General features: G+C 37.4%; 3 protein-coding genes across 4 annotated transcripts; 1 reads left to right on the top strand and 2 right to left on the bottom strand.

Moving 5' to 3' along the window:
• The first annotated feature begins 42894 nt into the window (after positions 1–42894).
• LOC145993369 (type I phosphatidylinositol 4,5-bisphosphate 4-phosphatase-A) lies at positions 42895–67053 on the top strand. Its single transcript, XM_083129433.1, has 7 exons — positions 42895–42998; positions 50143–50318; positions 53393–53602; positions 53979–54028; positions 56437–56527; positions 60295–60349; positions 65586–67053. Exons 1-7 carry the CDS (start codon positions 42923–42925, stop codon positions 65669–65671), a joined length of 744 nt encoding a protein of 247 aa, XP_082985559.1. The 5' UTR covers positions 42895–42922; the 3' UTR covers positions 65672–67053.
• A 3803-nt stretch (positions 67054–70856) lies between these two features.
• LOC145985932 (tubulin polymerization-promoting protein homolog) lies at positions 70857–110943 on the bottom strand. 2 transcript variants are annotated; one of them, XM_083120108.1, is made up of 4 exons: positions 110815–110943; positions 103160–103330; positions 86663–86792; positions 70857–71205 (listed from the first exon to the last, which is right to left on the bottom strand). In XM_083120108.1, the coding sequence occupies exons 2-4, from the start codon at positions 103327–103329 to the stop codon at positions 71011–71013; spliced, it is 495 nt and encodes a 164-aa protein (XP_082976234.1). In that variant the 5' UTR covers position 103330; positions 110815–110943; the 3' UTR covers positions 70857–71010. The 2 variants fall into 2 exon arrangements, with proteins under 2 accessions (XP_082976234.1, XP_082976309.1); XM_083120183.1 differs by lacking the exon at positions 70857–71205 and adding an exon at positions 82839–83035.
• Positions 110944–114077: 3134 nt separating this feature from the next.
• Positions 114078–125125, bottom strand: LOC145985856 (tubulin polymerization-promoting protein homolog). Its single transcript, XM_083119999.1, has 4 exons — positions 124953–125125; positions 120000–120184; positions 116745–116871; positions 114078–114405 (listed from the first exon to the last, which is right to left on the bottom strand). Exons 2-4 carry the CDS (start codon positions 120182–120184, stop codon positions 114178–114180), a joined length of 540 nt encoding a protein of 179 aa, XP_082976125.1. The 5' UTR covers positions 124953–125125; the 3' UTR covers positions 114078–114177.
• Between the last annotated feature and the right edge of the window lie 13737 nt (positions 125126–138862).

Raw genomic sequence — 138862 nt, 5'->3', positions numbered from 1 at the left:
TTTTTTCCGAATTGCCCTCGTATTTCGTTGCATTACATTGAAAATTGTTTTTATGTGCTTGTTATAACTAAACTACAAGTGAAATGAAGCTAAATAATAGCATAAATAAAAATACCATCCACTACTACTACCCTTTGGGTGCGTACTGCCTAGTGTGCTGCAATCAGCGTTTTTCACTCGAGCGAAATATACTAACTCGCGAACCCTATTAGTACAAGTATTTCCGTCATTTGTCTATGGTAGTGGGTCCTCAAATATGGACCGTGAAGTAAAAGATGAAGTGAAATTGAAAAATAATTGAACATAGTCATCATCTCAATGTTAAAATGCATTTTTGTATATCTTACTGAGATATGTGAAAATGAAATAGATAATTATGGGCTGAAACTACCTAGACTGACATTTTATGTTTCTACGATTATTTTCACATTGAAATGATGTTTGATTGAATGTTTTAACTGCATTTTATTATTTCGCAGAATATGATTATCCTTTTCGGTAAATGTATAATGATGTACACTTACTTTTTGCACTGTGATACGATATTTGTAAGTGCTTTGACAGGTCTATACATTTTACATTTTGGTCTGTAGATATTGCATACTTTCATGTGTGTTTTGAGTCTTACATAATATAAGAAATTATTATTTAGAATTGTAATTGCATAGAGTGGTTACCTTCTATGTATGGGTTTTAGGTTGACAGTGCTGCTTATTAGGCTCTGAAATACAGAACGATGCCTATCATTCCACTACGAGTGCGGTACGTTCGAGCGTAACCTGCTCGAGCGTGGGAGATTTGAACGAGTTTGCATGAGCGAAAGTACTCTAGTACTGCCCAATATCCTGTCCTTTGAATATTGCTTCTGCTATCGGTGTGAGAATTTATCAAGCATTAGATATTTTTACTACATACACATACAGAAATATGTTTTTGACAAAAGTTGGAAAAAGTTGAACTTCTTAACAATTAAAAAAAGATGACTTCATTTTCCTGGAGGTGCAAATCATGTCACTCCAAATAGGAAAGTGCCAAGCGAAAACTGGCTCGGCTAGTGTCTTATGGCTACCCCCCCCCCCCCCCCTTCCCATCCCAGCACCTAGTTCCCCGCTGAGACTTCTACACCCTCTACACACGTCAACTTGGTTAGGCCAGCTCTTGGACGGCTCGGACTATTGCATCACAAGGGTATGAAACAGCTGGCGATGCTGCATGGAGGCTGGGGCAGTAGTCAGCTTGACTGATTGCGAGATTCGAATCTCCTTGTATGTAAATTATAAATGTATTAATTTAACAGGTATGAGTTTCTACTGAGGGTAGTGCCCGCCGCTGGTTTTGAGTGAAGTTTTGATTGGTTAGTAGTTTTAAATGAATTTTGTGAGTAGTAAGTATTATATCAGCTGTTATCAGGCACAATTGATTGATTGATTTGCTTTTTGTACCACTTTTGGCTAATTTGCGAAGATGGGATGAGTGATATGATGAAATTGATAAAGTACATTCACAAACACTAACATGTGTAATTTCAGTGAAAATATTGGAACATTTCATGGTGCCCCCTCTAAGCCAGCCACAGCGCCCCATTTTTACATTGCGCTATGGCCAGTGTCATCTTAAATCTGGCCATAATCATATATAGAATAAAGTAAAAAGTAACTTTCTCTGCAGAAGCTGATTCTTAAGGATTTATTTAAACACAGATGCATTTAATGAAATCACCATTTTTCAACAAAATAAAACAAGTTTAAACTGATACATGGCAAGACAGTAAAATGTGGAAAAATGTAAAATCGAGCAAAAATTTTATATAATTTTGCTCTATTGGGACAATGAATATTGAATGTACGTATAATGCGGGAAAAGGTAAAACCGAGGAATGTAAAATCGGGGTTCCACTGTAAATACTGGTATAGCAGGCAGGACACACAAATTCCTGCTTTAGGGGTTAATGCATACATCACCGGCTAAATGTTATCATATGTGCGTCTGCGCTAACATTTGAGGAGAGCTGACTGAAGTTTGACAAATGTGTATTTTGAGTACACTACAAGATTTGTGGAAACTTCTTGGTATAGTTAATAGTTTACGCCACTTGACATCGAGATTTGATGCATTAACATGTACGGACCATGATAAAATAACTCATTCACGATGAAAAGTGTTCAGTCGGCGACATGTCCACCATTGGTATCAAAGTTTGAAATTTGGACAGTGCATATGTCTCCTACATCTGCATCTTATTATGTACCTTATTTTGTCGAATCATCACTAGAGAATGATTTGAATTAGTTGTTTCTGTTCTGCCATTTTTGCTTAATTGTGGAAATTGGTTGAATGGTGAAAACATGAATTGGATGAAGATATTGTTTCAACTACATGTCAGAGGATTATACAACGCACTAGAGCCTTTTTGGTCAGCAACATTGCAGTGTACTACATGGAAGTGAGGTTGAATTTTGGGTCTGTTTTGAAAAGGTCACTCCTTAGAGAATAAGAATGACAGACATTATGAAAGTTTATAACAGTGACGGACATTATGAAAGTTTCAAAGTTTGTCCCATGTATTAGAAAAAAGAGAACAGCGAGGTTCAGTTAGGGATTTCTCCCCACATGCAGTTGTAAGTGAATATATATGCGAATTGTCAAGGAATATAAAGCTTATTAAAAAAAAATATAATGAATGAATGTGTTGAGACTTCCATGAATTTCTTACGGGAAATGAAAATGCTGCAGATCAGCAATGTTTTGACATTTTTTTTTTGTAATAGCAGTTCTTCAAGCTTGTTTTCTTTCTATCTGTGTGTTTTGTGCAATTATATTAACCTTGAGATTCAGGGATGTTTTTATACATATATACTGGTCAAAACAAGTTTTGCATACTGCAAATTTTTCATATTCTGCATCACTGACACCACGAATCACCATACCTTTGAAGCTCACACATCAACCGAAGGCCAATTCAACACACAAAAGAGCAGGTACATGTCTGTAGCCGGGTTTTGAAGCATGTTTCACGTTTTAACCTCGTGATTCACCCACCGATTGTCTCGCAGTTCGTGAGAAGTGGGGGTATAAAGCACTGGAAGTCTCAAGGAAGGTTGTGATGGTTGTCATGGTGTGAGTTTACATTTTAGAAATGCCACGAAACACACTTTCGGCAGTGGATAGAATCAGAATACAGGGGTCACTATTTATATTTTGAGCCTTGGCAACACTGATTGAAGTTAGGCGCGATTTGACGTTTGCACCGAATCGTCTGGCATTATTGACCATAACGTACTTCAAATGTTTTGTCAATAGCTTCATTTGTGTTGTTTATGTTGCCTTGGAGATTGCGCGACAACAATAAAATGGAATTAACTCGTGAACATTTTCGTGCGATGATTTGTTACGATTTTCGACGTGGATTATCAAGACAAGAGTGCGTCGATCAACTTACTTCCACATTTGGCGATGAAGCCCCATCCTTTGTCACTGTGAAACGCTGGTTTAACGAATTTAATCGTGGCCGCCATTCGCTCACCGACGAGATTCGCGAAGGTCGTTCAAAATCAGTTGTTGTTCAAGAAAACATTGATGCTGTGCAAAACCTAATACTGCAAGATCGTCATGTGACATACTGTGAGCAGGGTTGCTACGCGACTGGAAAACCTGGAAAACAGGGAAAAGTCAGGGAATTTGGTTGGTCAGGGAAAAGTCAGGGAATTTTGCATATTTTCTGGAATTTACGTGCATTTTGGAGTTGCAGGAGAACCAGTTACAAAATGAACGAACGGTTTATTTCCACTTCCAAATTCTGTTCTTGTGATTCCAGTCCCCCCAAAAGATTCAGTTCAGAAACTTGTTCCTCTCGTCATTATGACTTCTAGTCTGTTACGTACAAAATTATGGTTCCTTCGGATTTCAATTCTATATTCATTCACTCTCGGATCTAGGTTCTTGGATCCGTTCATTTTGCGACTCGTTCTTGTGAACCTGTTCAAGACCGGAATTTTGAGAGGGGTGAGATTTTTCCTTAGAGAACAAGCTACTCAAGACGAAACCTACGCACCAGCCATCCTCAGAATTTCTTGCGGAAAAAATGTTGCTTTAGCTTTGTGTGTGGTGAGGAAATTTCCTTTCTTCAAGAACACACCTGTTCAGAACCCGTTCTCTTTTGATACGTGAAGTGGAACAGGTTGGTGTTCGGACAGTTCATTGGTTTTGGATCTGCAATAAAGCTTGAAGAGCAGAATTTCACGTAACAGGCTGTGGTTGACGTCACACTGGTTGGGTGCGGACACCGAGTAAAAACAAAGGGACTCACTACTTCATTCCACCCGTGAGCCTGTTCTGTGAATTTGAGTCCTTCGTTTGCGACCCGTTCAGAAGCAACCTGATCAACTAGTTCATTTGCTCGTTGTCGTAGTTTTTACATTTCAGAGATGTGTTACACCCGAGAAATTAGTGATTTTATGCAGTATCAGTGACGTCATTATTCGAATATGCACGTGTTTTGTGCATGTAGAATGAATTTATTTTTTAAAAACTGGTGCGAAATACAGCAATTAAACGTACGCTGGTCACACATCGTTGTTAGGTTAGGAATGTTCGTTTCATGCCTAACCTAACAACGATGTGTGACCAGCCAAGGGCTATGGAAACTAAAATTCAGGAAAACATTAGAGAAAGTTCCAGCAATCTAGAAGCAAAGATCCAAGAAAACGCCATTGCTTTGGATTCTCTGGAATCAAAAATTAAGGGAAACATTAGAGAAAGTTCCAGCAATCTGGAAGCAAAGATCCAAGAATTGACACGTCCTTTCCCATTGCACAAATATTTATTGTTAATATTTATTGTTATTAATTATCTTTTCTTGTGCAAATGTTTATTGATCTTTAATATTAATTTTTGTAATTTACCTATCACTGATAATGTCAGGATAGTGACTAACCTGTATATAATTATCTTGTTAAGATCTGTTGCCATGGCAATTACGAGTGTCTTTTGTCTTGACTTGGGAGTTCGGGCTTCGAGTTTTAAAAAGAGTGGTTAAGTTGAATTGTGAGAAGCTGTTATTTCTTTGACTGAAGTGGATTTTATGCACATAAGTATTTATTTTGCTAAGACGTAAAATATAATTCTTTTCTCTTAGCGAACACTTGACTTTGATTTGTTTTGACCAACGAACGAAGAGAGATATTACCCCATACCCTGAGAGGCATCACGTGTATGCTTTCGAGTCTTTCATGTGAACTTATTATTAGTGCTCTGGTAGTTAAATCATGTTCTTTTGACCAAAGTACGTGTCAATATTTTGGCGCAACAACGCGGGGCCCGAAATCTGTTGTTTCGTTAGTGGTGTTCACTTTTGTGTGTTCGTGAAGAGTAATTGATTTGTGATTGTGATGGAAATTCTGTGCTAGAAGAATATGGATAAGAAGATGTTGAGAAGTGCAGGTAAATCATCGGCTGAGGAAAATGAATCTCCAGTGCAGTCAGTTCCAGTTACAGCAGACTTGCTTTCTTCAATACGGATTATGTTGGAGGAAAGTACAAGGGCTATGGAAACTAAAATTCAGGAAAACATTAGAGAAAGTTCCAGCAATCTAGAAGCAAAGATCCAAGAAAACGCCATTGCTTTGGATTCTCTGGAATCAAAAATTAAGGGAAACATTAGAGAAAGTTCCAGCAATCTGGAAGCAAAGATCCAAGAAAACGCCATTGCTTTGGATTCTCTGGAATCAAAAATTAAGGAAAACATTAGAGAAAGTTCCAGCAATCTGGAAGCTAAGTTTCAGGAGAATGTAGCCATGTTGGAATGCAGTTTGAACTTAAAGTTAGAGGAAAGTGGTAGAAATCTGGTGGAATCAGAAAGGCGCTTAGAAGAGAAGTTTTCACAGGGTTATTCGAAACTCACAGAATCTGCTTTGGAGATGGGACAGAGACTGGACAATTTGACTGTAAAAATGGAAGAAAATCAACAGAAGATAAAAGAAAGCATTCAAATAGAGATCGTTAATTTACGTCAGACATGTGAAGCAAACTCTCTACAAGTGGAATCAAATGTGCAAAAAGAAATTGCCCTGTTGAGAGAAGAGGTTGAACAATCTCAGGGTAACTTTCGTAAGGAAATCGCTGAAGAACAGAGCAGTTTCAGAAAGGAAGTGTTTGAAAATGTGAATCACCAGGTAACTGTTTTCACAGACAAGTTAGAAGATACCATTAATCACAAAGTGGCAGAGAAACTTGCTGAGAATATAAATGAAACCGAGGGATACCGAAAAGCTGACGAAGAATGGAGGAAAACAGTTGAAACTAAACAAGACAAATTTTCCTCAGATGTTGGTCATATCTGTAGTGAAATTGTTCATATTTCTGATCAGCTGAATAGGTTACAGATCCAGACGAACTCTGATCATCCTAAAATCCACCGTGTTGATGAAGGTTCTGGAAGATCGACATTTTATCCCATCTGTTCTGATGAAGCTTCAAACCTACAAGGAAAAACCTCACGGAAAAAGAGGTACAAGAAGATGAACGAATCCAGCTCCTCAGACAGTGAATCAACTGCTCGCAGCAGAAGAAACAGAAGAGAGCCTGCTTCACGCATGTTACACACTGGGGTAACTCCTAGAATGGCAGACATCAATTCTATGAGAAAGTTCGACGGCAATATTATCGCTACTTCAGCTGAAATATATTTAAAGGAATTGAATACAAACCTTGAAATTCTACAGATTCCTCAACATTATAGGCTTGAAATCATTCCACGTTTGTTAACTGGAAAGGCCTATCACTGGTTTTATTCGCATAAGAACGATTTCCGCACTTACTCTGATTTCTGCAGAGAGTTCAAGAAGCGTTTTGCTTCAACAGAAGCGAAAGAGAGAGAATTGGCGTCTGTGAGGACTAGGCGGTACAATAAGCAGAATGATAACAATGTGGAGGAATACGTTTGGTCTGTGTACTCTGCCTATAGGAATCTGAGTAATCATTACACCGAGCAGGAAGTAGTTAACCTAATCATCGGACAGCTACCTTTTAGAGTAAAGCAATTGTGCTTGGCTCATGCTCCGAACACCGTGGATCTCTTAGCGGATTTTGTTAAGAGATATGAGCAAGCAGAGGAACAAGATGCTTGGCGGTCTACATGGAGACGAGAAACTGGCTCTCAACAAAACAGCAGAGATGTTCAAAGAACGTCTAGAATTCGCTTAGTTCAGCAACAAAATAGGAGTAACCCAGCTGAGAGTCCATACCCTAGAAATGGAAATAATTACCGTCAACAGCGTCAGTTTAGATCACGACGAGAATATCCAGCTTCCAGAGGTAATCCTTACGATAGACCGTATCCTAACAACGGGTTTTCCTCGCCAAGTCAACAAGGTTTATCTCCACCGAGAGATAGCAATAATGCTCCCGGGACTCAAATGACGAGCAGTGGCGTGCAGACAGACATTGTTGAATCATATCCCAGCGTTGAGCAACAGCGTAGTGTGGCAGTAACGAGGAACTTCTGTTGGGATACCGGATCTAATCTTGACCAGGTGCGGGATTTTACCCCTCGCCTAGCATAGAAACGTCCCCTTATGTTAGGCAGTCTCGGGTGAAACTGGGGGCAGCAAAAGACTTTTCCCATTCTGGAGATGAAGATAAGAAACTAATACTTGTAATAAATCACGAGGAAAAGGAATTTAGATGTAAATTACGGCAAGCCGTTCAGTGTAAAAATTCAGTAAGAGCCCCAGAAATTAAGGCACGTGTAGCAAATGTAGACATAACCTGTGTAGTCGACACTGCAGCGGAGGTCTCAGTGATGAGTTTAAATGTTTGGGCAAAAATAAAGCAAAATTTTCCCGGGGCTACGTTGCAATCTGTACCTGAAGTTAGACTTGTTGACTTTGCTGGAAAAAGTCGCACTAGAGTTGTTGGCAAACGTAGTATTGTGCTGGAAATTGCTGAGAGCGCCATTCCAATGGAAATCTTCATTGTTAAGGGTTTGCCTTCCGATTTGCTTTTGGGTTACTCATTCCTGCAAAAGTATGAAGCAGAGATCAATCTTAAACATAGAAAATTATATTTAAAGGTGGATGGAGAGTCGATTGAAAAGGAGCTAGAAGAGGATAATTCCGTAGATAAGCATATGAGCATCCGGAAATTTGAAGCTAGCTATGACAAGTGGACCACTTCTCCCGAAGATATAAAAAAGAAGATTGACTCTAGTCTGTTGCTGAGCATGGATCAAAAAGCCAAACTGTATGAAATTTTCATGGGTCATAAGAAGGTGTTTTCGGAAAGGCCTGGCACAGCCAAAGACTTAGAATGTGTAATCGAATTAATGAGTAATGTTCCAGTGAGCCAGAGACCATATCCAATACCTGTAGCAAAAAGAGAAAAATTGGAAACTGAACTGCAAAAATGGATAGATTGGGGTGTCATTGTGCCATGTAACTCGCCCTATTTAAATCCTCTTATTGTGGTAGATAAGCCGGACGGTACAGTAAGACCGTGTGTTGATTTTAGATCGCTCAACAAGCTGATTATTGTTCCAAGGAGTTCAGTTGAACCAATAGATGAAGCTCTCCAGAAGTTCAAAGGTGCAAAGTACTTTACCTCTTTTGATTTAGTATCCGGGTATCTTCAGATCCCAGTTAAGCCTGAGTGTCAGCGGTACACGGCGTTTTCCTACAAAGGTCGTCAATGGATGTTTGCGAAGATGCCGTTTGGTCTTGCAAATGCAGTTTCAGTGTTTGTGTCAGCGATGCACTCCATATTTGGACCTGAAACTGATTCTTTCTTAACTCAGTACATAGATGATTTGTTAGTTTACGACAGTAATCTGCAGATGCATTTTAAGCATGTTAATTATGTTTTGTCTAGATTAAAGGAAGTCGGAATGACTGTTAAACTAAAAAAATGTGATCTGGTCAAATCCGAGATTTTATATTTAGGTCACATTATCTCAGGGGATTCTATCCGAGTAGATCCGAAAAAGAATGATGCTATTGTAAAGTTTCCTAGACCTAGATGTCGAAAGGATGTTCGAAAATTTTTAGGATTTGCTGGTTGGAGAAGGAAATATATTAACAATTTCGCTGTGAAGGTCGAGCCCCTCTGTCAGCTTCTGTCGAAAGATAAGAAATTTCAGTGGACCCATTTAGAAGATGAGGCTTTTGAGTTGATGAAACAGGAACTGATTAGTGCACCTGCCCTGTCGCAGCCTGATTTTTCAAAGGAATTTTGTTTACAATCGGATGCTTGTGCAAAAGGATTTGGCTGTGTACTTTTCCAAATTTTTGGACCAGATGTTCATGTTATCCAGTATGCCAGCCGGAAGTTACGAAACAACGAACTCCATTTCTCTACCCATGAATTAGAGTGTCTTGCGATTTTGTTTGGAATCGAACGTTTTGCAGTTTATCTTAAAGGACGGAAGTTCAAAATTTATACCGATCACAAAGGTCTTCAGTGGCTGCAGAACAGTAAGAATTGGAACAGTCGCTTGACCCGCTGGTCGCTTAAAATACAATCTTACCAATTCGAAATAGTATATATAAAGGGAAAAGATAATTTCGTTCCTGATACATTATCACGCTACCCTGTAAGATTAGACAATGAAAGAAATTTGGAGACAGAGGTGCTACATTATCACATTAATCAGCTCTGGGAGGAAGATGAAGATATGGAAGTGAGTGAATGGAAGCTCGCTCAAGCCAATGATGATTTCTGCTCTGAAACCATGTTCCGATTGAAACAACCCAGCGAAGACGATGATTTGTCTCTTAGTAGATTACGAAAATCATTTAAAATTCATCATGAATTACTATTTAGATGTTACGGTGGTGAGTCACCACAATACAAGTTGTGTGTTCCTAGTTCGAAACGACAGCCATTGTTAAAATCTGTTCATGATGATTCTGGTCATTTTGGCATGGGAAAGTGTTACAGACAGTTGCAGTCGAGATACTATTGGAAAAAAATGAAAGCTGATATTTCAAATTACATACGGGATTGCCTCATATGTGCTAAGAGCAAGCCTGACAAATTAGGGATATTGAAAGAGAAGCTTCATATCAGTGGCAAGAGACCTCATGAAATGCTTTCGGTTGATATTATTGGAAAGTTACCGCTTTCTTCTGGTTACTGTTATATACTTAGCCTAATTGATGCTTTCTCCAAGTTTGTTACGATTTACCCTCTACGAAGAGCCAGTACTTCTGAGATCATCCGGATAATGAAGGAGAGGTATTTTGTTCATTATCCAATTGTGAGAGTTATATTGTCTGATCAGGGATCCCAGTTCACTTCAAAATCTTGGAAAGATTTTAATGAATCCTTAGGAATACGACATGTATGTACAACGCCTTATCATCCGCAAGGAAATCCAGTTGAGAGAACTAACCAGGAAATAGTACGTATACTTCGTGTGTACTGCCAACATGACCATCAGACATGGTCCAAGCATCTATATGATGTAGCTTGGTTGCTAAATAATTCTGTGTCAGATATGACCGGCTGCTGTCCAACTGAGTTATTCTTCAGACATCCAGTTTCATCTCACGTGCTGAGAAATTTTCCATGGCCTGAGGTGAAGGAGAAGGATGAAGAATGGGAGGATAAAATTATACAGGCACAGTTAAGGGAGCGATACGCTCTTCTAAGGAGGAAATTAAAACAGAAGTTGCATGCTCTGAACTTAGAGGAAGGCGATCTTGTGTTACTAAGATGTCATCGGCTCAGTTCTGCAGTCAACAAAACTATTTCCAAGTTGTTCTATTTATGGACCGGGCCTTTCGTAGCTAGTCAATTAAAATATAACACTGCTCTTCTGTTGGACCCCAGAACAAGGAAAGAAGTGAAGAGGGTTAATTTTGACAACCTCAAGAAATTCAACTGTTCTCCTGAGATGAAGAGGAAAATCGTCGGTGACTGAATCCAAAATCTCCTAACTGGTAGTTCGTCGTCGATTTTGATTTTTCTTCGAGAGCATATTTGAATAGGCTGCTGAATGTTTATTTGATCTGGTCTTCTTAGTTATATGAAGTGTCATAGTTTATTTATGATGTATCAGAAGTCCCATGCTGTACAAAAAGTTGAATCTTTCTTCAAACGTCCAGTTTTATGTCAGAACTTGTGAACTAAATACATGAAGAATTGTAAACTGTTTTCCAGAGATTGAAACCAAAATCTCCTAGACTGTTGAAAGTTTTACAGTTCGTCGTCGATTTTGATTTTTCTTCGGAGGGGGCAATTGACACGTCCTTTCCCATTGCACAAATATTTATTGTTAATATTTATTGTTATTAATTATCTTTTCTTGTGCAAATGTTTATTGATCTTTAATATTAATTTTTGTAATTTACCTATCACTGATAATGTCAGGATAGTGACTAACCTGTATATAATTATCTTGTTAAGATCTGTTGCCATGGCAATTACGAGTGTCTTTTGTCTTGACTTGGGAGTTCGGGCTTCGAGTTTTAAAAAGAGTGGTTAAGTTGAATTGTGAGAAGCTGTTATTTCTTTGACTGAAGTGGATTTTATGCACATAAGTATTTATTTTGCTAAGACGTAAAATATAATTCTTTTCTCTTAGCGAACACTTGACTTTGATTTGTTTTGACCAACGAACGAAGAGAGATATTACCCCATACCCTGAGAGGCATCACGTGTATGCTTTCGAGTCTTTCATGTGAACTTATTATTAGTGCTCTGGTAGTTAAATCATGTTCTTTTGACCAAAGTACGTGTCAACGTCACACTGGTTGGGTGCGGACACCGAGTAAAAACAAAGGGACTCACTACTTCATTCCACCCGTGAGCCTGTTCTGTGAATTTGAGTCCTTCGTTTGCGACCCGTTCAGAAGCAACCTGATCAACTAGTTCATTTGCTCGTTGTCGTAGTTTTTACATTTCAGAGATGTGTTACACCCGAGAAATTAGTGATTTTATGCAGTATCAGTGACGTCATTATTCGAATATGCACGTGTTTTGTGCATGTAGAATGAATTTATTTTTTAAAAACTGGTGCGAAATACAGCAATTAAACGTACGCTGGTCACACATCGTTGTTAGGTTAGGAATGTTCGTTTCATGCCTATAGTAATTTTATGTATTGTTTGCGTGTAGAATGAAATTATGCTGAAAAGTGGTGAAAATGAGCCCAAGTTCCTTTTGTTTTATTACGATTTCATCATGCTACAAATGCAACTTTTACATGGTTCGATTTCGATTTATGTCTGTTAACACATACTGCAGAGTTTTAGCAATTACTTAAGATTTTGTCAATATATGCTTTTGTGGTTAGGTTAGGAATGTCAGGTTTGGTTGTCTTAGAATTAAAATAAAGACCCTGAATGCACTCTACTAAGCTTCAGATTTATTTCTACATTCATTCCCACTAGTTTACGATACTTACTGTTGCTTGTCAACCGGAGAATACCTTGTCCGTGGGAAGCGTGTATGATTGAGTAAGGTCATTTTGAAGGTTTTTTTTCAACATAAATAACTTTTTTCGAATCCAAATAGTGCTCATTATTTTAAGGAAGGTTCAAATTTCGTTTCACAATGATTGCCAAAATTATATGATAATTAGTCTTCCTGCTAGGAAAATCTGGAAAAAAAAATCATAAAACATTCGGAACTTACCTTTTAAAAGACAGATTTCGATGTTTTCCGTAATATAAAATTGGTTCCAGCATGTGGAAAACTCAAATAATGGAGATATTTTATCCCAAAGTATGGCCCGCGTATATATTTTTTTTAGGTGTATGGTTGGGCACCGGCCCCATTCAAGTTCTGAATTTCCGTAATATGTACTATTTTCAATAAATTAAAAAATATAATCATTAAACTTATTGCATATTTTCTAAAGGTACATGACCTAATTTTCTGTTGTTTCTCATTTGTATTGATATAGGCTAATTGAGGTTGTATACAGGTTACATTGTAAAGCTTTGATATATGCCACATTTTTTATTGATTTCTTTTACACCACCTCAATTGTAATGACTTAGTGAAAATGGGGAAGTACAATAGTTATTTGTTTTTTCATTGAATAGCATTATATTAATCACTTGGTAAATTTTCAACTAATAACTGTGTATATTCATATTCATAATAATTAATGTGCCTGCATATTTAATTGAAAAACATGAGGTTCAAAAGCAAAAATCATGACGACAAGCATGTCTGGAAAAATTTTATTTCTGGTCTGGGAAACCTGGAAAAGTCAGGGAATTTCATAATCAAAAAATCGTAGCTACCCTGTGTGAGATTGAGGCAACCATAGGCATTAGTTCCACCAGCACATATAAAATATTACATGATCATTTAGCTGTGAGAAAGGTATGTTCTCGTTGGATCCCACACAATTTGACAAACACTCAAAAAGACGCTCGCGTCAATTGGTGCAAACAAATGCTCAATAAATACAATCGTGGTGCTTCAAAAGACGTATATAAGATTGTAACAGGTGACGAATCATGGATATATGGATATGAGCCGGAACGTAAACAGCAGTCGACTGTATGGGTGTTTCAAGATGAACCCAATCCAACAAAAGTTGTTCGTGCTCGAAGCACATCGAAACAAATGGTCGCCTGTTTTTTCGGGAAAACTGGTCATGTGGCAAGTGTGCCTGCCTTTAGAGGAACGTAGAACGGTCAACTCTGAATGGTACACAACAATTTGTTTGTCAGAGGTCTTCAGTCAAATACGGAAAACAAACAAACGCCGTCGGATCATTCTTCATCAAGACAATGCCAGCTGTCACACATCTCGTCTAACAACCGACTTTATGAACAGTCAAAAAATCGAATTGATGGGTCATCCGCCGTACAGTCCTGATTTGGCACCCAATGACTTCTTCTTGTTCCCGAATGTCAAGAATAAATTGCGTGGACAACGATTTTCGTCGGCGGAAGAGGCCGTTGATGCGTTCAAAAATCATATTATGGAGGTGTCTCAAGAAGATTGGAAAAATTTGACAAATGCTTCGAACGAATGCAAAAGTGTCTTGACCATAAAGGAGAATACTTCGAAAAACAATAAAGCAGTTTTCAATGCCAAATTCCTGTTTTTTCATTGTTAGGCTCAAAATATAAATAGTGACCCTCGTAGTGACTCTACTAAGGAAGGTATGAAGCAAGTGAACGTAGCACATCGGGTAGGCTGTAATCAAAGTGACGTTTCTAGTGTGTGAAAGAAATTCCAGGAGACCCATTCAGTAGCAAATAGGCCCAGAGAAGGAAGACCTCGCAAAACAACATCCGCACAAGACAGGCATAACCGTATTTCTGCGCGCAGACGTCCTATGTCCACAGGAACCCAACTCCAGAAGGAGTTCCTTGAAGCCTCAGGGATCATGGTGTTCACCCAAACGATGCAAAACCGACTTCACGATATAGGGATTCATGCCCGTCGACTTTTGATTGTTCCCCGACTTAATGTACGACATTGGGTCCTACAACGGCTGGGGGTTGGTCGGGCCGACCACCCGTCTCCCTAATCTGGCTGCAAATCTCCACCCCCCCCCCGGTGGCCCACGTGGGAGGAAGGCCAGCAGTCGGTAGGTAAGCCAGGGCCCAATATTGGGCTGTAGCGCTATAGGGTTAAAAATGATTGATTGTTTGATTTGCTTTATTTTACTTCGCTTTTTGTGCCACTTTTTGGCTAATTTGCGAAGATGGCCACAAGCTGATCACACCCCCACTCACGATCGGATCCAGAAAGTGTGGGGCGTTACCCCCACACCCCCTATACGCCTTCATGGCGTGGTGCTAAGCACAGGGGAGCACTTTACCTTTTTTTAAAATTAAGTTTCATAGAGAGAAATTGATTTACTAGGGCGCAAATAATTTTACGGGACGCCATGGCATTCTCTTTAACATTTTTTTCCATATAGGTCGTTTGGCTCCCTAGGCCGACTCCACCGCCCCATAGCTATGGCTACAGGGGGAACCCACAGGGGGGATTATGGTGCAGATTTCGCCATCGAGATTTTTCGGGAGGATTTCTTCCCCTTAAATTAGTAATTTAAAATTTATATGTTTTTCCAACATATATGTAAAAATTTTACACCTTAAATGCACCATATTTAATCCATTAGAGGAAAAAAAGTGTTTAAGGGTAGGTATTATCGAAAGGGGGGTGGGATGGAGAAATATCCAACTTTTACATATTAGGCCTTAATTGACATGTGGGTTCTGTGGGGGGATTCTGAATGAAACTTTGGGGGGGGGCAGTATCCAATTCTATAGGTCTTAGATTATGGCGGGTATTTTAGTTAGAGGGAGATTGAGCATTAAATTGAGGGGGTATCCAATTCTTGTGTATTATTATTGTCTTAGACTTTTGCGGAAATTCTGGTGTGGAGACTGAGAATTATCTTTTTGGAGGAGGCAATATCAACAGTAAGTCTAAAATTGACATGGAAATTTTGGTGGTAGGATTGAATATTAAATTTAAAGGGGGAGATAGAAAGCTCTTAATAGAGTGTTAAATCTTCGATTTCAATAGATTTCTGTAGTCGAGAGAGTTCGAATATTAAATTTTGAAGTCTGCATTTAGCGATATTGTATCCACACGTTTTCGACCCCGAACGTGCCAAAGGAGAAGCTGGAAAAGAGTAAATATCTCTGAATCCTAAGAAAGTCACATTAAATTAATATTCTTGAAAGCACGCAAAGAAATGGATATAAAAATTTTCTTGTTCGCTTCACTCGCAATGCTCTATTGCTAGGAACAGGGCGCCCGACCCTGTGGCTGAGTGGTTAGCACATCGCGCTGCGACGCCAAGGGTTCCGGGTTCGAATCCCGGTCGCGCTTGGTTGTTTGTGAATGTCCATTCATCAATTTCATCACTCATCCCCATCTTCGCAAATTAGCCAAGAGGCACAAAACGCGAAGTAAAATAAACTAAATCAATCAATCAATCAATGCTAGGAACAGGGCCGCCGTTAGGGGTGTGCGACGCGTGCCACAGCACAGGGTCACGCCCTTTGAGGAGCCTCGCGGTTCCAAATCAGTTATTTGCTCATTTTTTGTGCAAGCGCGATTGCACTCGAATAGAAGGAAGAAAAACATAATTGTTGTGAAAAGAAAAATTGCGTCATAACAAAGTTGTATTTCTTGTAAGGGACGACTCTGTCCTTTTTTCTTATCAAGCCACCAGTGAAGATTTGCTGACAAGGAACAACGACCCATTTGTTACTCCAACTTTCCCTGATTTCCTGCCTAATGTTCGACCGAGGACAGGTATAAAATGGTTATTTATCTAGAAACCGAGGCCTAACAAATTTCAGATCAACTACAGATCAAATTTTTCACATCAGACAGACACTTGAAAAAAAGTGGGAATATAATCAAAATGTCCATCAGCTGTTCATTGATTTCAAAAAAGCATATGATTCGGTCAAAAGAGATAAATTATATAATATATTAGTAGAGTTTGGAATACCTAAGAAGCTTGTTAGTATGATAAAAATATGCACTAGTGAAACAGAAAGTAAAATTCGTGTGGGTATTAATATGTCTGACAAATTTACAATTCATGATGGGTTAAAACAAGGAGATGCATTATCTCCATTGCTCTTTAATTTTGCCTTAGAGTATGCTGTTAGGAAGGTAAAAGAAACTAAAGAAGGACTAAAATTAAATGGTGTGACTCAGTTGTTAGCATATGCAGATGATGTAGACTTACTGGGGGATGATGTGAATACAATTAAGAATAATGCTAAAATATTTTTCAAAACTGCTAAAGAGATAGGTTTGGAAGTTAACAAAGAGAAAACTAAATATATGCTTACAGGCCGAAACCAAGTGTTAGGTAATAATCAAAATCTAATTATTGATAACAACTCGTTTGAACCAGTTTCCAAATTCAAATACTTAGGAGTAATATTAACAAATGAAAATTATATTAAAGAGGAAATAAAAAGTAGGCTTAATTCAGGAAATGCATGTTACTTCTCTCTTCATAAACTTTTGTCTTCTCGTTTAATATCTAAGAAACTAAAAGTTAAAATATACAAAACAGTAATTTTGCCTGTAGTATTATATGGATGTGAAACTTGGTCCCTTACATTGAAAGAGGAACATAAATTGAGAGTATTTGAAAATAAGATCCTCAGGAAAATCTTTGGACCTAAAAGGGATGAGGAGACAGGTGAGTGGAGAAGGTTACATAATTTAGAACTACATAATTTGTATTCATGTCCAGATATTATTAGAATAATTAAATCAAGAAGACTTAGGTGGGCAGGCCACGTGGCACGAATGGGAGAGGAAAGAGGAGTTTACAGGATTCTTGTTGGGAAACCAGATGGTAAGAGACCTGTAGGAAGGCCAAGACGAAGATGGAGGGACAATGTTGAGATGGACCTAAGGGAAATCGGTAGGAATGGAAAAGAGTATATAGATCTTGCTCAAGATAGGGAAAGATGGAAGGCCTGTGTTGCTGCAGCCATGAACCTTCGGGTTTAAGAAGACTAGAGAGTTAGTTAGTTAGTTAGTTAGTGCCGCTCCGCGAAAAGACGAAAACAAGAAACAGCATCAAAGACTTGAAGGTCCGCTGGGCTCTTTACTACAACCCCTCGTGTTTACAACCGCAGCTGGGTATCTTTGACGGCAAGATGAAACCGTACCGAGTGTCTGATACTCCATTAGTGCAAAGCACGTAAGGCTCTTGTTTTCGAGAATAATCAAGTATGCAAATAGGCACCCAAAGGATAAAAAATGCATTTCTGTTTTTTTGGCCTGATCATCGCGACGATGAATGGTGGTTGGATGAAATTAGGGGAAAGTTGTTTTATATTAAAGAAATAAATTTAATCGTACCTTTTGCTGTGAACAGGGCTCCCACGAAGTCTATTGGTTAGCACTCTTGAGTTTGGTCGACTGGTCCCGCCAGGGTTCGATTCCCAGTACGAACACTCAAAATTTCGGTGTTAAACCAACATCGTGAGGACAATTAAGATGTATATATATATACAGGGTGTCATTTTAATGGCGCCCACGGACCACAGATTCGTATAGAGGACATCAAAACAAACAACTTTTCTCAGCAACATTTTTCTCGTTGGTGCTTCGATTCGACACTACAGCCTTTCAAAAAAGACCGTTTTGCCGCCTGGATGCTAGCAACCCAACACATTTGATCGTATCTGTGAAGTCATTTCCTGCGGCGAAACAGCGCACGGCAGGGTTGCAAGGAACACACAAATTTTGTGAAAATGATAAATTACCAACCACATTATTAGCTGTAAAACGATGCAAAAAACGCGTCCAGCAGGACGAACATCATAGCCTACCAGCCAGAAGATCAGCAGTCATCTCAGGGGAAGGGGGAAATAAACCAACGATATGAGAAATGGTAACAACGTATTCAAAATGAAGTGTCAATATCGGATTTTGTCTCAGCCTACATGTCAAATATCAACAACAATAAATTTTATTGGACTTACAGCTTACATGTGGCTGTTTACGCCCAGCTACATGTCAAATATTTGCAAATCTCGTTGCAAGCTTGATATCTACAGGTTTGTGTCCAGATGCCTTGCGATACTTTTGCGTTGATAACGGAAGTATCCGAGGTTCACGTTGTTACATTACGGCTAAAACAAGTACAACCACAGTAAACTAACTAACTAACTCTCTAGCCTTCTTAAACCCGAAGGTTCATGGCTGCAGCAACACAGGCCTTCCATCTGTCCCTATCTTGAGCAAGATCTATATACTCTTTTCCATCCCTACCAATTTCCTTTAAATCCATCTCAACGTTGTCACTCCATCTTCGTCTTGGCCTTCCTACAGGTCTCTTACCATCTGGTTTCCCAACAAGAATCCTGTAAACTCCTCTTTCCTCTCCCATTCGTGCCACATGACCTGCCCACCTAAGTCTTCTTGATTTAATTATTCTAATAATATCTGGACATGAGTACAAATTATGTAGTTCTAAATTATGTAACCTTCTCCACTCACCTGTCTCCTCATCCCTTTTAGGTCCAAAGATTTTCCTAAGGATCTTATTTTCAAATACTCTCAATTTATGTTCCTCTTTCAATGTAAGGGACCAAGTTTCACACCCATATAATACTACAGGCAAAATTACTGTTTTGTATATTTTAACTTTTAGTTTCTTAGATATTAAACGAGAAGACAAAAGTTTATGAAGAGAGAAATAACATGCATTTCCTGAATTAAGCCTACTTTTTATTTCCTCTTTAATATAATTTTCATTTGTTAATATTACTCCTAAGTATTTGAATTTGGAAACTGGTTCAAACGAGTTGTTATCAATAATTAGATTTTGATTATTACCTAACACTTGGTTTCGGCCTGTAAGCATATATTTAGTTTTCTCTTTGTTAACTTCCAAACCTATCTCTTTAGCAGGTTTGAAAAATATTTTAGCATTATTCTTAATTGTATTCACATCATCCCCCAGTAAGTCTACATCATCTGCATATGCTAACAACTGAGTCACACCATTTAATTTTAGTCCTTCTTTAGTTTCTTTTACCTTCCTTACAGCATATTCTAAGGCAAAATTAAAGAGCAATGGAGATAATGCATCTCCTTGTTTTAACCCATCATGAATTTTAAATTTGTCAGACATATTATTACCCACACGAATTTTACTTTCTGTTTCACTGGTGCATATTTTTATCATACTAACAAGCTTCTTAGGTATTCCAAACTCTACTAATATATTATATAATTTATCTCTTTTGACCGAATCATATGCTTTTTTGAAATCAATGAATAACTGATGGACATTTTGATTATATTCCCACTTTTTTTCAAGTGTCTGTCTGATGTGAAAAATTTGATCTGTAGTCGGTCTGTTACGTTTAAATCCACATTGATAATCACCTATAATTTCATTAGCATATGGGGTTAGTCTTGCTAAAAGAATGTTAGACAATATTTTGTATGTTGTTGAGAGTAGACAAATTCCACGGTAATTATTGCAGTTCATTTTATCACCTTTTTTAAACACAGGAACAATTATGGATTCTTTCCACTGTTGAGGGATTTCTTCTTTATTCCATATTAAACAAATTAATTTATGAATTTGACATATTAATGAATTTCCACCATATTTAATTAACTCAGCTGGTATTAAATCAATGCCAGGTGCTTTGTTATTCTTAAGCCTTTTAATAGCATCTTTAACTTCAGTCAAGTTAGGTTCTGGAACTAAAGGTTCTGCTGTGTGTACTTCATTTACTTCTGATTTATCTCCTACATGGACATTTAAAAGGTCATTAAAGTAGTTCTTCCATCTATTTAGAATATCGCTTGGGTCAGCTAGAAAATCACCGTCTTTATCTTTTATCAAGTTTACTTTAGGTTGCCACCCCTTTCTAAATTCATTTACACCTTTATATAAATCTCTGATATTTTTATTTTTGCTGTTTGTTTCAATTTCGTTAATTTTGCTTTTCAAGTAATCTCTTTTTTTTACTTCTAAATGTGCGGTTAACTTCTCGCTTTATTCTATTATAATTGCTTAGATTTGTATCATCCGAGTTATTTAACCACCTAAGTCTAGCCTGATTTCTTATTTCTATTAGATTATGACATTCATTATCAAACCATGGCTTACTTTTTCTCGGTTTATGGTATCCTATACTTTCTTTAGCTGCTGATTCTATTGCATTACGTATGTGCTCCCAATTCTTATTTACGTCTGTTTCATTTATATTTTCATCATCATTTAAATCCTGCAAAACCTCAAATCTATTTGACAGTTTAATTTGGTAATCTTTCTTAATTCTTTCATCAGCAAACTTTCCTGTATCAAATTTTATAACTTTTAGATTTTGTTGCTTATGATGGTGGTACTGAAAATCATAATTTTGGAACAGGCTTTTTCATAAATAATAGAATTATCTCGGCTCTTAAAACAGTAGAATTTATTAATGATAGGATATCATATGCAGTTTTACAGGGTAGGTGGTGTAAAATTATTTTAATAAACATACATGCACCAACGGAAGATAAAGATGATAATACTAAAGATGATTTTTATACAGAGTTAGAACAGGTCTTTGATAAATTTTCTCAGTATGATATGAAAATTCTGTTAGGTGACTGTAATGCACAGATTGGCAAAGAAGAGACATTTAAACCCACGATTGGTAAAGAAAGTCTTCATGAATTAAGTAATGATAATGGTATAAGATTGATTACTTTTGCAACCTCAAAGAATTTAATTGTGAAAAGTACCACTTTTAAACATAAAGATATCCATAAATATACCTGGTCTTCTCCAGATGGTAAAACTCATAATCAGATAGATCATATTCTCATTGATAAGAGAAGGCATACTAGTATAATTGACGTTCGTACACATAGAGGTGCTGACTGTGCCAGTGACCATTATTTAGTAATTGCTAAATTAAGAGAAAGACTCTCAGTGATAAATCATAAGCAACAAAATCTAAAAGTTCTAAAATTTGATACAGGAAAGTTTACTGATGAAAGAATTAAGAAAGATTACCAAATTAAACTGTCAAATAGATTTGATGTTTTGCAGGATTTAAATGATGATGAATTAAGTAATGATAATGGTATAAGATTGATTACTTTTGCAACCTCAAAGAATTTAATTGTGAAAAGTACCACTTTTAAACATAAAGATATCCATAAATATACCTGGTCTTCTCCAGATGGTAAAACTCATAATCAGATAGATCATATTCTCATTGATAAGAGAAGGCATACTAGTATAATTGACGTTCGTACACATAGAGGTGCTGACTGTGCCAGTGACCATTATTTAGTAATTGCTAAATTAAGAGAAAGACTCTCAGTGATAAATCATAAGCAACAAAATCTAAAAGTTCTAAAATTTGATACAGGAAAGTTTACTGATGAAAGAATTAAGAAAGATTACCAAATTAAACTGTCAAATAGATTTGATGTTTTGCAGGATTTAAATGATGATGAAAATATAAATGAAACAGACGTAAATAAGAATTGGGAGCACATACGTAATGCAATAGAGTCAGCAGCTAAAGAAAGTATAGGATAACATAAACCGAGAAAAAGTAAGCCATGGTTTGATAATGAATGTCATAATCTAATAGAAATAAGAAATCAGGCTAGACTTAGGTGGTTAAATAACTCTGATGATACAAATCTAAACAATTATAATAGAATAAAGCGAGAAGTTAGCCGCACGTTTAGAAGTAAAAAAAGAGATTACTTGAAAAGCAAAATTAACGAAATTGCAACAAACAGCAAAAATAAAAATATCAGAGATTTATATAAAGGTGTAAATGAGTTTAGAAAGGGGTGGCAACCTAAAGTAAACTTGATAAAAGATAAAGACGGTGATTTTCTAGCTGACCCTAACGATATTCTAAATAGATGGAAGAACTACTTTAATTACCTTTTAAATGTCCATGTAGGAGATAAATCAGAAGTGAATGAAGTACACACAGCAGAACCTTTAGTTCCGGAACCTAACTTGACTGAAGTTAAAGATGCTATTAAAAGGCTAAAGAATAACAAAGCACCTGGCATTGATTTAATACCAGCTGAGTTAATTAAATATGGTGGAAATTCATTAATATGTCAAATTCATAAATTAATTTGTTTAATATGGAATAAAGAAGAAATCCCTCAACAGTGGAAAGAATCCATAATTGTTCCTGTGTTTAAAAAAGGTGATAAAATGAACTGCAATAATTACCGTGGAATTTCTCAACTCTCAACAACATATAAAATATTATCTAACATTCTTTTAACAAGACTAACCCCATATGCTAATGAAATTATAGGTGATTATCAATGTGGATTTAAACGCAACAGATCAACTACAGATCAAATTTTTCACATCAGACAGACACTTGAAAAAAGTGGGAATATAATCAAAATGTCCATCAGCTATTCATTGATTTCAAAAAAGCATATGATTCGGTCAAAAGAGATAAATTATATAATATATTAGTAGAGTTTGGAATACCTAAGAAGCTTGTTAGTATGATAAAAATATGCACCAGTGAAACAGAAAGTAAAATTCGTGTGGGTATTAATATGTCTGACAAATTTACAATTCATGATGGGTTAAAACAAGGAGATGCATTATCTCCATTGCTGTTTAATTTTGCCTTAGAATATGCTGTTAGGAAGGTAAACGAAACTAAAGAAGGACTAAAATTAAATGGTGTGACTCAGTTGTTAGCATATGCAGATGATGTAGACTTACTGGGGGATGATGTGAATACAATTAAGAATAATGCTAAAATATTTTTCAAAACTGCTAAAGAGATAGGTTTGGAAGTTAACAAAGAGAAAACTAAATATATGCTTACAGGCCGAAACCAAGTGTTAGGTAATAATCAAAATCTAATTATTGATAACAACTCGTTTGAACCAGTTTCCAAATTCAAATACTTAGGAGTAATATTAACAAATGAAAATTCTATTAAAGAGGAAATAAATAGTAGGCTTAATTCAGGAAATGCATGTTACTTCTCTCTTCATAAACTTTTGTCTTCTCGTTTAATATCTAAGAAACTAAAAGTTAAAATATACAAAACCGTAATTTTGCCTGTAGTATTATATGGGTGTGAAACTTGGTCCCTTACATTGAAAGAGGAACATAAATTGAGAGTATTTGAAAATAGGATCCTTAGGAAAATCTTTGGACCTAAAAGGGATGAGGAGACAGGTGAGTGGAGAAGGTTACATAATTTAGAACTACATAATTTGTATTCATGTCCAGACATTATTAGAATAATAAAATCAAGAAGACTTAGGTGGGCAGGCCATGTGGCACGAATGGGAGAGGAAAGAGGAGTTTACAGGATTCTTGTTGGGAAACCTGATGGTAAGAGACCTGTAGGAAGGCCAAGACGAAGATGGAGGGACAACGTCGAGATGGACCTAAGGGAAATCGGTAGGGATGGAAAAGAGTATATAGATCTTGCTCAAGATAGGGACAGATGGAAGGCCTGTGTTGCTGCAGCCATGAACCTTCGGGTTTAAGAAGGCTAGAGAGTTAGTTATGATTTATCACTGAGAGTCTCTCTCTTAATTTAGCAATTACTAAATAATGGTCACTGGCACAGTCAGCACCTCTATGTGTACGAACGTCAATTATACTATAGTATGCCTTCTCTTATCAATGAGAATATGATCTATCTGATTATGAGTTTTACCATCTGGAGAAGACCAGCTATATTTATGGATATCTTTATGTTTAAAAGTGGTACTTTTCACAATTAAATTCTTTGAGGTTGCAAAAGTAATCAATCTTATACCATTATCATTACTTATTTCATGAAGACTTTCTTTACCAATCGTGGGTTTAAATGTATCTTCTTTGCCAATCTGTGCATTACAGTCACCTAACAGAATTTTCATATCATACTGAGAAAATTTATCAAAGACCTGTTCTAACTCTGTATAAAAATCATCTTTAGTATTATCATCTTTATCTTCCGTTGGTGCATATATGTTTATTAAAATAATTTTACACCACCTACCCTGTAAAACTGCATATGATATCCTATCATTAATAAATTCTACTGTTTTAAGAGCCGAGATAATTCTATTATTTATGAAAAAGCCTGTTCCAAAATTATGATTTTCAGTACCACCATAGAAAAAAGTATAATTTTTAGTTTTACAATTCCCTTCTCCTGGCCACCTAACTTCCTGGACAGCTACTACATCTAATTTATACTTAACTATCTCATTAACAGTACACTGAAATGCCCCAGGCCGGTAAAGGCTCAGAACATTCCAGGTGCCTAATTTAATATCCTTATTCCTAACGTAGATCTTATCCTTAGTCCAGGGACCTCCCAAAGTAGTCCCCACCCGGAGATCCGAACGGGGGACTATTTTACCTCCGGAATATTTTACCTTGGGAACATCCATGGCCTTATATTTCTGTTTCTTGACATGTCTTTTTACAGTGCAGAGTTGTCAGCTCTACGCCTAACCCCCAATATGAATGGAGGAACTACTACACAAGACAAACACAGACATATTAGACAGCACAATTACTACACAAGACGAACACAAACACATTAGACAACTTAACTACTACACAAGACACACACAAACACATCACAACTATAACACAATATAAACACACACACACCACAACTACTACACAATATAAAAAAAAACACATACACACATATATATGTGTATATATATATATATCTGGCAGCATCACCCATGTCAATAATCGACTGATGGTCGAAAACAAAGGATTCCTGGACTTCTCAGGTCAAAGTATTGAAATCACAGTCTGTAACTTTTACTCACTCGTTTCTCTTCAAAAGTAAAATTACAGAATTATAAATCCTTCCTTTACTGAAAAAAATGCTTCAAAATTCAATTCTTTTGAAAAATGAAAGTCTGGAACTATGATAAAATTTGACATGTACAACTGTATAAATACGGAATTTAATTTGTCGCCTATAAAAACTAAACACCGCCAAACAGACCTCTGAGGGCCAATCCCTGCCAAACTGTTGGATGATGTGTGGTCAGCGCATCGACTCCCATCGCCGCTGTTTTCTGGCTCTCAAAAGCTCCCTCCCCACATTGTCCTTACGATGCCGGGTCTACACCGAAATTAATGCAGTAAAGTATTAAGTAAATATATGTTATCCCCCTACTTACAAACCATGAAAGGAGTCAAATTCGAAATTAAATTGAACGGACGTTCAAAATATTTAAAAATAGCACTATTTTCATAACAGATCATCAAGTATTTTTTTACCATTGGGCCTCAGAAATATTTCAAACTGACAATGAACGTTCATTGAACTTATTTATGATCGACAGCTAAAAAGTCATTCATTTGCGTGGCTGGTTGATAATCCACCACCAGATAGAATTTACACAATATTTACCTCAAAACTTTGGGTAAAGTCACCTTCCCCCTAAAAAAAAATCCCCTTCATGTTCTCACAAAAAAAAGTTATAATTTGGCACAATTTTTCTTTTGCAGGCAAACCTTTTGTAAAGGTGTACTTCAGTCTGTGCAACCAGCCCTTCCCATTTGTGAACAATATACTGAGGAAATCCCCCGTCCTTCACTGTTGTCATTGCACTACAACCCCATCGTGATTTAGTATTAGGATATAGCGTAGTGAAGAACTGTTTACAAGCATCGCCCAAACCATTGATTCTCCCCCACAGTGGCGCAGGAACGTTTTTCATTTGGGGGGGTACAAAATTCAGCCTCTCATATATATATATGTCCAATCAAGTGTAGCAATAATAATAATTAGGATAATTATATTTAATTAAATTAATATATTAATTAATTAATATATATTGTATTGTTATTATGTTATTATCACATGAATAGGTAAAAGATAGTAAAAGAATAGAAATATAACAGCAAGTATTCATTATCTAGCTTACGTGTAGTTAAGATCGCCAAGATTTGCACAAAATCAACTGCCCTGGCAAGGAATTTAATGTCAGATAGAAAAGAATTGAATATTTATTGAATAACAAAAAAAGGAGTTAGATCCAATTAACGAAAAGTAAAGTTTCTGATTAATATTTTATGGATATTATCATTAGTAGTGTGCATAAATCTTTGGAATCCTTCAAAGCCGTATGAGCCAAATTCCTTACCTTCCAATAAGTTCAGCGGAGAAAACCATCGAGTATACTGGTGCAGCAGAAATAACTCCCGGATTTCATTCGTGAATAACAAAGCAACGATCGATGTTATGCAAAATTTTATTTCACAGTTGAAAAGAACAAGGATTACCATTTTGTTTCCCATATGTACCGAGACAACTCCATGAACGCCCCTACTTTTTTGAGGAAGACGGCCCGCAGTTAATGTAACGTCTGGCCGTTATGTATGGTATGGATGTTACGCAACTTCCTGCAGCCGCAATCGAACGAACGTGGCAAATTGGCTGTGTTGTTCCAACAGGATTGTGCCAAAGCACACACAGCACGCGTATCGATGAACGTGCTACGTGAAATGTTTCCAGGGAGTCTGATCTCACTTCGAAGTCACCTTCCATGGCCAACTCGTTCCCCCGAGCTCGCAACCTGCGTTTTCTTTCTGTGGGAGTACCTGAAGGCTAAAGTTTACCAAGGAAGGCCGAGGACATCTGAAAGATTGTGTCAGACAGGAAAGAGCGGCAACACCGACCAGACATGACTAGGAGGGTAATGCAGAACTTCAGAGCGAGACTTCAGAAATGCGTACACTGTGCAGATCGGCATTTGAACGATATCATTTTAAAACAAAGTCAACTATGTCACACAAAATGGTGACTTGTGGCAATTTTGATAAAAAATAATTGGAACATTTTGTTCTTTGGAAATGTGCAATAAAATGGTAAACCTTGTTCTTTCCAACTGTGCAATAAAGTTTTGCATAACATCTATCGTTGCTTTGTTATTCACAAATGAAATCCGGGAGATATTTCTGCCGCGCCCTAACTTTTAATTGTTACGCTGTTCAAGCATGGTATTGGCATTGATGGAAATTGAGTATAATAAATGCTAAACAATTATATTTTGATAAATTACTTTCACTACTTGGTAAGTCTTTCGGGGGGAAAGGGTCCGGGCCCCCTGGACCCCCACAAAAACGTCCTTGATACCTAGGTATAATATGAAGCCATGAGAAATATTCTCTTTTAGAACAACACACACGAATGTCCTGTTATTTAATGCAAAATATACATAAATATTCTGAATCATATAAGGCTAAGCTCTGGACCTCATTCTGGGCTTCTTTGGATTTCACGGAACGGAAAATCAGGAGTGAGGGGGATCTTGAGCCACCCCAACCAGCAATAATCATCTCCCACCCACTGGATATAGAAACTACATTATATAGAGTTCCACTTCAGTTCCGTTCATTCTAATTTTAAAAGTCCCATAGCTACGCAGAAAAATATATTTAAACAATTTATGGCAGATGTGTATCACATCCAATGCCTTTTAGAAGCCATGTATTTGGTATTTTCTCAGACATCTATAGGGTGTTGTATTAAAAAAGAAAAAAATGAGTTCAGATGGTTCCCAATCAATTCGTAATAAGTCTAACTTTGAAATATTTGTGAAACATTTGACAAATCATTTATTTGTAATATAATTAGCTGTACCTAATGACGCTCTTCAAGTACTGAAAGAAATATCATTCGGTACATTTACAAAACCGAAATCCTTCAGCTCTCAGAAGTAGCAAGGAAAGCCATACATAGGCTACGCTCAAAAGTTTATTCTTTCTTTTCAATTTTTGGTGGACAATGTGAAGAGCCGGCCAAGGTTTATTTTCGTATATAGCGGTATTAAATGCAGATACATGCGTGTGTTTTAGGATGACATGTCAATTTATCGTTTATGTGAAAAGGTAAACTTTAATGTAAGCAGAAGCATGTGCGCGTCACAGTTAAAGATTTTCGCATCTACAAAGAAAATCCAAAACACATTCCCACCTCGCCGAATTCCGTGGCGGAGGGGTTAGCATAGCGCGCTATGACGCCTGAGGTCCCAGGTTCGAATCCTGGCCTGCCCATGGGTGTTATTTTTGAGTGTCCATCAATTTCATCATATCATCATCACTCATCTTCATCTTCGCGATTAGCCAAAAGTGGCAGAAATGCGAAGTAAAATAAACCAAATCAATCAATCAAATATTCCCATCTTACTCCCAAAGACCTTGTAAAATCCAATCCAAAATCTACCAATAGAACCTGCAGTGAGTCTCATTTATCTCGTGCGTTCATCTGACTAATGTAATTTTCTTACAATTTGACTTTAGAGTTTATCATAGAATGGTGTTGTGTTTGTGTTGCATTCGATATCACAATTAGATTTTAAGCAATTAATGTCCAATTATAAGTATACCTAATACATAGGTAAAAAATAGTCCCCCTCTGATAAAATCGCAAATTGCACCCTGTTTAAATGTCTAGGAAATATTTCATTTCACCTAGGAATGATATCGCGATGCGATGAATCGAGAATTGTCACAGCCTCATCTCGTCTCCTGTGTTGTGAGGTCCTTCTCGTTCTTGTTTGTGCTTATTTTTCTTTCGGTTTCGACTCTGAAGTTATGAAAACTTATTCCAAATTCACCTCATTCACAGATAGGCTAATCGGCACTCTATTATTTAAAAAAATATATATCTTAATATATAGGTTTAAGTATAGTTTTCCCAACACCCTCTTACAAATTTATGAAAAATATGGGTGAGGTACAGGAGTGTATTGTACCTCCCCCCCCCCCCCAAGTTGGTCTGTTATGTCTCGTCTCGTTCGTGTGTGTAAGTGTTCCGTTTCGGAAAATTCCATTATAAATATTCAAAAGAAAATCGGGTCAGTCATATACTCTTCTGATGAAGACTTGTATCTTATCTTCGAATTGACGCGACCACTGCTTTAGAAATGTGTACCCCCCCTTACGCAAAGCAGCAATCGTCTGCAGCGTAATGATTCCATCGTTCCACACACATTTTAAACAATTTTCATCTCCTTAAAGAGGTTTCCAAGAACTTAGGTCAATGAACTAACTAGTAGCAAGCACAATGTAGTATAATAAATTTACAATTTAATGTTTTGAATTTCTGTGGTAAGGACTATAATGCTTAAAATTTATAAACAATAATGCATTTTTTTATTGGGCGAATTGATAATAGATAATTTTAACAGTAACACCTTCCGTCTGTTGTCAAATTACCAAAGGGGGGTACAGGGGGTACAACTCGATTTACGGATTTAGGGGGTACAGTACCCCCCTTCAAAAATTTGCGGGGGTACAATGTACCCCTGTACCCCCCCGTTCCTGCGCCACTGCTCCCCCAAAACCTTTCCCTGCCTTCTTTTTTCTTTTCCTAGCTCTCAGCATGCGGTTTTCTTGGAAGACTGGCCAATTGTGAAACAAAAAAGGGACGGCGGAGGAGTGTGGAGGGGGGGGGGTTGAGCACGAGCGGTACAGAGGGGGAAACGGCTAGCGCGACCAGCTGAAAAGTCGAAGTTAAAATTTACATACATTGCTCTGTACGTCGAAAAACTACAGACATTCTAAAGAAAATTATGTAAGATCAGTTTCATTTCTTTGCTGTAGAAGAACAGTTGAAGCTTTCTTGTGCTTTAAAATGTTCATTTAAGTTATTACATACAATTGGCGAGCAAGTGAATTTTACAAAATTGAGATAAGGAAAACTACGTAATAAATAATGTATTTAAAAAAAGGATTCGCGACATAACTAACTTCATATTTGATCTTTAACTCAGTAAAATTTAAATGCCACACACTTGACTGTTAGAGCACAGAAGGTCGACGCAAGAACCTATTTTTTAGGTATTGTCACCAGCGGTGATACGGGCTCTTAAAACACCAAATCAAACCAAATATTTACGTGCATTGATCGTGAAAATTTCTAGTAAAAAAGTTACACAGAAAAAAGTTTCCTGTCCAACATGACTAATTGATATGTGAAATAGGGCACAAAAATAAATATCTCACTGGAAAGGTGTTTTCTGCGTTACCAGAAACACTACAGTAAAAACTTCAAACTTACCAGAAATCTTCTTCAGACATGCTTGTAACTGAAATTCATTATTCTGTCCTTCAACGCGAAATTTGCGAGTGAACTCACGACCTCCCTTCTTGGATACCGTTCTAGATTCAAATTCGGCCTAGGTTTTTTATGTTTATTTTTTCATCCAGACTTCTCAGACTTCTGGTAGAAAAACTTCGCACCAACAAGTTCTCCACACTGTTCATCGCGACAAATGTACAACTACAGCACACAACTACCGAAAAAGCTTCACTTTTCCATGAAAAACGAAGAAACAACAAGTGTCAATACTACAGTCTTCCCATTCAGTCATTTTATTGCTTCGGGGTTGCCAGACAATTTTGCCAAATTTTCATAAATTTGTAGTTCACAGGTTCCTGTAGTAGCTCTTGGTGAGTTTAGATAACGAATTTCTAATTTATTTAACAGCCGGCTTGAAAAGATATTGGGCAACTTTGTCACATTATCAGGATTTTTTTCAAACGTGCTGATCAAAACATGTAATTAAATCTACATGATGTACTCCCCATTATTGTAATCCAAATGTACTTTCCACTAAACTCAGAAAAAATACAATGCACATATGCGATAATTTTGCGAGTAACAAGTATCTATAGCCGACTTCCGTGGCTAGCATACCGCATTACAAAGTCAGGGCTCCTGGGTTCAAATCCACAACCACAGTAAGAATCTAATTATGAATCAGTAGCGAATATACTGTCCTGTTCTCAGTTGCAAACTATTACATGTGTATCCGGTGCATAGATGGACACAGTCGTCGGGGAGCTTGTAATACTACTAGCTACTTATATCCCTGTATTTTCAACCATTTTTGTCACTTGCCTCATAATGCCCTGAATATACATTATATTTTGTGTTGCTTACCTTTAGAATTTTGAGTTCTTTAATTTCTATTTTGTCATCTGTTCAGTGTATCACAGACAACTAGTATCAGAAGGACGAAGTGGATAGACTAAATTGTAGATGCCAACTTGGTAACTAGATTTGCAAATATTTGACATGTAAGCTGAGACAAAATTCGATATGACCACTTCCTCTTGAATTCCATTTTCTTTCTACCATTTTTCGTATAGTTTGTTTACTTCCTGTTAAGTTACAGAATGTATTTTCTCGTTTTGTTTTACGGTGCATAATGTGGCTGATTGTAACTATGTCATTTTTCACACAATATGTGTGTTCCTGGCAACCCTGGAGAGCATCGCTTCACGGCGGGATATGACGTCACAAATGCAATCAAATGTTGTGTGTGGGTGCCAGCATTCAGGCGGCAAAACGGGCTTTTTTGAAAGGCTGCAGCGCCGAAATGATGCACCAACGAGAAAAATGTTGCTGAGAAAAATTGTTTGTTTGGATGTCCTCTATACGTTTCCGTGGTCCGTGGGCGCCATTAATATGACACCCGGTATATATATATATATATATAAAGCAGTAGCGGGCTCCAGTCTCGAAAGCCAGAAAATAGAAGTGATGGGGTTCAATGCGCTCACCAAAGGTCACTCAAAGAAATGTTAATTGACAGGCTGGGCCCCTAAGACGGCTCTTGCGCCACGGAGTTGTTTGTGGCAGCATTACTGTGAAGAATTTGGAAATTATAGACAAGTTCAGTTCTTTTGCTTCTCTCATATCATCCATTTTTAAAATTCCTACTATTCAAATATCTAATTCTCAAAAATGCACTCGCTCGAATTCTGGCGTGGGCTTTGGATGTTCCTTTGTGAGTGTCCTTTCTTCAATTTTATATAAGCCTCATTCATGCTCATCGATTTAACTAAAGAGGCAGAAAAGTGACGTTAAATAAGAAAAGTAGGCATGAATATAGTTTGAGAGCAGTCCCATTGCTGACACAAGCTATAATTTGCCTGTCACTTTTATGCAGGGTTGTTAAAGGTGCAGGTATACCCATAAATTCTAATAGGTTGTATTGGGTTCCGCTGTAGGATTGGAACCTTTTTTCTCGCACAATTTAAATTCGGACCAAGTTGCGTATTGTTTCATTGATAAAAGGTTCCTGTACCGTATTTTTATTGTTCCTGAAAAAGGTTCCTGAACCGTCTTTAAATTGATACGGGAAAAAGGTTCCTGGACCGAATTTAAATTCTTCCGGAAAAAGTTCCTGGACCGAATTTAAATTCATTCTTGAAAAAAGGTTCCTGGATTGAATTTAAATTCATCCAGAATAAAGGTTCCTGGACCGCATTTAAATTGATCCGGAAAAAAGTTCCTGGACCAAATTAAAATGCTGTCTAGAACTCATTTACGTTTGCTGATTTTCTCTACCAATCCGGGATTGAACTTATTTACAATTCCTGGACCAGGGTTGACCGATTAAAAGTTGCCTTCTAAAAATGTCCGCGAGTACGTACGTCGTTGCCTTATAATCAAGGGGTCCCAGGTTCGATATTCGATGGAGGCACATAGTGGTTCGGATCCCACCTTAAACTGTTGGTCCAGCCCCTATTAGCCTTTATGTGAATAAAGTGGACTTAAAACAACAAATCAATCAATCAATCAATATGATGTACCACTAGTATGACGTTCATTATATTTAATTACAAAACCGGGAATGTTCGTATATATAGACTATATTTTGTCCAAGTTCGTAGTATTTAGAATAATTGTTATTGACTTGTAGATGTATGGAGTTCTCCTTGAAAAGTCATTTGCGAGATGCTATATATTTTAGTCTGAGCATTATTCTGAGTGTTCACTTTGAAGCCTTAGTATTCTGGTAGTATTATTAATGTAGAGGTAAATTAATCTGTAATATATGCATTTTCTGATAAATTATACTCAGTTGTTTCAGCAGGTATAATTTGCATGATGGTTTACTGGTGCTGATGCTTATTTGCTCTTCTTATGTTCTGATGTAGCTTACTTGAGTAATTGGAATTTTGTACTGAAAATAGGATTGGCTGTCTATCTTATTTCTATGTTGTTGAGTTTGTCCATAAGCAAGCCATGTTTTTACTCTATCCTATGCCTTGGAAGGATCTAGATATATTGTGTTTGCAGTTTTATGTTTCTCTAAGGTTTCAGCTATATAGTTCATTAACTGTGCTATGGATGTGACTGTTGATTTCTCTTTCTGGATTCTATGTTGGTTTCTGTTTATTCTTCTTGCTGCTTGAATTATCTGAATTAGGTTGTTTGCTTTTTGTTGATTTTTAGATTCTTTTTTTTTTGTTTGTTTTGTATTTTTTATTTTCTTTAAAAGTCTTTTTACATAAAAAAATTCAAAGTACATTGATAAAATCAAAGTGTTAAAATTCAATTTTTCAAAGCTAAAGTTTTAAAAGTACCCTTTTCGAAAATTAAAAGTTATAAAAGTATATTTTTTGTTAGTTGTCTTAGTATTGTTTGTTAGTAATTTGTTTGTTTGTTGTTAATGTAAAGTAAGTTTACGTAAGTTAAAAAATCAAAATTTAAAAATAGTGGAATTATTATAAAATAGCATTTAAAATATCAATAAATTTAAACCTTGACAAATAGTAAACAAAAAATACAAAACGAACAAACAAAAAAAGATCTAAAGATAAACAAAAAGCAAACAACCTAATTCAGATAATTCAAGCAGCAAAAAAGAAAAAAGAATAAACAGAAAATAACATTGAAAGATCTTTCCTAAATGTGTTATTTGAGTGAAAAAAAACTAAACTTGGAAAATAACCAAACAAAACTTGACAAGACACGTTTAAATCGTGATATTTTGGTAAAAATAAGGATAAGCTGGGAAAATGTTTGACATAAAGTCAAAGTTTGGTAAAAAGAAACTCAATATTATAATAAAAATCACACAGTAACAGAGGTTCACTAGTTAAACAAACATCCTGTTGGTTATAAACCAATAATCAAATTGCCCGAGGTTCAACACCCCGTGATAAATGTAAATAGTGAAAACTTTAGGTACATAAACTTGGAAAATAATAAGATAAAAGTTGACAAATTTCATTGTGAGTCTAAACTATAATAAAAAATGTTGCCTAAATATATGAAATTGTGTTATTTGACTAAAAATAAGTCTAAACTTTTAAAATTAGAGGTTAAAAGTTGAAAGATATCTCTGTGAGTCTAAAACATAATAAAAATGTTTCCTGAATAGATGAAATTGCGTTATTGTGGTAAAATACATAAAAACTTGTAAAATATTTGACATAAAGTCAAAGTTTGATAAAAATAAACTCAATATTATGTTAAAAACACGCAGTAACATAAATTTACTAACTAAATGAATAATCAAAGGGTCCGAGGTTCGACATCCCGTCATAAAAGCAAATAGTATAAACTTTAGGCACAGTCCCAAATAGCTTTCCCTTCTTCCTAATTCGGATAAAACCCTTACGCTTCGTTCTCCCTGTTCAAGGTACAATTCTTGCTCCAATCTAATTGGGTATCCCAAAATCCCTTTTCATGTGTTCTAGTTAAACCTTGGGTTACTTTGACAGAAACATGTCCTAACATGCTAGCGTTCTACCCTAAAACCCGAGCTACAGCATTCCGTGCCCTGGGCGCAACCCTGAGCGGAAAATTAATTGGCAGCGGAAACCGGTTCTGGAAAGCGACGCACAGCTTCAGAGTTTGGCCTTGACCGCGCATTCTGAGACATCCTTTGTTGTCTGGTTCAATCCCTCACCTGCCCTACGGCGTTGCATACCTTTCTCCTATTCTTGCGTTCTAGTTGACCTTGGAAAAACCGGTTCTGATTGGTTAATCGGGATCTTTCTTTGTTCTGGCGTTATGAGGTCATTTGACCTTGACCGCACATCCTCCAAATTCCTTTCTCGTCTACCTGCGCGGAGTTCACCGTCTTCTGTCTAGCATGTCGGACCATCGTCTTTCATACCATAAAAACATTATTACATAGTACACTATAATTATTATCATTAAATATCGGGGGTTCGAGTACCGGAACCGTCCCAAATCGTAATTGGACCTTTACCATTACCCATTACCAACATTCATAGCGTTTCATAAACCATAAAAACTTATTTTCAATACTATAAACATTAATTATTAACATTTTATACATTACATACTTTACAGTAATGAATATAAAACCATATGCATAACATTTAGTACCACTAATTACCTTCTATATACATATTTTTCATAAAAAAATAATTAAAAATTCATAAAAGTTATAAATATGCAAATACATAAATGTAAATTATTCTAAAAAAAAAAAAAAAAAAAAAAAAGGTAAAGTGTTCCCCTGTGCATAGCACCACGCCATGAAGGCGTAATGATATGCAAATTATTCTAAATACATGCAAATAAATTCTAAATACATGCAAACAAATTATGAATATTAAATACCAACAGATGTTAGCGCGGATATAAGCTACTCACCGTTTAGCACCAAAAAAATTTAAAATTTGGCAACCAGCTTCTCTTAATGACTGTGATGGAGACCTTGTTTTAGCGATACAAGCCCTAGAAAAAATATATTTTATCCTGTGTGTCCGCAGCCGTGTACTTGTAAATTTACCCTTGTTCTTGATATGAATTTTCTTTCTGCCAGAAAACGCACTAAATACGGATCACGACAACCAGATCCGGTCTAGGGGATGGCAACTCAGGCATTCACCCGAGGCCCCGTGCTAATACATAAATGTAAATTATTCTAATCATATGCACATTTATTCTAAATACATGCAAATAAATTCTAAATACATGCAAACAAATTATGAATATTAAATACCGACAGACGTTAGAGCGGATATAAGCTACTACGGTGACACTGCTAACGCGCGCTCGTGCTTAACAATAGGTAATAATTACCTAATTCTAATAACCAGGTTGGCGTTAGAGAAGAATTTTACGAGAAACGAATGTTATCGATATTTTAACATTACATAATACAAGGGCCGCGCAGATATATTTTGCACAGGGCGCCTCGTTCCCTAACCGCGGTCGTGGCTAGGATGCATGTTTGGTGCCTTAATGAGGTGAATGTGAAGTTTTTATACTATAGTTGCATTACAAGACAACCGATATTCTCGGTTATGATGAACGATTTTAGGGGTCGTCATGAGTCATGGTACCCCTTGTTTAGGGAGGAGGGGCAGCTCAAGTATAGTGTTCAGTAAAGCTAAGAAAAAAGTTACTTTCTGTAGACACGCTGTCGTAATTAAATACTTTGTGGGGATTACGATATGGTTTGAAGGCGCGAATGATATGATTGGGGGGGACGCATGACATGATTTTGGGGGGATACGCCATTGGCCTTGGGGGGATGGGCACCCCTGTATGGCTATGAACTTGGACCATAAGAATAGCAGACATTGCGAGCGAAGCGAGTAAGAAAATTTTACGAAATGTATTTTTATTTGTATAAAATTTTAAATCGAGAGAGGGCAATTGCTCCTCTGTGTCCCTTGCAAGTGCAATTGGCCGTCTGGATGAAAAATGCAAGGAACACGTAAAAACTAATTCCATCATAAGTATCCAATTGTTCAGCTATTCTTAGATTATCCTAGTCTTGTTTTTTTACTTCAATATTTGCTTCCCCTAGAACGGACTTCCGTCAAAGTTCGGGGGTGGGGGACAATGCCCCCTGCCCCCACTGGTTGCGGCATTGTTTATGAGTGTCTCTTCATCAATTTCACGGCATGATTAATTGTTGAGAATTAGCTAGAAGTGGCAGAAAAGCAACGCTAAGTAACAAATATCAAATATCCACTCCCTCTCTCTGCCACATGAATCACTATTACCAAAAGGTAGACTTGGGAAACAAAAATGTAAGCAGTTCCAAGTCCATAGAAACACATCCAAGAAAAACATCCGAACACATTAGAAACCTTAAATACAAGACTACTCAAAATGTCACAACTGTTCTAGATACTGAAAATTGTGAAATCATTTCCCGAAATCTGGATCTGGAAGGGAATTTTTCCCCCAATCCTGATACGACATTATACGGAATCCCATACACCCTAATAAATCACAAAATCAATAAGTGTCTTTGTTATGTTGTTAGTGTAACACATGATAATTGTAAGGATTAGTGAGAATTCCAGGTAGGAATGTGTTCTGTATTTTTCACAGGACGGCAAAGCAGGCTCTCAAGCAGGCAGTTACCCCCCTGCCCCCCGGGCCTGGCTCGACCAAATATCCCCCCAGCTTTCGATATTAAGAAGAAATGTATTTAACTTGTGCTTAGACAACAAAATTTGCGTGAAAGATAATAATCCTAGCCATTATGGATTTGAAAAACAATGAAAACTTTGCATATATTATTTGGGATAATTATTAGCCTATAAATTCTGAATAAATGTTGCAAAAATACGCGAATAATATTATAACATAAGATAAAACGTAAAAATATATATATGCACTTCGAGCGCTGCTTTGAAATGTATGTTCACTCATTGAAGTGAAGACTAGAATGCAAAACTAATTGCTTCGGAAATTGAATTACCTGGCCTGGTCATGGGTGTTCATTGTAAAAGTTCCTTCGTTAATTTCATCTAATCATTCACCAGGCACGTATCTAGAAAATAAATTTGGGGGTTCCGAATCCAGTGTCGCAATAATAATATTAACAGTGACGTGCGGTGACGTCAACACTTGGGGTAGCAATCAGTGGCGTGGTCAAGGGGGGGGGGAGTTCGAAAATTAAAAACGATTTGATTTGACTACTAAGCCAGAGATCCTGAGTTCGAATCTCAGCTTGGCCATGGGTATTCCTTGTGTGTGTCCCTTCATCAATTTTATCGTATCATCTTCGCGATTAGCCAAAAGTGGCGGAAAAGCGAAGTAAAATAAACCAAATCAAGCAATCAATAAATGATTTGATTTGATTTTTGGTACTTAGCGTCGCTTCTTTGTCACATTTGGTTAATTCCGAAGATGATACGATAAAATTAATGAAGGGACAAACACAAAGAACACCCATGCCCAGGTCGGGGTTCGAACCCGGAACTCCTGGCGTCGTAGCGCGCTGTGATAACCACTGCCGCACGGTTGGGTGATTTGGTGTTGTAAGTACACTTTATGCACAGAAACAAAACAGGTAACAAAAGACACTTTTTTCTAGTTTCTTCAATAATATTCATTTGGCTTTTTGAGTTCTGATATACATTTTTCATGCCAAATTATTTTATCATTCACTACAGAGTACAACACATAGGAACAAGAATGTGCGCTCATCACGGGTTCGAATCCCGGCCTGGATAGTTCGAGGTCCCTTCATCAAATTTCATCATATCATTACTCATCCTCATTCTCGCCATAACTAAATGTGGCAGAAAGGTGAAGCAAAATAAACCAAACCAACAACAATATGAACGCGCGTTCTCTTGCCCATATAAATACATAGGTTAGAGGCCAAGAGATTAGTATCTTTAAATAAAATACTGCTTAAACGAGAGCGAGAGAGAGCCTGAGCAAATATTTGTAATTTAATCGTTATATATTTCATATTTGAAAAAAAAAAGAAAAGAAAGAAATAAAGCATAACTTTATCGTCTGCACAAACACGTTCCCATTTCATAAATAATAAAACTACATCCCATATTATACATACATATTGTACAACGTGTAAAACGTTGTGGTGTAAATACAGAGAACATAAGTACTGCAGAAAATTTCCCCTTAAGTTCTTTAGAGGATTTACAAATAAATCGAAGAGAAACCAATACCCTATCTGTCCTGTAGGAGATAGACTGGGGGGCCTGAAAGCACGGGCTTTCAACCAATGCAGCGAGGAGCGAGGGGGCAAGGGGGGTAGAGACAGAAATTTTCCCTTTATCTTCGGGCAGTCGTTTCTACCTGGAACTGGTGAGGCGGAAGAAGAGCGAGCTAGGCCATCTTTGCCCGTGGATCGCACAGAGGGACGAGAAGCGCGTGAAAAGAAAGTGTTGCATATGAACTGTGGCTTTAACAAGACAATAAATATTTTGATTTGAAAATAGTAGAGATGTGAGATTGATTGATCTATCTCTGCTAGACTAGCTACTCCTCAGTGCACGTTACTGAATAATAATAATTATGTTTAAATTAAAATGGGCAAATTTATTAATATTGCATTTTTATTATTACATGAATACGAAAAGAGATGGTGTGATAATACGACGGGTGTTCCATAAGTATTGAGCCTGATAGGGTTCCCATAGTTTAATCTGAAAATAATTTGGGGATTTGAATTAGAAATTCTTTGTAAACGTATATGCAAAGCGGTGTCCAGTTCTAACCATCCTATTCTTCTGTGCAGGAGTTAGAAGTGTGCTAAGTGCGTAACGTCAGAAAAATATAGAGAGAAGAGATACGAGCGGTGATCAAGTAAGGTAAAAAAGGTAAAGTCGTCCCCTGTGCTTAGCACCACGCCATGAAGGCGTATAGGGGGTGTGGGGGTAATGCCCCACACTTTCTTGATCCGGTCGTGAGTGGGGGTGATGTGATCAGCATCACGCCCCCTGACCGCCTTTACCCCCCAGGGTTTCCCCCAGGTACCCATGTTATTCGACGCTGGGTAGGCGCCGGGGCCGCTTTCAACGCTAGAAAAGTTTCCTAATTTGAACCGGCCGGGGATCGAACCCGGGACCTTTAGCATGCTGTTGAAAAAGAGGTTCAGTCCCAAGGGAATCCATGAGGATATGGGGACAACATTAGGAGAGTATGCTCCATCCTCTGCCACAGTGAAGAAATGGGTTGCCGACCCTCTCCCACGCAGGCCAGTGGAGATGGTGACACAAGAAAATGCAGAGAAAGTGCACAAGATTATTTTTGCAGACAGACGTGTGACTGTGCGATATATTGCAGAGGAACTGAAGATGTCAAAATCAACAGTGGAGCGCATTGTGGATGACCAGCAGTGATGTGCATCTACGCGTAAACAACGATAGTTTACATTCTACACGTAGACTATTTTATACACGTAGATGACGTAATCTATGTAAACAACATGGCGAAAGGTGATAACTTAGCAAAGGGCGCCGTGAAATTAAAAGAAAATTATACTGCTTATCAGTTGCTGATGTGTGAGGAGAACTTTTCATACTCTTTCTTCCAAATTCGAACAATTTCTCGCCTAGGAAAAACCTAACGTAGGAAATACTCTAGTGTTTTATTGGGAAAAGACCACTCTTGCCTCACGACTGCCATCTGTTGTTGTTTTTTGCATACTATTTATCTTCTTCCATAGTTGATGAGAGAAGAGAAGAGAAATTTTGTTGTAAATAGGATTCTTTTCAGTTTGTTAGGAACCAATATAGTTGAAAATGTCACTTTCCATTCATGAAACCCTTGAAAATTAATGTTAATGCACTTTAGATTGTCTACGTAGTCTATGTAAACTACAGCTCAATGTAATCTACGCGCAGATTACGTGTAGACAATGCATGTAGACGTAAACTTATAGTCTACGGCACATCACTGATGACCAGTTGGGGATGAAAAAGGTTTCTTCGCGTTGGGTTCCAAAACTTCTGACATATGAACAAAACGTGTGTAGAACAGAGTTATTAGTTCTCATACCAGTGGTAGTGTCAGTCGTGTATCACATGTCGTTGCAGTTCCAGTACCAGTGTTGTCGGGCTTATTGGGAGTATACAGTTAAAATGCCACCATGTCCATTAATGCAATGGAAAAGTAATAATTTTTTTTAATTTTATTTGAAATCACTATGAAGAAGAAGTCTTCTATGCATCGTTTTGGGTAATTTTACGCATTTATTAGTCCACATTTTAGTCCATATTTAGCGAAGTTTTAGTCCATATGCATGTGTATATATAAAGCCACTTGTTAGAACATATTTATCCCAGCCTGGTTATAATGCATGGAGTTTAAAACTCAACGTTAGATAGAGCTGAGTTCTCTAATTTCCTTGTTCTACGAACAACTGTCCCTCGGCGCACTGTAGCGATTTTTCTATCGAACGGATTAGCAACACTGGTTCTCGCGATCAGCTGCGCCGATCGCGGCAGAGATATATGTGTTGGCCTATACATGATTTCGCTTACATTAAGTTCACTTTTTTATATAAACGAGGAATTAACATATCACCATAAAACACACGTATGTATCTGCATTTAATTCGACTACACCCGAAAAGAAACCTATCTCTTCAAACCGGCTCTTCATATTGTTCACCAACGATTGAAAAAAAAAATCGAGCGTATGGTTTTCCTCTAACTTTGCTTGCTCTGAGATATGAAGAATTTCCGTATAGCACATGCAATTATAGTACTTTCAGTGTTTGAAGAGTACATATAAGTACATTACAAATAATAACTACGGTATGTCAAATATGTGTTACAAATACTTCGAAGTTAGATCTCTTGCGAGTTGATCGGGAATCATCTCGATTCAGTATTTTTTTGTAAAAAAGGCAACACAACGCTATAGCTGTCAACCATAGTTCGATAAGTCCTGTTAACATACGTCAAAGACAAGGTACAGTTTTCGAAATTTGATAGAATAGTACTTGTAAAACAAATTCCAAATACATGGCTTCTAAAGGGCACTGCAGCATACGGTACATATCTATCATCAATTAGTTTAATGATATTTTATATATATATCCACTTAAGTGGAATTCTGTATGTATGATATATTTAAAAATATGGTTTTCATATGGGAAATGATTATTCCTGGTTTGGAATGAATCAAGTTAGAGGAGGGTGAATCCTCCTCCCCCCTTTAAATAGCAACCTACATTAAAATGAATACATGTAACTTTGCTCGCAATTTTCATATTACAAACTCTTGATTTTCCATCCCATTACCTCAGAAAAGCTCCAGAACTTTATATGTTTTGGAATTGTTATCTGGTCTTCAAACCTGTTTTTAAATAGTCATAAATTGGAAAAAATAATAAATAAATAAAAATTATTTAGGCAAATTTTGCATTAAAAACTCAATATTCGAGTCTAAAATGGAATTCCCCATGCCGCACATTTTACCTAGGTATACATGTGTGAAGTACACACACACACAATATACATGTAAGGTTGAATTTGTGTATCCCCCAAATGAAAAACGTTTCTGCGCCACAGAAACATTCTATAGGCTCATTGTTACCCTGTTAAACTACAGGGCCTTCCCCTCCAGCCAACTCCAAAAACCTCAGCCATACCCCAGCTAACATTTTCCATTTCAAGCACTGCCGGTCCCGATTAGACCAACTGATCGCACAACTCCCCCTTCAGTGTAGTTATGCTCCTGATAATGATGCGTATCAATGTGGACCTACGTCAAGTTTTTCTTTCATGTAATTCCCAACATTTCAGCCATAAAACTTATCTCCCCTGCGCCCTTTTCGGACTGCGCTTAACTTGCGATTACAGCGCCCTGACTCATCGCCTACAGTCTGCAAGCAGAAGAAGAATTCACGTGATTTGATCGTCACTTGTCATGTTTTTCTGTCATCAGTAAACATGGAGGACGGCGAGAGGCAACCTTTGCTTAATGAAAACCGTGGACAATATGATGTACTTGCTGGTGCAGTTCCCGGTATGGCGTATTGTATTTTGTACTGTATAAATATATAATTGTACTGTTTTGCCAAGCACCTAAAAGTTAAGATCCACAATGTTTTGCTTTTTAATTTTTCATTCGACTTTTGCATAACGCTATCTTTTTTAGTCATTTGATAAGTTGAACCAGATTATTTCAGTGTGATTAATAAGAATTTTAGGATATGCAAGGAAACTCTTTTCACAATATTATCCAGACGAATTTTGTTATAAAAAATGCTCAATTAGTTCTACCATATATTATTAATGAAGGCTTTACAATAGGGCAGGGCAGGGTAGATGTAGGAGAAGTACAAATTCTGTTTTTGAAAGTTACTCTATGCCAAGGTTTATAAGGAGCACACGAAATAATTTCCTAAGCTGTAGGAAAATATCGATAAGATTAACAGAGGAGGGAAATCATCTAACGTGCATTGGAAGTCTTAAAGCTAATAGTGGAACAATGAAAAATGACATGACTTCCATGTTTTCGTTTTTCTTTTTTACAAACTACAAAATTAGACCCTATTTTGAATATTAAATAAGGTCAAGGTTTTTGGGATACAACCTTGGCCCACTAGTGAGGGGAAAAAGGCCACAAAATAGAAAAATGAGAACTGAATTGTGGTAAAAATATAATTTACCATCTGACATAACTTGGCCTAAAAAGATGTAACTGAAATTGTGCACAGGACAGCCTTAGTATGATGTTACCCCTGACCTTCCACCTATATAAATTCAGACCTGTTTATGGGAGCCTTTAATCCCTTATCTTAAAATTCTTGAAGGATGTACACAGCTCTTGCCAATAAACTGTTTACAAGGTGTACAGGAGCACGAAAACATGGTTTGGAAGTGCTGATGAATGTTTAAAGGGTATAAATTTACTATTCCTCAAACACCTGTAACTTCTTCGTTTCATCACTTTTAACATTCGTACTTACCTATCTGCTGTGCGGAACATTCTTTAAGGTGTATTCACGTTTTTTTGATGAAACTAATGTCAATTTTTCACATTACGAGTACTTCTTTATTTGCATTGTCTCGCTTGCGTATGATACAGTATGGCACGTACACCTTTGTTGATAATCGTGCTTGTGTTTTGTCGATTTTCATTTGTTATACAGTCGTAACCCAAAAAACACTCGTGAAGAAAGCGGATGTAATTAAAAATTTTTTCACATTTTTTTACTTCACGTTGTTTTACGAAGAAAATTTTAATTATGCTTGCCTAACCTAACCTTGCCGGAAATTGTTCGTGGGGCTATCCGTGTATGGTTTTTTGGACTATCCATCAATGGTTTGTAGGGCTCCCGGTATGAATTTCACCACGCATCCACGATACGTCATGTTCATATTTTTTGTTGAAACACTGACCGCATTTCAATGAACATCAACAAAAAACAAGTACGAGGTGTGATGATTTAGGAAGGTATACGTGCCAAAGGCTCATCGGAGAATTAATTTTCAATAAAAAACATGAATTTCCTCTATGATACAGTCCCACATGACAGAAAACACCTTCCAGATGTTAGACAATGCTACAGAAACTTATTACCGTAAGTAGTTTCTTGTGTAAAAATGAAGAAATCTGTGTCTGGAATAGTAAATTGTAACGTTTAAAGTTTGAAGACTGTGAATCTGTTGTGGAAGCAGTAATTGTGTGAAGATGTCATATTGACCAGAAGATTACACCAGTTGAAATTTTTGTAAATTGTATCTGCTGGAAGTGTGTTTTGTACTTACATAAGAAATCCATACACAAATCGGGGAAAATGAAAATCAACGTGAGTGATTGATTGAGTTGGTGCCCACTATTTGCACAGTAAGGCTAATTGGGACTGAACCTACAGTTTAAAATGGGATCTGAACCACTATGTGCCACCACCAGAAATCGAACCCGGGACCCCTCAATTACAGAGGTTGTTCGCTTTATATCCGACCATTTTCGATTCGGTGCTGCCACCTGGCGTATCATGCTGAAACTGTGGGTCTGCTGGCGGGAGCAGTGTTGTGTCTGACCTTGTAGGTGCGTGAGGTTGGTAGTGAATGTTATCAAATTCCGAAAATCAACCGGTATTGGGAGGATTACGTAATGGCCCTTTTCCATGCTAAGTTTTCATATGTACGCATTGTGAAACAGTGCCGGGAGAATGGGTTAACACTCGGGGTGACTACTGGGAAAGCTATTGTGGCCCGTTACACACAATAGGCTCTTCTTGCGAACATTCACCAACGAAAACCACCAGGAGAAGGGCTGCAAGCAAAGTGTCACCTGTATTGCGAAGGGGTGATTTGCGTGCGAAGAAAATCCCCCAACTCAACATGATATGGCCCACAGATTTCACCCCGCACCGTCAACTGTGAACAAAACAATTTGCAAGCGCCTCAGGTTGAAGTGTGTGCGGAAAGCCCTTGTACACCACCTTCTACCACGTCACATTGCCGAACGTAAGACGAACTGCAGGAAACTGTATGAAAAGTACCTGGCGGGTTCCAAATGGAAGAAAGTTGTCACAATGGATGAATCATATGTCCATCTCACTGCTGGTGGTCACATTCGGCCGATCACAAACCATGACATTGACGGCAAGGGTCAATGCAGGGAAAGTTTCCCTCGTGGCTTTATGATTGTGATGGGATTCGGATATGAGGGTAAGTTGATGATATGCAAGGTGGACAAAAGCGTGAAGGCGAATGCCAGATACTTCCAAGACTCCATTCTGACATCTATCTATCGGAGAGACATCCCACAATTGTATGGAATGGATGTGAAATAGGTGATGATCCATATGGACAAGGCTTCGAGTCATACCGCCAGAACATCACTACGTTTTTATCAGGAAATGGCAGAGGAATTAGGAATTCATGTCATTCCGTTTGAAGACATTCCTGTGAAAAGCTCAGATGCGAGTCCAATGGATTTTTGCGTATTTGTACTGTTGAAACGACGTCTTCAACATCGCCGCCCGCGCACCCTGGATGGTCTATGGAAAGCTTGCAGGGAGGAGTGGGACAGGATTCCCATGCCTGTCCTGCGCCCGAGCTTGCTGCAATGGAAACTGCGATGCCAGGCGATAGTCCACAATGCTGGGGGTCCAATAGAACATGATCGGTGGTGGTGGCACGGTATCTCTATGGTGAGTACCCGTCAAACATCGTCGGATATAAAGCGAACAACCTTACTGTACAAGGCTTTCTTACTCCAAGAAACCAAATATGTCCTATTTTTCAACAGCATCCAGCGAAATGTCCTGCAATACATCCAGATGAAGTGTTTACTCTGTGAAACTATTATTGCCTTGGTAACTATTCGATCTTGGCCCTACGTATTTCTTAATGTTTACAGAAGAAACTACTTAGGGAAATGAGTTTCTATAGCATTTTCAAAGTTCGTGCAAGTATTTTCTTTCATCGTGGAATCTATTTGACCAGGAATTCATGTATTTTTGAAGAAAGATATCTCTCCGACGCACAATTGCCGTTGCTTGTATTTGCTTTCTCTAAGTGAACCGGATGTTGCGTACGTTTGATGACGTAACCTCATTTCAGTGTTTCCAACCACACCGTCTTTTTCAAGAAGATGAAAAATGAAATATACATTCCTGATATTACTACGACCCCAAATTTTAACTATGTTTGCCTAACCTAACCTTGCAGTGCATGGTTCGTGGGGCTATCCGTGCATGGTTTCGTGGGGTTTTCGAACCCAAAAAAAGATATTTTTCTAATTTTAAAAACTAAATTTAACTATGTTTGCCTAAACTAATAGAACCTAACCTAACCTTGCCGTGCATGTTTCGTGGGGCTATCCATGCATGGTTCGTGGGGTGGGGTTTTTGAACCCGAAAAAAATATTTTTCTAATTTTAAAAAACAATTTTAACTATGTTTGTTTAACCTAACAGAACCTAACCTAACCTTGCCGTGCATGGTTCGTGGGGCTATTTATCAATCATTCGTCGGGCTATCCGTGCATGGTTCGTGCATTTTTCGAACCTGGAAAGAAATACAAAATCAGTAACACGAAAGTAGGTATTTTTCTATGAAGAAGATTGCAACACTCCATAACCACTGATCATGGACAACGCTAGTCAACATTTCTCTGCCATATCGCGTGTAACTCAAGCGAAAGCAAACAAAAAAAAAAAAATGCTCGATATGTCTAAAATTGAGATTATTTGCATGGAAAAAACGAAATGCCACCTTCAAGAATCCTTAGGAATGCAGAATACGTAAGTATCAATGTGGAAAATAAGGGAATTAGAGACGTTTGGTGGTTACTGAAATTTTACCGAAAGAACTTCACAGAATATTTAATCATCTAGAACAAGCAACCAACAAATTAGGACTACAAGTAAATACACAAAAAACAAAGTACATGATGGTAATTTCAAACAATCAGAAGAAGCAAGATAAATATTGAAATAGGTAGTAAAATATTTGACTGTGTGAGCACATTCAAGTACCTTGGATTATTGATAGACAACCAGAATAACATAACCAATGCTATCAGAGAGAGGATTGAAACAGGCAATAAGGCTTATTGTGCCAACATACAGCTATTGAAAAGTAAGGTAATAAGTAGAAGCTCTAAACTGAAAATATATAAAACATTGATTAGACCTGTAGTAACCTATGGTTCTGAAGTTGAGACGCTCACCAAAGAAAACTAACTGAAGCTACATATATTTGAAAGGAAGATAATTCGGAAAATATATGGTACTGTTCAAGTAAACAATGAGTGGAGGATCCGAACAAGTGAAGAAATTAGTAGCATACTAGAAGAACTTTTAGATTTATAAACGAGGGAAGACTAAGATGGCTTGGACATATTGTTAGAATGGAAGATCATTGTCTACCAAAAAGAATATGACAAGAGAAGATATACTCCTGTATATAAAAACGAACATATACAATATTTCTAATAATGTCAAATAATTGCAATGTAATGACAAGGGCATAACACTCAAAGTGGCTTCATTTTTTAAATTCAGACTATTGTTTGTCCATAAAAGTTTAGCTAACAGTTGCTCTACTGGATTAGATAACGTAGGAAAATGAACATAGTTCTCCGAAATAACAAATATTGTCGTATTTGAAGGTGTTCTATTTTTAGAAAATGGGGGGGTCACCATGATGAATTTTGGCTCATTAAGGTATTTTTCTTTGCTCTTTTCAGTGAAACTCATTAAAGGACAATATTTAACTGCCATTATGTTCATCCAGAGCGGTTTTTGTGTTTTTTCAGTTTCCGGTCAATCTTTCCACCTTAATAAGTTGGACATTAATAAATTGAGAAACTTGTGATTTTAATCTAGTACTCTCTATGTAACTCGAAATCAAACTGCAAAATACAGCAACTGTAGACTTGTTATTTTTCAGGCTGTAAGGCAGTGAAGTTTGTTGAGCCAGATGTAACCGTGAATTTTTTCCTATTTTTAGCCAACATTTGCAAGAAAACTACGGACGTTGGAGTCAAATTGACTTCATTTTTAAAATCTACACAAAACGTTGTATAAGAGATGTCATTTTTGGACCTCTGAGACCATTTATGGCTGCACAGGAGGCAGCTAAACATGCCTTCTGGTAACGTTGCCAGCACCGTGTCTCCGGTGAGGTGTCTCAAGGTGAGGGCATTTTAGGCAAAGTATAGCAGATACTGAGCTAAAATTTTGCATAATTTCATTTAGGCCTCAGACCATCTCTGTACCAAATTTCATCAAAATCTGAGGTGGTGAGGCAGGGACCATCTGGTTAGTTGGCATGAAATGACCCAAATGATTGTTCACAAGCATTCAATATGTATGCCGCCTGTGACACTGCACACGCCAAGTCGGTAGTCCAGCTCCTACCAAACATGCTGCAGCATGTCTGCGATAACAGTCTCCAGTGTGGTGGTGATTCACTGCTGGAGTTCCTCTAGGCTTGTAGGAAAGGGGGAGGGGGGGTAGGCATAGATGAGACCCTTCACATACCCCTGAGAAAAAGATATATGAATTATATCCTATTCTTTCTGCTCTGTGCCTACTATAAAATACACATATACATTGACTTTTGAGGTGTTTCTACACACACTGTTAAATTTGCAGATCATTTGCATGAAATTGGTAATGCTATTAGATAACGAAATAATATCAAATTTATTGAAACACCCTGTATATTAAATATATACAATATATAAAGAATTGTTGCGGTAAACTAGGTAAAATTTTCAGAATATTGACTGTTGCCTTCATTTCCTATGTGTGTGTGTGCACAAAAACCTATGTGTGTGTGTGCACAAAATTTCCAGACTTGAGTGTGAACACACTGTGCAGCGTACCATTTCTACTCACTCATGTAAGTCATTTATATATTTTTATCTGTGCAGCGTACTCTTCATGATACAATTCCTCACAGATTAACACTTTCTCCATCTTTAAAATGCATGAATTAGTTTCACTAGTATTCTTAGTGTCTTCCTTATCCTTTTTGTACAATTTGTGAAATTCATTACAGAATTGGGATTGTGACCAAACAACCAATCTGTGGAACCAAAGCTGTGGTGTTATGAACTGCAAACCCCCCCCCCCTCTCCTCCGAGAACACCACTTTAATAGTCACACATTGCATTCAAATCACATTGGGAAGAAAATTTTCATTTTTTAAAGTAGTGTCTTCCTTATTAACACATTCGGGTCTGGACTTATAATACAGCATTTTTACCTCTGGACTGCGGTTTTTGGTTGTTTTTCAAAAAATCATGTAATGATATCGATATATTCCTCAACATATTGTTCTGTGACACTGACAAATTACCAGTTTTTAAAATTCTACAATTGGACTGTATTAATACAACTAAGCATATACTAATCTTGTAACATTTTCTTGGAGCTCTGTGTGTGTGTGTGTGTGGAAATAGAAATGGAAGGAAGCCTGGTCACATATTTACTGGAGAAAGAAAGATGACTTCAAAGCAGTATAGCCAGATGATGGGAAAATGTAGTAATGTGTATTTGCATGCAGCCAGGTCATGAGATATAAGGATTTTTATTCTGTGTGATAAGTGTTTACTGTTTTCATCCACTTCTCTGTTTCTTGCAAATGTTCCCATAAACAATTGTTTAATTTTATTAATACGACCCATTGTCTTATCCACAGCTACTCAGCAGGCTACTGTATCACCTATTGGTCCAGATGAGCTCCCTCCTCCATATTCGGCAACCCCAGAGAGTGGGGTTCCGATGGTTACCTGCCGCGTGTGTCAGGCCATGATTGACATTTCAGGAAAGAGAGACCAGCATGTTGTGAAGTGTACTGATTGCAATGAAGCTACAGTAAGTATTGTGTTAGTGCAATAACTGTTGTCTGATACATTATTTTTTCACATGTACAGTGTTGCTACTCATCGGGAAAACAGGGAAATGTCAGGGAATTTTGCAGGTTGTTTGGAATTTACATGCATTTTGGAGTCTGAAAGAGAAAAAGTTGCAAAATGAACAAGCAGTTCACTTCCACTTCTGGATTCAGTTCTTGTGATTCCACTCCAAAAAGATTCAGTTTAGAAACTTGTTTCTTTCGTTCTTATGATTCTCAGTCTTGTGCAAAATTATGGTTCCTTCGATTTTCTGTAATAAATTTGCACTTTTATAATACTAGATATTAGAAAGAATATCAAACTAAAACTTGCAGTCCAAATATCTGATTGATAACTAAAGTACATTGATAATATGATCACAATTATCGGAATGGTTGGTGAAGATGAGGTTATCGTCTATTATTTTATACATCTTAGTCTTGTTGGCATTTCCTATAGAATTACTATATGCAACCAAAATTTCTCCAGATGCTATGTAGGTATTTACAAATGTAAGCAAAAAAGCAACATGTTCTACGACACTATAAATCTGCCAGAAAATGAAAAATTGTGTATGGTTTATGAACTTTTTTCTGTTTTTATATTGTGGAGATCTGTTATGGTGAAATAATGTATCTCTGTGTACCTTATCCTGAAGGCTAGATGCAGGTGATTGTACCACCCAATACATTTGATGCTGATTGTAATTTTACATTTTACTCTTTGAATTTCCACGTGTTCTTGATGTGTAGAATGAAATTTGCTAAATAAATGTTGTGAAAGTGAATATTCATAATAATTACGGATTATATATTTAATTGAAAAACACAAGGTTCAAAAGCAAAAATCATGATGATAAACATGTCTGGAAAAATTTCATTTTTGGACTGAAAAACCTGGAAATGTCAGGGAATTTCATAATCAGAAAACCCTGCATGTAGCACCATGTTCTAACTGGATGGAATTCTTTAGAGTGAAGTAAGATACTGATGCAAGTAGTACTTCATGTTGGGATTACCAGTTATGTCTGAAAGGACACATTAAAGTGCTCACCTTCAATCAGAACTTGAATAAAAGGGAATGTTTTTGGCAGTTGTGATATTTTATTGGTCTTTTTATTTCTGGGTTGTGCAATTCTAATTGCTTCCAGTTTTTATTTGTTTAGACTGACAAGGAAGCACAATGAATTTCTTTCTGCCTTTTATTTGTTGTGTAGAAAACTTCCTTGAAGTAGGTATCATTCTTAGTATGATTTATTTTAGGGCTTTGCCGATACCAATTTGAACCGATACCGATGCTGTTGCTGATTCCCACCGATACCGATATTTGAAAATTGTAATAATTTAAACCTGTTCAAAATATTAATCAGTATCAATTGTAGGCATTAATTTACCAAGAATTTTGATTTAAAGTATTCATGAATTACATCAGTATATTAAAACACATGTTATGTAACAAAATCCAGCTTTTACCTCAAAATTGGTACAAAATAAAAAGGAAGCTGGAATTTGTACAATTTCCAAGATAATTAGACCTCAAAAGTATCGTGCAGCATTTTTGCAGACCCCGTGAAAGACTAAAATGCCGGAAAGTATCAGCTGGTATTGGGAAAACATTCCAACCGATACTTTCCGATGTTGATACCACTAGTATCGGCCAATACTGATACATTGGTATCGTCTCAGCCCTAATTTATTTTTATCTTTTGCTGGAAATTAGGAAAATGACCTTGACGTTCATGAAAATGTACCATCTTGGAATGACCAAGTAATGACTGATAAATATTAATTCAGATGAATGACCTAGGAGTTGACCTTTCAAATCAAGTGCAGGAAAGTGATGTGTTTGTTTATGTCGCTTGTAGAAGTTGTATGCGAAGGTATTCCAACAAAATTTTCCCTTTTCACACGTATGAGGACAAGCTGGAGTTGGTGATGTCATTTAGGTTCAGGTGGCACATAGCACTTTGGATCTCACTTCCAAACTGTAGGCCCAATCCCTATTAGTCTCTGTGCATAAAATGAACTTGAAAATAAACATCATCTAGTTTCATTAAGGTGAATTGTTTTTTTTTTAAATGCCAGAATCTGACAAACTTTCAGAAACTGTCTGTAACATGAAAATTATTGCTTATGCTTTGACTGTGTGTATTTATCCTGTGTTCAATTTAGTGTTGAATATATTCATTTTAACATGTGATACATATTCACATTTATAGCAATTGTATGTGTCTTTTAAAATACATTCCAAGTTCCAAAATGATGTAATCTGTTAAAATAGTAAACTAATATTTGTTAATTGTTAATCGGAGTAGGCTTGTCACATAGTTTTTGTACTTGGAGATACAGGACAGTGATGGGAGTCACCTTGCAAAACTTCAGTGAAGAAAATTTGTTTTTTACTATTATATAATTGAGTTTGATTTTCGTTTTAAGTCCATTTTGTGCACAGATTGGTGAATCAGGACTGGATCTGCAGTTTAAATTGGGATCCAAACCACTAGGTACCTCAACAATGTATCAAATCCAGAATCCTTAGATTACAAGGTGATGACGTTACCACTATGTCAATCAGGGAAGCCCAGTATATAATAAGGAAATCAGTTTATTTGTGTTTTTAACTGACTGTACTTATTCATTTCATATTTTTTCAAGGAAATATGCAAGCATTTGTATAATCTTTCATGTGTAATCTAGTATCAAGGCATTTTCATCAATAAAGTAATCTATAAGTAGAAAATCAAGCAATATTTTTTACATGTGATACAATCTCACATTGCTGTTTGACTGAAAACATTGCTTATACAAGGCTAAGTCATTAAAATATGTAGTGTTGCCAGAGGGTTAAGCTTGTAGGTTTATATTTTGCCCTTATTTTACGTTGTCAGTGTTTTCCACATTTGATCATATTTTTATCACAATGTTAAAGAACATAGGAAAACTAATGATTTTTTGAAACTGGGGAAGGAAATCAAATGTATGTTGTTGCCTTATCGTTGAATGCAAAAACCCATTCTTCTGATTATGTTAATTGTGCGTTCTTTTTTTTTTGCAGCCGATTAGGAATGCACCACCAGGGAAAAAGTATGTTCGTTGCCCCTGCAACTGTCTACTAATTTGTAAAAGCTCATCGCAACGAATAGCATGCCCTCGACCAAACTGTAAGCGCATAATTAACCTGGCCCCAAGTCCAGTTGCTCCTCCAGTTCCCAGCATGCCTGGTATGTGTCGTGTCACATGTGGACATTGTCATGACACATTTTTGGTAAGTATGTATGTTTATTGTATCTATACGTTAGGTTAAACTGTTGATCCAACATCGTTTAGTATGTCTGTATATGAGAGTTAGAGATTTCATTAAGAAACTACGTATCATCATCCTTGGCAAATTTCAAAAGAGCCCAAAGTACATACTTGATTTGTGTGATTTGATCACATTCAACATAATATTTGGGTCCACTGGAGTTCCTGTGGAATGTCTTTGTTCTTAGTTACATGCTGGGAAATTTTAGTGTAGCATTCTTACCTTCAGATTTCTTTGTTTACAAAGAACAAAAAAAATAAGGATGGCAACATAATTTTTTGCTTTTAATTCTTCATATGTTTGCATAATTCATTTAATGTTCCTTCTTCTCTTTCAGTTCAATACCTTGAGTAATGCACTTGCCAGATGTCCACATTGTAGGAAAGTGTAAGTAATTACTTTATTTAGTTTGTCTTTGAATGTGTGTCATCCTGCTTGTTTAGTTAGTAAGATCTCATTTGGCAACAAAGTACATCATGACTTTTTTTTAACTCAATTCAATTTTCCTTTATTGAAGGGCGTGGTTCAGCCTGTGGCTGTTCTGGCACTTAACCCCACTTAACCCCAATGGATACAGACACTACATACTATGTACAAATAACAAAAAAAAGAACAAATACAAAAGTGAGAACAAGACTATCTTACACACAATCTGCTTATACGTATGGGGTTGTGGTTCATGTGAGCAATGTGAAGTAGCATATCTGAATTTGTATTGGAATCTGTAAAATTTAAAAGGATACACAAATTAATAGACATGATTGTGCTTAGTTTCATATATGCAAGTTAAATACAAATTAAGATGTGCTTGGTGTCATGTATGCAAGTCAGATACAAATTAAGATGTGCTTGGTGTCATGTATGCAAGTCAAATACAAATTAAGATGTGCTTGGTGTCATATATGCAAGTCAAATACAAATTAAGATGTGCTTGGTTTCATATATGCAAGTCAAATACAAATTAATATGTGCTTGGTGTCATATATCAAGTCAAATACAAATTAAGATGTGCTTGGTTTCATATATGCAAGTTAAATACAAATTAAGATGTGCTTGGTGTCATATATGCAAATCAAATACAAATTAATATGTGCTTGGTTTCATATATGCAAGTCAAATACAAATTAAGATGTGCTTGGTTTCATATATGCAAGTCAAATACAAATTAAGATGTGCTTGGTTTCATATATGCAAGTCAAATACAAATTAATATGTGCTTGGTGTCATATATCAAGTCAAATACAAATTAAGATGTGCTTGGTTTCATATATGCAAGTTAAATACAAATTAAGATGTGCTTGGTGTCATATATGCAAATCAAATACAAATTAAGATGTGCTTGGTTTCATATATGCAAGTCAAATACAAATTAAGATGTGCTTGGTGTCATATATGCAAATCAAATACAAATTAAGATGTGCTTGGTTTCATATATGCAAGTCAAATACAAATTAAGATGTGCTTTGTTTCATATATGCAAGTCAAATACAAATTAAGATGTGCTTGGTGTCATATATGCAAATCAAATACAAATTAAGATGTGCTTGGTTTCATATATGCAAGTCAAATACAAATTAAGATGTTCTTGGTGTCATTTATGCAGTCAAATTCAAATTAAGATGTGCTTGGTGTCATATATGCAAGTCAGATACAAATTAAGATGTGCTTGGTTTCATATATGCAAGTCAAATACAAATTAAGATGTGCTTGGTTTCATATATGCAAGTCAAATACAAATTAAGATGTGCTTGGTGTCATATATGCAAATCAAATACAAATTAAGATGTGCTTGGTTTCATGTATGCAAGCCAAATACAAATTAAGAGAAAGGACAAAATATAATGAAGGGTTGGCAACATGTAAGGGGGAATGTAAATAAGCAAAATGAGAATAGTTCTTTTTAGGAAGTTGGTTCAGAAGTGAGAGCTACTATTTGTGAGTGCTGGAACACAGATATTGTTCATTTAACAATAGATTTTTCAGTTTGTCTTAATGTATTTGTGGTAAGAATATGGCCATTATATGGGTTGAGATTGAACCTCTACCAATGTGGTACATAGATACACCATTGTAAACATGTGGCAAGTTGTCTAATATTTCTGTGAATCACTTATAATCTGTTACAGCCACTAGAAATTCATGCAGTTATATCATTTTCAATTGCTCTTATGATGTATGAAAAATCTATAAAAAGTGACAAAAATTTCTGAGCAGTTAATTTAAGGGGGTTTATTCTCCACTTTATTGCATTGAAATGGGTTACTAATTTGTGGGCTATTTTATAAATTATTTATTTTCTATCTCTCTTTATTGGTGCTTTAAGTATGCAGTTTTTCTTTCAATCTAAGATATGCAAGGATTGTAATTAGGTTTTATGTATCTTGAAATGTGCTTTTGTATTTATTAAGAAGATAAAATTTGTAGTTATAATATAGAATATATTTCACAAAATATAGGTAGACTAATTAGTAGTTATACTAGTTACAAACTAGTTATAAAGCCATTAATAATTGATTAGTGTAACATTTAGTGATAATATCTATATTAGAGTAAAATTTTTGAATCTGGTCATCCCCAGCATTTGTTGTGAGAGCTATCAGAAGCAAAATGTTGGAGCAATTTAAGGATGATAGGTTCCGTAGGTATTAATGAACTTCACTAAAATATACAAAACAATTTAGAGGTTCTATGATGTGGATGTGCAATATGAACTTTGTTTTTGAATTGCCTTTATTCCATTACAACATTGTATGAGGTTGAAAGCAATAACTAAAACCCTTTTTACCCTTTTGCAGATCGTCTGTAGGTCCAGATTTTGCTAGAGGAAGAGGCATTATATTTATGGTTATTAGTATTATCTTTCTTGGAATTGGAATTGGAGTAACAGTAAGTATTTATGTAATGTAAACAAATAGCTTAATTTCCTTGTGAAAGCAGTTAGAATAAACAAGAATTTGAAAGACTTTTGGGGTTGTGGTTCATATGAGCAATGTGAAGTAGCATATTTGAATTTGTACTGGAATCTGTAAAATTAAAAATTAATTTTGTACATTTTTTTTATATGTAAAAAAGAGAACATGTAGTAATATTTACCTTAATGCAATGTTGTTATGTTCTGCTAGGAGAAATGTGAGTGTTATGTTCTAATAGCTTATAATGTTTTCAGTATCACACATTGTATTCCTTTCTTGTATAAAAGAGTATCAATGGCTATTTACTAATCACAGGATGCAGCAATACGCATTATTTTTAAATACTTAAATGCAGGGGTAGAAAAATACCGGACACCATGACTCCTGAAAATTTGCACCTGGAGCCTGAATTTTCAAATTCAGTTCTATAAAAATATATATATTTCTTAATATTTTGAGTTCACATAAGGAAATTCCCTTTACCTTCTTTCAAATAACGACCACAGTACGTTTTTTTTTTATAATGTGTTTGTGTTTTCTGTAGTTGTGTGTGACCTCATTCCCTGTAACTTCACGGCTTAAGAAGTCACCACCTTGCTCACTTTGTGAGAAAATGCAAATGCACTGTCCTGACATTTCACTTCATTTCGTAAGTGGCTTCTTGATTTTAAAGACTATAAACACAAGAGTGCTGCATCGAGGGCTTTTTGCTTAAGTGTCGTAATAGTTCGCATGGATGACGCCAGTGATTAGAATGCTACATTTTATAAGTAGCTTCGCTACAACTACAGCTACTCTTCCAAAATGTAGCTTCGCTACAGCTACAACTACATTTACTAGAAAGTAGCTCGCTACGCTATTCCTGTTCGCTACTCGCTACTTCGCTACTTTTGCGCTACTTCTGTATTAAAAACTTAAAACAACCATATGGCTATTCAAAAGAAGCCCTAGTATGATAGTTGTACGTACTGAAAAATAGATTCTGTTATTTATTACCATGATTCCCTTCATTCTATAATTTTTATAGCAGTGTTACTTTAGTTACATATTTTTACTAAAGTGTTTGAGAATAAAGTACATTTGTAAGTGGCTTATCAATTAAAGAAACTAAGTCTTACAAGTATCCATGTTGTTCTTATTGTCATATCAAAAATATTTATGTGACACTTCTTTTTAAAATTAATTGGAAGAATATCACATGTATCGAAATAAACTATAACGTGTTGCGCATAATGGGAATAAGATAAAAATGTGATATTTATCAATTTAATCTTTTTAACTTAAACAGAATGTTATTTGGTGGATGGCGGATATTTGCTCGAACCTTGAGGATAGCTGGGTGATGCTTCTAATGGTATAAATTAGAAACTGGTGGAGCAATGCTTTACGTAAGTTTTTATGTTGGAAATGCTTCCCCGAAGATATAGTGGAAATTGTAATTGTCACCTTGTATTCAAAGGGCCCAGGTTCGATACCTGGCGGAGGGCACATGGTGGTTCGTATCAGTCTCGATCAGCTGATCTGTGCATAAAGTGGACTCAAAACAAAAACTAGGAAAGATGCCTAGTTGGGAGGATGGGATCCTCCTGCTCCTCCATTCCCCACTCTGCTCATCGTTCATCATTCTTCCTCATTCTCACAATTAGCCAAAAGTGGCAGAAAACGGCCATAAATAAGAGCATAACTAAATAAACAATGCATCCTCATTGCCATGATTAGAAAAAGTTAGAGAAAAGGGACGCAAACGTAGGAAAATACATAGATTTGAAAACTGTGTATTTTAACAAAAGAAAATTGTCATTTCTGCAGTAAAGTCAATAACTCGTACGTTCTTTTACAATATGATAAAATATATTGAGGAAACTGATGTGCAAACCCGAGTGTTCTAAACATATTGTCATTTTAAAATTTGCGAACAAACATTACGATGAAAATAATTGTAATTCTAGAAACATTATCGTTCTTGTAGCAATAATTTCTTGCCGGTGTGATCCTATACACCGACAATGATCAATGCTGTTAACATACTGAACCATGGATTGCTGGCACTATTGCTGTGTCAGATTAGTAGAAAATGGATTGCTCGTTTTTGCACTGTAAGTTGTGTTTTACACAGTAATTATCGATATTTTGCTGTCTGTTATGCCATCGATATGCACAGGATTTGTTCCAGGGCATTTTTTCCTGGCAGTGTAGCAAATGAAGCATGATTCTCCACGAAATAGTGATGCAGATAAAAGAAATGGCTATTAGCCAGAATATATTCATATATGCCAGTTAGTTATCTGGATATTAGAATTATTCAGATGGTAATGAAATAAATTACGCAGATATTTATAACCTGCGATATAAAGATATTTATAATCTAGATTATCTGTATTTCCATGTAATGGACTTTGTCTTTTTGAATCTCGTGCAAAAGTAAGCAATATTGTAGTTTATTATTGACGCCGTTGCCACTTTCAAAAGTTACCTCAAAATGCTGAGAAAAATGTAGCTCTAGCGAAATTTTCGCTACAACTACAGGAATTTTGTAGCGTCGCTACAGCTACAACTACAATTTAAAAAATTGTAATGCTGCTACAGCTACCGCTACAAATTTTGTAGCTAGCTACAGTAGCGACGCTACAAGTAGCACACTACTTCCGACCACTGGATGATGCTAGGTAGCGTACAAATTTGACAGCTTCTTTGCTCGAGCGAATAATGCTCAAACAGGCAAAATGATCGGTATACACTTGAACCCCAGTAATTCACATATAACCATAATTTGTCGGTGATAGTGGGCCCTCAAATATGGACCATGAAGTGAAAGATGGAGTCAAATTGAAACAAGTGAACATGGTCATCGTCTCCATGTTAAAATGTAGGTTAGTCTATCTTACCAATACATAGGGATATATGAAAATGAATAAATGGTTTTGGGCTGAAACTACCAGGGTGGATTCTTTCACATGTTTCTATGATTATTGTCACATTGAAATTATTTTCTTGTAGTTTACGGTTAGCATAAGAAAACAGTTTTTCGTTGCGACTTTTCAGGAGAACACACGCTCCCTTCATCAGACATTTATTTGTATTTTTAATTTTTTATTTATTTTATTTTTTATTAGAAACACATTGAAATTATATTCGATTCTATACACTCGAGCGTGGGAGACTAGAATGAGTATGATCAAGCCGAATGGTCCACCTCACAGCTAATAAACACACAGCTCGATGCATAAATGCTATTTGAATGTTTGCAAATGGCATCCATGTGTTGCCAAAAATACTCATAAACTCTGTGTATATGATCACCATCGTGATGGCTGCACTGCAGCGATAAAGTTTGTGAATATCCTTTGTACCTAAAAGAAATCAATACCCATTTGAAACACATAGTGGTTCGGATCCCATTTTAAACTGTAGATCCAATCCAAATTACTCTTTCAGCGTATAAAGTGGACTTAAACAAATACAACTATAAATGTAAGTGCGAAACCCAGTAATATTACTTATACATAATATTGTTTTATATTAGTATGAGAATGTGTCTTTTTTACAATTCCATGCTGAGTTTTCTTTGGTGGTCACCATTTTTTTGATTGTCCACATGTAAGTTGTTAGCCAACAAGATTTGTACCTTGTGTTCTGCATGTGTTGTGTGTCTGTGTGTATGCAGGTTCATGTATTGACACACACATGTGCGTATTGATGTATAGGTGCTCAATACCTAAGAATGATCCTTGTTTTTTTCAGGTTGGAACGTACCAAATGGTTAAAAAAACTGGTGGAATGTATGTAGTATATGTTGGTATGTATATCTGATTTTCTTACCTTCTATTTGTAAGGATAGTTCTTGTCATTGAAATATTGCTGTCTAATGGTCGTATGGTTAGATCTAATTAGCGTTACCACATGGCTTACATTTTGAGGAAAAAGGTGGCTCATTTGAAAAGCATTCTTGTGTAGTAGTGTAAATGATTACAAGTTTCTGAATTTTGTACTCTTGTCTTAATTTTAAAATTGCATTATTTTGAAGTGAAAATGTGCTAATTTTACACTATTTGCTGTGAATGATTCTATTGTGTATTTTGGAACACTGTGTCCTATTTTCTGCTTATAGTGATCTGGCAACCTTGGATCAGCAGTTCCCATACTCTTTATGCCTTTGTGTTGAGGGAGTGCTTTTGAAGCGGTAATGCTCAGTAATGCCTAGACTAAAAGTCATTATAACCAGTTCATATATTATAATTTCTGGTTCATTAAATGTCGGAGTAATCTAAAAATTTGCTGTGTATTTCTTTAGTTTTTTTTTTCAGAAAATCATTATCATTTCATTATTTTATATTTTCCATTCCTAACACGAAATACACACCATAAGACAATTTAAGTTGTAGGAATTTTAATGAAATCACCATATCTTTGATTGACGTGTGTATTTTTAACCCCCAATTATATGTTTTTGGATTTTACATCCATTTCTTTGTGGTTACTAAATTTTCCCATTTTTTTTCTTTTTTTTTTTCCAGAAAATCATTAACATTTGATTATTTTATATTTTCCATTCCTAACATGAAATACACACCATAAGACAATTTAACTTGTAGGAATTTTATTGAAATCACCATATCTTTGATTGACGTGTGCATTTTTAACCCCCAATTATATGTTTTTGGATTTTACATCCATTTCTTTGTGGTTACTAAATTTTCCCAAATAATAGTAGGTTCTACCTTTTTGTATGTATATGTGAAATTTTCCTGTAGTTATATATACGAGGGGGTACCCAAAAGAAACTGGAATTTTGTAATAAAAAATGGTGTATTTATTTTTAGGTGTTACAAAGTTAATCTCCTTCAAATTACTGTCCATTTGATGCATTGCACAGGTTTTCCACTTTTTGAAGCAGTCCTGAAACTTGCAAAGTGATGCCTCCATTGTTTTTCTCTTCACCTCTTCCACATCTGCAAAATGTTTTCCTTTGAGGACTTTTTCATTCGAGAGAATAAAAAGAAGTCTCACAGAGCGAGATCCGGTGAATATGGCAGGTGGATAAGGTGGATAGTTATAATAGTGGGCTGAAAGAATTATTTGTTGGGTTTTTATTTTTATGACTAATAAGTAGAATCCATTTGGGTCGTGCTTTTTTTGGTTAAAAATTGTTTCACACTCAAGGCTTTAAGCTCTTGCAGGGTGGCGACAGCGAAAATTGTTATAACTCGGGCACTATGGGAGCAATCTACTTCGGATAACTTTTGTTTTGCAGCTAAAACATCAGTGCATGCAACCGTGTACAATTTAGAACACCGGACCAAGGAAGGGGGCTTGGGGGGGAAGGGTACTTCCTCCGAATTTCAATGGAAAAAACATAAAAGTCTGGAGTTTGCCCCCTCTTCTCCTGCTATTTTGGGGACAAGGTGCAAACTTTAGTATTCTTTTCAAAGAATGGACATTTCTCAAGAGAATGAAACATGCTTCATGTTCTTGGGTGCCATACAAGTTGAATAATAAGCCAAAATGTGATTTTTTTTTTAACGAAAAATAGGTATAGGATTTTTGGAGGAAAATTGTTATAACTCGGGCACTATGGGAGCAATCTATTTTGGATAAGTTTTGTTTTTCAGCTAAAACATTGTAGCATGCAACCGTGTACAATTCAGAACGCCGAATCGAGGAAGTGAGTCTGGGGCCGGGACCTCCGAATTTCAATGAAAAAAACAACAAAAATCTGGAGTTTGCCCTCTCGTCTCCCGCTATTTGGGAAGAAAGCGCGAACTTTAGTGTTCTTTTTAAAGAATGGACATTTCTCAAGAGAATGAAACATGTTTCATGTTCTTGGGTGTCATACAAGATTTTTAATAAGCCAAAATATCATTTCTTGTTTTACGAAAAATAGGTAATTAGCATTTTTGGAGGAAAATTGTTATAACTCGGGCACTATGGGAGCAATCTACTTCGGATAAGTTTTGTTTTGCAGCTAAAACATCATAGCATGCAACCGTGTACAATTAAGGTCACCAAACCGAGGAAGGGGGTTTGGGGGAGTGACCACCGAATTTCAATGAAAAAAACAACAAAAATCTGCGTATTTGTCGCACGAGATATGTTTTGATTTACCAAGCTAAGTGCGCTCCATTGGCATTTGTCAAGTGAGTAATAATGGAGCTCAGTCGTTAGGGCGTGTGACTACTATGCAAGAGACCCGGGGTCGATCCCCTGCGGGGGAGAACCGGGATGTTTTCCGCCTATTCAAACTGTTCCGGCACCAACCCAGCATCATATGAAGCTGGTACCTTGAGGAAACTTTGAGGGATAAAGGTAGCCAGGAGCGTGGTGCTTATCACATCACCTTCACCTTTAGCCGTGATCAAGAAAGTGTGGGGCCCTAACTCCACACCCTTATACACCTTCATGGAAAAGTGCAGGGGAGCACTTTACTTTTACTTCCTCAAAAATCTGTTCCAACATATCAAACTGTCACGAAAATACGTAGACCATGTGATCTACAATTTAATATAATCATTTAAAATCACAATGGAGTATTAAGTTTCAGTATATTTGGCAGATAAATGTTCTAAAACAAAAAAGCGAATTTTGGGTAACTTAATACTGACATGTCAAAAAAAGATAATGCCCATTTTTTGGTGCCATAATATATCGGTATCTGTCACATGAGATTGATTGATTTTAATTTTTTGGGTGCGTCGCCACTTATGGTCATTATGCACCCTTCAGTATATATGGGGGAAATTCCATTATCTAAAATCCTTACCTTAAAAATTAAAAAAGGGGTGTGGAAAATAACTTTCCCAAAAGAACTTTCAAGATATCAAACTCTCACGAAGAGGCATAAGCCATGTGACTTACAATTTCAAACAGTAGTTTAAAAACACCATGAAGGAATAATTTCAGATATTTGCCCGAAAATGCGCTAAAATGAAAATGTGAATTTTGAGAAAAATAACGCCGTATAGTAAAAAATAAAAAATAAGAAAATACACCAATTTGAAAAAAAAATAACAAAATATCAAGGTCCCTACCGATTAGGCATAAATAAAACATGAATATCAGTTGTAATTTATTGCATTAGTAACAGTGAGTCTTAACCTAATTTTCAGCATAATCACCACCGTTATTCTGGCATTTGTAGTAGCATGGCACTAAATTTTGTATGCCCATGGTATATGTGTCTGACAGCAAAGACTGGAACTATCTCTACCGCAGTGTAGCTGTCAAATCCTTGTCCTGCCAGAAACCTCTTCAGTTAAACAAAGAGATGAAAGTCTGTACATTGAAGGCCAGGGCGTTCAGGGAGTGCTCCAAGATCTCTCACCTGAAGTGATGCAAAGGCCCGTGTGTACTCAGCTGTATGGGGTTGTGCACATTCGATTGGCCTTCCGTGAATTGTCTGCACCATCGTCTGACCATACTATCACTCACGACGTCCGGTCTGCACACCTCACACGATTGCTGGTGGCTCTGTGCCAAATTCTGAGCGTGCAATGTAGGCTACGTCGCAGTCTGTGGGAGACTGTATGAGAGCTGCAATCTTTAACCTAGAACTGTCCTAAAACGGCTACATTGCAACTGTACCAGATTACAGCTACATGCCACTTCTTCCTGCCTGCATGGGTGTGTGTCTATCTCTGACCACCAGTGCTGCGTATAGGCACCATTGGAGCTTTTTTCAGGATGCCCCTCGTATATGAACTTTCAGAAGCTTTTTTTATTAGAGTGTTCCTGTTTTAATGTATGGTTAGCTAAATCAGGTACCTATACAATGCAATTCTATAAATTCCTTGCGTTAAATTTCAAATTTCTAATACCCACATACCATTTTCGACAGCATTAATGGTATAACTGCATGTTGTCAGTTTCACAGTACATCACTTGGATATACTGTACTGAAGCAGAAATCCCATTGATAATGTAAGGAAATATGACACTTTATTTTCTTCGATTCAATTGTTTCACTTATATGCAAGAGTTAAGTTGTTTGCTTTACAGAGAAGAGAGAAGTAGCTTTATGCATTGAAAAATGAGTCTGCACACATGGTTCTTGCAAGCAGAGGGTTCCAAACCTCAGTGGAAATATCAACATATAATACCGAGAATGTATAAGGAGACTGATAAATTACAAATTGCATTTCTTAATCAATCACTCTTCACTCTAATTTCATTTAGTCATAACTTTAAAAATAATCAAGTATTTTATTTTAAACTTACTGCGTATGACAAAATTCCGTAATCCTTCCCTAGCTTGTGAATTGTAATAATTTTCCAAATTCACTATTTTGAAGTTTGAATTCGAATCATAGAGAATAGAGAAATTGAGTCAATTTCATAGAAAATAATATTGGTACTTAACAAATCCATACTTGGATCTGTATGAGTTTATTATTTCCATTTGCAAAAACATTGATTTAGTTTAGTTTGTAATTGTCAGGGAAAAATGTAAATTTTGTCCTGGAAAACCTGGAAAAGTCAGGGAATTTCATTTCTGCTTGTTTGTTGTGATGAAGCCACCACTTTACATTTCCTCGCTCAAAATTCTTTGGCAGGAACTCCAGGACACACCAGACAAATCAACAAGTTCGTCAGTTGTTCTGCGACGGTCATCCAAGATCAGTTCACCGAGCAGCTTCCTTGTAAGCTGTTTCATAGCATTACAACAACTGTTTCCCCTACAGTTTTCCCTAACAGAAAACAGAATTTCACAGCTGCAGGTTGTTCGAACTTTTCAGCCATCACAAAAATCGACGAACTTGAGAGAGAGGTGCTTAACAAAAAAATTTACTATGTGACACCACAACTTCACTCGATGTCACTGGTCGGCAGACTGATGTATAAGGGTCCCTGCAAGAGGCATCTAGAAGCGGAAGCATGTACTACAACAGACTTGCCCACCAGACAACGATTTTAGTTTCTTTACCCCCCTCCCCCCTCGTAAATATATGTGAATTGAATTCACCATTAAATTATGCAAAAGCAACTGTAGTTTCTTGTGTTGAGAGATCCCTTATTTAAATACTAACTTTTTGTTGTAGGTGCTTTCATCATTGCTCTTCTCACCTTTATTAGAAGTATTTATTACTGCACGATGAAGGTAAGCTTAATCGATGGGCCCATCTAAGGATGAGGAATGAAGTGCCATTCAGATGAAGATGCATTCCTGATGCGGTAACGTCAGAATAAATGGCTGTGTAAAATTATTGACTGAATGAAATATGCTAACTGATTCAATCTCCCGTGATTCAAAGAAATGGATGTCATTATCATATTAAATATTGAATTTTAAGAATTTACGTAAATGCATAATGCCAAATGGGGATTACATGATATAAATGGACATGGATCATGGCGTTGTTAGCTTGTTGGTGTGGAACGAGTGTACATAGTGAGTGGAGAATGAATTGTGCTGATCTCTACACCTACAACGGGCTAATAAGAACCATGTGTTAGAATTATAATGCTAGATAAGCTCCTCATGTAAAGATCCTTTTATTTCAGGGGAGCAAATATGATGAACAAGTTATATATAAATGAGACACAGTAAGTGTGCTGTAATTTTTTTCTGTGTATATGTAAATGGATTTTGCAGAAACATTGTATGGGAGTAATTTCATATATCTGCATATTTTGGCACATGAAGTCAATAGATGCATTGAAATATGATATTTAATATTTTTACTTATACTCTCTTTCCCCCCAGCTTTACGGTAGAAGTTTTCTTTTAATCATATTGAGCTTCAAGGGGTATAAAAGTTTTCCATTTGTAGAACTGTTATGGAAATTGTCTTAGGTAATTTTTGGATATATTCTTGGGGTATGTCAGACTTTGTAGAATAAAGAAACAGCTGGTGTCTATTATATAATAGACACTATTAGTGTTCATGATTTGTGGAAATATGTTTCCTTTTCTTTCACTTACACCTCAGATCTGACATGAGATTAATTCACAGATATCCTAGTCTTGTGTAGCTTTTTAAACTGCAGCTTTGTTAAAGATTTACATTCCTATATTGTATAAATGATTTTTTTCAAAAAGTTAATACAGTTTTGTGTAATGATTACAATACTTTTACTTATTTAATGTTTCAGTGTGTTTATACAAGTCTAGTATTCATGAAGAATCAATTGTTAATACCACGGTTTTAGATGAAAACATGTTTAATAGATTTTGTGTAATAATAAACATTAATAATGCCCATAGGTAATTTGATTTGTGCTTCAATGTGTTACTTTTGTCCCTTACTACTGGGAAATGCATGCTTGTAAAAGAAACGAAGGTGAAATATCGGGAAAACATGATCATTATACATATATATTTATGTTTGTTTTGTATAATTGAGGTTATCTATTTTTAATGTATAGTTAAAGCAATGTCTGAGAAATATAGTGTATTACTGTGTTGAGAATGCTTTCCATTTTATACACACACACACACATACATACATGTACATCAACAAGAAAGGAACAATATATGCACTGGTGTTCAGCATCAGTTGAATCATTTGTGTGTCTTTTCTTGTGTTGATAATTTCCCTTCACCAAGCTAGAAATATCATTTAACCTGTTATTCATGAATAATATCCATTGGAGTGCATAGATGTATGGAATTTACCAGACGAAAGTAAGGAAAAAAGAGAACTAGGTTTGAACCAATGTTGATGTATTGGTACCGGTTGATACTTCTGAGAAACATGCAAAGTGCCTTTTTATTTTGCACCATTTTTGTGTGAAAAACTGAATTTTGAGATTACATAACATTTATTTTGATATATGAATGTAATAATTGAATACTTTAAAGCAAAACTCTGGTAAATTGATGCTTGTAATTGAATGAGAATGAATACTCACCCAGAAATATTAATCAATATTTTGAACAACTTTTGTTACAATTTTCAGGTATTGGTATCGGTGGCAATCGGTGAGATTGTATCAGTTCAAAGAGGTAACAGCTCAGCCCTAAGCAGGGTGGATAAAAATAATGATTTTTATTAAAGAAAATAATTTTTTTATGATTTTTTTTAATTTAAATCGATTTTCTTTGGTTTTTTAAAAACACATGCTTAAAATTGCTTGTGTGGTTTCTGGTAGCGTACATATAGATATATAATTTTTATAGAAAGGCCTTTCCAAGCAAATGGCCCTGTAAAATATTTGAACAGTTTAATTAACAAATAGAAAATACATATAAATATACATTTCTGTTTCTGATACTGTGTATATGAACCTACTGTGGAAATGTTTGTTGAGTGTGTTAATGAAATTATAATAATTTCAGTTACTTTTCTTCCACTGAAAATAAAACATTCTGTATGTACTCTATAATTATAACTTATTTTTATAGTCTTTGTAGCTGAATTTTAGCAATATTTTAAATGATAGTTTGCAAAATATCAGCTGCCATGTTTATTTAGAGTTTAATGATGGCTCTATTTACGGTTTAAGATGATTAGTATTTTGCATATTTTTCAACACAAAATCTATGCTATTTTTGCCTATAAAATTTATTGAATATTTAATCAAGATAAATTTAAGTACGTTTACAGTTTACATTTCCTTCCTTAGAGCCTAATAAACACCATTAAATGATTACGAGATTAATGTACAAGTACTTTCACTAAAAGTGATTCTGATATCTACAAAATTCTCATGTACATTATTATATAAATTATTTACTTAAAGTAATTTAAATTGGTGATTTTTTTTTAAAATTTACCTGATTTAAATCAATCCAGCTTGGCCCTAAGTTTAACATTTTGAACAACTTTTATTTGCAGGTATCTGTATTGGTAAGTATATATCGATATCGACTAAAGAGAACAAGTAGCAGACTGCGAAATTTGTTCCATTGTGTCTACATTTTGTTCATTGTTTTTAGCATAATCTTAAAACTGTTCAGGATCTTATTCTCATAACTGTCTAAAGTACATGAGCATATTTAAATATAGACACATGCATGCACAATGAATAATTAATGTTTTCTTTGCATACATATTATGTAGTATTTGTAGTATTTAGTGTTTACATATAGAATCTTTGGAAGAGCCTGTTTGTTATGGTAGGGCATGTGACTGTCCTATGGGAAACCCAGGTTTGATTCGGAGGGGGTGTGATCTGAAGTAGAAATTTTTCAGACGACAGCTCTGGAATACCACCAGCCTTTAATCAGTGGGTACCTGGAGCCAATCCTGTGGAAGGTGGTTTAAAGGTGGTTGGAGCATGTTGGTCACATCACCTCCATGGTCAAGGTTGAGAATGTGTGCGTTCTACCTCCACACCCCTCATGTGCTTCCATGTCATGGTGCAGTACACAGGGGATATATTTATCTTTTGTATGAACAAATTTATGAGGATTTTCAAAAATTTTAAGTACCAAACTAGTTAATAAGTATAATCGTGTGAATGAATGAACATACGGAGATGATAGAGATCTCATTTTTAACTCGATCGATCACATGTTCGAAGTGTTCAAAGTTGAATAACAAGGAACTCCTCCCGTCTATTTTACTCATTTTCAGATATTTTGAGCTTCCATGTGTCTTTATTGTATTAAAATTTGATGATATATATATACATATATATAAGGGAGAGAATATATTTTGAAAATTATATAATCTAACATTTTGGCAAATTCATGTCAATTCAACAAACAATTTGCCTTTATCTTCTCTATGTAATTTTCACAAGACTTGTAATTTTTCCATTCTGTTTTTTTAAGCACCATCTTCTGATAAACTGAAGAGAGAGGAAGATGGCCTAGTTTGAAGGCAATTAGAGGGTGCACAGAATCATGTTACCAAACAACGAAAATTGGTGTTGTGAAATATTTTAAAGGCTTTGGAAGATAACAAATTTATGAAGTGGTTATACGAGGGTTGTTTGGAAAGTTCTAAGAATCGGTCAGAGATGGCATTGCAATCGGAACAAAAACATGTGCATTAGAAGGCCACATCTGTTCTGAATGTGCAGTGAAAATTTCGTCATCATCTATCTAGATGACTCCTTTCGCGTCCCAAAAAACTGAAGCCATCACCTTACCTGCCGACGCAACTGTCTTTGCCTTCTTTGGTGGTGGGGAATCTGCATGCTTCCACTGCTTGGACTGCCCTTTTGTCTCAGGCGTGTAGTGATGAAGCAATGTTTCGTCAATAGTGACGTAACACCACAGAAACTTTTGCTCCGGTGTGAGCAGGCGCGGCATCTCCATCTTGCCGAAAACTTCCTCATGCCCAACTCTTCAGTGAGAATGTGGTGTACTCAGTCCACTGAGATGCCCACTTCATGAGCTTTCTCCCGCACTTTCAATCTTCGGTCAGCCAGCACCATATCATGGACTTTTATAGATTGTTTCTGGTGTGATGGAGGTTGGCAGGCATCCACTGTGGGGGTTATCTTCAAGGCTGTCCCGTCCAAACTTGAACAGCGTCGTCCACTTGCTAACAGTGGCAAATGATGGGGCAGAGTCTCCCAACACTGTGTCCAATTCGGTTTTGAGGGCTGTCACATTTAATCCCTTCTTCACCAGAAACTTGATGACCACACAAATTTTCTTTTGTTCCATGTTGTCATGTCACTTGCACTTTTCCTCCTTCACGTGCCTATGGAAACCAGACTATTGGAAGAGTGGCGATGAAATTTTCCCTGCACGTTCAGAACAGATGTGGCCTTCTAATGAACATGCTTTTGTCCCAATTGCAACACCATCTCTGACCGATTCTTAGAACTTTCCGAACAACCCTCGTAGACCTTGAACTTTGATGCATGCACATTGGTTGCTGGTATTTTGTAAGGAAGTCACTAGTAGTATATCTTGCAATTTGGGTGCACACTGCAGAAGTCGAGGGCATATTTGCTATTTTTTCGTTTGGTTTCTGACACAATGATCCTAGTCATAAAGATGAAGGAACATTCATGAATACTCAATAGTTATCTACAATGTTATGTAGATAAGAACCAGGGGAATGTAACTACAATCAAGAAGTCTTGGGTTTGATACCCGGTGGAGGCATATTGCACAATGGTTCGGATTTTACTTTAAACTGTTGATCCAGTTTTGGTTAGCCTATCTGTGCATAAAGTGGACTTAAAACAACAACTCAATTAATCTCTTCTCCTTAGCACTAAAGTGAAGTCCTGTGTTTCCAGTTTAATGATTTTTTTGGATATATCGATTTGACTAACTAGAGTCCGTCAAACTGAGCAAATAAGCTAAAAAAACTAAACACTGTTTTTTTTAGTTACATTCCTCTGGTTCCTACATGACGGAATGTAAATTGATTTCTCTTGCAGAGAAAAAAGAAAGAAAAATATAAGTAAAATAGATTGCATTTATTACTTGCGTTTTTGTACAGCAATCAGAGCGAATGCCCGAGACCTTTAGGCCAAATGATATAAGCTAAATGGGTTTCATATTGCATGAATATGGTCCAACTGGATGTGTCAAAGAATTTGACTACTGAACCATTATTTGTTTTGCGAGTGTTTCTTGTCCCAGGTGTTCTTGTTCTTGTATCCTTGAACATATCCATCGTATTCCTCAATATATTCACTACTGCCAACGCCTTGCCCTTGTCCAGTGGAGTTGGATCTCACTTTGTGCATCCCTGTGTATTTCGTGGTGTCTGTCAAGCGTCTTACCACATCATCTTTAGCAACCTCCTGCAAAGGAAGGGATACATTTTTGAGAAATTTTATTGGCATATTATACGGTATCATGTTTGATGTTATTTAATAAGGCATAATTCTCCATAGATTGACAGTTATTGATATTCCTTAAGCCATCTGTACACGGTTCAATTGACATTGAAATAGAGCATTCAAGACAGTTGAAAGGAATTGAACAATGTTATTGGAAAACTTGAAAGGTCTAAAATTACACTTGTGTGCAATCATAGATGATCTTGACAGGATGTACTTGTTACCATAAGATGGCAGGGCATATGGAAAAAAAATGGAATAAGTAATTTAGTATAATAAAGTTATTTTTTGCTTTCTAAAGACACTTGCATTATCATTTTGAAAGAAATATGTTACAGAAGGTTGTTCACTTTATATCCGACCATTTTTGACAGGTACTCACCTTAAGAGATACCGTGCTGCCACCAACGATCATGTTCTATTGGACCCCCAGCATTGTGGACTATCGCCTGGCATCGCAGTTTCCATTGCAGCAAGCTTGGGCGCAGGACAGGCATGGGAATTCTGTCCCACTCCTCCCTGCAAGCTTTCCATAGACCATCCAGGGTGCGCGGGTGGCGATGTTGAAGACGTCGTTTCAACAGTCCAAATGCGCAAAAATCCATTGGACTGGCATCTGAGCTTTTCACAGGAATGACTTCAAACGGAATGACATGAATTCCTAATTCCTCTGCAATTTCCTGCTAAAAACGTAGTGATGTTCTGGCGGTATGACTCGAAGCCTTGTCCATATGGATCATCACCTGTTTCGCATCCATTCCATACAATTGTGGGATATGTCTCCAATAGATAGGTGTCAGAATGGAGTTTTGGAAGTATCTGGCATTCACCTTCACGTTTTTGTCCACCTTGCATATCATCAACTTACCCTCATATCCGAATCCCGTCTCAACCATAAAGCCACAAGGGAAACTTTCCCTCCACTGACGAACAAAGTTGCTGCGCCCCTTTCCGTCAATGTCACAGTATGTGATCGGCCGAATGTGACAACCAGGAGTGAGATGGACATATGATTATCCATTGTGACAACTTTCTTCCATTTGGAACCCGCCAGGTACTTTTCATACAGTTTCCTGCAGTTCGTCTTACATTCGGCAATGTGACGCGGTAGAAGGTGGTGTACACGGGCCTTCCGCACACACTTCAACCTGAGGCACTTGCAAATTGCTTTGTTCACAGTTCACTGTGCGAGGTGAAATCTGTGGGCCATATCACGTTGAGTCGGGGTATTTTCTTGGCACGCCAATCGACGGATCCCCCTTCGCACTACGGGTGACACAATGCTTGCAGCCCTTCTCCTGGTAGTTTTCGTGTGTGAATGTTTTGCAAGGAGAGCCTGTTGTGTGTAACAGGCCACAATAGCTTTCCCAGTAGTCACCCCGAGTGTTAACCCATTCTCCCGACACTGTTTCACAATGCGTATGTATGAAAACTTATCATGGAAAAGGGTTACGTACGTAACCATCCTAATACCGGTTGATTTTTGGTGCCATTTGATAACATTCACTACTAATACCCACGCACCTACAAGGTCAGACACACACTGCTCAACCAGCAGACCCATAGTTCCAGCATGATACACCAGGTGGCAGCACCGAATCGAAAATGGTCGAATATAAAGCGAACAACCTCTGTATATGGTGCAGTATAATATTTTCATAAAAGATAAATATTTTTTCAACAGACATTAGACATTTAGAGAATGTTTTTTATTTTAATTTCATCGAGCTTAAATATTATTTAGATATCCATGACACAAGAAATATTATATTGTTGCATTTTGAATTGAATTTATTATCACATGTGCAGCTCATATTCACAGCTTCCTCAGTGGCAGTGTCTTTTATTGGAGAAAATGAAATTGAGCACCATCCACTTCATGTGATGATCTGGTCCAGATCTACAAATGACCCTAAGAATGCTAAATAAGTTAGCATTGAGTTATGAAAAGACTGCAGAGGGACACATACGGATTTTTTGGATCCCTAAGAGTTACGTTCCACCCTCTGCTTGGTCCCCAGTCATGTAGGCATCCAAGAGAATGAAGCATACGATTCTGCTGACAAGTCTGTCAATGTATATGGCAACATTCTCGTCCACCTTCTGCCAGTTAGGGAATTCCAGAATGTTTTTCATTGCTCCATTTTTGAAAGTGGCAGACAGAGTGGGATGAGCTATGGTGGAACAAGCTTCGCTCTATCAAGCCCACCAGTGGTGCTTGGCATTCCTTGTCCCATCCCTCCTACCGAGAAGAAGTTATCTTAATGTGGCTTTGAATCGGATACAGTTGTCTCACACATTGTCATTTGCTGCAAGGGCTGGACCCTCCACTGTACCGTATTTGCAAAGTTGTTTTAAGTGGTCAGCATATTCTCCAATTTGCCAATTTAATTTACCTCGGACAGAGTTTTAACCTCCCCAACAATTTGTCAGCTAGTCGGTAACGCTTCTGACTACCATGCTCAAGGTCCCGTGTTCGATCCCCGGCCGGTTCAAATCCGGGAACTTTTCTAACGTTGGAAGCAGCTCCGGTGCCCACCCAGCATCGAATGACATGGGTACCTGGGGGAAACCCTGGGGGGTAAAGGCGGTCAGGGCGTGATGCTGATCACATGACCCCCACTCACGACTGGATCAAGAAAGTGTGGGGCATTACCCCCACACCCCCTATACACCTTCATGACATGGTGCTATGCACAGGGGAGCACTTTACCTTTTTATGCTGGGAGATGATCACTGTGTTCAGCCAGTGTTTTTAGTTTTTTGAAAATAGCAGGCCTCTTCCATTGTTTCTGAGGTAGTTTTTAAATTATCCTAACCTTTTTTTAATGTGTTGTGTTTGTCCCATGCAGGTCCCTCTACTACTTGCATTTTCAAACTCTCAAGGGACCCAACCCTTTTTTAAACCAAAAGGTAAGACTTTTAGATAAGGGAACTCTTCTCCTTATACATTGAAGGGTGCAAAATGGCCATACGTGTCGACACACCCAAAACTTTTAAATCAATCAATCAACCTTTGTGCATGTATACAGACTTTGTGTGCACCCTGTATTCATGATTGAATAAATACAGGCAAGGATTTACTTTTGTACTATTTAATTTTATTTTTTATGGTATGTATCTCTTCATAGTACAATAATTTTTTCGTGCAACACAATATCAAATTGAATTCTGTGTGTCAGATCTTTATTCAATAGTAGATTTCTATACAGGGTGAGTCAAAAGCTCCTGACCACCCCTTATAAAATGAAAGGGAGTGTAGATTCCAGCAATTGGTCATGGTAGTAATATGTTAGGCCTAGGGGGAAACTTTTTGGTGCATGTCATGACAACGTCTGCCATCTTGGATCCAACTTCATTTTTTTAAATGGGAAAGATGCATGTGGGGTATGGTTTTGGTGAAGTGAATGATAAGGAAGTTATGGGCATATGAAAGTTACACAATGTGTTCAATATGCTGTTCTTCTTGTGCTATGTACTTGTTGAGATGGTTCTCCCATGCTATCTGGACATGGAGCAATATCTCAGGTGTGATTTGTGCACAGGCAGCCAGTATCCATTGCTCCAAGTGACCCACATCCTGAATCTTTTCAGCATACACGATTGACTTCACATGACCCCACAGGTAAAAATCGAGTGGGGTCAAATCTGGTGATCGGGGATGCCATTCCACTGGCCCACGTTAACCAATCCATCGACCAGGGAACTGGAGGTCCAGATAGTGACGAACCTGTCGCCCACAATGAGGTGTTGCCCCATCCTGCTGAAAATATGAGGGGAAGCTGCCATCCTCCATCAAAACTGATGGAAAAATGTGTTCTTGTAACAACTGCAAGTAGCCCTCTGCATTTAAATTGTCATGAATGAAGAATGGGCCAATGATACGTGTCCCCCCAGATCCCGGCCCACACCATAACCTTCCCAGCACCAAGCATATTGCTAGGATCTCTCCGCAACGGGTTCTCGGAGGTCCAGTACCGCATGTTCTGTTTATTCACTTCCCCATTCACATAAAAAATTGCTTCATCAGAATGCTGAATATGCAGTGCAAAGTGTGGGTCCTGGCGAATTTGCTCCACAGCCAATTCACAAAACTGCATTCTCCTATCCAGTCGCCCTCAGAAAGATGGTGCTGGAGCTGCAGCTTGTAGGGTTGCCACTTAACCACCTTTAATACCCTGCAAATGGAACTCTGGTCTGACACCACATTGCATATACATTCGACGCATGCTGCACTGCAGAGACTTGGCAAACGATGCTAGCTAGCACTGCCCTAGCTGTTCCTTCGTCAGTGGCAGTTCTGGGCCTACCAGATCGTAGCCTGTCCTGGACTGTACCACTTTCTTCGAACCTGGTCAGCAATTTGGACGCTGTAAGGTGCGACACTAGGTTTCGTTGAGTGTTCCGTTTGTTTGAATCATGAGCTACAGCACGGGCACTTCTGCCTTCCCACAGCTTGATAATCTAGATTCATTCGGCCTTGGTCAATGGCAGGGTTCAGCATCTGCAAATGATAACGTAATTATCACTTTCATATGCCCATAACTTCCTTATCATTAAAGTTTTCATAGATCTGACTTCACAAATGAATTCCTGGTGAAATTCCAGCCCAAAACCATACCTCACATGCCCCCCTTCTCGTTTAAAAAAATGAAGTTTGATCCAAGATGGCGGACGTCATAACATGCACCAAAAAGTTTCCCGCTAGGCCTAACATATTACTACCATGACCAATTGATGGAATCTACACTCCCTTTCATTTTATAATGGGTAGTCAGGGACTTTTGACTTACCCTGTACTACGTTCTCTGATTTATTGCAGTCTGGCCTGAAGGCTTTATTTTGAAATGGTCCTAAGAAATTCTTGAATGTGAACCTTGAATACAAGGAGAAATATGATGTGTGATCGGACATCTCTTCCTTCTAATGGGTTGTTCAATGCTTTGTTCAAAGTTCATTTTATTGTTTACAAATGAGATCCCAGGTTTTATTCCTAGTAAGACATTTCAGTGTTCAGTTCCATTTGTTCAGTTGGGTATAGCACATACCATGTTTTGGAACCAGTTTATTATTCATTTCCTATTAGTCTATCTGTGTATGAAGTTATTCAATTTTGCAACGTTTTGACCAACCTAATAGAACTACCAACAAGCAACTAATGAAATGTCAAAACTTTTCTTGCAGTATTTTGTTTCATTTTGTTCTTAAGGTAGTCTCTATAAATGAGAATATCTGGTATCCCGTACATCCTGTATTGTCATGAATGCCGGTAATAGATTATTGAGAATCTTTAGTAAAATCTTGCCCATCCTAAAATAGACGCAGTGATCGATGTTGTGCATCTCCATTACCAAGCATGTAACTCTGATACAGACTACTTGTCAACCAAAGTGAGATGATTCAATGTAATCAAATTTTATAAAATAAAGCTAACTCAAAATGTGTGACTAGTGGATACCAAACTTGCACCACCGAATGGAAGATTTAGTTCATACTACCGTGCGTCCATTTCGATCTGCAGCCGAGAGATCGGGAGAAACGTGGCGGGCGGCGCTGACGGAGGTGCCGACATTTGCGGCCTGTAATGCCCGCATATTTTTATGGACATATGCAGACATTTATATAAATATTGCAAAACTAGCACTAACCTGTGGATCAACAATCAACAATACCATCTACAATATTCTGCAAAACCCAATTACAGAAATTTACTCTACTTACGTTGTCAGGGGGCCGTAATTCTTGCACTATAGAAACTCTGTACGGTTTTAATTTTAGTAGCTTAGTGGCTGTATGTGCTGATGATTTTGACACGCCCATCTCCTGTGAAACACGGCGTAGAGGTTTGTTTGGAGAACGTTCTAACGCTGCACCAATTTCATCGAGTTTTGCTTCGGTTAGAATCCGTCGTTTTTGCTTAGGTGTTTTAAAATTTAACGATCCAGTTTCTCGTAATTTAAGGACAAGACGTCTAACCGTATCTCTATGTGGAGGTGAAACGCCTGGGAATTTCTGTACAAATTGCCTACACACGTCTCGACACGAGTCTGTTTTCACGTAAGTGTCATACATAAAAATTCTTTGTTCTAACGTGAACCTTGCGGCTGGCATTCCAATCGTCTGACTGACACAACACACATACACACTGCAATAACACAAACAAGTAACAGCAAGTAACCAAGAATAACACTCTTACGCACAGTACGAAATTAACACGCTCTTGGTTTACATCTGCCTGCCACTATATTCACAGCTCTGTAGTCGCGAATTAACAAAAAACTTGAGCTAGGAGATTTCGGATTGCAAGGAAGCTCACGAACACCATTAGCTTTTAACGGTTCGTCTGCAGCGTAATCTTGATACAGTGTTGCACATTCGAAACCTCCAAACGATCCCCATCGACACAAAACTCTTTCAAGGATATAAACTTAAGCAGGACGTTACTGGTCAAAACTATGATTAAAATGTTTTACAGAGTATTATCTGTGGCTCTTAACATCATTTCTAAAGCGTATTTATTTGTGTATATAAGGGTGGAACTTGGAAGAATTACAGAAGAACTTTTGCGTGTTATAACACAGGTTAGTGCTCGTTTTGCAAGATGTCCACAAAAATAAGCGGGCATTACAGGCCTCAAATGTCGGCATCTCCGTCAGCGCCGCCCGCCACGTTTCTCCCGATCTCTCGGCTGCAGATCGAAATGGACGCACTGTACTTTATGAATTTGCATTCTTCACTAATCGAAAAAATTAATTTCACGCAAACTTGAGTTGAGGTTTTTGTTTTAAGTACATTTTATACACAGATAGGCTAATCAGGGCAGGACCTACAGTTTAAAGTGGAATTCGGTCCACTGTCCCGCCATGAAGTATCGAATCTGGGCCCATTTGATTACAAGGCAATGACATTACGCTATGCCATCAAGGAGGCCTATATTGCGAAGATGAATTGTCATATCTGGTCTAATGTAGTGCAGTACTTTGGTATACACATAGTGGTCGATATTATGTACAAAACAATATAGGCAAATTGTTTCTAAATTCTAAAATTCTTTTTCATAGTGGCTGCAATAGCATGGCCAGTATCTGAATTGGTAAGCGCTGCATTCCATTCTTTCCCGTTGCTTTCCTGTGACATCGAAGTCGTCCGAATCTACATGCTGCCTTGTAGTATGGTTGGCACTTCACCCGCCGTGCTCTGGGCACAGGTGCACAGTATGGAAGCAGAAGGCAGATGCCAACCAAACATCACAATGACTTCCACTTATTTACTACTCATTAAAAATGTTCAATGTGATAATTTTTTCTAACAAATTTTCTGCATTTAGTGTTATCGATAAAATGTCCAGGTAGCATTGATTGTCTATTCAGTAAACACTGCCTCTGCAAAGTGAAAGTTGCAATATGGCTGCCACGCATAGGGCTGTAGTGAGTTGAAACATGCATTTGTCGCACTTCTCCTCTCAAACACTACCTATGTCGCTGATTCGGACTATGTCGGTAGGCAGATCCTGCAGATGGAACTGTGCTCTAGGTGACAGCACCTGCTGGTTCGGACATGCCCAGTGATAAACTACTCAATATAATTACGAATTTGGAACATTGAGCAATTTTCATGGCCATATTGTGTAATGTTAAAGCAATCAATTGCAAAATATCCATTATACAGTAGTTTCCATTTTTATGTATGCATTTATATTGTACTTTTTTTTCTGTTTGATTTTTAACAGTTTTTAGCTGTCATCATTATTTTTTATTTTTACACCATTTAGATACATAGAATGCAACAATGTTGAATGAATTGCTGAATTATTGTTGTTTTAAGTCCACTTTATGCACAGAAAGGCTAGTCAGGACTGGACCTACAGTTTAAAGTGGGATCTGAACCACTGTGCCATGTGCCTCTACCGGGTATCAAAGCAGGACCTCTTGATTACAAGGCGATGTTAGCAACAATGTTGAATGTGAAAGAAACTACAATATATATTTTGCCACTTCTGATCAAAATTTTCAATCCAAATTATACCATTCAATTAAATAACTAATAAAGGCTAAATGGGATTTCTTGACCTTGAGTCAAAAACCCTGATGGAACTGACATGCAACCTATATACAAACACCATAAGTTTGGTGCAGTGAATTTTGGTGAAGTCCGGAGGGCTCATTTAGCCAAATCCACTCTCCTCACCTCCTCGTTGGTGCCCCCTGGGATCTTTCAAGATGTGAAAGAGAGAGTGGTGTGCGGAAAGCAACGGGAAGCTACCGCATATATCTTTTCCCTACAAAAACTGCAATCATGATGAGTCATTCCAAGGCAAAATATTCCGGACGTAAACTAGCCCCCATTCGGATGTCCGGGAGGGGGATGTCTGGGAAGGACACGTTATGACAAAGGACACTGATGGGGAAAAGAGAAGCAAACAGAAGGTAAGATTAAGGATTGGAACGTGGAATGTCAGAACCCTGTTACAGTCGGGGAAAGCTAGAAAACTTAAAAGCAGAAATGAGAAGAGACAAAGTAGATGTTATGGGAATATCAGAAGTTAGGTGGGAACAAAATGGTGAAATAGTGAGTGATGAGTTCAAGATGTTTTATTCTGGAGGTGATCAACAAGGAAACCGTGGTGTGGGAATAGTGCTAGGACCACGTGTGAGACATAAAGTTATAGCAGTGCGTTATGTGGATGACAGGATTATAATGGTGAAACTTCAAGGAAAGAAGAAAGACTTAGTGTTAATTCAAGTGTATATGCCACATAGTGGGTTGTCAGAAGAAGAAGTGGAGGAAAACTATGAGAAGATAGAAGACTTGATGGAAAAGAGAGAAAGGGATCGTGCATTATCATAATGGGTGATTGGAATGCTGTAGTAGGAGAAAGGCAGGATGGAAGTACAGTAGGAAGATATGGATTAGGTGAGAGAAATGAGAGAGGGGAAAGCCTGGTAAATTTATGTAAAAGAAACTCCCTAATTGTTGGAAACACACTGTTCCAGCAACATAAGAGAAGGAGATACACCTGGATATGTCCAAGAGATTGCAAAAGATACCAGATAGATTACATACTTGTACAAGAAAGATTTCGAAATTGTTTGAAAAATGCGAAAACATTGCCAGGAGCTGACATTAATTCAGACCACATCTTGCTAATAGGAGAACTCAATCTTACATTGAAGAAGATAACACAAAACCAGGTGAGCAAGAAACCCCACTTAGAGAAGCTAAGGGAAGAAGAAGAAAGACAAAAAAATTGCAGAACATTTCCAAGGAAACTATACTAAGTTTAAAGCTAGTTGTAACAACAAGGATGAGATGTGGGATGGAATAAAAAGCTGCTTACAGAAGGCAGTGGATGAAACAATAGGCTACAGGGAAAGGATAAGTGCAAAGAAACCATGGATTACTGAAAGTATGCTGGAAAAATGGAGGAACGGAGAAAATACAGAAGAGGGAAGAAATAATTACAGGATACTGAATAACCAGCTAAGAAGAGAAACTGACAGGGCAAAAGAACAATGGATGAAACACAAATGTGAAGAAATTGAAGAACTGGAAAAAAGAGGAAAGTATGACTTGATGTATCGTGAAGTAAACTGCTTGGGCTTCCAAAAGAAGAAATGGAAAACAATGTGGATGATAGAAGACGAGGAAGGATGTGAAATCACAGACAAAAAAGGAATATCGAATGTGTGGGGAAAGTACGTTGAAGAGCTCTACCAGAAAGAGAATCGCCCAGACAGTCTGAATGTAGAAAATGAAGACGACGTGCCTGATGATGAGAAAGGATACTATATCCTGAATGAAGAATTTGAGCAAGCACTCAAAGAAATGAGGAATGGGAAAGCAACGGGCACTGATGAAATTCCTGTTGAACTTATCAAATGCCTGGGAGATGGAAAAAGAGAAATACTGCACTTATGCAATGAAATCTATGAGAAAGGGGATTGGCCACAAGATTTCACGGAGACTGTTTTGGTACCTCTGCAGAAGAAAAGCAATGCCAGAAAATGTTCTGAGTACAGGGCAATCAGCTTGATATCTCACTCGGCAAAAATTCTTCTAAGAATTCTGAACAGACGCCTATACTCGAAGGTCAGTGGCGAGTTAGAGGAAGAACAGTTTGGTTTCAGGAAAGGAAGAGGTACAAGGGATGCAATTGGTTTACTGAGGACCATTGGGGAAAGATATTTAGAGAAAGGAAAAGAGGTGTTTGTAGTATTTGTAGACCTGGAGAAAGCCTTTGATAGAGTGAATTGGGTTAAACTTTCAGAAATTCTGAAGAAAATTTGGGTAGATTGGAAAGAGAGGAGACTTCTAAGCAACTTATACATGAATCAACGAGTTAAAGTGAGAACAGGAGACGAAATGACAGAAGGCTGTGAAATTGGAAGAGGAGTACGACAAGGATGCTGCCTATCGCCTACTTTGTTTAATATCTATTTAGAAAATATAGTGGAAAATTGTTTCCAGGGAACAGGAGGTGTCAAATTGGGAGGAAGAAGAATAAACTGTATAAGATTTGCTGATGACATGGCATTATTCGCTGAGGATGAAATAACCATAAATAGTATGTTAGAAGAGTTAAACAGCAGCTGTGAGCAGTATGGGATGAAGATTAATGTAAAGAAGACAAAGGCAATGGTTATAGGACGGAAACCAAGGAATATTAATGTGAGAGCAAACAGTGAAAGAATCGAGCAAGTGGATAGCTTCAAGTACCTCGGATGCACTATAAGCAGTGATATGAGCTGCAAACAAGAAGTGAAAATGTGAATCGCAATAGCAAAAGAAGCTTTCAACAGAAGAAAAAATGTTTTTTGTGGACCCATGGACATAGGTCTAAGGAAGAGATTAGTGAAATGTTTTGTGTGGAGTGTAGCACTATATGGTGCAGAAACCTGGACGTTGAGAAGAAATGAAGAGAAACGACTCGAAGCTTTTGAAATGTGGACATGGCGAAAAATGGAGCGGGTAAAATGGATGGATAAGGTAAGAAATGAAGCCGTACTGAAAAGAGTTGGTGACTGGAGACCATCAAGAAGAGGAAAAGAAACTGGTTAGGACACTGTCTAAGAAGGAACTGCCTGCTAAGAGATGCCTTGGAGGGAATGGTTGAAGGAAGAATAGTCCGTGGAAGAAAGAGATATCAGCTTATGGATGATATTAAATTAACTGGGTCGTATGCTATTACGAAGCGTAAGGCGGAGAATAGGGAGCTGGAGATTGCAGTGAAAAACCTGCCAATTAGGCAGAAAACATTGAAAGAATGAATGGTACTTGAATTAATAATTATTATTTTTTCTTTGTTTCTACTTCTGCACTTCTGGTCTTGAAGTGTTGATATGGCATAGAATATATGGAATTTGTTAAATGAAAGTTCTGTACGTCAATATATTTAGATGTTTTAAATGAAACAAATATTGCTTATCATATGTTGTAATTTAGAGAGATGATTTTACATTCTTCCTTGCAGCTATTTCAAGTATGTTCTTTAATTACATTTTTCTTTGCTTTAAGAATTATTGTTGTTGTGGAATTTGTTTATTCTCTTGACTTTCTTGTATCTGCCCTGAATCTCTTCAAGGGAATCTCTGTTAAACACTCATTACTGCGGATGTTTTTTGTCGTAGGTGTCTTTGTTTTTATAGCCTTGCACATAGCCATCATTAGCTGATACGTTTTCACGTCCTTCAATGCCCCTTCCTTTCCCAGAGGAGTCAAATCTCTCTCTGTGACTCCCAGTGTATTTGCTGCTGTCTGTCAGCCGATCAACTACGCCTTGACTGTCAGCTCTCTGCAATGGAAGAACGACACACTTTGACCTTTGTTTGTGCAATGGAATGGTTAAAAAAAGCAACAACTAATAAACTCTGTGCAAGCTTTCTATTGACCTAGAAAACCTGGAAACTTTAGGAGTGAAACGGTCACAGAAAAGTCAGGGAATTTTGTAAAAACGTTCAGGAACCTGGAAAAGTCAAGGGAATTAAATACTAGGCTTTGAAGCAAAACTCATTTTACTGTTTTTTTAAGGGAATATTTTGTATAAGCGTTCTTTTATTTTTCATAATTTGTTTTCAACAATATTAAATAAACTTGATTCATTTGAAAAGCATGCAGACTTATTTATTATTATTATGTTAAATCGTTGTATCTGGGAAAATAATGGAAATCGATTTTTCAAAATTAGTGAGAACCCTAATGTAGCTCAACACCTTATGAGGGCCAGGTTCTGAGAAGCTGCCTTGTTTTTTTTTAATCGATTTTATCCACGGATAGGCGAATTGGGGCTGAACCTGCGGCTTCAAGTAGGATCCGAACAGCGATCTCTCTCTCAATCAGAACTGTGATGGGCTCGTTGGCAAGGAATGTGACTGCCATGCGGGAGATCCAGAGTTCATTCCAAGGATCTCAGATGCAGAATTTTTCCAACGTTGTCCCTTCGTGATGTGGCTCTGGAGTTCACCCAGTCTATAATGAGTGTGTACCTGGGGGAAACCCTTGGGTGGTAATGTCAGCAAGAGCATCGTGCTGATCACATCACCTCCAAAATGTCCGGGATCATGAATATGCTGGGCACTACCTTCAGTTATGTTACCTTCTACCTTACCCACAAACAGGATTTCATCGGGGGGGGGGGGGTTATTTCTAAAACTTTCTCCAAATTCACATTACCATTGTTTTATTATACTTTAATTAATTAATTATTAATACTTGTAATTTTTTAATTAGTTTAATTACTAATATTAAGTAGTAGAGATATACATAAATATATACTGTATATGAAAGCAATAGACCACAATTTCTTTCAAGCTATTCTCATTTTTAACAAATTCTAGGAGCATGTCAACTTTGTTACAAAATAATTGTCTAGTCTATGGTTATATATGATAGGTGAGACATTTTAAGTGTGAAGAAAATCCACAAGAACAAGCAAATATATTAAAATAAATTGAAATGATCAAAGTATGGAACTCATCCAAGGAGCTGCGGTGGCGTAGTGGTAACGTCGTCACCTTGTAAGCAAGGGATCCCAAGTTTGATTCCTGGTGGAGGCATATTGGAAGTCGACCTCTGTGGTGGAGTGATTAGCATAGCATGCTGCAATTCTAGGGGTCCTGGGATCGAATCCCGGTTCGGACATGGATGTTTGTGTTTGAACAAATGAGAATACTGAGAATATAGATAAAAAATTGACAATTGTGAAAATTTGAGAAAAATGGGGGATACTACCAATTAGGGGTATTCCTTTTTTTAAAAAAAGTCTGTAGGGCATCAGACAACCACGGAGATCCAGGTTCGATTACCGGGATGTGTGATCTAAGGTTGAATTTTTCCAGCCTTGTCTCCGCATAAAGTGGCTTCAGGGCTCACCCAGCCTCATATCAATGGGAACCTGAAACCAATCCTTGGGGTAATGGCTGCTGGATCATGGTGCTTATCACATCACCTCCAAAATGGCCAAGATCGAGAATGTGTGGGTCTCCATGCCTTCATGACACGGTACTTACTATAAGGACAGGGAAATTAACATTACCTTTACCTATGGAACTCACCCAGGATGATATTGAGGTGCGATGTAGAATATATGTTGCTAAATTCAACTGAGTCTATTTTTGCATTCAAAAGTAAGTTAAAGGCATTTCAACATATTTTTCACTTCTAGGTAATTCACAATGCAATTCTTCAACATTATTTAGTGATGTTGATATAGATTCAGCATCACTTGAGAGTTCACAAGAGGATGGGAAATCAGTACCGGGATGATTTCATAATAACAGTTGGGCTGAAAAGTTCGTAGGCTAACATAGTAAAAAATATTTTTTTTGACAAAATTCGATTTTATTATTCAATATAGTTGCCTTCGAGGGCGATACAACTATTATAGCGGTCATACAATTTTTCGATGCCATTTTTATAGTACGATTTCTCTTTAGCCTCAAAATAGGCCTCAGTTTCGGCGATTACCTCTTCATCAGTGCTAAATTTCTTTCCAGCGAGCATTCTTTTAAGGTCTGCAAACAGGAAAAAGTCACTGGGGGCCAGATCTGGAGAATATGGTGGATGGGGAAGCAATTTTATTACGGTTGAATATCGCTAAACATTGCTCGGAATCATCAAAACGTTGTTGCTTTTGATCGATTATGAGCACGCGTGGCACCCATTTTGCACACAGCTTTCGCATGTTCAAATATTCATGCACAATATGTCCAACACGTTCCTTTGATATTTTTAAAGTCTCAGCTATCTCAATCAACTTCACTTTACGATCATTTAAAATTATTTTGTGGACTTTTTTGATGTTTTCGTCGGTAACAGCCTCTTTGGGGCGTCCACTGCATGCATCGTCTTCGATGCTCATTTCGCCTCGTTTAAATTTAGCAAACAACTTCTCAACGGTTGATTTTCCTGGTGCAAAGTCCAAATAATGTTTATCAAGCCAAGCCTTGGCTTTACCAGTATTTTTTTCCGCCAAAAAGCAATGCTTTATTAACACACGAAATTCTTTTTTTATCCATTTTTTCACTAACAAAAGCTGCTTCACTCACAATGCTATATCTCACGAACTAATTATCCGGCAGCTGTGAAATTTATACACGTGTCTTTTGAAGGTTAGTACTAAGTAAAAATCACATGGATTTAATTCTAGTAACGCCATCTATGAGTTAGCCTACGAACTTTTCAGCCCAACTGTTAGTTAAGCTTACTGTAGTTCGAATTCAGAAATCAAAATGGCCTGCGGGAAACAATGGGGAGGCGGACTGATGACTGTATTCTTGTCGGCCTAGCCTTTTTCTATACATTAGCTGCTTACAAAGAATGAAGAACGTTCTTTAGTTAATGCTCATTGTTCACACACAAAATATATGTTCGTTGAACATTGTTGCAGCTGAAATACAAAACAACTTTCTTCTCTTTTAAATCATAGGTGCCCTCATATTTTATTTTCAATAATTCGTGTTTATTTTCAAGGCATTCACTCTTAAAGATCCGTGTGTTTGGAATGTCGTGGTTTTCTCCATGCTGCATGGGAATAATAATTCAAATAATAATAATAATTATTATTATTATTATTATTATTATTATTGTTGTCGTCGCAGATCTTTGGCTGTGATAAAATTGGACATTTTTATTTTTTTCCACAGCATTTTCCATATGTATTTCAAAAGCTCAGGATGGGTTAAACCCGGCAACCCACCCTTACGTATGCCACTGCCCACAAATGATGAGGGTCATGCATCACATGTGTTTACAGTAGCTCCTGTAAAGACAGAAAAGAGGCTGCATTTTTTTAGAGCACATATTCATTGCTATCACATGTAATATATCTCACTAAAATATTCACCACAATTTATGTTAATTCCATACATAATAGTTCTCTTGACAAAGCATATAGTAAGAAATAATAGCAAAGAATGCTTACTGTTCCACCAGCTGTGCTTGGAGGACCACATCTGCTCAATTTCTCTTTTACATCTTCAACATCCAGCCTCTTGTCTTGGCACAGTTGTTCAATGTACCTCACAAAATCAGCATACTTGAGAGTCTTTGCCCTACACACAGAAAATATATTAAAATTACAAACTGAATATACCAATTGTCTTGATAATGTATAGGTTACATAGGTTACTTCTCATATGGACACAGAGAAATCAGTGACCTGGTAACACCTGATATTTGATACGGACAAAGTTTACTTTCTGTTTCTTTAAACCATTTAATCATGTGCTTTTTATGAAAAACTAAATATGCTGACCAAGGCAGTAATTTATTTTATTAAAATCATAAACTAAAATGTAACGTTTCAACCTTCTAGCAAGGTCTTCATCAGACTCTGTATCAAGTACAAAAGTAACAAGATACACAAAAAGGGCATTATATATACACACAAACATTACTCCCTCCAGACTATTAGAAAGTTGTTAGGAACTTTCTAGCAGGTGGCTTTCACTTTCCAACTGTACTTTCACCTAAAAGGCTAAACATAATTACTTTCATATAGAATGTGAAGAGATATTCATATAGAATCTCAAGAGCGTGAGATATTCTATATGAATATCTCTTCACATTCTATATGAAAGTAATTATGTTTAGCCTTTTAGGTGAAAGTACAGTTGGAAAGTGAAAGCCACCTGCTAGAAAGTTCCTAACAACTTTCTAATAGTCTGGAGGGAGTAATGTTTGTGTGTATATATAATGCCCTTTTTGAAAAAATATAAATATGCTGACCAAGGCAGTAATTTATTTTATTAAAAACATAAACTAAACGTAACGTTTCAACCTTCTAGCAAGGTCTTCATCAGACTCTGTATCAAGTACAAAAGTAACAAGATACCAAAAACAGGGCATTATATACACAAAACATTACTCCCTCCAGACTAATAGAAAGTTGTTTGGAACTTTCTCGCAGGTGGCTTTCACTATACTTTCACCTAAAAGGCGAAAAATATATACTTTCATATAGAATGTGGGGAGAGGGATTTTATTGGAACTTGAAATAGAAGAAGAAGGCAAGTTAAGCTACCTTGATATATTGATGAAAAGGAAGAGAGGAGAAGAAATTGAAACCGCTTGGCATCAGAAGAAGTGTGCAGCAGGGGTATTCTGCCACAAAAGAAGTGATGTAAGTGAGGTGACAAAAAGAAATTTCATAAAGAATATGGAGGACAGAATAACGAAAATATGCACGAAGGAATGTGAAAAAGAAGGCAAAATAAATAGCCTATGGAAACAGCTGGAAAAGAATGGCTATGAGAAGCAGGATAGACTGGACATAAACAGAAGAAGGAAGAAAAGAGGAAGGAGAGAATTGGAAGAGAAAGAAAAAGATGAAGAGAAAGAAAAAGAGAGGTGGTTTGGAATAAGGAGTATGGGGGAGACCACAGAAAAGATATGCAAAGTGCTTAGGAAAGCGGGCATTAAAACTTACAGGAAGGGAGGGAGAAGCATCTTAGGAATAGCAAAGAATGCAAACAAGAAAAAGGAAAACAGAGAAGAGGAAGAGGAAGGGATTATCTACGAAGTAAAATGTAAAGAATGTCAGAGTGTGTACATAGGAGAAACGAAAAAGAGAATGAAAGATAGGTTGAAACAACATAGGGATGATGTACGACTTAAGAGAGAGAGAAATGCGATATTTAAACACACGAGAGAAACAGGACATGACATAGAGTGGGATGAGGCTAAGCAGATAGGAAGGGAGAAGAGAATGCTAGTGAGAAAATGGAAGGAAGCCAAGGAAATAGAGAAGCAAGGTGAAGAAGACACAATGAACTGGAATGGGGGACTGAAGTTAAACAAAGAATGGAAGAAAGTGTTAGAAAGAGTGGAAAGGACAAGAGAGAAAGAGGAGAGGAGAAGGAAGAAAATGAAGGGAAAAGAGCGTGATATATAAAGCCCAATCCACATTCTATATGAAAGTATATATTTTTCGCCTTTTAGGTGAAAGTATAGTGAAAGCCACCTGCGAGAAAGTTCCAAACAACTTTCTATTAGTCTGGAGGGAGTAATGTTTTGTGTATATAATGCCCTGTTTTTGGTATCTTGTTACTTTTGTACTTGATACAGAGTCTGATGAAGACCTTGCTAGAAGGTTGAAACGTTACGTTTAGTTTATGTTTTTAATAAAATAAATTACTGCCTTGGTCAGCATATTTATATTTTTTCATAATAATGGAAACAAGGCTTAATGGTGTTATAATGCCCTTTTTGTGTATCTTGTTACTTTTGTACTTGATACAGAGTCTGATGAAGACCTTGCTAGAAGGTTGAAACGTTACATTTTAGTTTATGATTTTAATAAAATAAATTACTGCCTTGGTCAGCATATTTAGTTTTTCATAATCATGGAAACAAGGCTTAATGGTGTTATAAATGTGCTTTTTGTGCAATATCACAAGAAGTTGTGAATAATATAATGTAGAATGCAACATACTGTACAATAGATCATATGTACCTGAAACTCATCTTGGTAGTGTGCAAGGTCGTCTGTAGGACTTTTTCTCAAGGGGGCTGGATTTCATATCTTGCAATTCAGTCGAAGAAACTTTGTTGTTATTATTTTAGAAATCGTACAATTGAAATTGACTTGAAAGTACTTTGGGTTGTTGACAAGTTCAGATTTGAGTCTGCTATTGAAAGAGAAACTGAATGCTCCATGCTTCCTTTCTATAAACATCTATCACTTCCAGTGGCGACGCTAAGGCGTAAATACTGGGTAGGCTGAAAAATCTGCTTATATTTTTTTTTATACAGCAGGTCCATGCGTCGATTCTTGTTGGTCGCAAAAGTATCAATTACTCTTTCCTTGAAGCCTTGATCAATAGAAAGTTCTTTAACCAGTTTTTTTTTCAATGGCTATTGTACTGACATAACTTAATCTTTCATTTTTCATTGAATTACAGAGATAATTTTTTACTCTCTTGAGGGTGCTCATACTTCTTTCGGAGCAAGCTGTTGTAACAGGGAATGTCAAGACCAACTTGATAAGTTGTGTTACTTCTTTGTAGATTGTTTGAAGATCATTGTTAACTATGAATTTTAGATGGTCTGCAGGAGGTAAATGCTTTTCTTCATCAGCATAGATAGTTTTTAAATCATTTTCTAATCGTTCTTTGTTGAAAAATGGGTATGTGGACAGAAGGTTATTTAATTTCATCACTGGAAAATGTAGTTTATATCTCCCAAAGCTATTTTGGTCTAGCAATTCAACAAATTTTATCTTTTCAAGATCTCCAAAACGTATTTCCATTTGTACAGTCAGTATGTCCAAGATTTCGTAGGTTAAGCATTTGAGAGGCACGAAGTCTTGTTCACTTACATTTATTTCACTGCAAATCCTCTTAGAGATTTCAACACATAATTTCACAGTATTATATTTTTATAACATAAATACACTATGTGACACACACACACACACGCACGCGTGCATGCACTTGAAGTAAATTAACAATCAACAATGCAGCGCGTGAACGACGCACTTTGCACAAGAAGACTAAAAGCACAACAGGTTGGTTCTGAGGCTAGTCGCTTTCACCCAGTGAATAGGCAGTCCCCTCCCCTTACCCTCCCCTGCCACCTACACAGAGCTCACGGAGCTCACGCTGTAGCTGCCTTTTAAACGCGAGGCTTTTCGTCAAAAGCCTCACAGTTCGGACCGAACGCGCTATTCTCTTTCTGGCCTGACCACTGACTGACGAGATATCTGTAAGGATCGGCGGAACCAAACATTCGGATTACATAGTTTAATTCGTTTTAACGAACTTTGATTGTTACAGGGTACAAGAACATTTTAATTTCGACACTTTTTGGATAGGCTAAGCCTCAAAAGCCTCATAGGAGCTTCGCCACTGATCACTTCATTGATGAACAGTTCTAGACTTTTCATCATCCCACACACTCCTAGTTATGACAGTCAACATGATTTCAATGTGTCTGGTGAAAACGTTCTTGGTATGTGGTATGTTATTTTGTTGGACACGGCCATTAATTGCTGCAACTTACACTGTAAATCACAGAAAACAATATTATTTGTAAAAAATATATCTGCAATTTCAAATTTCAAATTACATGAGCTTTTCCCCCTGCCCCTGTCTGCAACTACCGTTGGTAGGATGTGTGTATTGTAGAAGATTTTAACAACCAGTTGATACCTTCATTGAAGGGTTTAAAAGGACTCCAAAACATGCATTTTATACTACTATTGATGCATAGTTAACCAGAAAAGAGAAATAAATTAAAAATAATAAAATATAATAAATACATCAATCTTGTAAACATCTCATGGAATCTTACTAGCTACCTCCTCAGTCTCATCTTCTACAGGGTGTCTACCAGTCAAGAAAGTCAATAAAATGTAAATAAATCAACAAGTAAGTCAAGAAAAGGTCAAATTATACTTCTGGTCAAGAATTTTTGTTGTCACATTGATTGATTGAGTGATTTAGTTTTATTTGACTTAGTTTTCTGTCCCTTTTGGATAATCGCGAAGATGAGGTGGTAAGAAAATGACAGTAAGATGATTGATTGATTTGGGGTTTTAAGTCCACTTTATGGACAGTAAGGCTAATCGGGACTGGACCTTCAGTTTAAAGTGGGATCCGAACCACTATGTGCCTCCACTAGGTTCGAACCCGGGACCCCTTGATTACAAGGCAACGATGCTACCACTGCGCCATCGGGTCGGCCCTGACAGTAAGATGTGATGGATGAAGAAACAATTACAAACACACAGGACGACAACAGGAGCCCCACAGAAGATTATACTGGCTGCGAGTCCAGATGCCAGAGCCACGCTAGTCTACCAAATGCAGCAGTCAGCCCACGAGAAGATCCTAAAAGGAGGGGAGACGGGGTAAAGGGAAAGACTGGTTCATTTGCAGATTTTAGGGTAGCATGAAGTCTTCTGCTGTGGTCTGTGTCCTTTTGGAACTGTGTGGGACTTGATTTGTACGTGCGTCTGCAGAAATGACAACAACTTGTGTCACTGCACCTGTTAACAGCGAGACCACCATGTGGTTCTGACTTAAGGTGCACTCCCCCCACCCCACCCTAAGAGTGGAGTCACCTGTCGCTACATCACTTCACTTCTGTCGGGATCTTCTCATGAGCGGTCAGCTATACAGTCCAGGGTGTACTACATGGAAGGGAACATTACTTATTACATGCATTAATACATAAAGCAACTCTAATTGTACAGCTTCAGTTTTCATCTTAACTGGCCTTTCGGTATGGGGTTTTCATTAAATAAAAAATATTTATTTTCTTAATAGCTAAGTTACAACTTTACCTAAGTAGGGGTCGAATAAATAAAGGTTAAGAAAAACGAAAGAAAGGTCAAGAAAGAGTGAAGAATTTTGAAATTGTTTAATCAAGTACACATCATCGGCGTATGCTATTGTCCCTCCGGGATTTATTTTAATCTGCTGAATTACATATTCCAGACACACATTAAACAGTAGGGTTGATAAGTGTGCAGTAGTCCTCTATTAACCTTGAATTCTTGTGACATTTCACCCTGTACTACTGGTGTGTGCAAGTGTCATCTTTACCAGATTAATGAGGTGTTCCGGTATTCCTAGCTTGCAATGCTAAAGTGAAGTTTGTTTCTATGTGTACCATTAATGAAATGGTGTATATTGATGTTGAACTTGTAGCATTCCTCTAATACATGTCCGTTGTTGATCTGTTTCTCCTAAAATCACATTGGTGATCTCTGATTTTTCCTTCTGTCAATGTTTCCAGTCTCCTCGGTCATTGCAAGTACTTCGGAGAACATTTTGTACCGAGATAGCACAGTCAGCTTGCTGCAAGCATATAATGGCAGGCTGTAAGCTTGTATCAGACTTGAATCAAGCCTACTATTTATCACGTGTCAAAATTACAAGCTTGTCACACAAAGTTGCATGCTTGATACAAGCTTGTCAAAGCCAACTGTCAGCTTGTCAAACTTGCCATATTCAACTGCCTTTGACGAGCTACAAGCAAGCTTGCTGAAAGCTTTGTGCTATCTGGGTACACTGTACTAAGCAAGGATGTACTTCAATAATTTGATATTCCGTTTTATCTCCTTTCTTGTGGAATGAAAGGTAGTTTGGGTGATATTATATTTGTTGCTGGATATTATTATGAGGAGGGACCTAGATTTTTCGGTGGTTTTTTTTTCCAAAATCTATTTTTTGCATTTTTCGGTGTTACTTTTCCCAAAATTCGCAGTTAAATTGTAGCACATTTTCCCTAAAATTATACTTTTATTGTCCATTTAAACTAGTATTTTAATTTGTAAGTCACATGGCTTATCCCCGATCGTGATTCATATGTTGGAAACTATTTTTCATTAAGTTAATTTCCATTTCTCGCGCGACAAATACCGATGTTACGGCTTCTTTAACGGTAGATGCGCTCTAGATCTCCGTCAATACCCCCCAATTCGTTCGGTAACGCAAAAAGGGTTCGCTCGCGACAAATAATGGGGCGCGTCAAGTATCTGAGCGCTCAGCGAGCAGCGTGATCGCTCAGTTACTTGACGGCCAAATAGGCGTTGCTCCGCGAGCGCTGCTCACTTGATCGCTGAGCTAACTTGAACATTGCTCGCCACAGAATATAGCGTTTCTGTGTTACGATCTCGTGAGGCAAAGGGACGAAGAGGAAAATTGTATGATGATGGCGGCGGCGGGGTGGCGAGCCACAAGTGGTGTGGCGACGAATGTGGAAATATTTATGAATTATGATGAATGGCTTGCGATATAGCGTAATTAGAGAGGAAGTTCAAGTAAGAGAAGGTGATGTAATATTCCAGTTTTTGTAATTGTATTAAAATGAAAGTGTTGTTTATTCCAAATAATAAATATCAAATATACATCGTAGTTTTGGAAAGTTGTGCAACGGTGTGAAAATTAAAAATTTCGACACTTTTGTTCACATCAACTATTCTTTTTCCATAATTAACAGCTTTTCAAACACCGAAATCTTGTCCACTCGACGCAGCCACATTGATCACAGATTATTCAAAGGCACTGATATTTTGATCAATGAACAAAGAGCGTCAAGTAAATGATCTGTGTGCTCAACGAGCGAAAATCTTGCTCAGCGAGCATCGCTCAGATACTTGACGGGTCCCGGCTTCTGTGTGACGGTAGGTTCACACTCGATCTCCCAAACCCTTCCGCCTTGCTCGGTGATAGAAGGGCCGGCCCCCGTGGCGGAGTGGTTAGCACATCGCGCTACGACGCCAGGGGTCCCAGGTTCGAATCCCGGCCTGTGCATGGATGTTTGTGAGTGACCATTCATCATATCATCACTTATCCCCATCTTTGGAAGAAGCGAAGTAAAATAAATCAAATCAATCAATCGGCGATAGAAGGCGAAAAATCATGGGAAACATCCATTTACACGTAGTATCATGTAGCAGTCGGGGATAACACGCAACGTTTTTTTGGAGAATAAAATTTTGGCAAACGTGCGCGTAATATATCGGTGAATATGGCACATTATATTTTTATGCCTAAAACAAAGAAATGTTGAATTTTCGGGGTACTTTTATATTTTTAAGCACAAAATGTGTTGCAATTCGTGTTCTGTGCCAATTTCGCGTTATTTCACGATTCCGAATGCATGAAAAATATATTTAGAATAGAACATGTCACTGCACCGTTTTGCATTTGTAACAATTAACATTTGCGAAAAATCAAGGCACTAATTATGAGTAATCATGGCTTACTTGAAAAATTGGTACATCAATTGTCCATTGCTATTATTTTTTTTATTTTACATCATTGTTTTAACAGAACGGATTCGGCTGATGTTGAAACATATGTCCTCTGCTCATTGGTCTTTTTATTTCAATTCATTACTCGCACATTGCGGAAAACAGCGAATAAGAAGAATGATGGCCAATACGGGGGGATGGTATCCTCCCAACTAGCAAAATTTTCGCAATGCGTTCCCCCCAGCTAAACCCAAGGCCCGACCAAACACCAACCCCCCCCCCCCTCATGTAACCTTTCCCAATTCAGGCGCTGCTTTTACCTTTGCCGCCGACTATACCTCCATTTTTCTTTTTTGTAAGATTTCTGCTTAGAAAATGTTCATTATGAGGTGTATTTTTGATGATTATTATTGGATATGGTGAAATACAATGTGAAAATATCATGCCTAGTCTGAGAAGCAAACATATTTATGTAAATTGTTAAAGACTATTTTAATTTACTATTCTTTCAAATCCCATATTTAATGGGCAGTGGCATGCTTAATACGGGGAAGGGGGTATTTAGCTCAGTATGTCGACCTTCTTTCGCGGGGGCGAGGAGAGGAGGGGTTCGGATTGCCGGTACTTTTGTTTTTAACTGTCGCCCTCTAGGCTCATGGAAGGATTATTATCGTCAGTTTAGAAGTTGCCTATAAGGACGTATTTACACGTTGTAGCGTCATTACTCTAGTTAAGTTCTAGAAGCCTGGATGAATGATTGATTTATTTTAGACGTTAAAGGCTGCGGGCCAATTGTATTTACAGTGTTAATTGACGAATCCTTGTTACTTCTAGAAATTTCAATGGAGGGGTGACCACCCTTATCCGCTCATGACCACAGGGATACCAAATTTCCATTGTTTTCTAAACACGTCCATTCCCACCCTCCCGATTTTCGTCACATTTGTATTTATTTATTTGTAATTTTTTTGTGTGTATTTTGCTCATTTTATATCGCCTTGCTACCTCATTAGATTAATCGCTATGATGAGAATGGTGATTATATTATGTGGGATTCTTGCCGGGATTCAAACCAAGAACTTTCGGTGGTGAGATCGTGAGTAAAGTATGCACACGTTCTACCACAAAGCAACTCGCAGACACACTCAAGTGCTGACCTCTGTCGATAAGATATCACAGCCAGAGTCACAGCTACACCTTGGTACCCGAACTGCGACAACGTTGACGAAATTATGCAGGTACATAAAGATAAATACTCCGCTTGTTATGTCGTGATGTTTTTGAATACACTCTTCAGAGGTCTGTATTTTTTACGTTTCAATTTGATTTAAATGCTAAAACTTCTTCTGTTGGGAAATAAACGCATGTCAATGGAGAACTATTTTACATGCTGGAAGAGAATTGCACTGTCAGAGGATGACTACACTGCCACCCAACGAAAAAGTTCTGTGATCTGTTTCTCAGGTGTTAAATGTTAAGCCCCCTGCACACGGTGACAGTAGTGGCGGCCAGTAGTACTAGCCAGTAATGGCCGCTACTAAAATTAGGGAGAATTCACACCGAAGAAACACGCGACACGCAACATGCAACATGCAACACGCGACACGAGTGTTTCATACCGAAGAGACAAGATGCACGCGGCAAGCGACACTGGTTTCTTTGCTCAGTTTGCATGATGGTACCGATATAATTGCATTAATCAGTTTATTAGTTACCCGAAAATAACGTAACAAGAGACATTGTTACATGTAAATTGCGTTGTAAAATTTGTGCAAGTTATTGAAACTTGAGAGAGGCATGTTGTGCACGAGAAAATTGAAAAATAATATGCAGTGACCTCAAACTGAATACGCTAGACTTTTCAGCCTGAATAAAGCGAATACCTAAACACTAGAGAAATGGTTCTCAACCTTCTGAAACCATGTCACGGTATTTTTTTTTTAAGTCAATGCCCTTAGCCGAAGAATTTTCCTCTTAAATCTTTACAGTATTGAAGATTTTATGCATGAATTAACATGTGCCTATGAAATTAAATATTTATAAATAAATTCTAGCATAATCATGAGAGTAATAATAGTTTGATTACGTGTGTAGGATTGTTGACAAATATAAAAATATGGAAGACAAAGTGGTAACGTCGTGTCCTTGTAAATAAGTGATCCCGGGTTCGATAACCAGGGAGGCACCGGGCAGATCCAGTTCTGATTAGTCTATTTGTGCATAAAATGGACTTATAAAACGAAAACTCAACTCAAATATGGTATTGGGATTATGATAGTTGTCAACCAGTTTCAGCAGAACCTTTCGCTGCTCAGTATAGTTGATACGAGGGCACGGTATCAGGTCGCGGCCCGGTGGTTGAAAAACAATGCACTAGAGTACTTTATTATGTTGACAAATATATTTTGGACTAAAGTGCCTCCATAAGCTGACTTTTTCAAATAAAAGCAGTCAGGTAAATGGCCAAAACACGGCCTCTTTTCACGATGTTAAAGGCAAATTACAGCCGATAGATAACTGCATCAAAAAACTTGATAAAGCGAAATAAACGTTGTGTTTAAATCTTAAAACATAAAAACATAAAAATAGCGCCCAAGACTACTTTGCTAAATTACTGTTATATTTGCGAAATCATAAAAAATACTCATTGTCTTGCTTCTCAGGTCCTAGGAGCTTGACAAGTTCTATTAGCTTGTTAATTCTGAAAATTTCTTAGGTGGGCAATGAAAGATATTGTATATATGACTTCATCACTAGATACATCAAGCCATCCATGGCCACGTAATTTTACATTTGTTAAATTTTTCATGGGCAACAAAGAAACTCAACACTTTACTACTACTGCCGTCTTGTGTAGATGCACTTGCAAATTTTCAGAACCGATCTTTTGATCAACACAGCCTTAACTTTCAGATTTCGTTGATTTTGAATGCAGATACCTGATATTGCAGAGTCTGGAACTCGTAATGCTCACTTTTTCCTCGAAAATTCTAGCTTCACAAAGAAGTAGAGCTCATTATTAAAAAGAAGCAGACTGTTCTTTAAAAAATGACTTTGTAAAAAGGGCTATCTTCGTGTACTTTTGTTCCACTGATACAAATAGAGACGTTCTGAGGTGACAAGTTCGAGTCACGTGACAACTAATTTGTAAATTTCACATGCATTTTCCTGCCAAATTCCGTGGACAAAGAAAAGGATAGGGGGGAGGTTGTCTTCAACCCTGTCCACTTGTTTGATAGTTCCAGGAATAGAGCAGCGCTTGAGGCCACATCTGTGTTTGCCAAATGGAGCTGCCAGTTGTCTGACAGAAAATGTTGCAATTGAATGGCGAAGTGGGGAAAAGTAACTAAATTGCCAACAATTTCATGTTTCCCCCCGAATATCATCCCCTCCCAGGGATAAAATTTACCAAGCAGAGAGGAGGACACAAGTATCCAGAGGGGGGAATTCACCCCCCACCCCCTACAAATACCACACTGGGTACCAGGAGGTTGAGAAATTACCCTTAATGTAAATGTTAATAAACCTTGAAATTTGGAGGGGTTGAGTGTTCCCTTTGCTCTCACCAGGGCCAAGACTGCTTCATATAGGCTATTGTGTTCACTACACAACAATACATTTTTCCTTCCATGTTGTTCATGTAGATCTACATAAACTGCGCTGTGTTTGCTTCACCAGATGGCCACACAGGAAGCTATGTTTTGTAGGTAGAGTGCCACACACGTAAATTTGCCGTTGCGTAGAAACGAATTTTCGTTTCGTCTCCCTCTCTCTTAGCATCATGTGTTCTACCCTGCTCGAAAACCTTCGCTATTGTTGCCACATTGTCATTCCATTCCTGGACACACTCGCGCAAACATCATTGAAAACAATTGAATAGTGCTCCAGCTCGCGGTTCCCACCGTTCGGTAGGGACGCTAATGTGGCAATATAGCACGGCGTAGTGCTTGCTTCTTTTATGCAGTGCATGTTCATTGGCTAGCTAGTAACTAGTGTTGCCAACTGTAATAATGAAGCACTATTTCTGTCACGGAAGGGGAAAAGGCAGGTAAAGTGGCGGTGAGTTTTGTTGGATTGGAAGCACCATATTTTTATTTTATACTAAGTATTTGACCGGTTTGACGTTGTGTGCGTGTATTGCGTGTGTGTATGTAAAAGTGTGTGTTTTCTAATGAACGTTAAATTCCATAATGCCTCCAGTTCTGTCGAAGTTGAAATCAAAAACCTTGCATAGCCAAGCTCGGGAAATTCTAAGCAACGTGCACGAGTTCATGAAGGAGGAAGCCAGTCATGGTGTTAGCATCCCAATAAAGCATTTTGGCAAGAGAGCAGCGAACAACAAATTGTTCATATTTCATAATTTTGGAATTATTCAAAATAAATAAATTATGTGGCTCCAACATCATTTCAACTCTGGCTCCGGCACGTGTTCTTGTAGAAATTGTATAGAGGAGGCTGTCATTTTTGCTGCTTAATGCGATACATATTGTTTTCTGTGTTAAAATTGCCATGCTTTGATGGGTGACCAAGTTCATAGCAGGGCCGGCGGAAGGGGAGGGCGAACCGTCCCATCGCCCAGAGCGGCAAAATTTGAAGAGAAGAAAAAAATAAGCCTATTGAAAACTGTGATCGAGCGAGATATTCTTTTGCCCTGAATAGTATTGAAATAGCATAAGAAGTCTCCATTATTTATTTTATATTTTGATGTTTTAGTTAGGAATATATTGATTTTCAATTTTCCGTTGCTGCGTAATGACCGGGGGGGGGGGGGGTCGAAATAGAGCGGCATCTGCCGCCACCTCCCAGGGAGGCAAAATGACTAGCGTCGGCCCTGGTTCATAACAAAAGAAAAAGCCGCGCAGCTTATCGTCTAGTGGCAGTATATGTACTTGTTATTGTTGTGGAAGCCGGCATCCTTTGTAAATGTACAACAAAGGCAACCGACTGTCGCCGATCTCAGAGAGGAAATAATAATACTGCTTCAGGAGGAGTGTTATGGTGCAATTGTAGCGGTTTAACACGTTGGCATGTTATTATCTGCCGTTGCAGTTCCATACCAGTGTATACGGGTTTTGGGAGTGAAAAGTTAGAACGCCACCAGTGCATTAATGCAATGAAAAATAATATATATTTTTTTTTATTTTGTTTGAAATCACTCAAATAAGGAATCGTATGAAGAAGTCTTCTTTGCAGCATTTTTGGTAATTTTACTTATGTGTTAGTTCATATTTTGCGAATTTTTAGTCCATATGTATGTAGCTACATACAAAGCCACTTGTTAGTACATATTAATCCTAGTCCTGGTATAATGCATGACGTTTAAAACTCAACTTTAGATAGACCTGAATTCTCTAATTTTATTGTTGTACGTAACAGCTGTGCATCGGCGCACTGCAGCGATTTTTCTATCTGCTCCATTAGCAACACTGCTTCTTTAGTTGTTTCGCGCATCGCACGGCAGAATTATCTGCGCTGGACTCTACGAAACTCGTCAGTTCTGTCCGAGATTCTGACAATCACTTGCTTTTGTTCCTTTCGTTACTTGGAAAGTAGGTACCCGACATGAATTTTAAAAGAACCCCCAAGGTTGGTGAATTTCTTCATTTGATAAAACAGCTACGCGAAGATGGAAGTCGAGTTAAAAAAAACAAAAAACTATTTTCGAATAAATCCGAATCAGTTTGATCCACCACAAACTGTTCACGGATCGTTATTTTTGCATCGTTGGATTTCAACAAACATATGTTGTAGGCACTGGCTGTGGAAGGGAAGGGGGAAAGATGGGGCTGTAGTCCCTCCCGAAATTTTAAGAAAATCAACATTTTCAAATGAACGCAGTAAAGAACACAGGAAAACCAAAGCGGTAACTGAACCCTGCCTTAAAATGGCCAATTTCAATTTTTTGCCTTTGAACAACTTTTAAGACAGGTTAAAATATGGTAATTATGAAATATTTTATAGTGCATCCCAATCCCTATAACGCAGATATGCAATATCCACATTTACAATTCCACCCCCCTCCGGAAAGAAATACTGGGTATGCCAGTGGTTATAGCTACTATAACTTGACAAGTTTAAAAACAAGACGCTGCAAATAGCTGTTGCGCATCTCGCACAACATTTCCCCTCTCCATTCTCTGCAGCGACGTTGGTTCGCAGTGTTACAACCTGGAGGGAGCAGAATGGTCCGAGGATTTTCAACGAAATTTGTATTCGCTTTTTCCTGGGCTGTTTTCTATTTGTCGGAGTACAGAAATTCAGCTCACCTTTCGCCAACGACTCTTTTCCTTCTTTTAAAACTTGGTGTCCCCGATGGCGCAGTGGTAGCGTCGTCGCCTTGTAACCAAGGGGTCCCCGGTTCGATTCCTGGTGGAGGCACATAGTGGTTCGGATCCCACTTTAAACTGTAGGTCCAGTCCCGATTAGCCTTACTGTGCATAAAGTGGACTTAAAACAACAAAGCAATCCAATCCAATTCTTTTAAAACTTGAGAAACCATCCATTTAGATACTCCCGTGGCGGCGCTTGTGGACTCGACAACATTATACTCATTATACTTGTATTATAGTACTTATGTTTATGTAACTCCTTCTGATTTCGCAAATATGTTGCAACATTGTAAACAATTTATCTGGCCTGTCCTCTAAGGGGCTTTCCAGAGCAGATTGTGGATTTCGTTGGACCCGGCATGATTTGATTTTTGCTTTTCAAAAATATGCAGCCAAGAGTAAAGAGCAAGAACATTTCAATGCTTAAAAAAAAGAACACAGGCAAGCGTGTTATCAGATTGCCTTCTCGTAGTGCTTGTTGTACGATAAACAAAAGAACCCCCACCCCACTCGGCCTTTTTTTTATTTTAAAAATAACCAGGCGTCTACTCGATGTCGTATTCAGAAAATGAAGTCATTCGCCCAGAAGTTTTTCTTTTCGTTATAATCCTTAACGCGCGTGCGTAATACTACAGTTTACGATCCGCGCACCGCACGCATTTTCAAAGACCGGATTAAATCAAATGAACCACTGATAAACTGACATGAGCCGGCACGGTAAATCCACACAGTAAAAATAGTTTGTCATATTTGTTTTAGCTTAATTTTGCTGAGTTGGTACCACTCGTACTCTCAACGCCAGACTAGTACGTAGAAGAGTGGTGGGGATGATGACGTAATAGGAAGTGCTCCGCAGCGATCTGCGCATATCGGGACTTAACTTGTCAGAAGGAAAAGTACTGGTGGTTGGGTTTACCTAATCTACGGTAGCGATATAGCGTATGTAGGATACACAACTCCTGTGTGGCCAGTCACATTGTTAATAATGGGAGCTTTATTAACAATTATTAACAGCGTGTGCAGCAGCTATCTGGACACAGCTTAAGGTTTCCATTTAGGCCCATACTCTATGTGATCAAAAGTATCCGGACACACCGCGAAACGTGTGTTTTCATAGAGGGCGACACAGTACTGCCATCTACCGCGTGGAACACATAGTCAGCGAACTCAGTAGTATGCAGACAGTGTGGGACAGCAGTATGAGATGGTCTGAGGAACTCACAGACTTTCAACGTGGTCAGTTGGTTGGGTGCCACTTGTGTAGGAAGTCTGTGTGTAAGATTTCCACCCTCCTAAACATCCCTCTGTCCACTTTTTCCAATGTTATAGTGAAGGGATGTGTACAACCCAAAAGCGTGCAGGCCAACCTCCCATGTTGACCTCCAGATACCATCGAGTGTTGAAGAGGGTCGTACAGCATTATCGTCAATCATCCATCGCCACCGTCACACAGGAATTCTGAACTGCATCAGGATCTACTCCAAGCACCATTATTGTTTGGCGCAAGGTGCAGCAACTTGGTTTCTATGGCCAAGCAGCTGCCCATAAGTCAAACATCACACAGACAAATCCCAAACGCACCTCGTGTGGTGCAAGAAGCGTCGAAACTGGACCATAGAACAGTGGAAAACCGTTGTGTGGAGTGAGGAATAACAGTACACAATGTGGCGATCCGATGGTAGGGTGTGGGTGTGGCGAATGCCTGGTGAACGACATCTACCAGCCTGTATAGTGCCGACAGTGAAATTCGGAGGTGGCGGGGTTACAGTGTGGTCATGTTTCTCCTGGAAGGGGCTTGCCCCCCTTGTTGCTTTACATGGCAATGTCACGGCACAAGCTTACGTTAACATTTTAACTGCTTTCATGCTGCCTACCGTCGAAGACCAGTTCGGGGATGACCATTGTGTCTTTCAACACGACCGAGCACCCGTCCATACTGCAGGGCTTTTGGGGGAGTGGTTTGACGACAACAACGTCCCACTAATGGACTGGCCTGCGCAGATTCATGATTTGAATCCCATAGAACATCTCTGGGAAGTTTTGGAATGCCAACTTCGTGCAAGTCCACACCGATCCACATCAATACCTCTTCTCATTTTGGCGCTCTGCGAGGAACGGGCTGCCATTCCTCAGGAAACCTTCCGGCACCTGATTGAAAGTATGCCTGTGAGAGTTCACGCTGTCATCAAGCATAAGGGTGGGTCAACACTGTATTGACTGTCAGTGTTCCCGATGGAGAGTTGCCCAAACTTGTACTTTATTTTCAGGTGGGTGTCCGGATACTTCTGATCACAGAGTATATTGCCCTCAGTAACATTAGTGAAGTTGGCAATAGATGCTTCGTGATTAATGCTTAAGTAAAGCTAGATACGTAATTTGTTCATACTTGAATTTGGAGAAGCATATGCACGTGTCGTTGGTTGTAACTTTCTTTCCATCAACTACATTGGCCTGCTTCAGCCATTTGTCGCTTTGAGTTAGGTTGATGACGGTGCCGTCTGATCTGGAATCACCAAACTTGGAGAATGCTGCGAATTGCTGCTGCAAGGTAGCCATCCTATCGATAAGAGAAAAAAAGGATTTAGCAACTTGAGAAATAAATTATTTGATGCCGACCTCCGTGGCGGAGTGGTTAGCACAGTTTGTCCCATGATTCTGCGTCGCTATCATTTTGTTCGTTATCTAACGCACCGATTACCCGGTGGAAGGTTACAAACAAATTTTTGAAGTGAAAAAACAAAACAGGGTGCGACGATTATGCAGTGAAATACAGTTGTTTGAAATTAAGACCTATCGAGCAATGTATCACTTGTCCCCTTTTACTATTTGAAATTTTTGAAGTTCACCCCAGGTACCCTTTTAGCGATGTACCACCTGTACATTCAAAATACCCCCATTGAACTCCATGCATTTTCGTGATAATTTGTGCAATTTATTAGCCGTTTCGAAACGATTAGTCTGTTATGAAGACTTATTATTTGGCACGAGCATATACGTATACTATGTAGACATTTCAGCGAAAAGACTCAACCAGGGCTTGGGCCCTACTAACTGATCTACCGAGATAACCCTGGTGGCGCCTGATTTATCGCTTCCACTGTTTTGCCTGTGAGGAACCCTGTCAGTGCCACTTTGCGAATTAAGCCTTTTGCTTTGGGGGGGATGCCCAATCAATGACGTATTTGTGATTTCATTTCTGGAAGTGTTTTTTTGGGGGTATGCAAATTTGTATACATATATTTCCAGTCAGTAAGCTAAATCATTGCCTTGCAGTTCTAAGTAGCATTGCTTCTAACCTAGCTCATTACAGCTTATGACATTTATACATAATTTAGAAACAGTATATTTACATCCTAAGCAAACCCGAATTCGTATGCAAAAAGAACTATCGAACTAATATCACGGAAATCTTGACCAAAATACTATTTCCAAATTCAAACGTAACATCGATCTAATCTACCTACAAGTGAACACTTTGATACATGTAAATTATCAGCAGTGTGTCACGAAAAGTTCTTAAGCTGAAATCAGCCTGCTGTTAGCTCTGCTCGGTGAGTGGTGTCTTCTCGTTCCATCGCTTCACGAAAAGTGGGCGTGGTTTGTCCCGATCCATAGCTCCTGATAACGAAAGTGTTTTTTCCGGGTCAGGATAGGTTAGGTTAGGTTAGGTAAAAGAGAGTTACATGAAACTTTTTTTCACTAACTAAATCGGTTATGCCTGCGTGGGAACGTAAAGTTATGATGATAGATTTTGAAAGCAATGATAACAGCTGTTTTATATACATTCTGTGAGTGCTCGTTTCCTTATTTTCGGAAGCGATGGATCGGAAACACCTGACCCAGAAAAAACACTTTCCTTACCAGGAGCGATGGATCGGGACAGGCCACGTCCACTTTTCGAGAGGCGATGGATCGAGAAGCGATGGAACTTGAGTAAATCCGGTGAGGTTGGTCACTTCTTTCATCTCAAAGACTGGATGCTTTTTGGCAGGGAAATCTTTGATGACTGGATCATTAGAATGAAAGAATAGTTTTTCAACTGTATTTGTTACATAGTTAGGAATTGTTACACCTATATGCTTTCAAATCCATTTTCTTTGAGGGGGATAAAACATTCCTGGTAGGGATAAAAATAATTTTCTCTTGCCAGGGATAAGATCTTTTATGGGGGGGATCCCAAGCACCCCCCCCCCCGTTAATTCACACACTAGTCAGTGCTACCGCAATGGAATCTCTTGTCTGAAACACTGATGACGTTGACGGTGCTAGTTACTTCCAGCGCAGACTTCGTGCAGGGATCGCGACTGAAATCCATTTCAGTTCGAGTTCTGGTTCGGGTCAGACTGAATCACTCCTCGCAATATCAGTTCTAGTTCGGCGCTGCGAACCGAAATCGGAAAGGTAATTTCGACTCGAACTCGAATTAACTCGGGCAGTTTCTGCTCCGGCCAGACGAACCTCGTGCGAAAGAGATCTGGTTCGCACCACTTCAGAAACCAGTCTCGGGGAAAGCAGTTTGACATTTCGGTCCGAGATTACAGTCTACGCCACGGCGGAGGCGAATATTGGTTCGAGCGAACAGAAATTGACCAAACTACCAGAGATAATTAATCAGTTCAACTTTCGATGTACCAGAAAGGTGGAGTGTGCAATATAATAAAAAACAGGAATTTGAAATTCTAAGGTATTTGGATGTGAGGTAATGATTATGGTGTTGAAATATATTACTTTCAAGATAAAAGAAGTGAAATTCGGCATGATGATTGCTTATGCTAATATATACATGCTAATTTAAATGAGTTAGGAAAACTGGAAGTTAATGTAGGCCATATTGAAAAATATTACTTCTTACGATAGATGGGTGAAATTCGGTTTGTTGATAACTTATGTTAATTGGAGCATGGACAATGATCTGGATTTTGGAAAACCGGAAGTTAATGGACACCATATTGAAAATTGTTACTATTTAAGAAAGAGGATTGGAATTCGGTTTGATGATATCATATGGTTAGTGGAGCATGGCCAATGAACTGGATCCGAACGGAAAGTTTATGGACGCCATATTGAAAAATGTTACTTCTTAAATAGAGAAGTGAAATTCGATTCAGTGGTAGCTTATGTTAATTGGAGCATGGTCAATGAACTGGATTTAGGAAAATCGAAGATGCCATCTTGAAAAATGTTACTTCTTAAGATAAAGGAGTGAAATTCGGTTTGACTATGGCATGTTGTTCTCCCTATGTACAGTGAGTTCGTTGTGGCTCTGGGCCGATATAGCAACAACTTTGAACAACTCTTATAACACAGGTTAGTACTCGTTATGCAATGCAAATATAATTGTCTACATGCTAAAGATATGTGCGTAAATAAGCGAGACGTTATGGGACGAAAATGCCGGCATCTGCGCTATGTCACGTCATGTCACGCGCTATCTCGGCCCAGAGCCAAAACGAATGCATTGTACGTACATGCGAAAACAGCCAAAAATTTAGGTTAAACAAAGAATCTGACCCACAACACTTCAAAAAGTGATAAAAAACAAAACACTGTCGAGATCGACCAAGTTGATCAAAATAATGCTAATTTTTTTTCAATTGCATTACAAACACATAATATTAACCATAGAAATTCCATATTGAATAAAAAATGAACTAATATTTATTCCAACTACTATAGCTGCTTTAAGGTTGAGTTAGTTCTTAAGAAAGAGTTATTTTTACTTATTTATTAAGATTAATCTGACTTCAGTAGCATTCAATAGAATTCAGAAAAAAACTAAGTTCAAATTTGGTGTTTTTCCAAAGAACTTCTGAATCACAGGAAATTTGGTGCCAAGAATTAAACTTCCTATGCTTTGATTCATTAAATGAATTTTCAACATATTGATTCTACAATATATACAAACTTACAATGGGATACAATTCACCTATTGGAAATTGTCTTTATTTCCAATTGGTTTCAGTTGAGATTCCGATTGAAACTAATTCACTCCGATACATTTTTTGGACATCCAATAGAATCCAATTCATCCCATTTAAAACCCATTCAATCCAATTGGAATTTCAATTGGAACCAATAGAATTTTCCAGCTGGGTTTAGCCCCACACATTCTCGATCTCGACCATTTTGGAGGTGAGATGATGAGCATCATGCTCCTACCGTCTTGCCCCAAGTACCCATTAATTTGAAGCTGGGTTATCCACGGAGCTGCTTTACGGGGGGACATGACCGGCAAAATTCCGACACAGACTTGTCATTTAGACGTCCTATCGACTGACTATGGCACCGCGGCTCCGGTCTTCCATTAAACATTAATCAATCATCAAATCGAATTTCACAAGGAGGACCAACTTTCAATGTGGCGTCCATCAACTTCCGGATTTAAAAAAAATCAGTTCATTAGCCATGCTCCAATTACCATAAGCTACAATCAAACCGAATTTCACTTCTCTATCTTAGGAAGTAACATTTTTCAATATGGTGTCCATCAACTTCCGATTTTCCAAAATCCAGTTCATTGACAATGTTCCACTTACCATATGCCATAATCAAACCGAATTTCACTTTTCTAACTTAATACGTAATATTTTTCAATATCGCGTCCATCAACTTCCAGTTTTCCTAAAAAAAAAAAAAAAGATCATTGGAATTACCAACTCAGATAAGCTACCACCAAACCGAATTTCAACCCTCTATCTTAAGATATAACATTTTTCAATATGACGTCCATAAACATCCCGTTCTACAAATCCAATTCATTGGCCATGCTGACTTACCATATGCTATCATCAAACCGAATTTCAGTCCTCTAACTTAAGTAACATTTTTCAATATGGCGTCCATCAACTTCCGATTTTCCTAAATCCAGTTCATTGGCCATGCTCCAATTAACATATGCTACCACCAACTCAAATTTCACCCATCTATCTTAAGAAGTAACATTTTTCAATATGGCGTCAATCAACTTCCGGTTTTCCAAAATCCAGTTCATTGACAATGTTCCACTTACCATATGCCATAATCAAACCGAATTCCACTTTTCTAACTTAATACGTAATATTTTTCAATATGGCGTCCATCAACTTCCGGTTTTCCAAAATCCAGTTCATTGGCCATGATTGTGTTACTGCGCAGCTCGGTTTGATTAGTGTATTTTGCACTAGCAGGTAAACCTAGTGGTACCTTCTGGCATGCCTACCTTTATCCGTTTTCAAAAATGACGAATATCGTGTTACTGCGTGCGCAGCTCGGTATAATTAGCGTATTTTGCACTGACAGGTAAACCTAATGGTACCTACGGCACATACCTACCATCTCGGTATAATATTGACGAATGTTTTTTGCGCGATTTATTATAACTATTATATGACCAAATAAATAGTTGTGTTATTTAACCAAAACAATAATTATTTAAACCAATCTATTAGATGATACATCACCCCCTTGAGTTAGGGGGTGATGGCCGATAGCACTGACATCAGACACCTACAAGCAAAACAGAATACGAAACAAAACAGAATAACAGGTAAGTAAACGGATAACTATAACCTGAACTTAAACATTTCGGTACTCCCGAACTGAATCTTCCTCTCAAGAATTTAATTTCTGTAAACTGTTTATGTGCCTCGCAGTAAACCAGTTCGGGGTACCGAAACTGAAATTATATGGAAGCCAATTCCAGTCCGAATCGAAATTCAACCAATACTCCGCGCTCACTTACGCGAGACTGAAACTTGCCTTTGGAGCTTTAGTTCAGGTTCAGGAAGACTTAAAGTACGTCGGAATCAGTTTTTTTTAAAAAAAATTCGGTTGTTTCAGTCCCGATCCCTACTTCCGTGGCTGATTGGTTAGCACAGCGCGCTACGACGCCAGTGTTCCCGAGCATGGGCGTTTGTCCTGAGTCCCTTTATCAATTTCATCATATCATCCTCATCTTCGCGATTTGCCAAAAGTGGCAGAAAAGCGAAGTAAAATAAACCAAATCAATCAATCAAGTTTCTCCTAGTGTAGAGCTATTACCTTGTGATTGACACACGTAGATATTCTAGTGCGCAGTGGCGGCGCTTAGGGGGACAAGGGGGGCAGTTGCCCCCTCACTTTTCGCCACTTTTGCACCCGCACTGTGCTAAATCTTATCAACAAAGGGAAATAAACTGTCTTTGCCCCCAGTTTTGGCACCTTGCTCCCACGGATTTGGAACCCAATCGCCGCCACTGCTAGTGCAGAAAATGCAGGAAAACAAGAAAACAATCCATACTTCAGTTCGATATGCCACATTTTTTTTATAATCCTTTATATATCAGCAACTGATATTTTCGTACAACTTCTGACATTTATTTTTTTCCTTTCTTGTGACGTCCATGGATCGAGGAACTGGGCCACGGATATTTTTTTTATACCTCACTTCCAGACACTTGCCCAGGGAGGGGTAGGGGAAGCTGGTGGGGTCATAATCTCCCTTTTGTCAAATATTCCTACTGAAAGAAGTACATAAAACCACCTACTTTCGAACATTCTAGGCACACCACTGCTTCCTGAATAGCATTAAAGACACCTTCAACGATGGCACTGATCAAAATTTCCTGAGTTTCAGCATCAAGTTATTTGTTCTGAAAATTGGCCACCGTTGAGTGGGTGGTAGGATTTGCATAAAGGACTCTGAAATCGATGACCTGAAGGCAATGGGAAAGAGGAAATTGATCTTATCACCGCCGGCAGAATTCATTCTGCTTTGATCTCCTGCAATATTGATTTAATCTCAAGTTCTCTGAAGCTATTCACCGGGGAGCTATATGCAATAGTTTATTTTCAACATGGCTTTTTAAGCGAGTTGCGTGGTTAGTTTAGGACGCATGCTATGATTATTTTTCCTCAAGATATTCAAATTGCAACTTACCAGTAACAGATGATAGACCTAAAGAACCGTATATCCAACAGTTAAGGTCTGAATTGAGACACTAAGGCCCAAACTGAACCAGGAACCTTTGGGGGTGAGATTCTGAGCCGGTCACTAAATGCACTTGACCTCCTAGGCGGAGGAAGTTCTGAAAGTTTCTCCCTACATTTTCTTCATTTCAATAGTTGCATGTGTGCGTAATAATAGTGCATTGCAAGAAGCTACTATGTATCGGTATTCATAACCTAACCTGCCGGGGTCAAGAAGGTTTGTCTCAAATCTAAGATTATTCTTTTAGTTATCCAATTTCAAGAAAAAAAAACCATCATACTGCACGCTAGATTATATTTTAATATAAGTAATTACCACAGTAATTGCCAGCTGCTCCAATAATAAACAATCTGTTATTTGAAACTGCATAAAAGATACATCAGATAATTTTAAAATGTGTTATTCGCCTTGTGCGTTTAGAATCAACTTATTAAGATAAGTTTATCATTGATAATACATCAACGTGGATGTGTTGGGCATCAATCATCTATTAAATATGTCAATCTTCTATAAAAGAGAAGTGACATATTGAAAGAAAGACTAACGAATGAAACTGTTGATGACGAAAAATCACTAATTTTTAATATAAGTAATATTTCTCTGTTTTTGTTACTAGTGTGTTGGTACGATCCTTTACCACACTGAATATGTAACATACAACGTAAAACAATTTCTATTTATATGTATAGAAAAGCTTTAAATATTTATGAAGATTTTTATGTACAAGGGCAATATTTGCATTTGTTAAATAATTAAAAAACAAACATTTTTTGTTACCCAACACAATCAACAGATGATTGACATACTACCATCCGAAAACTGATATTTTTCAATGACACACTTTTCAACAAGGTTAGGCCTTTATGTATGATGTATACACATTTCTTCCCAGACAAATTGCCAATTGTCTATAATTTCATAGAGCATGCATGTATCTTCAGATTATACATTTACATTCTTTATAAAAAAGATATAGACTACTTGTATTGATTGATAACTTATAGTTTCAAACTGAAATGCTCAAAGCTACATTGACACACATAAACACAAGTAGTAATCGTTTTACAATATAAATTAATGGATATATAACTTACTGTGAGAACTCTGGAGCAAAATAATACAGAAAATTTAGTTTTGTAAGTCACGCCGAAAGGTAATGCAATTTTTTTTAGTGCCTTTCTATATCTTTGTCTACATATTCGGAAGTCAAAAGTCAATTACGGAATTTATTGTCGCAGTGAAACTTGGGTAATCGTCTTTTTCTTTCTTTTGTGTTGACCTTCATGACAGTTAGCCAGAGGAACGAACCAAATTGCAAACTGGAACTAATTTAGAATTATTCTGCAATTGTTTGTAGCGATTGGTTATTTCTTGCTTTACTATCTTCCCGATCCAAGTAAAAATAAAGGAATTTAAGACAGAATGTGAACATGTATAATGTTCGTTTAGAATGATTTGACATCTGAATTCAAGTTAATATAGGCTGTGCAAGGTGTGCATAAGTATCACCAAGCAAATTGTTCAATTCAAATTATCAATGAACAGCGCGATACAAAAGTATTGCTCGGCAAATTGCCCATGACTATTTCATTAATTTTCCTCTTGCATCCTGCGTGTTTTTAAATAATATTTTTCTACGTATGCTGGTGCAGAGGTTGTCAGCGGCTTTTCTGGCGTTTTATTCAAATCTTGAAGCTCTCATTGTGTAACATGGTAAGGATGCCATAGATGCTTCCTTCATTTTCACATGTTTTGTCGTCGTATGATACTCCCCACAACACGCTCTAGAGGTTTTCATACTAGGTTACGTCTTTGGTACAATGTTGTTTCGGGTTCTGTCCACACTGTGAGCAAGAATTTGGTGTTGACCCAGCATCGTGAGGATAATAGGGAAGCTATACTTGAAAGCAATAAGAGCGGATTCCGTTTAATTTTGCTTAATTTCTGCTATCGTCTGATGCCTATATACAACCAATGTTGATATTGGTATCAACATATTACATGACCATATTACATTTGGGTTCATCTACAAAATTTAGAAGCCACTACGGTAATTCAAACTCCAACAGCCAAAGAAACCTTAGACAATTTACTTCAACTAACCACAAGCGCCATCTGAGTGTGAGATAAACCACTTGCATTCTAACCTCAGAAACTTTTGAGAGCTGCTTAGATGTAGTAGTGAACTTCGATTCTTACTTTTGTTGTTAACAGGCAAAAAAAATTGAATAACAGCGGAATCAAATTAATTAATTGAATTTTTTAATTGATTGAATTTTTTAATGTTACTTTGCTACAGAATGGCAACTGTTAGATAAAATACTGGCACTAAGTGACGGCGATTAGGGGGCGGGGGGTTGCCACTTTTGCCCCCGCACTATGCTAAACCTTATCTACCAAGGAATAGTAAACTGTCTTTGCCCCTCCAGTTTTGGAACCCAATCGCCGCCACTGCTGGCGCACTCTCAAATCAAAGTTATTGTTGCGTGCAGTTGTTCTGTCTGAAATTTTAATAATTAATTACAACATATATATCTAATCAGACAACTACTTATTTTTATAGAGGCTTCAATATATTAGCCTTTTCAATGAAATAAACTTTCAGCGCAATGGTGACAAAGGTCCACATAACATAGTCAAACTATAAAGGTCTCTCCTCTCCTGAAAAAATGAAAAAATGGACGTAGAACATTTACATTCTCAGTGGACGTTTTGTAATTTTTTAAATAGTTTATCTCATATTAATAATGTTGCAACAGTTTCGTTCCCACTCTGATTCAGTTCTTAAACCTCTCAATACATTGTTGATCTCACATAAGGAAGATGAAGCTACATCCATTAAAGATGAAACTTAATGCATACATTTTGGGAGTGAGAGACGTTGCTGATATAATTAATTAAAAACTCGTTATGTGAAAATTACAACTCAACCAGGTATCGAAGATGGGTGGGTCTCTAGCATCCTGTGCCTATATTCTACCACTGAGCTACCGTGCCAACCTTACAATTGAAAGTATGGTTCATGGTAGACTCCGGAGACCAAACCACACACACAAAAAAAAAAAATACTACGTTACCAGTTCTATAATATTCGTTGCAATGTATGTAAGATGTAGGCTAACCATATAGTTTTTATTTAATTTATACGACTTTCTTGTATATTAACAGCGTTGTTTTGATTTTTAAATTCTTGTTAGGTTTTTAAAAGTGTAACAACATTATATACTGGAAACTACAGCAGAAATGTTGCCATTAACTTCTTTTAGAAGATTCCAAACTATTATTTCTGCCTCTACGCAGATGATATAGGTATTATAACAAGGGCTGAGCTGATCCGCTTTGTACCGATTCCGACCGATACCGATGCCTTTTGTAACATGTAAAGGTTGTTCAAAATATTGGTTCATATTAGTTGATGTGTATTCCATTCGAATTATAAGTATGAATTTACCAGAGTTTTGCTTTAAAATTTTCAAACATTATATCATAATACGAGTACAAGAAAGGCTCTTATGTATACTTTGTCCCTGAAATCTCTGGAGCGAGCGAAGAAAACAAGTCTCTGCGCAATTAATCACTGTAGAGGGTTCGACCAATGAACCCGTGAGAGAGAACAGGATTGCGCTTCGCCCACTAGTTCCCTCCCCTTCTCTACCATTATGCACGACCTTGCTCTAGATATTCCCAGGATAGAGTATAGTCACAAAATACAGTTTTTTTCACAATATATTCGTACAATATCGCGCGGTATCAGAACCTCGGAAAAATATCGACCGATATCGGTAAATAAAATCTAACGATACTACTGTTATCGGCCGATACCGATACATCGGCATCGGTTCAGTCCTAATTATAACTTGCTAAAGAGTTATGTGCAAATTGTATCTCAACCAGAGATAGAACCTGAATCTTTGAGGTCAGCGCTGAACCACTGAGCTACCAAGTAACCCTCTTGCCTTCTTACAGTTCCCAAACCTACATATCTATGCAAAGTTTGTAATGTCCATTCTCTGTGTACCGTTAGCTATTTCATATAGCTAGTTCAGTTCATTTACTGTTAAAATATTGAAGGGCTAGAGTGTAAAACATGATAAATGACAGTTTGGTCATTTCTGAGTTACCAAGTAAAATGTGCCATCCTTCAATTTTCGAGTGAAATTGCCATGTCATACAATTTGCATTGGACTCAGTGAAGCCTTCTGAAATTGGTAAACACTACACGCAAACAATTTATGTACAGTATAGCTTCTAATAACCTTTTTGCTTAATGAACTCAGAAATGACCAAAATGTCACTTACCATGTTTTACACCCGAGCCATTCAGTTAGAATTATACAAAAATAACAATGCTTTTTGGTGTAAGAAGCTGTCTTTATTTTTTAAAAAATGCAAGTATGAACCGGAGATGTTGGTGTCTGGGTGTTACTGGAGGAAGCATTTGGCTAGTGGGATTTCGTTCATTCGCTTTGCTGGTTTTGGCTGCTCTCTGTGGCCTTCTCTTCCTTCATTCGATCGTCGTAAGTATCCTTGTTCGTGTAGCCTTGCACGTAGCCTTCTTTTTCAACGATATCTTCTCGGCCTTCCTTGCCTTTGCCTTGTCCAGTCTCGTCAAACCGTTCCCTGTGTATTCCTGTGTACTTGGTCGTATCGGTCAACCGATCAACAGCACCGATGCGCAACGGTTTCTGTGGAAGATCATTCTACATGTTAGTTACTGGCACCGTGCGAATTAAGCTTTTTGCTTTAGTGGGCATACTTCATTTTGGAAGGTAGGTTGTTTGGGGTATGCAAATTTGTATATGCTACCAGTCAGCAGGGTGGACAAGAATCAGGATTTTTATTTTTTAAAAAAAAATCATTTTTGATGATTTTTTATTTTTTTTAAAAAAACACACTTAAAATTGCTGGTTTTTCGAACCATATATATAGATATTTTTTTATAGAAAGGCTTTTTCTAGTGAACGGCCCTATAAAATATTTGAACAGTTTAATTAAAGCAAATTTAAAAAAAATATAAATGTACATTTTTTGTTTCTGTACTGTATATATTAACCTACTATGGAAATGTTTGTTCAGCGTGTTAATGAAACTATAATAATTCCAGTAACTTATCTGCCAGTGAAAATAAAACATTCTGTATGTACTCTATAATTGGAACTTGAAATATTTTTTAAAGTCCTTGTAGCTGAATTTTGGATTTTTTAAAATGATAGTTTGCAAAATATCAGCGTCCATGTATATTTACAGTTCAATGATAATGACACTATTTACAGTTTAACATTAATATTTTGTATATTTTTCCACACAAAATGTTTCCTATTTTTGCCTATAAAAATTATTGTATTTTTAATCAAGAGAAATTTAAGTATTTTTACAGTTTACATATTATATTTCTTTTCGTATGAGCTTCACCCCATCAGTACATATATATTTTATTTCCTTTCTTTTCCTTTCCTAGAGCCTAATAAACACCATCAAATGATTACGAGATTAATGTACTTTCACCAAAAGTGATTTTGATTCCTACAAAATCATTAGGTACATTATTCTATAAATTATTTATTTAAAGTGATTTAAATCAACCTGATTTAAATCAATCCACCTTGGCAGTCAGAAAACTAAACTATTGACTTGCGGTTCTAAGTGCCTTAAAATATTGATTCTAAGGTAGATCATTAAATCTTATGATAACATTTTATATGTTTACATGTATTTTAGAAATATTTAGTATATTTACGAATACCTAAACTCGTACACAAAAGTAGCTATCGAACTAGTAACACCGAAAACTTGACCAAATTTCTATTGGCAAGCTCAAACTTAATATACAGATAACTTACTTACAGGTTTCTTGTGAACACTTTAATGTATCTAAACTATCAGCACTATGCATGGCAACTTAAGTGAAAAACAGCCAGTTGTTGTCTCGGTCAGTTGTTCAGTCGTATCGTTCCCTTAAGATCCCGGGGATCTTAACCTGGGACCTTCAGGTGTCCCTTGAGTAGCGATTGCATTCCTCATCATTCATACTCGCTTGGCGATTAATCCTCATGAGAGAGGTTGTACCTGGATAGCACAGAATGGCAAATTAACACAATACACACTAATTTGGACTTTAGGTCTCCCTAAGATTGTCTCAGCATGATGCAAGAAAAATACCTGTTTCAACCAGAAGCTGATGTTCTCCGAAGATTCGCCGTATGGAAGAAGAACGTAAACTTGTTCTTACTGACGTCAATTTTTAGGTAGAGAGAATCGACCTTGGTGCCAGACCTGCATCAGGCCTTGAGACCGACGTGCGAAGAAAGACCACTCTCTCTCAAGTAGTGTCGATATTTCTCTGCTCACTGATCTGATCTCAACTGACCACCCTATACCAGAATACACACTATTCATCCCCCACAAAGACTTAGATGGTTTGTGCACTTAAATAGTATGTCTGATGAAAGATTAGTAAGAGAAATATATAAATGGAAACCACTTGGGACACGAGCCTTAGGCAGGCCAAAGAAACGATGGGAAGATGAAATAATTAAAGATCTGAAAGACATGAAAGTAAAGAATTGGACGAAGAGCATCCGGGATAGGAAAAAGTGGAGAGATGTTGTTGAGAAGGCCAAAACTTTCAATACATGAAGTTGTAGCGCCTCAAGAAGAATAAGAAGAAACGTATTGTCTGAAGGGGTCAAGGGTTCGATCCCTTTTGTGCTCTATTGCATAAAGTGCTTATATCAAAAGTTGAAGAAAGTATTCTCGAGCCTTTTAAACTTCGTGATAGGAAACAAAAATACATCTGAGTCTTAAAAAATATTAGGCATAATAATATTCAAATGCTGGCAGTTTGGAGGGGTCCTATCCCCGTGGATCCTCGACTGATGTCAGCCTAATTTTCTTTTCAAATAATTTTTGCTGGACAAAATTGCCACGAACTGACTCTTTTCTTTCTCTCTCTCTCTTCCCATCACATGCACAGGGGATGTTTCTCCCCAATTATTATAATATAAATAATTAATAATTTTGTTACCGTTCCTGTAGCCATTGGTGGTCCACAAAACATCAACTTGTTCTTGACTTCGTCAGCATTTAGCTTCTTATCAGTTGCCAATTGTTCGACGAATTTCATGAATTCGGCGAAAGTAAGGTTTTTTGACCTGCATGAAGCGAAGAGAAAAAGTATGCATTTAACAGCCGTATAAAAGTAAGATGTTTACGTTGACATTTTATGTATATGTAGGTAGGTTGGATGTATAGAAGGGAGTATGACCAGGAATTTCCTCCTTGTAAGGTAGGGAGGAGTGAAAACTACAGCCAAGATTTTCTAAATGGGGTGTTACATGTACTTTTTATAGTAGTCTGCACTCATTTTGACACCTTTTCCTGCCTTTGACGTTCTTTTTTTTAGGAATACAGTGCTAAAGGGATTTATGTCCCCACCAACTCCTCCCTTGGGCACGCCACAGGCAAAATACCTGTTAGGTATATTAATAATCTGTTTTATTGTATCCCCTTTCCATCATTCCTTTGAATTCAAGGCGTCCGCAGGATTTTTCTTAAGGGGGACAGATTACTCAAAGTGGGGGGACGGGGGCCGTGAGGTGATGCTTTCCCCACACAGTTAAGAAAGTACTCACAAAGCATCATAAATTAGAGACCACTTAATCTGCTGTCTTTCACCCCTCGTCCATCTTTTCGCCATTCGAATTAAACACGTATAATGTCTTTCCAGATATCTCAGCCCCGGAGGGGGGGGGGGGCAAGTGTCCCCATGGCCCCCCTCTGCTGGCGCCCTTGTTTGAATCATTTTTTTATTTTCAGAATACACTTGTGAAATTGCCAATGCAATGCCAACGCAGTATTGGCATCTGCGGCATTTATAGGCCCGGTGATATTCTGTACTCCAAATTATCAATCATCGAAAATATTGTATCAAATATATATCACAAAGTCCATCATTTAGTGATCTTAGGTGACATAAACGTAGATTTTTTTAAAGTAAAATGAACCCGTCCGGTCACTTGCTGAACAGTTCCAGCTCTCCCAAATCTTAACAGAACCCACTCGTATAAAGCATAACACTCAAACCTTAATTGATCCGATCTTCGTAAATAACTTATGTGATGTTGTAAATTCTGGCGTCTCTGTACCAGTCAGCAACTCCGATCATTGTTTGGCATATGTCTCTCTGCGTTTCAGCAATACAAAGCCTAAGGTCACGATAGTTACTTACAGGAACTATAATGCGATAGTGAAAGACAGCCTCGAAAACGACCTAAGCAAAATAAATTGGAATACGTTAATAGAATTTGCAAATATTGAAGATAAAGTGCGTTTCTTCACCGAAAAATTGAATGCGGTGTTTGATAAACATGCTCCATTGAAAACCGTTCGCCAAACTAAGAGAAAAGCACCCTCTATAACAGAAAATGTTAAGTTTATCATGAAATTAAGAGATAACGAGCTACTGAAATTTAAGAGGAAAAATAATTATCAACATTGGACCGAATACAAGAGATTACGTAATTTCGCAACATAGGTCGTAAGGCAAGAGAAAATAGCGTATTTCGAACATATCATAAATTCGTCAAATGATTCGAAGCACATATGGCAACACATGCGGAATTGGGGTTATAGTGGTAAAAACAAAATCGGGAAACTTCCTCCCACATTAAATGATGCTAATGTGCTAAATAATCACTTTGTGAATGTATGCCGCGACTTGAAAATAAACCACGAGAATGTTTCTCAGCAGTGTGAGCGTTATTACGCTGGCTGTTTCAGTGAGAGTGCGGCTGGTTTCAGTTTTCATGAAGTGGATGAATCCGTTGTCAGAAAATCCGTGTACAAAATCCGATCGAACGCGGCCAGAGTTGACGGCATATCTGTAAAAATGATAAAACTCTCACTTCCCCAAATCCTTCCGCCATTAACGCATATAATTAATTATTCCCTCATCACAGGCGGTTTCCCGCATTCTTGGAAGGAGGCAAAGGTCATTCCCATACCTAAGAAACAGAACCCGAGCTCTGTAAATGACATTCGTCCCATTAGTATTTTGCCTGTACTCTCAAAAATCATTGAAAAAATAGTAAACGATCAAGTTCGTAAGTACATTGGTGACTATAACATTCTTCTCCCGCAACAATCCGGTTTTCGTCCTCACTATAGCACGCAAACCGCTCTCCTGAAAGTGACCGACGATATTTTCCATGCAATGGACAAATACCATGTAACAATGTTAGTTTTACTTGACGTCAGCAAAGCTTTTGACACGCTGCCACATAAACTACTTCTTGCAAAGCTACAATAGCACTCAAATGGTTCGAGACGTATCTCCATGGAAGGCAACAGCGTGTATTAACAAATAAACTGTCATCGCCTCTGCTAGTGAATGCTGGCGTCCCTCAGGGTTCAATCCTGGGTCTTTTATTATTCACGTTACCAGCTGCTGATTTGATTACGTCAGTGAAATATTGTAATGTGCACTGTTATGCCGATGACACGCAATTGTATATATCTACAGATATATTTAATTTACAAAATGTAATTACACTATTAAATCAAGACTTGAAAAATATAAACAACTGGTGTGAATCAAATGGCTTAGTTCTAAATTCAAATAAATCTACATTTACTGTTATCGGAAACAATAATCTCCTGAAACAAATTAATCTCAGCGAATGCAAAAAATTAATTGTTATATCCTGAAACCAGGATTGTATGATTGTTTCTATCAATTGATATTTATTCCTAAGTCGCCCATGACTAACAATTTTAAATAATATTTACCACAGATTTTCCATTTGATTGAAATTGGGGAACTTATATTGCCCTTAGTAGTGGCGGAGATTAGAGGGGTGTAGCAGAGCAGTTGCCCCCTTTTTTCCTCTGCACTATGTCCTTTAATGCTAAACTTTGTCTACCAAGAAGTAAATTGTCCTTGCCCACTCAGTTTTGGCACCCAATCGCCACTACTGAATTATATACCTATATAATGTTAAGGTATTACTTAGAAAACGACTGATGTTATTAACCATAAGACTTTATAATACAAGTCTTGTGTTCAAGGGGTTCCGGGTTCGACCCTGGGTGAAGGCACGTGGTGACTCAGAACCTAGTTTTAAATGTGAGTCTAGTCCCGATTAGTTTATCTGTGCATAAAGTGAACAAAAAAGTTTTACACATACAGTTTTTAAAAAGGTTTTCGCACTTTTGGCCAATGGTATCTACAGGGTGTATAAGAGTTCACTAGCTGATAATAAGTTAATCCCTTCTTATGTACCTGAACTTGGAGAAACTGATGGCGGTGTCTGTGGTTGTAACCTTTTTGCCGTCAATAATCTTGGCTTGCTTCAGCCACCTGTCACTTTGTGCCAAGGAAATGGCGTTTCCAGTCCCTCTTATGTCTCCGAATTTTGAATATGCATGGAATTGTTGCTCCAATGAAAATGTATCAGCAACTGCCATCTTGATGAAAAAGAACAAAATTATACACACAACATAATATTTACATTCACAATAAAATAATCAGATGCCAATACAGTTTTTCGCATATAATCTTGATATAGTCAATTTTAAACCAATAAAATTGTGTAACCTTATGCACATTTTCTATGGTTGTAGCATTATAGTGGTAGCATTTTCGCACTGCTAAGTTTTTGATATTCATTCACTGCTCTCTCTTACTCAAGCTGTAGCAACGACTCCCAAAGTCATGGTTTGAAGGATATATTAGTAACTGATTAGTGAAATATTTGGTTTTACAAACTTGTGCTAGTGCTCTAAGTGAGGGGGATTATACCCCAGCTGTCTCATTGTCACCATATTAAACCATATGAACAGTGCTGTAGTCGAGGGTACACGGCGGTATGCTCCATATAACCTCTAGTTAACCTACTCATCAGAGTATGCCTTCTGATGCAATATGTTCATTTCGTTATATTTATTTATGTAATTTGGTAGCTACTCCAGTGAGCATATTACTGACGAATACTTCTGGTTCCACGTGATCGGGAACATAATATCGAGAAGACACCAAAATCCCTTTTCTATTGCAATATGCCTAATTTATGCCATCAGTAATATTCCACCATCAATGACGTTAATGATTTTATGAATATATTTAATTAAGTTATAATCCAAAGTTAATGTAAACGTGGTCTCCCCTTAACATATGAAGAAACTTGGTGTATACCCTCTGAAAAGTTTGGGAGTACAGCACTGCATATCTCCCAAGCTAACTCCAAGGCTCGACCAATAATCCTCGCAGCTAACATTATTCACTTCAGGCGCTGAACTGCATGCTAAAAAGTGTCTCGTAGTGGGATTGTGCTGTAGTTAAAGGATTTTGAAATTAGCTACGCATTAATCATGTGACACCCGAACCATTCAATCATATGTCTCCAACTAACCTAAGGTTGAGGATATGAGCAAATCTTGCCACACAACTAGAAGTACATACATAGTAAGACACTTTTCACTCCACCAAGTAGGACATCCATATTAATAAAATTTACGTAAATTTTACCAAATTTTATTAAAGTCAGCGCCATAGATTATCAGAAATTAGATCAGACTTTTCATTTTCTTGAATCTACTTGCACCACGTTTGTGGTTGACTTGTTTGTATACAGAGGCGTAGCAAGGGGTGGGGGGAGTGGTTGACCGCCCGGGGCCTCGAACCTGAAGGGGCCTTGTGTCCGATTTGGGCTTACAAAAAATGTAATAAATAGAAGTAGGAAACATAGATGGAAAAGGCCAATTTAGGTGAGCAATGAAACTATAGAGCGACAACAAACAAAAGAACCTTCGGCTAAAATCTTCGCTCACCTTTTCCTCGATCCGTTCAACTCGAGCCATAAGGAAGCATGCTCCACTCTCCGCCTCCCCTCCTCGCGGGAGTACGGTGCACAGGAGTTGCGGGTCTGCACAGGTTCATTTGCTGGTGGTTCCACTATGCAATATTTTGTTTATCCGTTTTAAAGCCTAGTTAAGCGTACAATTTGAATGAATTGGTCAAATATTTAATATTTTAAATAAACCGGGCGGTAGTCGTCTGATCTTAGAAGATACGCTACTATAAATAAGCTATGAATAAAATAAATACTTGTTGAGTAAGCTTTGGCAAAAATTCATTTATATAACGCCTAAGCTCATCTTCAGAAATTCTGCGCTTGGATTGAAGAATACAATACAATACAACTGGATTTCAATCTGCATTAACAGAAGCTCGAGAATGTCCTAGAGAAAGTAACTACTACATTCAACTGGCATTGTTCGCAGAAAATAAATGATTCGCTATGAAAGTATTATTGAGCCTTTAATAAATGCTGAAGATCTATTCAGAATAAAATATTTTAATGCTATGATAAATTCAGATGATAAATAACATCAAATCAAATTTAGAAGCCAGGTTTGAAGCGTTCACCCAATACATCGAGGCTTTTGGCTAAAGAACGGACGAGGAAGGGCCTCACATTCTCATCTCGCCTACGGCCTCGCAATATGTTGCTACGCCAATGCTTATATACTAAAGCAGTGAAATAAGAAGCCGTAAAGAATAGGGCATGCAACGCTTTCATCATTTTTCTGAAATAGCTAATCAATTAAATGCTTATTGAACATTGGCTATCCTAAATTCCACGAACGCAAATTGAACATTCTATCCTGGCTACATATGCTTTTAGACACACGTGATCTTTTATGTGGTTCGCTTCCATTAGCAAAGCATCCATATAGCCAACCTCAGGTTCAAAATTTACAGCTCGCTTCCAGCTCTTCCATTACTTTAAACAGAAATTGATGTAGTACGAAATGCGATGGCTTGCGTATCAAACATCTGGTTAATATCACATGCTAGAGCGGATGTTAATTCAATTATTTTTTTATGGCAGTGAACATATGTGTGTCATACGATCCTATTTTCCCACGGGTGAAGCCACTCCGGTAAAATTAGTTTTGTTTTTAAATGAAAGATGGAAAACACCATTGTTCGAGATATGTAGGACAGAACATGATATGTGGATCGAGGAGATGATGCCACGGCGAAATTAATAACACATTTACATTGCTTGTAGTGTTGGATTGGTTGCGTGGGTTGTGTCCGCAGACAAGATGTGCTGAGCTGCGCTTGATTATAATATTACCATTGGTCTTTACATTTCATGGAAACGCTATTAGTTGGTTTAGCCCTTTTGCTAGCTTCAGTGCTTCTGACTAGGAAAATAGACAAATTACCATCATAGACGGTTTAATGATATTATAACATATTTTTTTTATTTGGCATCGTATCGAATACTTGTTTGAGATCTTTACATGAAAATAGGCCAAAATAGACAAACTTGATAAGGCATATTTTGACATATTTTACCAATTTTGTGTTTTTACAACTTATTTCTTCAATTTTCTCGTAATCAGACACATTTCTGTATAATTTCGTAATTTTCTTCCATGTAATCGGTTATTTTATAATTTATTCTTCGTGCCGTTAGCGCAGTGAATAGTTTAATTATCGATGGCAGGAAAAGGCAATTACGGACGAAGAAATTAAAAACAGATGCCGTATTTTCTTATCAATTAGTAAAGAACAATAATACTACGTTTTTTTTAAAATCCTGCGGACAATTCATAGCTGTGCAAGCACGAGTTTGAATATTTTCCCCTTACACTCTTCGGTTAAAGAGTTTCAGATTTCATTTAATACTCCACCCGTACCCTACTCGATCCTCCGTGGAAGATACTGACTTTCCGTATAATGAGAAATTCGAAAGTACTGTTGTGCAACAATATTTTTGGTCTTCACAGGAAATATTTCTGCATTTTTATGACATATTTTTTCAATTTTTATGACATAATTACATACATATTTTACAGTTTTATAGGACATAAGCTCCCGGGCCCTACTAATCATATATAGTTTTAACGAACCCTGGACCCCTGGCGTCGTAGCGCGCTGTGCTAACCACTCCGCCAAGGAGCTTGGCTGTGTATGTATTTGACATAGCCTGTTTATACTGCGTGTGTGTATGTATATATATATTCACAAATTGCATGCGATTCTTCAGGCAAGAAGATAATTAATTTAAGCAAGGTATGAGGTTGAGAATTCTTCGTGTGTGTGTGTGTATATGTTGGAGAGGATAATACCTTCCAGATGTCATAGTTGCTTAAGCGTGATTTAATGTAATAGAATATCAATATGACCAAAGATTCAATAGTTATTACAATAATTTTGATTAACTGTTGCATGTTTAATAATTGGAAGTCAGTGGGATTGTTACAACCCAGAAGTGTCCGTGACTGTACAAGGAATTGGCAAACCTACATAGCTATTGATGTTTATGCTTAACGTTTACAAGTATTATACATAATATCAGCGGAGAGTTACATGTTAAGTTTTCACAAGAGTAAATATCTAGCAATTCTGGTCTTAGGCCAGGTATGTAAAATGACCTTATAAAGAGCTATCAATAGACAAAGGTGCTTAAACAATTTACATGCCTCTAGAAAGTAGGAATATGCAATGTGGTGTAGTGTATGCATTTTTGACACTATGACCCTGAGGTGTTGGGTTCGAATCCCGGCATGGGTGTTCTTGTGAGTGTCCCAACATCATTATCATCATATCATCCCTTATCCTCATCTTCGATATTAGTCAAAAGTGGAAGAAAAGCGAAGTAAAATAAACCAAATCAATCAATGCATTTTCGACTGTATAATAGGTAACTGAAGACACACTCGTAGAGATTGGATCCATTACAATGCCACAATACATAATACTCCAAATCGCAGCAAGAAAATCCTTTGATAGGAGAACCGTGTGAGATTCTTACTGAGGCTCACTGAAATCAGTATAAATAATAATTAAATAATGACTATATCAGAAGATTTACTTCTCTCATGCCTTTCTTTTCCAAGGTTTTTGGGATTTTGTATAGTAGTTTGATTGTCAATGCCCAAACTAAAATTCTTTCACGGCATGGTATAGCTGTATTAGTTTGCCCTTATGGGAATTTACAATGCTTTTCGCCTTATTCAGCCTTACATTTCTAACACAGATTTCTTAAACAACAATTAATTTACTCGAATATTCAAGTATCTGTTGCACATTTACAGTTGAAGATTCTAGAGAAAAAAATCTTTAAATGTAACATTGGTTAGTGTTTCGAACATTTTTGTGGACATTGTTCAATTTTTAAAGATTCATTATAAATTTACATTTATACTTTCAACTAACCTTGGAAGGATTGTATACGACGTGGAAACCTGAGAAATAATACAAAAAATTTAGTTTTAAAATCCGGACAGAGCTAAAACTGCTCCATCCAGTCCTGGGAAACTGAAACAACAACCCTTTCGATTGTCATTTTTTTGTTTTTGAGACTACGTCCTACTTCAAACAGGATAAAATACTTTCTACCTTTATCAAAAATTACATGTTATGTCTTAAAATATGTATAATATCTTCATTATTCTATTAAATGAATGTATTTTCAAGTTTGTAATTCATAGATAAGTTTTTATCTTTGATGTGAACTATATTCACAAGTTGTTAAATAAAGGTGTATCATTAACCTGCTGGAAAAGGCCAATTGATAGGTTAACTTCGTCAATATGGGATTCCTAGTTTTTAGAGTTCGGAATTCGTTTGATGTGGGTTACATACTCTAAAAAATTTGCATAAAATGACAATTCTGAAATGTTTTTTCATTAAGTTTCCTGCTTTCTAAAATCTTTGATGATATGAATACCTTAAAAATTTACCTTCAATGTATAACTTTTAGGGTAAAAAAGGTAATAGAAGTCTGATACTTTAAATGAGATTTCTGAAGCTATTATCCATTTTTCATAAGAAAATAACCTCATTATACAACATATTTAAGCACTCTATTAAAGCTTGTGATTAGGGACTTTTTGAATCTGCTAAACAAGCTATAAAATTAATACATCCTCGAATGTTAAAGGGTTAATTTATAAGAATATTTTCCTTAACAATATAATGTATCTTCACTTAAACTCTTATTATATTTTGACGTATTATATGTTTCTTTTCTCATCTTAAAACAGAACATACTGTTTAACAGTGTCACGAGTGGAAATTACCAAGATTCAGTGTCTTCCAAAGATTGCAGTTAAATTCACTTTGTGGCGTAACTACATCTACAAGAGTAAGGTAAGAAAATTTTATCTTTATATGATATACATAATTACCTGTTTTCCATGTTATTATTTTTTCAAGAAGGTACAAATGGAGGTTGATTAAACATCAAAATGGGCCTCTTACGACCATATTTTGGGTTGCAGGATTTGGTGTAAGTGTTCATGTTCTTGAGCGTCAACTGTCAACACATTTACAATACAATGTTAAGAACCAGGAAAATGCATTTTTACCTCTTTGTGCGCAATAACATAATGGTGGTCAAGTAATGTATCAACGGAACGGAATGTGAAAAAATAGAGTTGCAACTTGCACATATACATGGGCGTAGCTGGGCGAGATTAGAATGCGAGGCCCCCATCCGTTCTCTAAATTTGAAATCTCAATGTGAATAGATACAAAATCTTCAGGCATACGTCATCAAAGGTATTATGCAATTTATATACCGTATTTCTTCGAATTCCAGGCGCACCTTTTTCTCGGGTTTTTGATATTCAAAATTTAGGCGCGCCTCGGATTCGATGACACATTAATTCGAGTATATATGTATAAACAGGGGTAGAAAAATACAGGGCGCCCGGCCACCATGGCGCCTGAATTTTCAAATTCACTGCTAAAAAATACATCTTTTTAATATTTCGAATTTGCTTATGGAAATTTCTATTTTCTTTTTAAAAATAAGGAGCAGTGTTTTTTAATGTTTGTGCATTTTCTGTATCACGTGTATAATTAAAGCACGATAATAAACATGCCATTATAATTTTTTTCACTGTTGCTAACCGAATATTATAATCTGCGGCGATATTGTAGGGTTGGCCATATATTAGAATGTAATGCATAGTTCTTCATGCTGTTACCATTTGAGCCTTTAGGAAGGCCACTCTGGCACAAGTATTAATTACTTTTAATCCAATCCAATTAATAAATTAAATGTTTTAAGATCTTATTTCAAAATGTGCAGCTTTATCTTAGTTTGATTCATTGCTTTCTTTAGATCACATTTGAAAAAAAAAAACATGGCTCCTGAGAAAAAGGATCTAGCGCCTGAATTAGTTTCAGTTTTTCTAATCCTGTGTATAAATATACTATGGTAGTAGTGTAATATGTAACTTTTCTTTTCGATGTTTTACCGAAGTACAGGTATTGGTAAAGAATCGCCCTTAACGAAATTTTGTTTCCTTTAAATTTGTTTATTGTTGTTTTTGTTTCTTTCAAATTTGTTACAACAAATCAACATTTCACGTGAATCACGAAATAGACACAAAGAAAAAGGGTTTATTCTTATGCAGTAAATACGTGGTCAGTGAGTCAGCTTTTGTAAAGTGCACATTAAACGAACATTAAAAATGGGGAGACAGAATCATCACTCATGTGATGCAGAATTTAAACATAAAGTTATTTTTGTGCGCTGAGGAATTTGGAAAACGTGAATCTGATCGACGATTTACCGTGAGCCCATTTATCATTCGTCGTCGGAGAGGTGCAATCTGTCACACAAGTCCTCGAGAGAGTTTATCGCATAATCTGGATTATTTTTCCAACTCTGTTTTTGAATTACCTTCCATTACAATTATTACCTGATCTGCAAAGTCTATTGTGCTTGTGATCTCCGAAATATCCTAATGTTTTGAGAGATGGCTCCAAGTTTAGATTCCACAATTCGGAACCTAAAATGGATCCTTGCGTTGTTGATTTTGAGGCCGTGAAGTTAGACGTCTGATGTGCTTTCCGTCTGATATTGTTCGTGGGCAATCTACGTCTCTCAAGGTCCTGAAAAGATGGGGCCAACTAGCGTCGGTACAGGTAGATGTCAGTTCAAAGCCTCACAACGTCGTCAACGTCTCTACCATCTGTGAGGGCCTCTTTTTTTCAGTTGGAAGAGGGACGCAAGGCCAATTGTACCTTACAGCCTTGCGCCGGAGAACCAACTGCAACCGACTTGATACATCGACCGCAAATACACTCGAGTAGTAATGGCAGCATTATATTCCTACGCGTCAGCAAAAATTTGATGCGGCTGGTGTTATGTTACATCCGGTCGTAGCGGGCCACGAGCGGTTTTATTGTTGAGTCAGCAGAACGTGTCTGATCACCTTGAAGACATCGGAAGCGGTGGGGGGAGGGGGTCAATGGATTTGTCACGTTGTTTCTTGATGTATGCTAACCTAACACGTGTGTGTGTGTGTGTCTTTGGAGGAAATCCGCGCGCAACCATTGCGTATGATTCAAAGACATGAAGAAATGATTTAAAGATGGCGCCGAAGGTGTTGTACCCCGAAAGTTTAGCGGCTAAGGTTATTGCTCTGTAAAACAAGAGGCGTCGAGGGTTCGATTCCTGGTAGAGTCAATATTGATTGATTGATAGATTGAGTTAGTTTTTTTAAGTCCACTTTATGCACGGCAAAACTAATCAGGAGTGGATCTACAGTTGAAAAGTGGTGATTCGGACCACTATGTGCCTCCACCGAGTATCGAACCTGGGACCCCTTGATTACAAGGTGACGATGTCAATATTGAATGGTCTCGATTAGCCTGTGTGTAAATAAAGGCAACAAAATGGTTGAGTTCGAAAATCGAGTTGGGTTAGTGGTTAATGTTGTCACCTGGCAATGAAGAGGTCGCGGGTTCGATTCTCTAGGTAGTTAAATTAGGCCAATTGTTTAATCCCGCCATTATAGGTTCCGATTAGTCCATCTGTGCATAAATAGTGTTTGAATAAAATCAATATGGCGGCTTTGGGGTAGTGGTTAATGTTGTCGCCTGGTAATGAAGAGGTCGCGGGTTCGATTCTCTAGGTAGTTAAATGAGGCCAATTGTTTTGTCCCGCCATTATAGGTCCCGATTAGTCCATCTGTGCATAAATAGTATTTGAATAAAATCAATATGGCGGCCGCGTTTTGTGTTTAGCGGCGGCGGCGGCGGCGACCGGGGCGCGGCGCGGGGCGGAGCGGCGCGGGGCGGGGCGGGGCGGCGCGGCGCGGCGCGGGGGTTGTTTTTTTATTCCGCGAGATGTTTTAATCAAGTGGTTGAGGGTTCGATTCCCAATGTTGGTGAAAATTGGATATTCAATTGTATTTGTTTAAAAGTTCCGATTAGCTTTTTGTGCACAAAGAGAAAATGAACTAATTGGAAATAGGATGTTTATGCTGTAATGAAAAGGTCCCGGGTTCGATTCACAATGTCAAATTGGCTGATAATGATGTTGTTTTTTTTTTTAAAAAAAAAGAAGTGTGTTGAGTTCCCATTAGTATTTAGGCAGGAACAGATATTAAAAATCAAAACAAAATGCCTTTTGATTACAACGCAAAGACTTTACCGCTAATGTATAAAGATAAATTAGAATCTGTTGTTTTGCCGTGTGGGGCCCCAGTACCGATTAGCTTAAATGCATAAAGAGTAGGTAAAATAAGCAAGATGGCCGTCACTATTGTTTTGTGATCAAAGAGGAGTCACAGGTTCGATTCAATCAAAGGAGGCAAGATTCTATGTTTCAATTCCATGTAAAAGTCTAAAGTTATATTTCGATTAACCTCAATGCATAAAGAGGAATTAAACAAAAGCAAGCAAAATGGCGACAGATGTGATAAAAGAAAAATTGAATTAGTTTTTTATAGTGACAAGAAAAAATAGCGAATCATTGTTAGAAATAGAATGAAAATAAAGATACTTGCCTTTGCGTGTCCAGCGCTGTGCAGAAAAGCTCTCATGCTTTATCTCCGACAAGTCCACAATACACATTTTTTTTTATTGTATAGTTAATTATTAATGTTGTTATTAACACAGATTCTTACCAGTGTGAAGAAAAGCTCTCATGCTTTATCTCCGACAAATTCACAATACACACTTTTTCATTATATAGTTAATTATTAATGTTGTTATTAACACCGAGTTTTACCAGTGTGAAGAAAAGCTCTCATGCTTTATCTTCGACAAGTCCACAATACACACTTTTTCATTATATAGTTAATTATTAATGTTGTTATTAACGATTGTTACCAGTAAAAATATAAACCATGAGGATATTTAAAAGGGTGATAAGTGAAAAAAGCCAAGACATATATTTTATCCCTGTTTATTACCAATATTTACAAAATTCCAAAGAGCCGCACACACACACACACACACATACATATGTAAAATGTTTATATTGTGTCACCAGTTTATCAGCATGTTATTTAACAAGTTTTTATTCTTCAAGTTTGTTCACTCACCCACATAAGGAATTGTGTCACTATCATATCCATTTTCTGCTGCAACCACTGAATTAAAATGTTTCACTATTTTTTCCACAAGCATGTTCTCGCAAAAAACAAACACTTCTTTGGAAAGTCTTTTTCCGTCGATGTTTTGTATAGACAAAGGCTCAGGTTTTGTACATCCATGTAGATGGGAAAGCACAAACTTCTCCTTATTGCATGCATGGACAGGGGAAATATCTGTGCAACCGAAACATTGTTCGCGAAGGTCGAGAATGCAAGATTCCACACAGTTTCCAAAATATGATTTCAGATACGGCGACACTGTTTCACACATAACTTTCGCATGCTCGATGCACACAAATATCTTCATAAAGTTCCGCCACGAACTTTCTGCGATGAACACTATCTCCAGGGAACCGTAAGCTGGTTTCTTCCTTATAATGATCTGACGGCGATTGTACAGTGTGGTTATCAGCAATTCATGTTGCTCACTTAGTGGGTAGGAAACACGAGGCTGCTCACCTGGAATAGCGATGTAATTGTCGATTACTGGAAACAATTCCTGAAGAGCGTGCCACTCCTGCAACTGTAGTTCAACACCGGCCGCCCCGCTTCTGTGTAGCCTGACCACAGGTTGGAAATCCAGATGAGAGGAAAGTCCGATTGAGATAACTTTTGTTTTCGAAGCATTCAAATAGTAGACGTGATCAAATAATATCGACTGGCGTATAAGACTAGTTACTTGTTTTTGTTCTTCAGGTAAATGCTGATCGCTCTCTTTCTGAAGAACCCCTTTGAAATTAGTGTACGGTTGAAATCTTTTTTTCAGCGGCATCGAAATAGAGGATTCCATGACTAAGAACTGCGAGATACTGCATGTCGCAGCGTGCAGGTATACATTTGAAGAAATGCGTGGGTGTGTTTTTGAGACGCATGCGCGCGTAGCAAACCAAGCATGTGCTGGACAAAAAAGGTGGGGGGGGGGGCGGGGCATTGCAAAGATCAATGGTGAGAGAAAAATCAGCAGAATATCATAAACGTCATATTGAGGAAATATTGGATAACAAATATTAATTAATTTAATTAAAGCATCAACCGCATTGTCGATCTGAAATTAGGTTTATAGACAGGGGGCAAAATGGAAAATATCGACGATGTTCTAGTATTGGATTGTTTCTGTATTTCCATCGGTATAATCCTCCACCACATTTGAAGCATACTGTTTTATCCTCTTTTTGAATGTAAAATAATCCTGCTTCGGACAGAGCTTCTACAAACGGGAATTCTTTTGATTGCCAGTTTCTGAAAGAGGACAATCTAGCATTGAAAGATCCCATCTCTGGATATTGCGTCATTGTTCTGTAAAGACACAAAACAAGATAAATATTATAAGTAAGCTGTTGTAAACTGTAACGCTACAAAATTATTAATATACTATTAGGACTATATGTAACTTGTATAAAATTTCAAACAGTATTTACTGTCAATATTTTCTAGTATACGTACCGAGTATTATAAATTTAATTTACGAGTCAGCAAATAAGTTGTTATAATATTGTCGTTTTTTATCGGTACTGGGAATAAAATTTGAAATTTATGCATGGGTTTACCAGAGGCTCTATGGAATAAATACAGAAAACAGTAATGCCCACAGTACACAGACCCGTAACTTTGTATCTGATGAGTGTTGTACGTATAGAATTTAGAGTTATTTTCCAAAAATCGCAAATGGTTATGCACATGTGGAGGTTTTCCGTAACTATCAAAAAATTCCCCCCGGGAGTTACTGTCTATGTAAATTGCTACCCAGTGCTTCCCGGGGCTATCTTTGGGATCTGTATTTACAATCAACGCTGCTGGTAGTTCCACATGTACAGGTAATTCATTAGCTGCGAAAACCCCAACATGATGATTGTCAAAGGCTCTATTTGATATTAACCCGTGAAGCAAATTTAAAGTCGACAGCATTGCTGGACACTAAATAGTAATATTGTGCAACTCACCTTGTTATACAATTAATCCAGATGAATATCTCTTTGATTATTAATTTCCATGAGAGCGTCAAATTCAGAGTAGATAACACAAGTCACAGTAGATTCCAAAGCCGATTTGAAGTGGACTTCCAAGCTAACAGCCCCTTGCCGTTGAAGACTGCAGTGGGATATGGCACTTGCAGCTGCGTCTGGGGTTATATCGAAAACAAGTAATGCGTATCCCTGGGGGTATTCCTCACGCGATATATTGTTTCCTTCATCCATATAGTGTATCCCTGTTCCAGAGAATAATGTGTGATATGCTGTTATGTACTTGTTGTTTTCAAAGTCTGGTTGAAGTGGTTTGCCGGGAATTTGGACTCCATCAACATATAAAGTAAAGAAGTTGTAATTGAAATGTTGAAAATTGAATGGGTTTGTAGACAGTGTGCCGTTGAATGCATCGTTGGTAACAAACCCCACAACTAATCGTTTCGGAAGACGTCCAAGTATCACATTGTCAATTGTTTTTGAAACAATATCTTTTGGAATAGTTACAGCTTTAAGTTGTACTCTTGTTAGAGGGTATTTTGCTGTATGTTTTTGCAATATGCGATTGTGACTAAGTTTGATGGATGAACTGACCGATACTTTTCTCACATATAGTGTAGCATCCAGAATTTCCACTTTGCCTTCACTGTCATCTAATCCCATCAAGCAGAAAGTGTTTTTCGAAGGAATCAGTTTTATTCGCATTTCCACTCCATTGATCAAAAATTTATCTTGATTGAAAATATCAGAATGCAAGTAACCAAACATATCAAATGTTTTACTCTGTTTTGTTAGTTGGTTACGTTTTGTAAAGCCTTTGTTGTCTTCCGAAACGTTATCAAAAGCGCCTGCTGTATCCTTGTACCACAATGCACTTTGGAGATGAGATGATTTTGCAGATATGTCATAGTTCAGTGCTTTTTCAAAATAAGACCTGTATGGGTGCATGTGAGATGGAAACGAGATGAGTTTGTTATTTAAGTAGATTTGTACTTCGCTGAACATTGCATTGAGAAAATCATTGACAGGTCCAATTGTTTTATCTGTGGGTAGCAATAACTGACCATTCGCTTTTACAATTCTGGCATCTATATTCAACATTGTGTGTGCTAAATCCATATAATCATCACCATGTCCAGGTATTACAAACTCGGTGGGGGCATTATCTGCCAGAGAACTAACAGGTTTGTATCCGATGGTGTGGTGTTCTAAGATGCTTGTCTGAGTAGGTTTTACCGAGAAAATATCCAATTCACTTTTAAAACACTCACATGATTTCTCCCTAATTAGCGCCATATCTAATCAAAAATATCTGATGTTATTTGAATTTTCTTACGGTTGCGTTTGGTTGTTTTCTTGGTGTTTGTATTGGCACTGGATCTCTTCTTTCTCTGAGCGATCCTTCCAGTTCGCTGTCCCGAAGCAGAGTGATTCCTTTTGAAATGTTTATGCCCCTGATAACCTGAACCAATCATTTCCTTTAGCTTTGTTTCAGCTTTTCTTTTAAGATTTGATCTGGCATCCGAAATTCTGGATTGTAGTGACTGTTTTAGGGGTGTTTTGTCTACAACATCACCTAACACATTTACCCCTGTTTTTAACATTTCTTTCCCTACAGCTTTCGCTCCTTTTTTGATAAGAGGCAAAGCTGACCGAAAAAGTCCTCCAAGAAAACTTCCAATGCCATGTCCTTTTTGATAGGCAGCACCGTAATATATGTTACCTACACCAGATCCAGCTTGTTGATGGTAGTATTGAAAATATGGGTCATTCATAATCAGAGCTTTTCACCACAACGTCTAAAATGAAGTTTCAAACACACTAGTCCGAAGGAGAATGGGATGTGTGCACCAGTGCTATCCCTTAAGTCAATTTCTATTTGTTCGAAATTATGTTTCTGCACTGGGATGTAATGTGGTGAATCGAAAATTTGCACACCATCACTTCCAAAAGTATGTTCCATAGGATTAATGTTTATAATACGTAATAGAGGGGCGACAGCATCTCCCACCATATGTGATTCCGCAATATCTGTGTAAATATACATCTGGGAAGGAATTTCTCTCACAACATTTGGAGGCGAGCGTCCAATTTTTACTTCTGATAGATCATCGGTCGGTTTAAAACCTAATATCCGTGCCAGTTGAGGTGACAATCGTACATTTATGTTTCTCTGCTTGGTAGATATATCAACAGTCACATGTTTGTACGCAGGATGATTTCGGAGACTAAAATTTAATGTTTCAGAATATTTATTGATTTCTGCAACAATGCTGTTTATAGATGCGTAATAGCCTTCGGATATTCGAAGTTCGTTCCATTTGACATCATCCATAGATTTATATTGAATATAGTTGTTAAATCTTGTAATGTTTAGTATTGAATAAGGATAATGCACTTCTACCAATGCCATCTCCCATTTGTTGGTGTCCAACTCCACACGGTTCTGAAGCTTTGTGGTGTAATTAGTTAGAGTATTACTTGGGAAATATTTCATGGAACTGTTACTAGGCAAAGTAAGGTAGAAAGCGTTTGCTTTTCTCATGATGTGTTATGAAGGTTATTTGTACCACTGATGAGAATACCTACAAAAATTTATGCCTCTCTCTCTTTTTTTGACTCCAAAAACGATGCGCTAATCCAACTGTCAAATAATCTGGAGTAACCTTTCCAATGAACTAACAACTTTTTACTGGCTCCTTTACCTTTGGTCGCAAGGATTTTATCAATTTCATGCATATCCGGTAAGCGGACCAATTGCAACTCTTCCGTATAAAATGTTCCATCGATTTTATGTCCTTGTAGATCTTTTAATTCATACACTTGAGGATTTCTTTTCAAAATACGTTCCACCACAAATATTTCTCTTGTCCAATTTTCCATGTAACCTTTGTCAAAGCGTTTTTTGGTTTTTGTTATTCTCACTGTATCTCCTATTTTGAATGGCATCTTCAATGACAATAGTGGAGATGAATCAGATTTGAGTTTTTTGTCATACATATTGTGCCATACTTTCAAAACCTTCTCAGGAGTAACATCTGCTGGTGCCATTTTAATACTCGAGTGAATTTTATGATTATAAGCTTTCAAAAGCTTTGGGAGTACATTAACATAACAGCTGGTTCTTTGCTTAGTAAAATACTTCCACATGCGTTCCTTTAAAGTTCTGTTGAATCTTTCAACAATACTAGCTTTAATATCAGGATTCTTTGTTGTAAAATAAATTACATTTTGTTTTTTGAGATATTCCTGCACAATACTGTTGGTAAACTCACGGCCTTTGTCAGTTTGTAATTTCAAAGGTTTTCTTTTGCTTTGTTTGAAAATTTGCTGGAAAGCCTTTTTTATACATACACCAGTTTTATTTTTTACAGGGACAGCCCAAGCATGCCTGCTAAAAATATCGATAACTGTGAGTATATATCTGTACCCTTTGTTGTGATTCCGCAAACTCTGCATGTCATTCAAGTCAGCCTGCCATTGGTCATCGATATTATGCACAAAATAAAAGTTTCTCGGAAATCGACGCTTTACAGGTCTATGCAAAGTGTATGCAGTTTGCTTTGTCAACCAATGTTTGATTGTTGACAATGGTATGGATTTTTTTTACAGCTTTCCATAGTGTTGAAGCTGTAGAATAGGATGCTGGATGAGATGGATTGTACCAGATATTCTCTAATATTTTTTCGCTCATGGTTTGTATCTTGACCAAACTGGAACAGTACGTTTACGTTTGTGCCCTGGAAATGATGATACAAAAGAAATTGGTTCCTTTTCTTCTTCTTCTTATTCTGCTTCTGTTAATTCTTGTGCCTCTTCTTGGTTAGCTCCGGACAGCGGAACATGGCGTCCGGGGTTGCCAAAAACAATCTGTTGAATAAACTCCTGTCTCCGGGGGTTACCTATATATTCTTGAGGAATATTAGATAACGCCAGAGCTCTATTGAATAGTTGCCACCCAACAGGATTGCTTGTTTTTCGTGGTCGAATTATATCCGATACTAGATCGACAATATTTGAGCCTTCAATTTTATTATTGTTAATAAAAAGTGCCCCATATTTATCCCAATCAATATTACTATTATGTAAAAGACGTTCATACAACAGTTCGGCTTTTCTACGATACATGCTAGGTGTAGCAGCTAGAATTTCTTCTTTCATATCAGTCAACTTCTCAGTAGATTCTGTAATCGGTAGCGACACAGGTTCTCTTTGTTTTCGAGTAATAGACAGAAAGTTTTGGAGCACAATACTGTAACGATTCCATTTTTCATCATCCGAAAGACCTTTGAGATTCAAAATTACTTGCATATCCTGATCCAATTGCGATAAGGATGTAGACGGTGCAGACATAACAGGATGTCTCATGTTATCCATAAATTCTTGAGGTATTATAACCATTTTTTTGGCATGCTCCATGTTCAGATTTTTTTTTCACTTAAATAAACTTGATAACACACCTCCTATTAAAGGGGCTAATAACGCAGGTAAAAATCCTCCGTGTTGCACTAGTATCTGTTTCTTCTGCTTTGTAGAGTGTCCTTTGGCAGAGAGATTACGTATCACCTTCTTGTACCGGCTCAATCTTGTTTTCTGAGGTGTTGAAAGAGGAACATTCCCTTTTAGAACATTGTAACAACACTCACAGATTGAATTAACTAAGGAAGAATCAGCAGCTTGTAATATCGCTGTGCGAAGAGCTGGTTTAGCATCCGACAAAACTTGGAGCACTTTAGCGTGTTTCACTCTTGGAGCCATGATGACAGAATAAACGACTAGTGATTATGCTTGCTTTTTTTGTAGGAATATATACATAATTGATATCATCGTCGGGAAATATCCGCGACCGAAAACGTACTTCTTCCGGAGTGTTCTGCTTCAGATCAAACAGCAAATATCCATGGGGTTCAGCGGTGGCATTGTAATATGCATCTTTTATAAAATTTGGATTCTCCGGGTATACTTGTCTAGATAAATAATTAATTTGGGCTCTGTCTCTTGGATTTTTGAAGCATACAATATAATGACTATTTAAAGATATATCCCTATTCCCTTTTCCCTGATGGAATAGATTTTGAGTGATAAAGAAAAGACTAATATCACGATGATGACACCCTTTTGTAAATAAATCTGTGACTCTTTGATCGCATTCCCTCATCTGATCATCGATAATAATAAGATGAGGTCCAGAATTTGGCACAAATTGGTCAATATTAGGCATTCCTTCCCGAAATTGTACAAAACCAGGGAAATCATTGTATGCAGATTGCCATTCCCCGTAGCACACCAAAATATTGTTGAATTTTACATTTACCATTTGGGGTAAACACTGGAGAAAATGCTTCACAAAATATGTCTTTCCACATCCTGATGGACCAGCCAATATTGCAGAGAACGGGTGTTTCCACAAGCACTCCATTTCTCAAACTGTGAAGAATGTTTTAAATTACATATAATATAAAAGTCGAATGTTATGAATATTTTTCTAGTTGTTAGATTTTACTGATATGTTGTATCTTCAAATTACATATATATATATATTATATTGTATTGTATTATATATATATATATACACTTCATCAATAAATAAATATGCGTGTGTGTCTGTATATATATATATATACACACACACACATACAGACAATTTTCTTATAGTACAAAATTCATTTTACAACAGCACAACAAATGCCAGATAGCATTGTACGCATGCGCGTTTGTAAACCCCGCCTACATATTCCGAGCATCAGCGTTGTGTTAGATAGCTCTCCATTGTTTCAACAACGATAAACAGCTTGGTGGCCCAGATCAAATTGGTTCTGGAATCTACTGTGACGTGTACCGTCTACTTTGAAGTATAAAAAGGTGAGTTGCACAATATTACTATTTAGTGTCCAGCAATGCTGTCGACTTTAAATTTGCTTCACGGGTTAATATCAAATAGAGCCTTTGACAATCATCATGTTGGGGTTTTCGCAGCTAATGAATTACCTGTACATGTGGAACTACCAGCAGCGTTGATTGTAAATACAGATCCCAAAGATAGCCCCGGGAAGCACTGGGTAGCAATTTACATAGACAGTAACTCCCGGGGGGAATTTTTTGATAGTTACGGAAAACCTCCACATGTGCATAACCATTTGCGATTTTTGGAAAATAACTCTAAATTCTATACGTACAACACTCATCAGATACAAAGTTACGGGTCTGTGTACTGTGGGCATTACTGTTTTCTGTATTTATTCCATAGAGCCTCTGGTAAACCCATGCATAAATTTCAAATTTTATTCCCAGTACCGATAAAAAACGACAATATTATAACAACTTATTTGCTGACTCGTAAATTAAATTTATAATACTCGGTACGTATACTAGAAAATATTGACAGTAAATACTGTTTGAAATTTTATACAAGTTACATATAGTCCTAATAGTATATTAATAATTTTGTAGCGTTACAGTTTACAACAGCTTACTTATAATATTTATCTTGTTTTGTGTCTTTACAGAACAATGACGCAATATCCAGAGATGGGATCTTTCAATGCTAGATTGTCCTCTTTCAGAAACTGGCAATCAAAAGAATTCCCGTTTGTAGAAGCTCTGTCCGAAGCAGGATTATTTTACATTCAAAAAGAGGATAAAACAGTATGCTTCAAATGTGGTGGAGGATTATACCGATGGAAATACAGAAACAATCCAATACTAGAACATCGTCGATATTTTCCATTTTGCCCCCTGTCTATAAACCTAATTTCAGATCGACAAT

Source organism: Lepisma saccharinum, chromosome 1, assembly GCF_977018435.1.
Source record: "Lepisma saccharinum chromosome 1, izLepSacc3.1, whole genome shotgun sequence".
Classification (NCBI taxonomy): domain Eukaryota; kingdom Metazoa; phylum Arthropoda; class Insecta; order Zygentoma; family Lepismatidae; genus Lepisma; species Lepisma saccharinum.
The sequence above is the reverse complement of the archived record's forward strand: the minus strand, read 5'-3'. Positions and strand labels throughout refer to the sequence as shown.

What these genes read in the sequence shown, in the direction of transcription:
- LOC145993369 (XM_083129433.1), top strand. Translation starts at nt 42,923, where the DNA reads ATGGAGGACGGCGAGAGGCAACCTTTGCTTAATGAAAACCGTGGACAA. An exon ending in CTGATTGCAATGAAGCTACA is followed by an intron (nt 50,319 to 53,392) that starts GTAAGTATTGTG and finishes TTTTTTTTGCAG; the next exon opens with CCGATTAGGAATGCACCACC. An exon ending in ATTGTCATGACACATTTTTG is followed by an intron (nt 53,603 to 53,978) that starts GTAAGTATGTAT and finishes CTTCTCTTTCAG; the next exon opens with TTCAATACCTTGAGTAATGC.
- LOC145985932 (XM_083120108.1), bottom strand. Translation starts at nt 103,329, where the DNA reads ATGGCTACCTTGCAGCAGCAATTCGCAGCATTCTCCAAGTTTGGTGAT. An exon ending in ATATGCTTCTCCAAATTCAA is followed by an intron (nt 86,793 to 103,159) that starts GTATGAACAAAT and finishes TTCTGTGTGTAG; the next exon opens with GGCAAAGACTCTCAAGTATG. An exon ending in CAAGCACAGCTGGTGGAACA is followed by an intron (nt 71,206 to 86,662) that starts GTAAGCATTCTT and finishes CTTCCTTTGCAG; the next exon opens with GAGGTTGCTAAAGATGATGT.
- LOC145985856 (XM_083119999.1), bottom strand. Translation starts at nt 120,184, where the DNA reads ATGGCAGTTGCTGATACATTTTCATTGGAGCAACAATTCCATGCATAT. An exon ending in ATCAGTTTCTCCAAGTTCAG is followed by an intron (nt 116,872 to 119,999) that starts GTACATAAGAAG and finishes CGCTTCATGCAG; the next exon opens with GTCAAAAAACCTTACTTTCG. An exon ending in CACCAATGGCTACAGGAACG is followed by an intron (nt 114,406 to 116,744) that starts GTAACAAAATTA and finishes GATCTTCCACAG; the next exon opens with AAACCGTTGCGCATCGGTGC.